This window comes from Petaurus breviceps, unplaced genomic scaffold, assembly GCF_028583685.1.
Source record: "Petaurus breviceps papuanus isolate PSGF00001 unplaced genomic scaffold, PetGlider_PUasm1.0 90804, whole genome shotgun sequence".
Lineage (NCBI taxonomy): Eukaryota > Metazoa > Chordata > Mammalia > Diprotodontia > Petauridae > Petaurus > Petaurus breviceps.
Genome location: NW_027187348.1, coordinates 20,580,894 through 20,705,908, shown reverse-complemented (window position 1 = coordinate 20,705,908; position 125,015 = coordinate 20,580,894). Strand labels below are relative to the sequence as shown.

Below are 125,015 nucleotides of genomic sequence, written 5' to 3'. Positions count from 1 at the left end.
TAGTTGATTTAACACCTTAAGATCCAGTGTTATAAATGGGTTCTACTCTGCTCTGTATCATTTCTTTGCTTTTTCAGAGTTGATACAGAAAGTTAACTCTCCCTCCAAAGTTTAGTTCTTTACCATAATAATAAAGCATCTTTATAAGTAGTGTACAATTGCAAAGTGCTTCATTCCCCATGCATGATGTTCACAGTAGCTCTCTGAAATAGGTAGTAAGTATGAGAGTAATTGTCCCTGTTTTACAGGTGAGAAAGGTGGGTTTCAGAGGGCTGTTAATTGTCTAGTGAAAGGCAGGGAAGGGGCAGCTAGGTGGCACAGTGAATAGGGGCACTGGCCCTGGAGTCAGGAGGTCCTGAGTTCAAATTTGGCCTCAGACACTTAATACTTACTAGCTGTGTGACCTTGGGCAAGTCACTTAACCCAAGTTGCCCTGCCTTCCCCCCCAAAAAAGCAAAAAAAAAGGGGGGGGCAGGGAAAAATCTCAAATTCAAGTCTTCTGACTGAATACATTTCCAGTTACCCTTCTGCTATGCAGTGTTGTCTATTTGTAGTTGAGAATTTTATTGCTAGAGGTGAGTGAATCTGGGTAATGTGGTACTACTATGTGTTTGAGGTTATTTTGTGCAAACTACCAAAAAACAGTTTTTGTACTGTATATGTTATACAACACTTGAAAAGTTAATTAAGGGGGTGGCTAGGTGGCGCGGTGAATAAATAGAGCACCAGCCCTGGAGTCAGGAGGACCTGAGTTAAAATCCAGCCTCAGACACTTAACACAATAACTAGCCATGTAAGCTTGGGCAAGTCACTTAACCCCAGTTGCCCTCCAAAAAGCAAAAAAAAAAAAGTTAATTAGGAAGTTGGTTAGATTTTTTTTTTAAGTTTCTTTTGTCCATTTCACTTTTTCCTCAAGTATTTACACTTTTAAGAATTGTTTAATCAATTGCTTAATCAAGACTTTGTAAATTTAAAGTAGCATCTTTTTTAAGAGTATTGTAAAAATGTACATGTATTAATTTTATTTATACCTTTTCCATAAAACATTAACTTTTTTAAAAAAGTAGAGCTAAATGAATAATCCTAAACTCTTATTTTTAATTAAAATCTCAGGTTCATATAGATAGGACAATGAAAATTTCTAGCTTGTATAGTTTTTCAGGTTATCAGAGATGACGAAATTTAAAGTTTATCTAGATACATATGTTGTAGGGATTCCATTTGCCATTTTAGATATAATGCTTACTGTGTAAAACTACTTTATATTAATTTAGAAACTTTTCATATTTATGTGTACATATCTCTAATAAAGGAATGATTGTATTTATATATGTATACATAAAAGCATGCACACAGTCTATATGATATATATACACAAGCATGCGTATGGTAAATGTAAAAATGTTTTTGTGTATATATGTTTATATATACATATACATGTGTATACACATGAGCACATATGTTAGGATGAAACCTGCATGTATATTTTTCTCCAGTGTACAAAATGTAAATCTGAAACATAAGAAAGTCAATCACCCTGTCCGCCCCCCACCCCCCAAAGACATACAAAACCTAAATTGTAGTTTTATGAATCTGTTGTAATTTAAAGGGGGAAAATTATACTAAACAATTACTTACAAGTTATTATTGGGAAAATATAGGTAGCAGGAACATTTAATTTTAATGATAGGTGGGACTTAATTTCTATTACATTTAAATGGTATTTCTAACAATTTGAATCCAAAACATGGAATTTGTGGTCAAGATACTTAGTCCAAAGCCATTTAAATGTCTTCTTTTTCTCCATTATTCATAACAGAGGATGTGGATTTAAGTTATGACTTTCTTAACACATTTTAGATAATATAAATGAGATATTATACAAGAAACTTGTTCATTAACTGTTACAATTTTTCAAATGTTCAGTAGAAGCAAAATGAAAATTTCTTTCCTTGATTTGCTGATATATTAATCTCAGGCATGTGCCTATAATTAGAATTTAATGAATTTTTATATTTGTCATTTTAAATAATGACTCAAGAACCAAAATAAAGCCAGATATAAAAAATTTATACTCATACAGAACTAAATAGAATCAAAATGTAACTTGCTTTATTTTACTAAATGTATAACCAAGTAATTCTCCATATGACATCCCATAACTAATGCTGGCGTACCTTTCCAAAAGAGATGTTCTTTGTTCTTTTTAAAAGGTTGAAAAGGTTTTTGTGGTTTAAATGTTGTTACATATTTTACAGCATTAGGATCTATGGAATATTTTGACAACTGCAACACAGTTCAATGAAGTTGGTAATTTCTTCTTTTAATTATTTTTCATTGAACAGCTGGGGAGTTACATTTCTACATTTTGTATTTTCTGCTATATTTTAGAAACAAAACATTCTGATGGAATATTTCATGATGGAGGCTTTGTAGGGAAAACAGTTAGATATGACTGCAATATGGTTATTGCTTAGTTGCCTTTATTTTGTACCTATTAAGTTTGATTATTAGTGCTCATTTTTGATACAACAATATGACGTTCCTTACAACTAGTGATTGTATGTGTGACTGCACATCCTCATTCTTTTGTGGATAAATTTTAAATGCATGGAATTCACAGATTATCAGCCAACACCCCAATCCGTTGTAGAGTGGAAAAGCAACCTGGCTTTATGCATTTCGCCAAGTAAAATATTGATACATTATTCCTCCCTTTATAATAAAAATATGATTTTTTAGGATACAATTTATATTTTATAAAGTAACTGCATTATTTTGTATTAAACTTTTAAAAAATATTTAAAGATGTATTGTTTCTGTTGTGGTGCATATCACCAATTAATACGTTTGATTTCAGATCTACAACTTACTGCTTTGTAAACTTCTCTGAGGTAAAATGAAACCATTTGGTTACTTGGAAACAAAGTAAGCTTAGTAGGGTTTTTCTGTTTAAATTTGCAGTGACTCAAATGTTAGAATTAGAAAGATGAAACAATACATCTTCCATAAACTGAACTTGCTTCAATGCCACATTTTGTCATAGCCAGTTTTCTACAGAATGGACTCTGGAATAGAATTGATAGCCAAAGGTATTGGTGTAGTAAATGATATTAAGTGTAGACTTCTCTCTACACCAGTAGTTTACATACCTAGATTTTTTTTTTAAATTCTATAACAAAATCCTAGTTAGCTTTGAAAAATAACTTATTCTTCTAACTCTGGCACTGATTAAGGTTAGTTATTGAAAATAATAATTAAAATGAAATTGTTCCTATGCTAAGGGTAAAACTTTATTTTAAGTCTTTGATATTAAATTGACAGCACTAATCCTAGCAAACCTGAACTAGGAGCAAAATGTGTTAATGAGAAAGATTGGAAGAATTTTTTTATACTTCTAGTTAGCTTCCGTAAAATTGTGTTGAATTTTTGAAATACTTAAAATAAAGCATTCCCTTCCTCCTCCAAATCCATTCTCAACATACAGGTGTTTGATGAAAGAATTTATACATAGTAAAAGCAGAATTTATCTAAATACTAAATTATTTGAATAGTAGTTTCTTAAATTTAAAAGTACTAATGTGCCAATTATAGTGGTAGAAATTTTAAAGTACTGGATTTGTATGTAGTTTAAAAGTTTATTTTTGGTAATTAACATGTTAACACTTTCTTATCTCTCATTTTTTCTTTGCAGCAAGGAGTTAATAATGCTGAAAAATTTGATTATGTAAGTGAACTATATTTCCCATTTTGTCATCTTCAATATTTTTCCTATTGATGATTTCATTAAAGCTTTTTTAAAAAATTAAAATTTTGTTTTATAGGTGATGCAGTTTTTGAATAAGATGGCTGGTAACGAATATGTTGGATTCAGTAATGCCACGTGAGTCTCTCCTATTGGGTTTGCTCAGTGTAGGGGAGTTTTTATGTGTGATGGGAAGGGAAATGTTAGTCTAAATTATTATAATACTTTAAAACGTACTTTTATGTAGTTATTCAGAATTTGGAGCTAAACTAATATGTCAGCATCATAGAAGTATTTGGAAACTTTTTCCCTTAAATAGTTTGGCTAATCTTTTGACTTTTCTTAAAGTATTAATATTTTTAGAAACTGGCAAGGGTCAATTCCAGGAAGAATACTGTTGACCACATATTTCAATTTAGTGATGCTTTTATTGCCTGCTTCTATCCAACAAGGTGGAAATCTTTGTTTCCATATGGTTTCTTACATGATAAATGGTTTAAAGCAAAAAGCATCATTAGAGTAAACCCTTATTTTGTTGTAATCATTGTGTATATTGTTTCCTGAACTTTACTTACTTCACTTTCATCATTTCGTATAAGTCTTTCTTGCTTCTCCATATTCATCATGTTCATTATTTTTTACAGCACAATAATATTCTATTCTGTTCCATTCTTGTACCACCATTTGGTGGTGGGGGGGGTGCCTTTTTTTTTTGGAGGGGGGATGCAGGGCGGTTGGGTTTAAGTGACTTGCCCAAGGTCACACGGCTAGTTTTTTGTGTTAAGTGTTTGAGGTCGGATTTGAACTCAGGTCCTCCTGACTCCAGGGCCAGTGCTCTATTCACTGCACCACCTAGCCACCTTGTACCACTGTGTACAGAATGGATTGTGTTTAAGCATCTCACTTAAATCATAATTTTAGCTATTCCCCAAATTAATGTGCATGTACTTTGTTTCTAAGTCTTTGCTACTGTGGGACATGCTGGTATAAACATTTTGGTGTATATTGAGCCATTCTTTTTGTCAAGTGACATCTCTTGGATTACATGCCTTGGAATAGAATGTCTGGCTCCAAAGTTGGGGCATTTTAGCCACTTATTTGCACAATTCAAAATTGTTCTCCTAGCTAGTCATATTAGTTCACAGCTCTACTAACAATTCATTAGGTTACTGTCTTTCCACAACACCTCCAACATTGAATATTCCCATCTTAAAATCTTTACCAGTTTGCTGGATGTGACGTGATACCTCAGAATTGTATTCATTTGCATTTCTCTTTACTGTTGATTTGGATCATTCTTTCATATGGTTGTTAATGGGTCAGAATTAATCTTGAGACCTGTTTGCTCCTATCTTTTGAGTACTTATATATTAGGGAATATCTTTTTTGTCTTATATTTCTGTTAGACTAGTAGTCTTAACATTTCCCTTACTCTTCTATCCCTAAATACATAGATCCTTTTAAGGGTTTCTATATTTATACAGTTGTAATTCTGGAGGAACATTCAAAGGGCAAAATCAGCAAACAAGAGAAGTTTCTTTAACTCTCAGGTGTCTTCACTAAAAGTTGTTTCCTAATATTATTAGGAGTCCAGGAGTAGTTAAATTTTGGAACTCTGCAATAATGTGTTCAGGCAACTAGCTAGACAGGAAGACTTGAATTCAGATCCTGTTTCAGATACTTGACTAGCAGAGTAACCCAGGGCAAGTTACTTAATCTCTCTTTGCCTCAGTTTCCTCATCTGTGAAATGGGGATAATAGTACCTACCTTAGGATTTTTGTGAGGAAAAAATATTTGTAAAGTATATTACAAACAAAAAATTTAAGTTATATATAAATAATAATATATACCAACATATAAATACTAACTGTTGCTGCTGTTGCAACTTCTACCACCATTACCACTATTATTATTGTCATCATAATCATACTTAAACTCCTCTGATTTCATGAGTCCAGTGGAACCCTTGGGTCTTCCCTTCCATAAGCAAGATAGAATTTTTCTTTGTTCGTTTGTTGACTAATTTGCTATATATTTATTGATTTTATATATAATATGCAAGGCCTTCCTCACCTTTTTTCATTCTGACCTTGTAGGAAAAACTATACAACATTTCTGAGGGAAAGAGAAAAGTATGCTGTGTACAGAATGGATTGTGTTTAAGCATCTCACTTAAATAATTATTCTTTGTCAGTTCATATTCTACCTATCTACTTTTAACATTGAGCTCTGAAATTGCCTGCTCCAACTTTTATCACTCTATTTTTTTCACACCCTTCACTCATCCAGGTTTAGGAATCTGTATAGCTCATTTGGAATTGGTTCCTTTAAACCCAACACTCTGTTTTCTAAGTCTGTCATCCATTTTTAGGCATGGTGGCAAATGACTGTAATCCCAGACACCAAAGTAGGTGGAGGCTAGTGAGAATTCTAAGCTATAGTGGGGTTACTATAGGGTATTACACAAAGTTCAGTGTCAGTATGGTGAGCCCTCAGGAGTGGGGGATGGGGTGGGGGGGATCAAGTTGCTTGAAGGAGGGGTAAACTACTCTAGGTTAGAAATGGGGAGCAGATTAGAGCTCCCATGCTAGTGAGTAATGGGATGCAGTCTGAGAATGGTGCCTGTATTTCCAGTTTGGGAGAGGTGGGGATATCCAGTACTAACAAACGACAAAACCTTGATGTACTCTTCTCACCTGGCATCCCCCCCTTACCCTTTTGATCTTCAGCTATTTCTTCCCTGCCAGTCCCTAATTCTGGGCCATTTTCATCCCCTTTAGAGCCACAAAATATTGTTGAAGGAAGTTAGTTAGAAAAGTGCTTTGATGAGTCCACACTACAAATTTATACTTAAAGTAGGCCCTTACTCGGATTCTTATCTTAGTAACTCCCTATCATATTCTCCACACTAGCTTATTCCATGATTATCTGTCCATTAATTTAGGATTTCATTAGTCAGAATATTCTGTTCCTTAAATACTACATATTTTTATTATACTAGATTTTCGATTCATAGAATATCTTAAGATGTTTAAGAAAAATTATTCTGGCAGCTGTACATATTTGGATTAGAGCTAAAAGATCAGTGGAAGCTGACTATTAAAGTCGTTCAGACTTAGAAATAATGAATGTTTAGTTGGACTAGGATGATAACTGTAAAAATGGAAAGGAAGAGGTGAATTAGAGTTCTGTAGAATTTGGATCATAGCATCATAAGCCATGACTGTCAGACATTTCAAAATTAGAATTTAGGAAGCTATAATTTTTCCTTTTTTAAGCAGCCTGTCTTTGAGTCTCCTTTGCAGTGACTTCCATATGGGTTGACAGTGTCCTATATGGTACTTAAGTTTTTTCCATTTCTCTTTAAAATTAAAATTGTGAATGTAGTACATCCAGAAATAGCAATTCTTTTTTTTCACATTTATAAAGCAATTTATATGTAATTTCCTTACCCTGAGCTTTTTAGTGTAAAGAAAAAAGACAAGTTGTAGTTTTTCTAGGCCTTTATGGTATTAGAAATAGATATCAGATTATGTCTGCATGTGGATTTATGTAAGAGTAAAGCTGAGTAAATGGGATGTTGCTAAGCAGGAGAAATAGCTCTGAAAATACAAATAAAGTTAAGGAAACAATTTTATCTCTGTCTTTGATTGCTAGATCTTGTAGATATGACTTGCTATTTTTGAAACATTTGCAGTGACAGATGGAGTTGTGAGTCTTCATGTGTCTCAGAACCTGAACTATAGTTCTAATGGCATATGTAGTATAAACATTTAATTTAATGACTTGGTTAATAACTAACCTGAATTTTTTTAATAGTTAAGGCTTCTACTTATTACCATACCTGGATTATAAAGATTTCCTTCTAACTAAAAAAAACAAATCAGCTTCATACTAGAATGAAATTGTCCTGTTTTCTGGAGATTCCTAATTTTTATGATACCTGTTGTAGTTTATTTTCTATGCATACTGAAAACGAACAATAAATAGTAGAACAAATGACTCTGGTTCAGACATTTAGAAGTTCAATGGATGAACTGTAATAAAAAAAACAAAACAGGGCTGTCCTGAGCCTCACCTGGGCACACAAATATAAGTACAAGACAGTTTTTAATTCTCAGAGACCTTCCATCATAATTAGGGGACACAACACATATGGGATGGTTTCGATTCAGGGCAGATATAAAGGCCCAGTGGCCCTGGGAGTTCTTAAGGAGAAATGGCAAGACAAGTGGTAAGGACCTAGTGGTCCACCATTCTACCGGAAGTGCTGCAGCACCACATTATCAGTGGTCATGTCCCTGGGGGTCAGAATGGAGCAGGCTCAGGGTCAGCATCTAGTCAATAGCAGCTATCATTTGGTGGGAACTGGGCCATGGGGTTAAGGGGGAGGGGAAAGGAAGATTGGGTTTTCCTGCTGAGCCTTATGGGTGAGCTGGCATGGGGGCACAGTGAGCTCTCCTCTACCAGAATCTTTGCTAAGTGTAGAATGTATAACTCATTTAAGCTCTCACAACCTCTTGAAATATCCAGTATCTACCATATACTTTAACTCTTTAATTTCCTTCTATATGACAATTCCCTGAAAGATCTAGTATTATTTTATAGAAATGTCTTATGTAGTATACCCCCAAAACAGCTTTGTTGTAATCTTGCTTTCTTAGGTGAAAGACTTTGTTATTGTTAAGAAAATAGCCTTTTCAAGAATATTCTTTTGGTGATTCAGTATTGTTTATGTCAACTGTACTGAATTGCTATATGGGCACAGCAGGAGAATTCTTGAAACTTGTTTTTAGTGACATAACATTCCATGAAATGTTTGATTGTGTATTTCTTTCTGGAGATTTTACTTATATATAATTTAGTTTTTAGAATGCTACAGTTTTACAGAATTCCTATGCTTTATTCTCCAGACTGAATCTGTTTTGTTTCCCAGGTTTCAATCTGAACGAGAAAGTGGAGATCGGAATTTTGCAATAGGATATTACTTAAAGGAGAAAAAGGTTTATCAATCTTTGTTTTTTATTACAAATTATACTTTTGTGGTCCTGCTTTGTCTCAGTATAGATTATTCTGTTAACCATTGATGAATGATTGTACTAACCCCAATACTTAGCATTTTAAGGTATGTAACACACTTAACATGGCAAATGGATTTTAAAATTTTATTTTAAGTTAAAAAAAAAAAACATGATATACTATCACATTCTTAACACTCATTTGTGATTAGTGACCTTTCCTAATTCCTTCTACATTGTCCCTACTTCTCATTGCTATAATATGCCTATGTAGGTATCTCTTTACCACAGAGTTTTGTGAATTAAATGATAAGACTTTTTTGTTGTCCACAATAACTTTACAAGTTTCCATCATTATTATGTTAAAGCAGCATCTGGAATGGATATTGAATGCTGTGATTTAATATTGGCTTATTTTGAGCTTTTAAAAAAGTTTCCCTTGTGCCCACATGTTTGTGATTGGTTCTCTTCTTTTTTTTTTCTAGTGTTTCCCAGAAGGCACAGACATGGTTGGTATATTGGACTTCTACTTCCAGGTGATTTGTTATGATTTCTCTATATAAAATATGTACATTGTATGTAGGATATTGTTTCTGAAAAGTTGCCTATGAAGCTGTCTATATACAAATTTCTCATTTAACTTTCATTACAAATGTGAAAAGATTGTCTCTAATAAACACTTTTAGTAAACACTTTTAAAGTGTTTTTTTAATAAACACTTTTGCCCAAGGACAAAAGGGTTTGCAGCCTTTTATTACACTTTAGAATTGAATAAGCATTTAAAAATTATAAAACTAAAAAAAAATAATTTTTCTGTTAAAGCATTGGTACTTTGAAGCTAATTGATACTTTGACCCGTGATTTCATTAGTATAGGTATTCCAACACAGATATCAGCAGTTCCATATTTCATGTTGCATAGGCCAAAAAAAATAATTGTCTGAAGGCTGGTCTTCTTGTTAGAAACTTCTTGGCATGACAGTAAAGCATTGGAGCAGTAGGACTTTCTTGGGGAAGGGAAAGCACTTAATATTTAAGTATCAAAATACTTTACCAAAGTTCTCCAGATTTTAAATTAAGGCTGGATGTGAAGATGCATGTATGGAGAGACTGAGGCTGGAGGATTGTTTTGAGCTCTGGAATTGTGGCCTACAGTGGAGCTAAAGACAACTGAGTGAACATCCATACTAAAACTACACCATTAGGGTGCCTGTCAGGGAGGCTACCAGAATGCCTACAGAAGAAAAAACCAATCCAAGTTAGAAACAGAGAAAGTCAAAAGTAATAGAGTACTTGGCAGTCAGAAAGAGAATCCTGCTTCAAATATTTACTAGTTATGTAAGCTTGGGGTAAATCACTTAACTTATTTCTTCCTCAGTTTCCTAATAGCTCCTACCTTTCAGGGTTATTGTGAGAATGAAATGAGTTAGTATATGTAAAGCACTTTTGCAAACCTTAAAGTGTGCTGCATGAACACTAGTAGTTGGTATCATTTTCTGTTGTTACTATTTTCATTATTATTCTACACGAATCAGCAGTTGAGTCAGGCCTGTGAATGTTCTCCCTCCCCCCCAAAAAATAGTAAGTGAAGAGTACCTGATTTGTGAACCTCCATTTACTACTGGAAAAAGACTAATTACCTTTTTTTTTTTGGAGGGCAATTGAGGTTAAGTGACTTGCCCAAGGTCACATGGCTCTTTTTTGTGTTAAGTGTCTGAGGCCGGATCCGAACCTAGGTCCTCCTGACTTCAGGGCCGGTGCTCTATTCACTGCACCACCTAGCTGCCCCAAGGCTATTTTTTTTTTAAAGACTCCCACTCAGCTATGATAGAAGGATATTTCTTTTATTTCTGGGATTATGGGATCGTGGATTTAGAGCTTGAAAGACTATTAGAGAACTGGGAGGGGACTTTTGGAATTTTTGTTAGAAGACTTACCTGCTTCTACTTGCTATTTAAATAATCATTTTTTATAATTAAGTCTTTGACAGTGAATTTCCCTTCCTGTTATATAGTGTGGGGTACTGACTGTAATATAGCCTAATATATTGGTGAACTCAATATAGATTCATCTTGGATTTTTCATCTAGATATATAACTCTACAGAATAGTCTTGCCCTCCATAGCAACTTCATATGTATGATGTAGTCATTTTCCAGTGTTCTTGCACCTGTGTAGTATTTTTACTTCTGAAATCACTTCATTTAACCTCTTAGCTTCTCTTTATAAAGTAAGTGTAGTCAGATTACCTTAATAGAAGTTGAAAGATGATAAAATTACAACTAAAAAATTCTTACATGGTTGGAAACTGAAGGCTAGGACACATTTTTTTCTCTTTAGAGAATGCCTTTTCTTAAGACTTGCTACTCTGATGTGCATGCCTGTGTTCATTCTTTTATTTTTTAAAATTGTGATTAAATTATATGTCATCTAGTTAATATTCAGTAAAACCTGATTAAGTAGAAACTACTTACAGGATCCTCATCAGTAGCATTACCTGCTGTCTCTTGCTCATTTCCTCCTCTTGTACTCACTAGACCATAGGAATTTTTCCTAGGCCTTAGGAAAGCATAACTATCTTTTTTGCCGCTTTTGGTCTGAATTTTTAATTATGTTTAATTTAACTATCCTAGCAGGACACATGGTCAAGTAGTATCTAAAGTACTTCATGTAGCCTGAAAATTACTGAAGTTCATTTATTCATTGGAAAATGAAAACTGGAAAGATGAGTGAATTTCAAATTAAGATGCTAATAATAATAGACATTTATATAGTGCAGAATCTTTTGTGTACATTTTATCTTTTAAGTAGTCTTATAAAATATAACTTGCCATTTAACAGTAGTGTAAACTGAGACTGAGACACCTACCTATAGTCAAAGAGCTAGGGTTAGAGGCTATAATGAATCACTGACTATTACTAGCATAAATCTCCCCTATCTTAAGGATAGAGAATTAGCCAGAAAAATATTAAATGCTACAAGGTGTGTGGGGGTGGGGTTTGCCACGCATAAGCAACAAATAGAAACTGATATTTTTGAGTAGACTATTCTGCTTAGCATCATTTATGAAAATTTTTCTGTTTCAGTGCTGTGACTTTGTTAAAAAGCCGCTCTGCTACAAGGGGAATTTACTAAGGAAAAATTAAAGAGATGGAGAAAATCTTAGTTGTAAAGTATCCCAACTTCCTGTTGTTTAGCTGAGGGCCAGAGAGGTTGTGACTTGCCCCAAAAGTCACACAGTAAGATAGCAGCAGAGTTTTTAAATTTGTAAATGTGTTTTTGATTAGCTGACATTGGGTTTCATGCTGCTCTGTATTGCCTGTATACTGTAGTGTGCTTTCCCAAAATATTGGGAAAGCAGTTCCCCAATCCCTGTTCAAATACAGGAAATGTTTACTTTCTTGAAGACCCTTTGTGAATTCTCTTTGACTTCTAATATTTTTGTCATTTAAAAGAAAAGTTGTCATTTGAAAAAAATGTGCTTACTTTTTTTTCAGTCTTAATTCCTAAGTAAATTCTAATGTGAAAACTGGGTTTAAATATAAAAAGTTTTAGTTCAGCATTTTTTCTTGTGAAAAAATTTTGATAAGGTAAATTCTAGTTTAGGCACATCCTAACATCCAACCCACACAGCAAAGTTCTTCTGCTCTGTTGCTTCTCTCTCCTTGATCCCACATACTATCTAGCTATTCTCACTTTCTCCTCTTCAGTAACCTGAATATTTTTCTTCTGAAATTTGGGGGTTTAATTAATAAATCAACAAGCATTTTATCAGATGTATATTCTATACCAGGCATTGTGCTAGGCATCAGAGATTCAAAGACACAGAAGTCTGGAAGAACTGTACATCTGTGGAAGAAAGTCATGAGTTTCACTATAGACATACTGACTTTTAGATCCTTTGGGCCATCTAGTTTGAAATTTCCGGTAGTTAGTTGGACATTTTTCTTACTGACTTTGAGATATTTGGATATTTATGCATTTCCATCATCTGAATAATTCTTTGCTTAGCTGCTAGTTTATCAGTAACTTGGACTGGAAGAGCTGCAACATCCTTCTGAGACAGAGTTCTCTAGGGTTCCCTGTGACTTTTCTGTAATTCCTTTAATGAGCCAGATAGATCTCAATGGGAGAGAACCCAGGGCCCAATATATAGATCTGGGTAGGGATAATAATTAAACCCATGGGGTCTAATTAAGTCATTGAAAATGGAGGTAGGGAAAAAAGGGGGATCCAGGACAGAGCATTTGAGTGTACCCCTAGTTAGAGGGTGGCTATGTCTGGTGATTCACAAAGGAAACTGAGGAAAAGTCAGAGAGGTAGATGAACTAAGAGAGAGAATACAAGTGGAGAGGGTTAAGGACTTTATTCTACGTAATTTTCAGATATGTGCCAAATATTTGTCTCAATGAAGGGGTAATCCTAGTATATGAAACGTGTGGGAATCAAATACCCATTTATCTAATTTAACTTTTTTACTTCTAACGTATTGCCTTAACTTTTAAAATATGGCATATTTCATTTTCCTTGTTGTTGAAATAAAAATGTGTCCTTTACATTGAGTATTCATACTGTTTTAGCAATATAAAGTGGTTCTTGGTTCTTGAATGAATGAATGAATGAAAAAAAATTATTAAATGTTGACTGTGTGTGAAGAATGGGGTGTACATATACAAAATACTCTGCTCTCAAGGAGCCTGGATTCTAATGAGGGGTCAACATATTGAGAAAGATTGGCCAGGGAGGTATATTTTAGTTTGGAAAGTTACAGGGATGGTGATTAGAAGAGCCATAGATTGATAAACTCTTTCCCATACAAGTGGCAGTATTGATTTGGTTATGGTTCCAAAAGTAGAAAGTGGAGAGGGGACAACTATGTATGTGTACAGTAGCAGTGTAGTTGGTAAGAGGGCAACAGGGTAGTTGGTCTGGGGCTACTTGGATATAATGTGTCCCATGAGGGACTCAGCAGTCAGGCAAGTAGGACTTGGAGTAATTTATATGGGAACAATGGATGGGGAGAGGAATGGGGAATGGATCTGTAATTTCCTTGGTTCAAGGAGCCCCCCCCCCCACACCTCCAGGTGAGGAAACTTCTACCAATGAGAGAACCAGTATTCCTTGAAGCAGGTCTACTACACGATACAGCCTCATTTATATTGTCAATTTGGGACTGGGTTCTAATGCTGTTGGCTGCTAGAGTGACAAACCATTTATCAGAGAGTTTTTTTTTAGTAAAGATATATTTAATGTCATCCTGTAGGTTCCCCACCCTGTATGGTAGAACCATTTTATCCCCCAGGAAGAGAGTTGTCATAAAATAAGAATTAAGATAGCCTGACCTAGGAGTTGATTTTAAATTTGTCTTATGGGAGATTAGAATTTACATTTTCAGAATTCTTTTTTCTTCTTTTAGTTGTGTTCCATTGAAGTGACTTGTGAATCAGCCAGTGTGATGGCTTCCACATTAGCTAATGGTGGTTTCTGCCCAATTACTGGTGAAAGAGTACTCAGCCCTGAAGCAGTTCGAAATACACTAAGTTTGATGCATTCTTGTGGCATGTATGACTTCTCAGGTCAATTTGCTTTCCATGTAAGTAATTATTACATGCTAATTTTCTCTAGCAAGAAACTAGTCTGGACTAGTTTTAAAAGATGTTCAGAAAACATTTGTACTTTGCATTTACACTGGATAATGGCTTTTTAGAGTTTTATTATCAGGGTTAATTTATTACAGAATTGGTAAGTAACAGCTAAGCATTATCTTTACTGCTCTTAAAAACTCTAGGACTAGTTTATAAAAATACTTCCTGTTCATTTGTATTTTCAAGGTCAATAGAGTCATGCTTATAGCTGTTAATGTTTAGCACTGGGGTGATTAATGCTTCAGGAATTCCTAAAGTTTAAAAATAATCCTTTAATTGGTAAACTCTTAGCATACATGGTTTAGGAAAAGTGAAAGGACTAAAAACACAAGAAATTTCTTTCCCTATGTTAGCCTGATTAAGAACATATTTTTCTTCTCTTTTACCTGTTTTCCACTTATAAGTGTAGAAGAGTGTGTGGTTTCTTAAAAAAAAAACCTTTATGTTTCAAGCCTTATTTGTGTAGGGGGTAGGGTTGGGGGGAATCTTTGTTTTATCTTTTTTTCCCTCATGGTCATTTACTCAGTAACCATTTAATTTTCTCAACATCCAAAACACTAAAATTGGCATGATGTTAATTTATATAGTGTTGGTTATTTTGAAGAGGAAAGGGAATTTGAATATAACTCATCCCTTGTTTTTCATATTTTTTTTTTGTATTCCCAGATCCCCACAGAGATCCCCACACTTCTTTGAGAAGTTAATGCATTTAAGGATTCCATCATCCTACATTTCCAAGTCATAGGTTATAGATTACTTGGGTGGTGTAATGGATTAATGCTAGATTTAGAGACAGGAAGATAGAAATTCTGATTCTGACAGAGGTTTAATACATTTGCAAACCTTTAAGTGCTGTATAAATGTTAACTTTCTTTACTCTTTATAATCATGTTAGCTTGAATGAAATTTTTCTTTAATGTTTTGCAGGTTGGTCTTCCTGCAAAATCTGGAGTTGCTGGGGGCATTCTTTTAGTTGTTCCTAATGTTATGGGAATGATGTGCTGGTCTCCTCCATTGGATAAGATGGGCAATAGTGTTAAGGGAATTCACTTCTGTCATGTAAGCAAATTTTCTCAATAACAGTAGTAACCAAAGAATTATAATATTAAGTCGGTGTTGTTAGAAACTAATACTTTTTCGCCTATGTTTAATTGAGGGTTGATACCCAAAATAAATAAGAAGAGAATAAGGGAGCATATAGCTGCCATTGATGAATTCCACTGTCCTGGATGAGTTTTGAATCACTAGGATAGATCACATTAGCCATATTTTAGGACACTGAAGAACTAGCAGATGTGATTCCTGGGCCCTTGTTGGGGATCTTTGAAAGTTCACGTAGAATAGGAGAGGTATACCACAGGATTGGAGGAGGGAGCATTGTTCAGTTTCCAAAAAGGGAAAGATAAAGATAATGGAGTATGCAGGCTAGAGACTAGTGAACTTAATTTTGATTCCTGACCCAAAAAGTCTTAGAACATTAAAGGGCCAAATCTTTATAGTAGTGAACATCTAGAAGAGGAAGCAGTGTTCACAAAAAAACAATGTGGCTTCACTAAGAAAAAAATTCCTTTTTTGACAGGATTACTAAACTGATAGATACAGAGAAGTGCTGTAAATATAATTTATCTAGGTTTTATTCCAAACATTTGGCAAAGCCTGGTGTTACTTTTGTGGGAAAGATGGAGAGATGTAGGCAGGGTTTTATTAACCTTTTTCTGTCATAAACCCCTTTGGCAGTCTGTTGAAATCTACAGATCCCTGCTCAGGATTATGTTTTTAAATGCCTAGAATAAAATACATAATATTACAAAGGATACCAATTGTATTGAGATACAAATATCCACATTAAAAAAACAAACACGTTCATGGACCCCAGGTTAGTATTAAAAAATACTATAGTGAGTATAGTGTAAATAAGTGGTTTTAGAACTGGTTGAATGGCCAGGTACAAAATAATAAATCATTAGTAGTATTATGTTAACTTGGAAGGATGTTTCCAGTGTGGTATCCTAGGGATCTCTGCTTGCTATTGTGATATTTTAATAGGTGACTTAAATTAAGGGTGGTAAGATGGCATATTTTTCAAGTGCGCAGATAACACAAATTTAGGTGGAATAGTTAACATAATGGATGAGTTTTAGGATTCAAAAAGCTCTGTATAGGTTAGAGCTTTGAGCTGAATGTATATAATGAAATTTAATAGAACTAAGTTTCAAATTTTATATTTAGTTTTAATAAAAACATTCCCAAATACAAGGTCAGTATTGCATAGCTATGCAGAAGTTTGAAAAAGATACAGGGGTAAGATAGGGGTTAGTGAACTTAAAATGCAGTTATGAGTCAACAGTGTGATAAAGCAGCCAAGAAAACTAATGCAACAGTCTGAATTAAGAGACACTTAAGGTCAGTGACTAGAGAAGCATTGACTTCTGTATTCTGCCTGGGTCAGAGCATCCTTTTCCTAGAGGATTGTATTGAGTTTGGGAAACCACATTTTAGGAAGGACATCAGTTAAGGTGGAAAGTATATAGAATAAAGTACTCAGCATGTTGGAGGAAGACCTTAAATTCATTTCCTGAGAGACTCAGTTGAAGGAATTAGGAACTTAGACCCTGGTAGATACAACTGTTCTCCAGGTGTTTGAAGATCCATTATATGGAAGAGCGCCCAGATGATATGCCAGAGTGCCTAACTAGGAACAGTAGATGGAAGTTTTTGTTCAGTGGTTTTTCAGTCATATCCAATTCTTCAGGATCCTGTTTGGGGTTTTTCTTGGCAAAAATATTGGAGTGGTTTGCCATTTCCTTCTCCAGCTTATTTTATAAATGAAGAAACTAAGGCAAACAGGGTTAAATGTCTGAGTCTGGATTTGGTCTCAGGTCTTACTGATATCAAGTGTGCCACCACCTCGCTGCCCTTGGGTATGGAAGTTAAAGAGAGTTAAATTTAGGTTTGATGAAAAGACAAAAGTAGAACTGACTGCATTTTCTTTTGCCTTTTTTTTTTTTTTGGAGGGCAATTGGGGTTAAGTGACTTGCCCAAGGTCACATGGCTAGTTTTTGTGTTAAGTGTTTGAGGCCAGATTTGATTTCAGGTCTTCCTGACTCCAGGGCTGGTACTCTATTCACTGCGCTACCTAGCCGCCCCACTGCATTTTCTAAAAATGTGTTTTGTATTGGGAATATTCATTCATGATAAATTATTAACAATTAGCAAGCTAATTTCTTATAGCATCTCTTTAATTTACAGGAACTGGTTTCTTTGTGCAATTTCCATAACTATGATAATTTGAGACACTTTGCAAAAAAACTTGATCCTCGAAGAGAAGGCGGTGATCAGAGGGTAAGCTAAAACTATTTTATACTATACTGTAGGCTGTTTTATAGTAAAGGAATGAGAGATGTACCGTTCATTGGTATGTCAGTATTTAATAAAGCATTTTAGTTTAGGTTTTTATTTACTGTGAGTGAGTCTAAATAAACTAGTCTAAGCATTTGTGGAAATTATCTTGAATTCATGTATATACTTAGTGCTTTTCCTTGTGTTTTTAAAAACTAGATCAGTTTATTAATAAATTAGTTTTCTGTCTTCTGCACTACTTACTGAATAAGAGATTTGGGATTCTTTATAGCGATAGATGTAGGTAGACATTGGTAGTGCTGCAAACAAATATGCCTTGTTTTCAATGTTTGTTAGTTTAAAAACCGAGTTGTGCTTTGAAATGAGCCTTTTGTCCTGACTACAACGTTGGTGGATATGTTAGAAAAGAAGGCAGCTATAGAGTTAGTGGTAGAGGTTACAAAGTTGAGAAGGAAAATTTTCTAGGTCATGGTAAGTTAAATATTTTTTATTTTAAAAAAGTTTAATTATGTGCGCATTTTCAACCAGTAATGCCCTCAGTTGAAAGTTGTGTTTTTATTTGTATCAGTGGGTTAGGTTTCAGTATTGCAGTGTTCACTATCCCCTTGTTTTTGAGGCTAGCTTCAATGAGAGGCAAATTCAGCATTATTGCACTTAAAAAAATATTGGGTTGGTCATCGGACTCATGTGTTGGGAGTTTTCTTTCAGCTCTTTTTTTGCCTTTCATGTAACATGAATATAGTAATTTTTAGATTATGGAAATTTGAAGCTTCTATAACTAGAAAAATATCTGATAAATGCTATATTATGCTCTTGCTATTCTCCTTTGGAATAATAATAGTGATAATAGCTAACATTTATAGAGTGCTTTAAGGTTTGCAAAGCACTTTACATAATTTATATTATTTGTTACTCTCTTTTGAATAGTTTTACAAAGTATATAAAAATAATGCAAGACAAGATAGAACCTTCCATAAGAGGTATACTAAATTACATGAAATAACATGTGGTGGTGGTGGTGGTGGTGGTGGTGGTGGGTGAATGCTAATGGATTCTAATAACATTCATTGAAAAATACCATTTTGTAGCTTGGACCTTTCTTCACTCAAGTGCACTAATAAAATTATGTATGTTGCTTGAACAACTAGCATTCCTTTGGACCCTTGGATTATGAAAGTCTCCAACAAGAACTTGCTCTAAAAGATACAGTATGGAAAAAAGTGTCACCTGAGGCAAATGAGGACATCTCCACAACTGTAGTGTATAGAATGGAAAGTCTGGGAGAGAAAAGCTAAAGGAAATGGGTTCTAGTGTCAGAATTTTCTTTATTGAAGCTCATAAAATGTCTTTTGTTTTATGCATATTTTCAATATTTATTTGATTTATTATTATTATTATTTTGTTTTTCAACTTTTGGGGCAAGCCATGGACTTTTATTCCCTTTTGTAAAATCCCCTTGTGTAAAACTATCAAAAATCAAAATCTGAATTCATTGACCTTTTGATGACAGAAAAATAGGCATCAAAGAAAATTGATTTTGAAGAAAACTATAAAAAAGGAACATCACTTATTTTAAAATTCTCTAAAATATTTTGCAACAGTTAGTTTTATATACTCATAAGCTACATTTTCAGATTGTAAAAATAGAAGCTCTTGGTTTCAGATCTCTTACTAAACTTTTATTTTTCAGTTCTTTAAACTGACTGACATGTATCTATAAGATCATTTTCTAAGCCAAATACAAAGAGCAAAGTAACCAATTTTCAGATTTATTTTGTTTAATGCTAATCATTGACACCATATCAGAATAGTTCTAAAATACAAAGTAACTTCAAGTTAAGCTCAGAAATATTTTTGTAGCACTTTTTTGATACTTTGTATTGCTTTTAATATTTTAAGTTTTTTTTTAAGTCTGATAGTGAATAATGTAATGCCTAGTTACTCTTTGCATCTCAGTGTTGCAGTAATGATGAAATTTCAATGGGTAGGGAGTAACTTGTATTATTCCTAAATACTCCAGCCAGAATAACTTCATATGTAAAATTCTCGGATTGCTAGATTCCTAGAAGGAACAAAAGCATTTCTAAGAGAAATTGTCTCTGATTATTAGCAGTTTTATTTTCATTTTCCAACTCAAATTTTTCTAGGTTATAATTAAGCACAAAAGTATGTCTTTTTTTTTTTTTTTTGCTTTTCTTGAAGGTTTTTTTTTCCTTCACGATAAAGTAGGAACACATCTGTTAGCTTCCAAAGATGTTTTATTTGCACTGTTTAAGTGTAGTGACATGGGAATGCACTCAAGAACTTTTTGGAATTTAGTACTACATAAAGACATTTAATTTTATATTCTAGTAACTTAAAATGTGTATTGAGAATATGTCCAGTTTATTACTTTGTATAATGGAAAAAACCATAACTATGATAAACATACTTAAAAATTATTTTGACAAATGATATTTTGAAATTACACAGGACCTATTCACAATTCGTCCCTCAGTTTACCTGCTTACTTTACTGAAAGTTCCATAATAGGCCAGTTCCTTATTCTTGTCTAAAGCTATAATAATTTCTTTTGAGAGGGATAGAACATGTAGACTTTGTAATTGTAGGTTATACATGACAGAGTAAAGATTAATAAGACATAAAATAAGTTGTTCAGAACCCTTAGACAGAGGAGTTGTTTGTGTGACTGACCAAAATGAAGCAATTTCAGGTTAAAGACAAGATGGTGTGGCAATACAAAGCCAGCCTTGAATCCAAGAAGACTTGGGTTCAATGTGTGTACCAGACACTGGCTTTGTGACCTTGAATAAGTCAGTTCTCTAGACGGTGCTCAAAAACAAAATTTTTTAAGGTTTTTACCATGAGTCATATGATTATTTAAAATCATATGATATACTACTGTTATGAAATCCATTATTGTTTTTTTAATTTTTAAAGTAGGAGGGGCTCTTTTGGAGGGCATTTTTGCCATTGTAATCTTGGACCTGATTCAGACTCCTAACATTCCTCATATAACTTGCCATTAGAGGTCTGAACAGGTGGAATGCCCAAAGCAGTGAATTGGAAGGTTCTCTTTTTTTCCCCTCCCACCTATCCAAATCCTGCAACTATTCATTTTGTCATAGGTTTTATTTTTTAGAGCTAACATATTTAATAAAGTTGATTTTTGTTAGTAAAACTGGAAATAGTTATGAAAATATCATGAAAAGGAGCTCTTTTATTTTCATCCATTTATATATATTTATAATCTTATAAGCTGTTTATTTGTAGGATTTACCTCACTTTGTTGAAAAATTTAAATTTTCATTTAGAAGTAGAATAACCACAAAATTACTCCATTAAGTTTATAGAACAAGAGCCAAAAAATTAAGAAAATATTCAAAAGAGAGAGAATGAAATGATGAGAGGGAGGATACTTTTGTGAATAGGACCCAAAACATTTATAGTTAAAAAAAAAAAAAACCGTTACCAGGGTCTTAAAGGCTTTTATCTTGTATCTTTCAGTATTAACAATACTATTGCCAAGATAATCCTTTAAAAGTGCTCATGATTGTTGGGTTTCATTTGTTTCATACCATTACTGATTCTTGATATTCAAGCATTTTAGAAGTTAGTATATGTTTTTCTTTGTTGGCATCATTGACATTTCATTTGAAATGTACATTTCTTAAATACTTGGTTTTTTTTTTTAGCATAAATGTTGTGCATTTTGCTTGAGTATTTAGATTTAAAACATTTGTCTTATTTAGCCTCTTTTTCATTGCTTTGTATATTTAATGTACCTTTTGTTTCCAGCATGCATATTTTTTGTATTGTATAATAAATTTATTTTAAGCTGATTTTATTGTTTTGAAAGTGTTTTTTGATGACAATAGCTCCAACTATTTATACAACTCTTATGTTGGAGATTTTTAATTTAGAAAAAAATTTACTAACAATGCCTCCATGATCATTTTTAATTATAAAACTGCTATGACAAGAAACTGGAAATACTTAAAGGTGCATCACTTAATTTTTTTTCTGCACTGGGGCTGTGGGGGGACTTTTTTTTGTTTGTTTGTTTCAGTTTGCTTTTGTTTGTTTTTTATTGGTTGTACTAGAAGCATTTAAATAAAGATTTTCTGTGAGGGTTTTGGGGTGGGGGGAAGGTCGGTGTTTTCCATTTAGTACCATTAATTCTCTCCTCCACCCAAAGCCAGTACAAACCCTTGGTAGATAAATAAATATTCAATTAAATTACTTTCTGTATTCTGAGAAGAGAATATTACTAATTTTGACATAATCCTAGATTTTTATTGATTAATACATGATCCTGAATTTATTCATTTATGACCTGTAGAGTAGGGAAAATGTATTCCTCAGTTCAATGAAGAATGAGGTTAAAGAATGAGGTTAGGTCTTGGAGCTGACACATCATATACTGTAGAAGCCTGATCTTGACCCTGTGTATGAGAAATTCGTTTTTGGAATTACCTCGTTATGAAAGTTTCACAGTGTGGACTAAATTGTTAAATTATTTTTTTTTAAGTTACTATTAAGCTCACTTTTCCCACAAGTTGCATTTTATTGGTTTTTAAATTGTTAGATTAAATTCTCACCCTGTACTATTCTTGTTGATGTTTTTTTTTTTCATATGATCTTCCCCAGAAGAAGGCCCAAGGCCTTCCTCGGTGGGGTTTAATATGTGGAATTCAACTTCAAAATAAGTTAAGGAACACCTAGATTATAGCAGGGATACCATGATTTAAATTAACAAGGTAGAAAAACATAATACTTAAAAAAAATTATATCAGATTAAATGGTACACATCCAAGATTGGACATTTTCCTTTTGGGGGAAAATACATACATAGTAGACTAGACAGAATTTTATTCTTAATAGCCTATTTTACTTCACCAGTAGGGATTTGCACATTGATTTGTTTTGCCTCATTGATGACCTTGGAAACCTTTGAAATGTGTTTTTAAAAGGTAACATTTTTTATTTCTTAGAGAAATGGATATATCCAAAATTTGTGCCTCCCTTGCTCTGTTTGAGTATTTTTAATCCTTTAAACACTGTTGCCAATATTATAAAAAATTTCCATGTGTAATAATTTGGAGAGACACCATAACTTGGATTTTGGTGTACTAGTTTCACAATAGACCATTTTGCAATATCATTTAGATGAAGTGTCTCCCAACATAATTTTAATTGCTTTGGCTTAAAACACTAATTTTTTTTGTTTATTCATACAATTAGAAAACATGCCAAGAAGTTTTTATTTGTATCCTCATTTGTACTCTTTATTATTTGTTCATAAGACAAATAATGTTCATTTTTTCTATTGCATTGAAATAGAAGATTTCTTTTGTTATGCCAATTAGGTGATTTCTTTGAATGCTGTATTATGAAATACATCAACTTGAGGAAACAGTATTTTATTGTCACATTTTTATAAAATATTGTCAGTGTTTGTATTATTAATATGCAAAACTTATTTTAAGAGCTATTGTTTTGCTAAATAGCAAACAGTATTATATTACTATTAAGGTCACTTCAGAAATCTAGATTTCAGTTATTCTTGTGCCAGGATGTAAACTAAAAAATATTATGTGGGAAAAGGGAAAAATCTAACAAGTAGAAATTTAGTAAAACCTGTTGATTGTGTTTATTTTATCACCATAATCTTTTCATAAAAAAAAAAAATTGTAATTGCCAGAAATCAAAGTTTTTTTGGTCTTAAGTTGTAGGGTTTATATTATTATTTCCATGAGCCTTTAGGTGGTAACTTCTGCCCATATAGCATTATCTTAAGAGTTATCTTGAATAAAAGCCTCCTGATTTGCTGTGATTCATTCAAATAAATATAGCCTGGGTGAGCACTTGGCTATATTTTAGATTGTTTATTGCACTTTTTCATATAAATTATCATTCATCATCAGTTTGATAAATGGTATTAGCGTCTTTCAAAATGGAATCTTCTATAATTCTGAAATTTTTGTTATTGAAATTAAATGATAGAACATTGTTTGAGGCAAGGAACAAAAATATATATTTAACATGAAAAAGTTACCACTTTTTCTTTGGCTATCAATTTATCTTGCAAAGTATTAATACTAATACTGCAGAAATGACATCTGCATTATATGTTGCATTATCTGAAATTATTTTTTCATCTTTATATTTTACTGTCAGTATTTTCAATAACTAAAATTTCTAGGAACTATCAGCTCTATTTAGAAATTTTAAAAGGAGTTTTATTTTCATTCATACTCAAATGTATATTTGCACTAATTTTAGACTAATTTTCTTTCTAAAATGAGTTAGTTTGTGTCAACATTTTAGTGCTGTTGATTTGGGTTTTTATTTTTAGAATTACAGAAATTTGAACCAGAGACTAAGACCACCAGGTCTTATCACTCTTAATTAAGTAGGGAATTAACCCCTGTATCCATTAAGTTGACTACAAATTTTGAACTTTTCAAACACTTATAAAGTGTAATAAATTATTTTGTTTTTGTGTTTCTTTTAAAAGTATTTTCGATAAAAAGAACAGGCACAATGAACAGAAGCCAATCTGAAGGCAAATCAGTTGCGGGGTGTGATCAACCTTTCTGAGATTATTAAGCTCTAGTTAATTTTTTCCACAATTATAAAAGTTAATTCCTTATTAATTTTGGAAGTAGATCCACATGATTTACAGTGGTTACAAAAATGAAGTACCTGAAGAGTCTTTGACAGTCAGTTCTGGGACATAAATGACACATCAACAGCTTAAAAAAAGAACTACTTGGGCGGGGGTGGGGAGGGGTAGGCAAAAGATAACTCTAAGGAAGTGGATGACAAAAAGGCCTTTACAAAAATTGTAAAAAATGATTTCTAAGCTTATTTTACTTATCAAACTCTTAAAAACTTTTATATACCATCACTGGGAATTTCAGTCTTTAATTGGAATTGCTTGGCTTCAAAATGAACAATGACATTAGCAATCCATATTTTAACACAGGTCTTAATGCTTGATTTTAATCCTCATTCATCCTTTTTAAGTTTGATAAATCACAAGCTTGATTAATATGTTTTAATAAGCTGCTGGAGTGTACCAGATATTTTAAAATTAATTCTAGCTAGTACTACCCCCACATTTAATAAATTGAGTAGTGTCTGAAAGCTTATTATGGAAATGGGCACTTATTCAGTAAAAAATTACTCCTTTAGTAACACATATACTAAAATTGGAACAGCTTGTCACAAAGACTGCAAATTTGTGAAGTATTTCATTACAGAATTAATACTAAAATCATTAGTATTTATCCCCTCTTTAAACTCTTGTTATTCTGGGAGGGTTATATAACGTTCCAAATGTATATCTGTTCTGATTTTAGTTTGAGCTGTTCTTGTAATGTTTTGCATATAATATCATCAAGAAATATTAAGTATCCATGTGTGTTTGACACAAAAATTAAGCCTTCTACTTTGAATTTCTTACTCTGTAAAATAATATTCAGGCAGCTAGGTGGTAAGCCAGGAATACCTGAATTCAAATGCTGCTTCAGACATTTACTAGATGTGATTCTGAGTGAGTCACTTAACTCTGCCTCCCCCCAAAAAAGATTATTAAGTATACTTTGGGAGCTTGAGCCAAATTTTATTTAGCTTTCTGTTTCTCCATGTTGTCATTTAACATTAACACTGTCTTAATTCAAAATATCTTACCTTTATTATTTTTCCATATGAAATTTAGAATCTGGAAACAAAGTAAACTATTGAATTATATAGCCTATGCAATAAAAGTTTTTGCTTTAATGTGTCTTTATCTTAACGCAGAAATTTAGCATAATTCTCTTCTATAACAGCTTTATTTTTTTTAATCTATAATGTTAATAAAGACTAACATTTCTTCTTTTCTGATTTTACTTTTCATTGAAACTTCTTAGCCTAGCCTTGGGTACATTTGGATTTCACCATGTGTCCAAGGCTAAATGCTCTGACTGTATTTTAAATAAAGTAATGTACTAAACGATTGGCTATTGTTGATTATGACCATTTAAATAGGTAGGAATGAACTGAGATAAAAATAAACTATTTCAATTAAATGTTAACGCTATACATGTTCTCTGTACCATCAAACTGAAAGGCAACTAAAATAATGGGCACTTTTGTTAAACTGCTTACGCCAATAAAGCCTTTTTTGTTTTTTTAACCTGTTCAGTTAACCTGTTTGGTGGAAAGATAAGATTGACATTACACTTAACTGTTTGAAAAATTGTTCCTTTGAAGAGAAACTGCATCTTCCATTCAAAATGTGGCATATGTTACGTGAAGGAAAAAGGCCAGAGGTATCAGGGGACTCTTTCAACCACTTCTTAATGTTTTATCTTAGCCTTTTTAAAATAGCTAATTTTGTATGCTGTTTTCACCGCATTTCCATGAGCATCCATAAGTCCTAGTGAGTCAGTACTGACACTTCTTTTGCCATCCTCATCTCTCCTTTCCAACCCCCTGCTTCTCTCTTCCCTACTCATTGACTGCCTTTCAGTGTAGTATTGACTCTTTATTTACACAAATCTAATATCTTTCTGAGTTGCAGGAACAGCTATTATGGAAACTGGATTTTATGAATAAAACTTTATTTGGATGGTCCTATATTTTTAACTTACAAATCAAATGTTGATGTCTTTATTCAATGCCACATTAAGTAAGATGGAAATTAAATTGCCCTAATGAACTTTAAACCTGAATCAATAACATCATTCCTAATTAGTTTTGAAGTCCTTTTGATCTTAGGGCAGTAAGACAGACCACTGTCCCTGGAGTCAAGAGGACCTGAGTTTAAATCTGGTCTCAGACACTTAGTTTGTGATCTTGGGCAAGTCACTTAATGCTGAATGCCTTCAAAAAAAAATTACACTGACCATAAACAGGTTTTATATGACTATATACACCTTTACATTCTGTGGTCTATAAGTGGAATATGGTTTCTCAAATATTTTGGGTTTTTTAGCCAATAATGGGCTTGGAACCCAGAGGAAAATATGCATCACAGACTGTCCAGCACGGAGAACACTACACCTGCATGTGTCCTCTTTTCCCTACCCTGTTTGGTGGAAGATCATCCAGTTCTCCATAGAAATTTTCCTATTCTTTGTTGATATTATTGCTGGTTTTTAACTACATAGCAAGGAGTATGTGCAGAAAATACTCATTCTAGGAGCCACTACGGAGAATCAAAACATAGTTTTCAATAGAATTGATAATTACACAATGCATCTACCCTGCCTATTGGAAAGGATTGTTGATTACATTCACTTGAGCTCTGGTTCCCATTTCCCCCTCTCTTTGTAGTGGATCTCTCCCTATAAGAAATCATCTAACATAGGGGTTAATGTTTGTTCTAATATTGATGACATTTTTACTGAGTATTTCTTCCTATACAAAATGAATTCCTGTCTTCAAAGGACATTTATACATACCTATTAGAAACAAGAGATTTGTCAGATGTTTGCCAACTCATATTAAACTAGCAAATCTTTGAACTTGTAATTTGTAGTTGGGCCAAGTGTTGGTTAAAATCTTTTCCTTGATAGTGAGCGTTGTTTGTTTTCCCAGTGACATACGAAGAAGTATGTAGGATCCTACAGGATACAGTGCACTGCAGCATAAAGAACATTGCCTTTAGAAACAGACTAGGATGGGGGTTCATATCTCACCTGATAGCACCTGTGTGACCTTAGCAGGTCACAACCTCCCCAGGCTGCAATTTCCAAATCTGTAAAGTGAAAGGTTTGAACTAGACAGTAATTGATGTTTCTTCCTGCTCTAGGTCTATGATCCTGCGTTTTTATCCTGACTCTTGAGTCATGAATTGCAGGAGATCAGTAGTTACAGAAAATCTGAAAAGTCTATTTAGTTCTTTCACTTGACTGAGTAAAGTGCACTTTGAATTAACAGGGCTAAACCGGGTAGTTAGTGTACCTGCAGATGCATCCTTATTCCTCTGGTTACCAAGTGGTAACCGGATTTTTTTTTAAAGCCCCTTTTCATTATATCTGCTTGCTAAAGGATAAGCATAAGATCTAGATCTTAGAGGAGGGCTAACATTTGATGGATGCCTGTACACTGATCTGAAGACAATTGTAAGGGTAATTGCTTAGTGCCCAGTTTACTCTTCTTTCCCATCCCCCATGAAACAAATGAAAAATCTTATAAGATATTTCACTTAAATTTAAAAGGAATCCTGATTATATGTTTGTAGGCAGCCTACATGCACAGATCAAAGCCATTTAATCTTAAACTATATTCATGCCCAGCCACTGGGGGGAAAAAACCGGGAGGAGGCGGGAAGGCATCACCTGGTAACCAGTCACCTGGTAAAAAGCCTCAACTTGGCTAGGCTAGTCTGAAGGCAGACTTGGCCGGACCTGAACTTAAAAGTTTTCAGTTTGGCAAAGACCACACTGTTGCCTGTAGCTTTTAAGAACCCAAAGTCACTTGCACATAATGCTTGAAATCCCAGTACTTTGAGGAAAAAATACTTTGGTATAGGGTCATCTTTTTTTGTTTCCAGATTTCCTCCCTCTCCCCCTTTTATTGGGTTAGGTTTACAATTCAAATTCTCTAAACCATTACCTATATCTTTCTACAGAACTATAAATAAGTTTCCATGTTTTTAATACCATATTGTAATTTGCCCATCTTGTTTGTGCCTTGTAAAAACACATCTCCATCTATTAAAAAATGGCAGCTGTAAAAGTTAACACATAACCTTGTAGAACAATGAAAAAGGAAAAAGTGACTCTTAAAAAGGGAATGAGTGCATTGAGTGTATGAAGGAAGTACCAGTATTGGAAGTCACAGAACATGAGATTTTATAATCACTATTTGGAACCTATTAGAAGGCATGTCCTTATAAATAAGAACCCCTGAAGTAAGGTAGGCTTAAAAACCATAATTCTGAAAGTACATATGCCCACATACTTAATTCTGTTGAATTACTTCAAACAATTTCTGTGGGTAAGATAATTCTTTGGACCTCTGTAATCTCTAGTTTTGAGAATTGACCGTTCAGTTATCCTGTCATAAGTCAAATTTACCTTTCTATACAGGTATCATTTTTGTTTAGTGGCATTCTTTATAGTGGTAGGGGTAAGAACATGAGATGGGACAAAGATGATGAATGAATGATGGTATTGAAACCACCTCTAGACAACACTGGAAAATGTTTTATATTGTCTTTTAAAGTTTTGCATTGCAAGATCTACTTTTTCCTCTTTTATTTGGGCCTAATTCTGCAAGTTTAGTGAAGCAATTTGAGAAAACCAATACCAAATAAAGATGTAATGGTTAACTTTTGTAATCAGTAATAAAGGGATGGATACTTCTGAATATTGCAGTATCCTTTTAAAGCATTTGTTGGTAACATAATATGAGCCACTAAGAGATAAGAGATGTTTACCTCTGCTGATGTTTCAACAGTTATATTTGCTCTTATCGACAGGAGCTCAGAATGTAGGCTTCACTTCTAGAGCTTTAAAGGCAAATAAAGAATAAAAGCTTATTTGCTTCCAACTTTCCATCTGTTCTTTATTACGTAAATGTATCAACACCAATCATTTCATTTCTCTTTGATCTTAAAAAATATATACCACTATCACTCTAGCACCACCCCAGAAAGCCTTTGATTACCCTCTCAATTAAAAAATATTCTCTATACCAGTAAGATTTCTAATGGTACTTTATTGCTTCCCCCTTCTACACATTTCACATTGATACTATGAAGTTGAGATTTTCAGATTTTATTATTGGGAAATACTAAAGCCTGGGTATAATTTATGCACATTCATAGGTATTTGTGCTGGGTGAGATGTTAGGAATCACTGTAGATCAACCCTTTCAATTTAGTTTTGCAAAAACAAGCCCAGAGAGCCACTTAGTAATTGGGACCTGGAGTGTCATATTTACACTCATGACACTGACTTAATCAAAACTACAGTTTGAATGTTAAGCCAAGCCCAATTCCATGTGTTGATGAGTGGTCGTTCAGATAACATTGTTCTGATTCTGACCTTTGTGGTCTAATGGTAAACATATTTCAAACCTACTATTAACAACAAAGTATTTTAAAATTGGATATTTTTTTAAAACCTACATACCTCGATGTGGTGTAATAGTGAAGATTTGTTTCAATAAATATCGGGTGATGTCCATTTCAGGTCCCATTTTCTGAAGTAAATAGTCAAACATGAACATTTTCTGGCTCAAGTGTATTAAATAAAAGTATACTGTTTGACAGATTGCAGATTCTTCCTCCATGAAAAATACAATTTAAGAATTTGCCTCCACGTTAATTTCAGGATCTGGTCATGAAATTGCAGAATTGTCATTTCCATAAAGGATTTTCTCTAATCAGGCGATTTAGTTGTTTAGGATTCAATTTTATGCTTTTATAGGATGTGTTTATCCAGGCTCTGGCCAACTCCTACTCACTAAGCCTCAATGAAAGCCTCTCATAGAAGTTGCTGACCTGGGCTTGGTAGAATTTCCTCATTCATGAATTCCCTATATTAATGAAACCACAGGTCAAATCCCTGTATTATCCTACAGGATATGTTGCAGTGTCTAGAAAGCTTAGAAATTTATGGTAGTCTTAGTTTGTTTCAAATGAGTTTGTTACGATTTTATTTTTAAAAGCACATTTATGTGGCAATTACCTGTTCATTAATAAGTGAAAGGAATTCTAAATTCCTTTTGGGTTTATATAAACTCCCCAATAATAAAATAATGGCATGCATAGCATTCTAGAGTTTTATTAGGTATTTTCTTGTGATAACCCTGGAAGGCATAGATACCTGGAAGGTAGATAGTGGAAATAGATTTATTTTTTGGTCCAGGCTAATAATTTTAGCATAAGGTACTTACTCCCTGTATGGAAACTTATTAGCCTTAATTACCTAGGCCATTGAAAGGTTACAGAAATTATATGTGTCAAAGGCAGAGCTTGAAGATTCTAAGACCCTCTCCACAATGCCCAGCTGTGTCTCATCTCCATCTTATAGGAGAAAAGATGAGGAATTTGTCCTAAGACAGAGCTAGAAAATAAAAGCACAGGAATTTATTAAACCTTAGTTTTCTGACATTGAGTAACCAGTACTTTTCATACACCACACAGGGTTATTACATGAATTTGTTTTCTAAGTCTTGTCAGATGGGCCTATTAGGGTAATATAGAATTAAAAGAATGGTGCCCATCATTTGGCCATATTAACAAAATACATTTTCTCTTTAGTTTTTTTAAATAATGGGAAAGGAGATTAAGTGGGGTTTAATAAGCCAAAAATATGCATGGTATCATTTTGTACAACATCCCACTTACCTGAAGATCCTTCATTTACTTTCAAGACATCTGATTTTATGGTGGTTTTTAGACAAATTTGACCCAGGACAGTGATGGTTTATTTAACTGAAAAAATGGAAGTGTATCTGTTCCATGTACACGGAAATCAGCTCGGAGTTTATGTAAGGGCAGCAGGACATTTCAGTTAACTACCTTTTTGATTAGTCATTTCCTTCCTTAAAGGCCCTATTTTCCCAAAGCCCAAAAGCCTGAATTAGCTTTTGTGGGGGAACTGGAACTATAAGTAAAAGAAGCCAAGGTAATGTTTTTCAAGTTGGGATGTTGGGAGGAGTGTGAGATTAAAGGCAGTGTGACTACATCATTATTATTATTATTTTAGGCTTTCCATAAATGCCTACAGGGACTGAAGCTCAATTAATGTTTAATCCCTTGGTTTCCTTTTATCCCCTGGATAAAGCTTTGAGACTGTATTAAAAAGAGGCTTCGTGCTCTGCTGCAGGACTGGGGATCAAGAAACCTGGGTTCTCTTCCCAGCTGCACCACTAATTCCCTCTCTGACCTGACCTTGAGCAGGCTTTAATCTTAGTGATAATAATAAATAAAAGCCAGGGCCTTCCAACTTAACACTTACAGCTAGTTTAAATTGGGGGGGGGGGGGCAGGGGAAGGGAGGAGAACCTTGCTGCTCCACCTGGACTAGCATTATATATAATTTAGAAAAAATTAATTGATTCTAATAATTGCTGTTTAGCTACTTGGGAATTTGGGATGGGGAAGGAGGGAGGAAGAAAGGAAGAGGCCACAAAAAACCTTTTTAAATGAACACATTTCTTATAGATGCAAACTACAAGCTGGATATATAAAGCAAGCTGTGAAAGGGAAGTGATACCATGTTTATGACTTGTAAATCAGATGGAAATTCCAGTTTCCAACCCCACCCAGTGTTTATGGAAGAAAGGTGGGGGAGGGGGAAGGAAAGAGTTCATAGATAAAAGTTCAGAAGAGTTAAATGAACTTGTGACCTGGAGCATTTTTTTTCTACTGCTTCGACCTTCTACAAATACAGCCCGGATAAAGTTTACTGGTTCTGACAAGTTCTGTGAAAGGGATTTGATAAGGAAGGTCTGTTGTAGCCATTTTAGTAACTCTCCTAGTAAAAATCTTTTACGCCTTAAGTTCATGGACACATAGTGTGTGTTGGCACCAGTAAAATGTGTTCCAGGTGTTTATAGAATGTATAGTTTTGTGTTGGGTTTTTTCCCCCTAAAAGAATCATAAATTAAACATTAGGGTTCATAATCTTTGCATTTGGAGGAGACAGCTGCTGCAGAAGAGTTTGTATTGCAGAATACTGAGTAATGTTTCAAGTGATTCATCAAAAAAGTTCCTAGCTCCAGGCACTGCTGTTAGCGCTTTACCTGCCGGAAGCTGGCATTCATGTCATTTTAAAAGCAAATCACTAAAATACCCCTAAAGGTCCCTTCAGTAATTGACTTAAGAGGTGACAGGGTTGAACTCCAGTTGGTCAGCCCTGCACACATGTCCGGTGGTTGCAGAAGTTGGTTGAGGATGGATGTACAGCTCCGAGGTTCCCCACCACCACCCTTTTTTTTCCTCCATGGCAGCTATTCCAGAAGATGAGTCAGTTTAGTTATTTGGAAACCATTAATAGACTAAAATGGCAGAGAGCTTGCTATCCTGTATAACACATCCCAATGTCAGTGTGATGTAACTGGAAAGTTTTATTTTAAATGAACCAAAAAAAAACCCCTCCCCTCCCCCCCCCCCCATTACCCTATACCTCCTGGCACATCTTCATTCTTTTCAGTGACAAGTTAGCCTCTTCATCTTATTTCATGCTGTATGAAAATTTCAGAAGTGTAGTGGCTTCTTGGAGATTTGGGTTTTTGATGGATTTTTTTTTTAATTGTCCCCCCCTCCCCCTTTTGTGAGGGAAAGCCCAACGGATGTTAATGACTTTGCTCATACTGCCTCCTAGTGAGCTTCCATTTCTGTTCTGGAGACTGGGAACTCTTAAGATTCATTTTTAGCCAGACTTTCATTTTCTGACATAGGCCTGAATTCATTCCATCTGGAAGATAGCCTCAGGAAATACGAAAGAGGATCTGTTTTGCTACCATCTTTATGCATCTTGGAGGTTTTGTTAGTTGGAGAAAAAAGTAGGCCTTAAAAGTAAAATGCTTATGTATTTGTATGTATGTAAATGTTACAAGGTTTTATTGAAGTTGCCTATTTCATTCACACTGTCTATTCATATACATAAGCTGTTTAGTGCTTAAGAGCCTGCTAATACCTTCAGTAAGGAATCTGTGATTTAGAATCCATCCAAGCCCCATACTAGGGGACATCCATGGGCCTTACCTATAATTTATAAATGAAGGAATTTATTTACCTGATAATATTGTTGTTGGACTTGAAAATAAACTTAAGCAAATGCTTAGATGCTGTTGCGGAAAGCACCTTACAGTTAAATCTAACTGATTTGGATATCAGGGTGGGAGAGAAACCAAATCTAAAGTTCTTTTTTCAGAGATGCATCACAAATGAAGTAGACCAACAAAGCAATAGATTTTATTTTTATGGTTATAGAGGAATACTATTTAATTGAAACCAGACATTTCCTTCACTGTTTGAATTCTGTCTGCACAAGTGGTCCCTCAAATCTGTAATATACCTCTGGCAGACTAATCTCTTGTGCAATCTTATCTGACTCTTTATGACCATGGACCAATATGATCAATGGGCTTTTCTTGGTAAAGATAATGGAGTGATTTGCCATTTCTTTCTCTAGTGTTTAAGGCAAACAAAAGCTAAGTGACATGCCCAGGGTTACACAGCTAGTAAGGGTCTGAGTTCATATTTGAACTTGGGTCTTCCTGACTCTAGTCCCAGAACTTTATTCACTGAGTTGCCTCCATCAAAACCCAGCACAAGTATTACCTCTTTCGTGAAGCCATTCTTTTTCAGTTATGAGTGGAGTGTGACTGGGAAGCCAGCCTGGGTTCAAGTCTCATTTTTGATTTACCAGCTGTGTGACCCTGGGCAAATCACTTGTCTCTCCGTGCCCTAGGGCATAGACCAAGCAATTTATAGAGAAGGTATTAGGTGAGTTTCCTCATCTGGACATTTTTTAATGGAAATGCAGGTTCAATCCAATTTTTATCTTTTTACTCTTTACGGAATCACTTTTGTCAATTTGTAAGCATTAGCATAGTTAAAAATTAACAACCATAACAAGTGCTTACCATGTGTCGAATATTACTATGCATTGAGGGGTACAAGGAAAGGTAAACAACAATCCCCACCCTCAAGGGACTTGCATTCTTGCATTTTAATGTATTTACTTCATACTTAATTTTGTTGAGCCAGAAGTTAACTTAGAGGTCATCTAGTCCAGACCCTTAGTTTTACAGATGAGGAAACTGAGGCTCAAGGAAGTAATGTCAAATCAGCCAAGTGGATGAAAAACTGAATTTGACATGATTTGACTCTTCATGAGCCATTTGGGTTTTTCTTGACAGATACTGGAGTGGTTGCCATTTCCTTCTCCAGCTCATTTTACAGATGAGGAAACTGAGGCAAACAGGGTACTAAGTGACTTGCCAAGGGTCACACAGCTAGTAAGTGTCTGAGGGCTAGATTTGAACTCATGAAGATGAGCCTTCCTGAATTCAGACCTAGCTTTCACTATCTATTGTGTCACTTAGCTGCCCTAACAATCTTCATTAAAAGTCCTTTTATCCTTGCCCTTAGAATATAAGCGCTTTAAGGGCAGTGAGCATTTTATGCTTGGCTTTGGATCCCTAGCCCTTAGCTCTGTGCCTGCCTGTCTATAGTAAGTAGATGATTAATATTTGCTTATTGAACCAAAATAGTTTGTTCTCCCCTAAAGTAGATTTTATTGTTCAATAATATGCTAGAAGTTAAACTTGAGTCTGGTCACTATATGACAAAAATGACACAAGAGTGGAGCCTAAGTCCCTACACTGAACTAAACAAAGTATTGAAAACTAGTTGGCCAGAAAACACAAATTTACAAAAATAAAATTTTAGAAGTGTAGGAGATGGAGAGAATTTGAAAGCTCCAAGGCACGCTCACAAATTCCCAAAATGGTGTGGTTGTACAGAATCTCCTCTAGTCCAACCTATCTCGTACCTCCCTCATATTAGAGGTGGAGGTACCAGTCCAGGGAGCCCAGTGATATGTAGACAGCCAGTGAGGTAGCTAGAACTAAAATCCAGTTCTTTTGTCTGCTTAACAAATATTTATCGGAGATTTGTAGCCAGAAGTGAACTTAGAAGGTATCTAGACCAAACCCCTAGTTTTACAGATGAGGAAACTGAGGCCCAGGACTATTCAGTGCCATGAGGATGCAGTGGACTTAGACATGGTCCTTCCCCTTAAAATGCTTCTGTTAAGCAGATGGAGCCATGAAACACTAGACAAATGTTATAAATGGGACATAAAGTGTTATAAGATCTCAGGGAAGGGGGGAGGCTCCCACTTGAGGCTAAGGTTATCTGGGAAGATTTTATGAAGTAGGTAGCATTTAAATATGGCCTTGAAGTATGGATAGATTTTCAGCAGATAAAAGTTGGGACAGGGAAGGTCAGAAAAAACTCAGAAGTAACTATGATGAGGGAACTTTAGGGACTCACAAATTAATGTATTTTCCACTACACATATCATGAAGTAGTATATGACCACAAAATAAAGTGTATACATAACTGCTTTGTCTCAGAATGGTCATAGAAAGAGGGATGGAGAAAACATTGAAGTAGTCTGCCAGGACTTTCTGGAGAATGGGAACTTAAGCTGGACTTTGTGGATAGATCATAGTGGATAATACCCTCATGTGGGTCCCTTCCCTTTTCTGCTCCCCCATTGGAATATAAGCTCCTTTTTTATCGCCAGGGCTTCGCACAGTCCCTTCTACATGGTAGGCACTTAATAGACTTATTGATTCAGTCATGATTTTTAGTTGGAAGGGAACTCTTGAGATCACTGCTTTTTACAGATGAGGAAACTGATATCTAGAGAGATTCAGCAATTTACCCAAAGTCACACAGCCAACAATGAGCAGAGCTGGGATTTGGGACCCATCAGGAGTGATGTTACAATGGTCTAACCATCTCATCATGCTCCCTCCCTTAACCTGCCAGTAAGAACAAGGGAAGATAGTCCAGGAAGGTTGGATTACATCATAAACAGAGGCAGGAAGAAACAAAAAAAAAAATCATAATTCAGGAAATCACAAACAGACCAATTTAATCATAACAGCTGGGGTAGGAGTTCATTTCATATAGGGGCTTGATTGTGGAGCATTTGTAGACTTTATCCAAAAGACAAAGTGGGGCAGCTGGAGTTTTTTTGAGCCATCAAAGTGACATGAATTAATGAATAGATTGAAAAGAACCCCACCACTATTATGTGTTTACTCTTTTCAAAGCAGTGTGCCTATAAATCCTAAAACTATAGATAGAAAAATAGAAACAAATCTGCATTTTAATAGAGGAAGAAAACATACATAGGGGAAGTGGTGGCCAAGGAAAGGCACTTGTGAAAACTTATAGGGATGATGAATGGGGCAGAAAAATGGGTTAATTCATCCCTTTCTGGAGGGGGTTGGTGGGGTAAGGTGACTGGCAAGGCCTTTCAGAGAATTAGGGAGTGGGGTGATGGAAAGCTCAAAACAATGTTTTGATCATCAGGCCACGGTGTACACTCTACAGGATGGATTAGAAAGACAAGGCAAGAGTCCTAGGTTCATATTGCAGTGACATGGGTCATATGGGAACAAGAAGGATGGGAGAGTTCTACAAGAGGAATTGTGAAGGAATCAATGGGACTTGGTGATCATTAATGAGGGATAAGAGAAGTGGGAAGAATGAAAAATTACTTCCCAGTTCTAAGCTTAAATGTCTGTTGTCTCTGTTGTGAGGATTAAGTTCAAATGAGAGATGCATAGCATTTAGAGGACTATAGAAGTATCAGCTGCCATTACCCCTCTCCCACTGGTGCAGCTTGCACACGTCCACATTTTGTTATCTTATTCATTTTTTGTCCTAAAACTGATCAATGTACAAAACTGGAGAAATGGGTGGGGGAGGAGAGCTATTGATAACAGGCCATAAGATTGGGGTGTTATTAGGTCTCCTGTGTCCTTTGACAACGGAGTTTCAGGATAAGGACGCCTGTCTGTGGAGGGTTAAGGTAAAAATGGCTTCTGATTTGAGAAAATTGACAAGGAAAGGAAAAATTAGAAGAAATAGCAGAATCATTTCAAGGGTTTTTGGTTTGCTTTTTTCCCCCTTCAAAATAAGGGAGATTTATGCATATGTGAAAGCAAAGTGAAGGAGCCAGTGGAGAATTGGATGTGCTAGAGGGAGATGGTAATTGAGGTGACAGTGTCAAGCCAGATAGGATTGAGACCGTAAGTTAAGGTCATAGCCTTGGGAAGAAAGAGGGAGGGACATTACTTCCTCTAGAATAGAAGAAAGAAGATGTAGATATTTCCATTAGAAGAGAGAAAACTTTGATGTAGTTTTAGACTCATTAAAGTTGAGGATAACATCATTAGGAGAGAGTGCTGGATTTGAAGTCAGAGGGTGTGGGTTCAAATCCTGGTCCTGCTACTCCCTATGTGAACTTGGGCAAGTGACCTATCTTCCTCGATTCTTCCTTTCCTCATTTGTAAAGTGAGGGGATTGGACTAAATGACCTCTTAAGATCCCTTCTTAAAGGGCTCTAAGTCTTGTAGATTTGGGGGACAAAGAGTAGAGAAGGGGAGTGAGGGGTGAAGGGAATAAAGCAGAAATGAGTAAAAGGATTTGTTAGCCAGCATGAATTTATAGTGAACCAGAACAGCAGTGTGCCCATGACTTAGCACGGTGGGTGGCCCGTAGTAGACACTTAATAAATATTGATTGATTGAGCAATTGACTTGGCACCAATGCTCCCGGCCTGGAATTCAGGAGTAGACAAAATGTACATGAGGATGATCAGGAGATTGGTAGGGTGGCAGTTAAGGAGGTGAGGCATTCTTATGACATTTGTGAAGGTGGACCATGGAATCCAGGTAGGGCAGAGTCATGGGAGGCCTGAGAAGTTCTCATTTCAGATGAATAGTCACTTTCCTTTCTGCCCCATCCTAGCTATTGGGCCTGGATGAATTGGGAAATTGCAGTAACCACTTGTGAAGGGGAGAAATTGCTTCAGTGGTTAGCCCAAGTGAGAGAAGGCAGGAAAGTGGTGGAAGAAGGTCCCCATGGCACATGAGTGCTCCAAAAGCACAGATTTGCCCATCTCACTCCCTGAAATGCCTTTGCATTTTAAAGGTAGCCAGGTGGCACAGAGGGCTGGAATCAGGAAGACCCGAGTTAGCCACATACTAGCTATGTTACTTAACCACTGTCTGCCTCAGTTTCTTCAACTGTAACATGGGGATAATAATAGCACCTACCTTCCAGGGTAATTGTGAGGATCATGATAAAATAATATTTGTAGAGCTCTAAAAATAATATTTGCCTGGCACAAAGTCAGTGCTTAATAAATACTTACTCTCTTCCCTTTCTGTTCCCGTCACTCTTGTTGGCATTTAAACCCCTTCACAGTTTGCCTCTACCCTATCTTTCCAGACAGATCTTTTTCACACTGTTTACTTCTCAGTCAACTGTCCTACTTGCTGATCCTTGAACAATGTGTTCATCTCTTGTACCTTTGTATCAGCAGTCCTCTGTATGTGAAACACACTCCCTCTTCTGTGAATCCCTTGTTTCCTTGGATTCAGCCTCCTACATAAGGCCTTTCTTGGTTCTCCATACCCTTGCCCCAGCTGTTAGTGCCCTCTTCCCATTTCTGATAATAAAAAAAAAACCTAATTGTCTCTGAAAATAAAACCTAATACATATTTTGTGATCTGTGTACATGTTGTTTTGCCCCTCTAGAATGGAAAGGCCCAATGAGTGTGACCTGTTTTATTTTTGTCATTTTGTATCCCCCGCGCTTGACAGTGGCTGACGTGGGCCTTGGTTTCCTTAGAATGTGCGCTAATAAGTGCTCAGACGAACATGGCGCGTGGTGTCAGTGGAGTTGAGGAGGGTACAGAGCCCTGGGGTTAGATAGGTTGTCAAGATGGATACAAAATTCACTGAGAACAGGTTGCTAAAGTTTTTTGTTTTGAATTATAGAAATATTATATATAGTTGCCAAGCAAATGCTCCACTATCAGAACTGAATTGGTGGCCCACGTTTTACTTGGAGTTGGAGCAGGAATAGTGATGAGGGGATGCTGTGCTCCCCCTCAGCTTTGCCCCTGAAAATCTCAAGCCAGACCTTATCCATTCATCAGGGTCCTGTTCCCTGGCATTTGAGAACTACCTCAGCTCCCTCAGCGGAGATAGTCTTACACCCTAAGCACAGAACCAATGATACTTTCTTCCAGCCAAATCTCATCTGTTTGAAGCGATAGTTAAAGTGTTACAATTCCAAAAGCAGCTAATGGTTATAGTGATGATGGTGTTTGCTGGCAGAGTATTAGACCAAAGGTCCTCCTGGAGTGTGGTATTCAGCATCCATCTTTAATATGAGGTGGTTGACCATTGTCTTTCAACCATTTTATGAATTGTTAAATATTTAAGGGATACCACGATGCACAAAAGTGACCCAAATGATATTTTCCTCCTTTTTCATCCCTATTATATTTTTATAGCATAAGGATTTCCATCTTTTTTTTTTCCAGTTCTTGTGGTTTACTTTCCATGTTATCTTTCCTATGGGCTGTTAGTGTGTTAATTGACCTTTCTTACACTTTAAAGAGAAAGAATTGGCAGCACAGATCTGTATTCTGTGATTTCTAATTAGCACAAAACAGTGGGAATGGGGCAAGCAAGTCAGTTTCTTTTTTAGTTTGATATAAGTGCTATATATTTAAAATATGTATAATAATTTACAGACAGTGGCTATATACCCTGCCTTTTATCTTTAGCTGACTCCTGAAATTTATCTTCTTCACAGGTGAAGTCAGTGATAAACCTCTTGTTTGCTGCATATACTGGAGATGTGTCCGCCCTCCGAAGGTCAGTTAAAAGGGTGGGAGAGGTTGACTAGAGAGTCTGGTTGACCCACATATGGAGCTTAATTCTTAATAAGTGGTCATTTCAAGGAAAAGTCACTTAATTTCTCAACTTGGATAGAAGGGCTCCAGGCAAAATTTCAAAGGGGGCAAAGCTTGTGTTAATCATACTCTTCCAATGTCCCACTTAAAACTGCTGCCACTAGATGACACCCACTTGTAATGTTGGGTTTTTCCCATCTCTTTTGATCCGCAAAAACTTATGTAGCTTATCTTTTTCCTGCTGAGGACCTGATCTTTGTATACTGAGGCTACTCTAAAGAATACTCTACATTTATGGGTACTGATGCACCAACCATGAGGAGTCCCCATCCTCATTTCCTCACCCAAGTCATGGTTTAACAATGGCCTTCTGGAGACAGATATGTTTCCCAGGACCCTTGTTGTCCAACAAAGAATGGCTCTTATAATTAAACAGTGGCAAAAAAGTAGGCCAAGTGTTTTTATACAAGTGGAGCCTTTTGGTGCCCCTAAAATGCTGGTTTAGGCAGCTGACTACTTCAGCTTTGTGTACCCTTGAAAAACCTATCATTAATAGAGATTAAGAGATGGAAGGGAACCTTTGAGATCATCTCATTTCCCTTTGGTGAACTCATTTGTCCACAGTCACCTAGGTAGTAAAATAGCAGTGCCTGGATGTGAACCCCGTTCCTTTGGACTCTGAAGTCATTGGATCTTTCTGTCATCATCTGTCTAGGCCTTTGAAATGGCAAGATCCTCATATGTAATTTCCACTGGTGTTTTTGAAATCTTTGATTCACTACTGTTTAGATTGCAGATTTTAACATAGAGCAAGCAGGTTTTTTGTTTGCTTGTTTTTTTGAACGCGGGGGACTTTTTGGTGCTGGTTTCTTGTCCTCCAGAGACTTGAAGGTGCCTGTTGTGCTTCCATTCTTCAGATCTCTGAGTACTTATCATAATGAAGTGTAATTATCTTGTGATGTGCTCAGTGTTTATACCCCTATGCCAGTCAAGCAAGCTAACAGAGAGAAGCAAGGTAATTCATTACCCCAATATGCATGTGAACTAGTTGTCCAGTAACTTGGTTTCCATGAACCTCATTATAGAAGACATCTGCTCACTATCCGATAGAATTAAAGAGAAAAGTTTGGCTGAGAGGTTTTTAAGGTGATTTGTAGGTAGGGCAGCAAGCACTTGATATACTAGACTACTTTTGTAAGTGTCACAAGTGAATTAATTTTAGAGTATCTATATTTAATGAGTGATTATGCTTGTGAATTTTCAGATTTGCTTTGTCGGCTATGGATATGGAACAGCGGGACTATGATTCTCGAACTGCATTACATGTTGCAGCTGCAGAAGGTAACGATGACTAAGCCTCTGATTTACTGGTCTTCACTTAGCTTTCTGGTAGATACTAAGGCCTGACTGTTTTTGTTTTGGGGTTACAGGTCACGTGGAAGTAGTTAAATTTTTGTTGGAAGCCTGCAAAGTGAATCCTTTCCCCAAGGACAGGTGAGCAGTTATTTCAGCCTCTCCCTTGTACATATGGAGCTCCCTACCGGTGGTTCCTTTCAAGATGTTGGTGGTGGTTCATTGTCTCTTGTTAGGTGGTGGTGCTTTTTAAGTAACACTCATACCTGCAACCGTGGCATATTTTCCAGGTGGTCTCATAGTCGACAGGTTCCTTGTTTCTGATGTGTAGTGTCTACTCTCAGTCTTTCTTTGCTCCCCTCCCCCCCATTATTCCCAACACCCAAATTCTTATCTAGGGAGACTACATAGGTATTTGGAATTGTCCGGCTGCTTAGCCAGTCAGTGTTTAACATCCTCTTTGTGTAGACCACTAGAGTGAATGTTGTGGAAACAGAAGACTGGTTCCTTGGCCTCAAGGACCTTACAAACCTAATGAGGGAAAAAAGATAAACACATGAACACTTATACAAATGCACTTAGAAGAGATGCATATGAGCGAATGCACAAAGAATTAATGGCACAGAACTCTATAGACAAGCACTGAGGGCTCGTGGCAGTCTTGAAGCTGGATGGTGGGGTGCGGGGAAGGCCGTTAAGGGAGAGTTGAGTTTTGAACAAAGGGATGAGTATGATTTGGAGCGTTGGAAGAAAGGAGGCATTCTAGGCAAGAGAAATGGTTTATACGGAAGAGAGGCAAGAATGAATAAATAGAATGTGTTTGACCCGAATGGAGGCTATGAGCCACTGGGATTACCCTTGTCCCTTTGGGGCTGGGCTCTCTCCAAAAGGCTGCACTGCTTGAGTGCTAATTAATCCATGGGAAACTCTACTGTGTACTTTCATCCACTGTATGGGACCTTCAGCAGTCACTTGGGCATTCTAACACTTGAGTCTGTGTGAGCACAACAAAGACAGATAACAGAACTCTGCTCTTGGAAGGAAGTAGCATCAACAGCCAGGGCCTAGGCCCAGGTTTAGGGGCGTCTTACTTTAGTTTGGTGTACTCCTCAACCTTTCCCGTTCTGGAGGACGACCACAGATCTCACCCAGTTTTCTAGGTCTAGGCACCCAAGGCTGGATGTGGGGAATGTAAGTCTAGAATGTCTCCTCATATTAGTATTCAGGATTTAGCCATGACTTATTCACTGTATTGTGTTACTCACATTTATATGATACCTTAAGGTTTACAAAGCACTTTTCTCACAGTCACCTTATGCTACTGTTTTATTACAGTTTTATAGATGAGGAAACTGAATGGTAAAGACCTTGAATGACTTGCCCACAATCACAGAACTGAGTAGTGTCAGTGGTGATATTTGAGCCCAGGGCTTTAGATGTTCCTTCAGATACACCACTCAGGCTCCTCTAGCTACTTTCCAGAAATAAATAGGTTTTCAATATGTAGAAAGGGATGGCATTCATCTCAAAGAGAGAAAAAAAATGCAAACACAGAAAGAGAGGTGGGAGAAGGGCTCAGGTGACGTTAGCAAGTGCCCTGTTAGCTCCTCTCATCCTCATCACTTTGAGTTTAGCACCATTCTTTAAGATGCAAATTATCTAGGTAGGAACAAAGTCATTTTTGCTCTTAAATCTTAAACTTTATCCTTTAAAATGAAAGTGTTTAAACCCCCTCAGAATCTTTGAATGAAGTAGCAGATCACTGAAGAGAATGGAAGGTGTAGCATTCTCACCAGTGTGAAGAGGTGGATGGAGGAAATGAGACTGATAGTCAGTGATTGGTTAGATTCAGTGAGTTCTCTAGTTAACACTATTACCTAGCTGTATTGGTGTAGCCCATTTGTAGGTATGTGTGTGTGTGGGGGGGGTGTCTTTGAGTGGAGTCTAAGTGCACTTAAAGGCTTTGTTAATGGAAATCTATAAATCTATAGATTTACATATAAGTACACTTTATAGAGCTATATAAATATATACCTACTATCTATATACATATATGTGTATGTCACCACATATATATTTATATATATATATATATATATATATATATATATATATGATGAGTCTGTATAAGCTGTGTCAGTCATCTTTAAACATTCTTTTCAAAAAGAAATAATTGAAAGAGATGCCTTGGCTTTTTCGCTAAACTTTTTGGACTGTTATAAAAGTCTTCATTATACCATCTCCCTTTAGCAACATTTTCTTTATAAAGTCTACATTTAAGAGTGACTTGGAAAGGTAAGTTAATTGCAGAATAAAAATTCATTTTCAAGCATCACCTTTTGAATTTGAAGACCTTTTCTGAATTTCCTCTGTTTGTTCATCTACAAAAGTCACTAAAATAAATTAAATGCAGTGCACTTGGTTATCCAAAGTATAATAGAAAGAACACTAGACCAAGTCAGAAGATTTGGGTTCAGGACCTAGTTCTAACATTTGATGGGCAAGCCCTTCACTCTTTGACCTCATTTATCCATCTTATAAAAGGGGGGGGAAGTATACATATACTCTCTGCCTCACAGGGCTGTGGAGAGGAAAAGGCTTTGTAACTGGGTATTAGATGGCTTGTCTACAAAGCAGATGGCTGACAAGAGTTTCCATTCACTGAGCACTCCAGTTATAGATGTGCTCTTTGTTACAGGTGGAATAACACCCCCATGGATGAAGCCCTGCACTTTGGACACCATGATGTGTTTAAAATCCTTCAGGAATACCAAGTCCAGTACACACCTCCAGGAGACTCCAATGATGGCAAAGAAAACCAAACGGTCCATAAGAATCTAGATGGATTGTTGTAAAGGGGTCTCGAGCTTGACCCTAAGAATTGAATCACTTAGTTATTTAATTGTGAAAAATGATTATGAAGAGCGTGTGTACTTCCCTGGTAGTGGTGTATATTTTACAGAGTCTGTTATCTCAGTGTTACTGGAGTTTTTTCTTCATTGTATGCAGAGGACAAATCTGATCTCTCTGGAAAAAAAAAAGAAAAAAATAGAAACAAAGCAGGATCTCCCTTCATAATGTGAGCGATATTACCTCGTGCTGTGGATAATTTGATGTAAAAAACAAAAATCACCATTGCTCGCTTTACTGTGGTCTTTACAATTTCTTTCTGTGTTGTGTGCATTTGTGATAATTGTTCTTTCTGCTGAGTATGCATTTTTAAACTGAAACCTTGTTTGTACAGTTGGCCCAAATGAACAAGGCTGCCTCCAGGAGCAAATGGAAGTCTTGGGTTTTTTTTTTTTTTTTTCCAAGATATCAGATTTGAAATGTGGGAATAGTTTGGGTGTTTTTCGAACACTCTCTGCACTTAAGATTATATGTTTTTCCAATGTTTCCCATGCACCCTACACCTACTTTGTGATCTTAAAAGAGAATATCAATTGATGACTGTCAATAAATAGGCTAATTTTGATTCGACTTTATCAGGGATTTTAAAGTTTGTTTGGTGACCAAAAGATCTAAGTATGAATGTAACTTTGAACCCTTTCAGAGGATTCTTTTTTCATATCTCCCTGAGTCCAGCTTGTCTTTCTTTCTCCACATTTAGCTGTCTTTGCTTCTTCTCTTGTACTTGGTAGTGGTGCTTCTATACTATGCAGTTTTGATCTTTGCTACATTAGTCGGGAAAGTTCTCCACCTCGGCCTTTTGCACAGTAGCTACAACTGTGCCTGTTCTCTATGGAAAACAAACTAGAGACAGAATGAACCACTAAGCCAGGTCAACACCAGTGGAACTTAACAGATTTGACAACACAATAGACTGACATGATGCTGCTGCTTGAAGGGCATATTTTTCTGCTTTTCACCTAAATTAAGTTCAGAAAGCTACCAAAGTCTTGATGGTGTGTGATTTGCCATAAAGTAATATACTTATTATCTAAACTTCCACCACAAATCTGAATCAAGATATTTGTTCAGTTTGGGGGACCACTAGCAAACACTCCGATTTTCTTCTCATTTGCCACTGTGTGAGATTTTTGGTGGTATTAGCATTTCCTAATGAAAGAAAAAACAAAAAAAAAGCCTAAACAAACAAAAAAAGGGACTTATGTGTCAGACAACAAAAAAGAACACCCCACTTCATTTCATTATAAGGCTGACACCCATCCATCTTCATGTCTGGAAAGTAAATAAAAAGGTTGTCCTAAGTTTAAGAGGATAGACTTTTGCTAGGAATTATCCATGTATATTCACTCTAGCAATCTGAATGCATGAGTATCTTAGGGTTGGATCAGGGAGAAGTGAAATGAAGAACCTTGATATTAAGCAAAAAGAATAGGCCACTTCATGGAAGGTGCCCTTTGAAGTTGAGTTTTAATCTAGTGAGTGAAATCCTCAGCTGCATAAACAGCAATCAGTAAAAACATTAGCATAGTATTTTTCAGTGTTTTCCTCCCTTTTTCTTAGTCCATTACAGCTTTCAAGCTTTCTATAACCTGTATTGCTGCCCCCATCCTCTTCAGCTATCCTTTCGGTTTTCCCATGTTTGACTTCCAACTTAATACAGCCTAATTCATCTGTCACCCTCCCATTCAGCTGGGTGACCAGTGGTCTTCACTGTTGCTGTTCCCATAATTGGGCTATTGAAGTCTTTCTTCCTGACACACAAGCCTCTTATGACCAGTCTTACTGCTTTCCCTACCCTTAGGTCAGTGAATGGCCACATTCAGAGGTATTATTTGCACAGTGCTATGTAGGAGATAGCTCTTTGTTAGCCAAGAGAAAGTCTTGTCTGCTAATTTTATGAAATTTGTGTATAGTATAATGTCTTTTGGGGATAGGGAGAAATTCACTGGTTTACATATTAAAATAATTATGAACCTATTTTTCTCAAACAGCAGCATGGTTTAGATTAATTAAAACTTCTCACATATGGGTTGAGCTGGATGGCAGCTGAGCTACCTTCCAATGTTCAAATTCTGTGACTCAAATTTAAAATGAGAGCAATTTAACTATAGGAAGCAAAGATCACCCCAGAAACTCAGGCTCTCCTCTAGGAAACAATGCTTCTAACTGGTGTTTGAGAACAAGAGTTAGTCATAGTATTTTCTCTAATGTTCAAAAGGTTTCTTAAAGCCTTCGTGTTCATTTAGAGCACTGCACTGATTCCTTCATGCCGTTATTTATAAATATCTGTAGGTTATTGGTTTGGCTGTTCATCACTGGCTGGCACTGACATATAGATTTGGTTTCGATGTTTGATTTTTTTCCTGTTAAATTGCTGCCATCTCAATATTCCAAAGACCCTTTTTTGTTTGTTTTCAGTATTATGTGTTTTCTGTATCACAACAGTTAGATATGCTCATGCTAGTTAAACCCTTTGTACCCCAAAAGTGCTAGTCTTAGTGTTACTTATGTCATCCTCGTGTGAAGTGTCCTCCACTGTAACCCTTTAGCTTCAGAGCTGGACTACTAATGACTATTTGATATGACCATCATTGACTGGGACTGAGCGGCTCCATGTTTGATTTAGATTCTTTGTGGGGAATATGCTGTGATGAATGTATTTGTTTCTAGCAGTTTTCCCATAATGGAATCTAACCTTAAAATGACTTAAGTTGTAAGTGTTCAGAAATTGGGAAATATTTATTTTACATGAAATCAAATAGTGTTGCTTTTTTTTTCAGTATAATAAACAGGTATACCAAAAAGAAATGGTGTCGGAAAATTTTTTTTCTTCTCAAGAGAGCCACATGTTGCCTGGTGTTCTTCCACAGCTCAGATTCTAGCTTTTTATGAAACGTAACTTAAATTTCTTTGAAATCATCAGCTCAAATAGCAAAGGCCCTAGGGCACCGGGGCATGGAAATGAGGTTGTGGTAAGGAGGAGGTAAATCAGCCATGCCCCCATTCTTGCTAGAAATGCATGTGGAGGGTGTGTGTGTGTGTGTCGCTCTCACCACAACCCACCAGCTCAGACTTTTAATGACCTTACAGCATTTTGCTCTAAGACACTGGATTAGGCGTCAGAAGACCTAACTTAGAATCCTACCATTCTCTTTACGTATGCTCTTGGGCAAATAATGACCTTGTTGGGCCTCAGCTTGCCCATCTGCAAAATGGGGATAACAGCTGTTTCCCCAACCTATTCGTCAGATGCAATATATGCATATGCACATATATAATATATAGGGACATAATATTTGGTATACTGTAAGGCATTATGTGAACACCAGCTCCTGTTACCGTGGGGGAATGATAGTCATTTCCAAATTAAGCTAGACATTTGTTGAATTATTTCCACTTCATAGGATTTGAGGAGTCAGCACATTTCAATATTAAGGCTGGTTTACATTCTCTGACCACCTGCCAACTATTGTTAGAAGGAAAAAGGCTAGATGGGCCCTGTGTCAGGGAGAAATTGGCTATAAAGCAAACATTGCCACAGTTAATGGACCAAATGGGTCATTCGCTTTTCCTGAGTGGAGGCAGAGAGAATGTGTGTGTGTGTGTGTGTGTGTGTGTGTGTGTGTGTGCACGCGCGCACATGTGCATGTGTGCATGCAGTGCTGGGAGTGGGAGCCAAAATGGCTGTGGTACATAGGCATAGAAATAGAGTTTTTGGTTTTTTCAGTGTTTAACACATCCTCTAGTACATAGTAAGCATTTAATAAACTGCCTGGTAAGGAAAGCCTTACCTCCTAGGGCTGTCATGAGATGGGATAGGTTGGCAATGGAGTATTTTGAGTGGTCTCTATCACTGAAGTGTTTTAAACAGCATCCTTCAAGGCTGAATATAAATAAGTCTTAGAATATGTGCTCTCCAAAGCCTCGAACAGTTTTCTCTAGGGTGCTGAACATGTAAAACATTTTATATGCTATTCTATGAATTTCAGTGAGATTCATCAAATTTTCTATTGTACTTAAAAAGTAAAAAAAAAAAAAAAGTTTCCCTACTCATACCAGAAGCTGACAGCTTCCTGGGAAAGCGGCTGTAATTAGTATGCATGAGACATATTCTTACTTGTCTGACATAAAGAAAACTTCATGGCCCCATTGGCCAGAAATTCAGGCTATTTCCAAGGCAGCCCTATCACAGTTAAATCGCTGGCGTGCTGCCCACCCTGCAGAAGGCTTTATGACTCAGCCTTCAGTCTAGTCTTCTCTGTTTCTGCCCCCAGGCAGTACAAAGTGAAGCACCGGATGGTTATTTATACATCTGAGGCTGGCTTTTGGATTATTTCCTTAGGATTTGGAGCCAAGTGGTAGGCTGGAGGTCCTAATTAATACCCCTTCAGTAGGATTATATGGCAGTGATCCTTCACAAGAAGAGAATCAGGTATCCCAGTAGATCTATCAAATATGAAAGCTTACCCCTTATCAGGAGTATTTACTTTTTAAAAAATTTAGTGATTTAGAAAGGCCAATTAACATATGATCCTTTTAGATAGTCTAGAGTAAAAAAAAAGGTTTAACCACATGCACCATACACAACTTATAGGGTAAAAGCTATGGGATGCCCTGACCTGTCATTTCTGCATGAATGTGGGCAGATCACTTTCTTTCCAGACCTCAGTTTCCTCATCAATAAAATGAGAAGACTGAACAAGAAGGGGCTCTGGGAACCCTATTAGATCTGAGTTAATAAACTACTACAAAGGATAAACTTGGTATATATGTGTTAAAAAGCAGGATTGGAATTCCAATACAAAAATACTAAACTCAGACTTTTTGTAGGTATAAATCCTGAATGATTTATATGAATGTTCAAATAGATCAGGAAAATAAGTGATGTAGGTATTCCTAACAGCACTGAAATCATAACTCAATCCTGCCTGCCAGTTCTGGGTAACTTTCATCTTTGCTCTCCCATAAATTGGGACATTCCTCTAGTTCTAGGAATTCTAGTTCTAGTTCATGGTCACCAGGGGAGTCCATGGGCTGGCTGTCCATTGGTGTCTCTTGGCTCTCATTTGTGTGAGATGGGAAAAGCCCATCTACTTTTGCCCTCTGGTCAGACGTTTTCTTTTTGGAAGGGGGAGAGCAGGGTAATTGGAGTTAAGTGACTTGCCCAAGGTCACAAGGCTAGTAAGTGTTAAGTGTCTGAGAGTGGATTTGAACTCAGGTCTTCCTGACTCCAGGGCCAGTGCTCTATTCACTGCGGCACCTAGCTGCCCCTGGGCAGATGTTTTCTGATAGCATCCTTCATACTCTTCTTGTAAGATATCTTATTTTCAATAATGCTGCAGGCTGTTTCTGCCTCCCATGCACCTCTTAAACTACCGTGGTTCATAGCCATACAACATCACAGGGTGAATATTAATGTTAAAAATATCTCAAATGCAAGCTAGCCTGTTCTCCCATTTAATTCTGAGCACAGCCCATTCCTTGCTCATGTGCAGTGTCTGTCTCAGATGTGTACTCATGGATGAACTCTGCACATTATCACAGTCTGGACAACAGGCGTTTTCATCATTGGTTGTTTCTGTACAGAGAGTGGCTAAATTCCTTTAGGTGATTATGGGTCTCATCCAGGAGGCTTCATAATGTCCAGGGCTTCAGTGCAGTCATCACAATTGTCATCTAAATAGTAACACTCTAATCATGTTGCTGAGGTTGCTAGGTGGATAGATAGTACACTGGGCCTGGAGCCAGAAAACATCTTCCTGAGTTCAAATATGACCTTAGATACTAGTTGTCTGACCTTGGGCAAGTCACTTAACCCTGTCTGCCTCAGTTTTCTCATCTGTAAAAATGAACTGGAGAAGGAAATGGCAAACTTCCAGTATCTCTGCCAAGGAAACCACAAATGGGGTCATGAAGAGTCAGAACAGCAACACTTAGGTTGCTAACCTTTCCTTGCCCACCTTTCTTAAAAAATTTCCCCCCACAGCTTCCAGCTGTTTTATGAGGAAAAATTATTCAGAATCTTCCTCCACAGAAGAGAAGTCTCAAAAATTTATAAATGACTTTGATGTTTGCAAACAGTGTTGGCCGCCACATCCTCCCACTTGTTGGCTAAGGAAGCTTGTGGGTTCTTTGGGTCTTCTTGTTTTAATGGCTATACATTGGCTATATTGCTGTAGGAAATTGCCATAATCTGTGTCAGCGTCCTTTCTTCTGTCCATTTACATCTAACAGAATTTAAGCAGCTCCATTTTTGTCTCTGTAATTCCTAGCACCTCACTGGCATTGAGAAGACACTTAATCAATGCTTATTGGTTGATCTGTTTCCCATGTTTTGTTTAAATAACTAAGGTTGAGGTTGTTTGAGTTGTTCCCATTTTTATAATTTATTCCAGTACAATATTAATTCTTATATTTGCTTTTACAAGTCAGTGGTCTGACTGTACAGATAATCTGACTCAGGAATAACTCCTAAGTCAATAATGAGTTACTGACTACGTATTGAACAGGTAGATATCACAGTGGATAGAATGCCAGGCCTGGAGTCCGGAAGACCTGAGTTAAAATCCAGCCTCAGACACTAACTTGCTGTGTGACCCTGGGTAAGTCACTTAACCTCTATTTGCCTCCGTTTCCTTATTAGTAAAACTGGGTTAATAATAGCACCTACCTCCCAAAGTTATTAGATCAAATGAGATAATAATATAGTGCTTAGCACGTCGCATATAGTAGGTGCTATCTATATAAATGTCAGCTATCGTTATTAACAAATATAATCAATTTCTTTTTTTTTTATTTTGAGAGAAAGATGGTATCTGGCACTTATCATGTCTATAACCTTAGAATTCTTCTCAAAGAAAATATTCATGACATATTGGCATGAGACTTCTATGCTGTTTATAAGCCTTAGGCCTCTTTCCTTCACTGTTTCTGGATATTTTCCAGCACATTTATTGTTAACCTCACTCAAGTCTCACTTTTGGATTTCAGTCACCAAATAGCAAAGCAGAGGTTATTTAAAGTTAGAGGGTCTTCCCAGGTTCTTTGTAGACTCTGCCTCTGTTTCGTTTCCTTTTCCAGATGCTGGAAAATTAACTCCAGTTAATTTTTTTTTTTTTTTGCTTTTTTGGAGGGGGGAAAGGTAGGGAAATTGGGGTTAAGTGACTTGCCCAAGGTCACATGGCTAGTAAGTGTGTCAGGTGTCTGAGGCCAAATTTGAACTCAGGTCCTCCTGACTCCAGGGCCAGTGCTCTATTCACTGTGCCACCTAGCCACCCCTCCAGTTAATTTTCAAGAGGATCTTTCTGCAAATGCTTATCATGAAAATTGTCATATTAGAAGAGTAGCCTGTGAATGAGGCTTTTCATTGACTTTGGAGGCAAGAGGAAGTCAACTCTCCCTCAGTTCCTTTATTTCCCTCTGCACAGAGAAGCTGGGAACCATCTTTCCATCTGGCTGCCACTTTCTTTTCTACTTTTCATTTACAACAAGGATGCCAAGTTTGATTTAATTCAGTTTATGCAGTGCCACATCCACTTGTCTATCGCTGGACAAGGCTTTCCCATTTGGAATACCAACAGTTAAGTTAATGCATTTAGTCTAAGAACTATGTATTTCACCACCTCTAAGGCAGTGGGAAAGGGCTGCTCAGGCCTATCGGCCATATTGTGTGTTTTAGCATGGACAAAGATTCTACTGGGGATGAGCCTCTGCACAGTAACGAGGCTGGTCCTTGGAAACGAAAGCTATAAAAATCCTTCCAGCAGAAGAACTTACCCAGGGGGAAAATCTACATTTAGAGCCATAAGAATAACAAGATTTGTGATGGCAGCAGTTTTTATAGCAACCCTTCTGATATACCTCACTAATGCTGTCAGGGTCAAAGGTAATGTATTTATATTTTCTTTAACTAGAATTTGATTTGACTTCTCTATTTCAATATAAAGTGATCCTGTCCCTTTCTACCTTGTCAACTCCCACACTCTACAGTTAGATTTTACTGCAGATTGTAAAAAACAATCTTTCTCTGTCAACTCCCACTTTCACCTTCACCTAATTTCTAAAAAAGGCACTACTCTATAGGCAGCTAGGTGGTATAAAGCAGCGGAGAGAGTGCTGGGCCTGGAATCAAGAAGACCTGAGTTCAAATCAGACCTCAAATATTTACAAGCCGTGTCACCCTGGGCAGGTCACTTAACTTTTATTTGCCTCAGTTGGGGATAATCATAGTACCTAGCTAAAGTTATTATGAAAACAAAAGAGATAATATTTGTAAAGTGCTTAGCACAGCACCTGGAACACTGTCAGTGCTATATAAATGCTAGCTATCATCATTATTATTATTTATAGAAAAGCACTTAGCACATGATGTCTAGCAATTAGTAGGTGCTATGTAAATGCTTATTCTCTTTCCCCTCCCTTTCTAATCATTGGGAAAAATTATATGCATAAAGTTAAAAATTTTTTTTAAAATTACACCCATGTGATTTTTCTGTGAAATAGCAGGTTTTCAATAACCCTTGTTATAATTACAAAATGTGAATTTGAGGTGACTGCCTTGAAGAGATTTTAATTTTATATCTACTTTTTAAAAAATATGCCACAGTGGTATCTTACTTTCAAAGAAAAGATTTAAATAATCTATAGATTTGGAGGCACGTGTAGGCATCAAGGACCCCAGAGGTCTTTGGGCAATGGCTCTCATATATACTTCTGAGGATCTAGAAGAGTCTCTTAGGCTTCTCTGTGTCGTAGTTCTCTTCGGTGGTCTGAGGACCCCTCCTCAGAATAATGTTTTTAAATACACAGTTACAAAAGAAGCCAGAATTTGCCCATTCAGATTTCATGGACGCCCCGAATCCACAGCTTAAGAACTCCTGGGTCTACAGTGTTGCTGTCTCTTCCAAGTTCCTTGCTGTGTGACCATGAGACCCTTTAATTTCTACAAATCTTGGTTTCCTTCCTTTGTAAAATGAGGATACACCTAGCAAAGTATCTGGCACCTAACAGATATTTAATAGATGATTGCTGATTGATGAAGTGCTTTCCAACTTTCTGGGGTGTTATGGTGAGGAAAGTGCCCTATAAACTAGCAATATTTCCATGCAGACAGCCTTATCTGCAGTAGCAGTCTTGATTTACAAGGCAAATTAATAGGGTTTTAGAAAATGATGTTATGCAAGTCACTTAACCCCAATTGCCGTCCAAAAAGATAAATAAATAAATAAATGATGTTATTCATCCTCAAACATGGGTATTGTTAGATTTTCATACTTAAATATGGGATAGAAGCTGGAACTGTGATGTCATTGGTATAGGGAATTCTCCCAGGTGAGGAAACCCCCTCTGATAACAGAGGTTCTTAGAGTGGCCTAGTGTACTGTGGCTTGTCCAGGGTCCAACAGCTAGTGTGTGGCAGAGTCAGGGATGGACCTCTGGTTGACCTGGCTTCAAAGCCAGCCCTCTGCCCACACCCTCTATCCTATGCTACCTCTCACCTAATCAGGAGTAAGTATAAATAAGGGTAACCAATTTATCCATACATGTTGCTATCTTAACAGTAATTACCATTATGAACTCCCAGTATTTTACTAGCTATGTTAGGAAATTAGGTTAGTCCTAATAGTGGTCTCAATTCATGAAAAATAAACAGACTGCTGTTGTTTTGTCTTTTGAGGAGTTTTCTTCTATCATGATAACAGAACTATAATGAATAGCAAAAACAGATGTAAATATATAGGAAAAAACCCTCTGAAAATTGTGCTCATCCTTCTCTCTTTTGTATTCTTGGTAAGAAACACTCAAACCACTTTGTGTTCTGTGACATCTTACTTTGAACGATGTGTGTAGGCTACAGCTATAACTGTGAGGGTGGCTGGTTGTAAGGAAAGCGTTTTTGCAAACTTGAAGACACAACAGAGACATCTGAGTTAGAACAAGAAAAATGATTTAACTGAGGACAGCATCAAGCAAAGCAGCAAGTTTCCTAATTCAATAGAAATACATTAGCATCCATTTGTTGTTGTTTTTAAATTGATTTAAAGAAATATTGACGACCACAAGAAATACAGTTGTAATGATGGTAGAAACAATGAGATACAGTTAAATCGGTCAAGTACATGCATTTTTTTTCAGGTAACTTTCACAAAGTTAAAAATCTATTGCCTCTCTTCCTCCCTCCCTCCCCCAAATCATAGCTTTTCATTTCAATGCTAGTATAGGCAGAAGACAATGAAAACAATGCTAATCTAACATTTTACTTAAAAAAGTAAAATAAAATTAACATAACTATTTGCGTTATCACTGAAAAGCAAACATTTTCTTCTACTATAGATAAGATTGCGAATATTAGTCCATTTCTGCATATTGTTCCCATTCAGATACTGTCACTTTTAGGTCCCTAATTTGTCTTCCTACTTGAAAAATTAAATTTAATCCAATGGTTGAGAGATCAAACATTAGCTATTGCTTAAACAATCTATTAATTTGTTTCTATCTACATTTTTAGTCAATCTTAATCATTTGTGTAAACCACACCTTTGGCCCTGTCTACAAGTTCCGATGTATTAGAGTATTTGTTGAGCTTTAGCTACCTCATTAGAAATGCAAAAACATGTTCATTTCTGACGACCTTAATGAAGACAGAAACTTTTAGACAACTTTATAAGGAAATATATAAACAGAAATACTGTTTATGAATTTACATGTATTTGACCTCTGTGGACATCAGTCAGCAACTTTTCATTAATTTTAACCCAAATGTGCAGCCAATTCCACCAATATATGTTAATTTATTATATTATTTTTAAATTACTAGTCTGGCAAACTTTATACAATATGTGACCCTCTTTTTTTTAGTGGGAGTTTGGGGGTTGGGAGAAATGTGCACAAAACTGAGTTTCTGCTATGTGAGATGCTTACGTTTGGTAACACTGAGTATGGGGGGCAAGGGGAGAGGGACAAATCTGCTATACCAACAACATGGAAAACTGTCTTATAGTCATTAAAATGAAACTAGAAAATCAACATTCCCAAACCAAAAATTCCCTCTATAAATATTTTGACCTATTTTTTCAACCAAATCTTTACAAGGCACTCACTATGTGCACAGCACTGTGTTAGGTTCCTTTAAAAAGACTCCTGCCTTTGCTCCATATCTAATACATATGCAGATTAGTTTTACCTTCAGTGAGGCTGGTGCAGACCTTCAGAGTAAAACAGGTGTTTTTGAGATAAGAAAAAATTCACTTGGAAGCAAACTCGTTAATATGACTTTCTTTCCCTTAAAAACCTAGGCTGCAGAGGAGCAGAATGGCCGGAGTGAGCCAGTGATGGGCAGATAAGTCTGATTCAGAAGAGATGAATGAAATTCAAATATTATAGAGTTACGTTCATCTGTAAAGAGAGAAGATGTCATTAACTTTGTTACATGGGTCTAAAAGCAGACTTATACATTGAACCTGACTTGCCGCCCTCTAGAGGAGGGAAAGCAACAAGCCACTGCCTGTCACTTCAAAGAGGGGCTTGGGAAACCATTCTGCATGCAGCCCTGGACCAGCCTAGCTGCCACAGTAAGCCCTGCCCTTTTATTTCCCATAAGCCCATAAGCTGATGGATTTTCACCCTGCAGCTTGCTCGCTTAGTTCTTTGAATTTATCCAGACAGTATTAAGCTTTTTTTTTTCTTTCCATTGTGCAAATCTTCTGCTCAATGCAAAACCCAGGGTGAAGAAATGCTGAACTGTCCAACTCTAGGGCAAAAGGAAAAGTATGAATTTTCCTGTTAAATCCCAGAGGGGTAATTACTAAGCTAGGCTGTGTTTGAGGGGAAAGGGCACTTTTCCCTCCCATTTTCCAAGACTCCAACCATGCTAAGATGATACTTCCTTCTTTTTATAGTCTTCCATAGTGGACAGAGTGAGTGCTGGATCCAGAATCAAGAAGCTAAGTTTAAATCTCTCCTTAGACAATTACTAGTTATGTGATCATGGGCATATATCACTTTATTCTCAGAACCTCATTTCCTCATCCATTTTAAACCACAGCTACAACAACTGGCCTTGGGATTCTATTGGTGTAGGGAGCTCACAGTGCAGAACTTTCTCTACCAATGTAGACTGGTACCTTCTCTGCAACTGGAGTCTGAGAGAGTTGCCTTGGGCACTCAGAAGTTAAATAACAAGACCACAGCCAATATGTGGCAAAGGCATAACCTGAACGCAGGTTTTCCTGGCCCCAGGACTAGCTCTATAGTCACCACATCATGCTTCCTCACCATCAAACAGGGATGATACTACAGAATTATCAACACTGTAGAGTTGTTTATTTTAATTCAATTGAACATGCACTTATTGTGTACTATGCACTAGAGAGACACTGGAGATACACACACACACACACACACACACACACACACACACACACACACAGAGCTGTCCTTACCTTTAAGGAGATTCCAGCTGTAGGAAAGTTATTTTGCAAACCCTGAAGTACTGTGTAAACATCATTGTCATTTTTCTCTCTAGCTGCCTGCCTGCCTGACAATCCTAATCCAGTAATCTGTTATCCCAGGAAGTATTATCTTCCATTTAAAGTCTGACAAGGTTAATTCCCCCAGGGTACAGATCTGGACTCCAGGCCTGAGCATTCCCCAAAGGGCAGTCCTGGTCTTGGATTATCCTGATGAAAAGGATCCTAGGGCTGGTTTTGATCCAGTTCAGGTTATCCAGGACAGTCATTGTCTTATAGCAGTGGTTCTCAAATTGTGGTCTGATGGTCAGTGAGACCCCTTCAGGGGGTCCTATGAGGTCAAAACTATTTTCATAATAATAGGGGGACATTTTTATTTTTAATGTTAAGTATTGATAGATATAAGACAGATAAAAAGGAGTTCTAGGAGAAGAAAGGGGTTCTGACTAATTTTTAAGAGAATAAAGGAGTCCTGAAATCCAAAGTTTGAGAACTGTCCACACTCTACTATGGGTGGGGAACCTTCGGCCTTGAAGCCACATGTGGCCCTCTAGGTCCTCAAGTGAGTCATGAGCACACAAGATTTATACAGTGCTTTAAAAATCTACAGAATTTTACATGATGAGGAACAGGAGGCTGAGAGAATTTAGGTTACTTGGCCAGAGTCACATAGCTACTGAGTACCGGAGATAGGATTCAAATTGGAGTCTTCTCAGCTCCAAGCCCAGGACTGTCTCTCTGAGGCCACCATGTTTTAAAACCAATTTTAACAAAGTAGAAAGAACTACATTTCCTTAAGGTCACAGAGTCAGTAGCAAAGCTCAGACTAGAGAAGTAATTTCTCGATACCAGGCCTGGTACTACTTCTGAAGGCCCACATCACTTTCATAGGAATCAGGAACTAAAAAATCTAGAATCTGTGAAAGAGCATATTTGATGCTCTACAGTTAGCTCTTTAAATCTCAATCTGACCAAATCTCAAACACCTGAGGGTCCAAGAGGACAACTTACATTGGTATAATATTTCTTAGCCAGAGCCAACATATGTAGAGTCTCAGAACCAATCATGCTACTTATACGTGGCTGTCCAAACCTGCTTTAACTTTCAGAGTTTTCCAACGCTCCTATAATGGTCTTGGGAAGTTTTAGTAACTTAGCTAAAAGACCAGGTGCTTCCATGAGCGAATTAGGCATCGTGGAGCACACACTGAGGGCCGTTTATACTTGTTCTCTTAATGTTACTGCATGCTTTTGTACGGCTATAGAACAGACAGCAGGTTGAATACGCTGCCTTTTTTCTTTCCAAAGTGCCACAAAAGCTATTTTATGTTTAGCTTCAAAGTCAGTCAAGGAGAACGCTGCATCGCGTGTTCTCCAAATAGAATCAGCAAGTTCAGAAAGGTGAGAAAATTTATTGTTGTTGTTATTCAGTACTGTCTGACTCTCTGTGACCCCATTTGGGGTTTTCTTGGCAAAGATCCTAGAGTGGTTTGCCATTTCCTTCTCCAGCTCATGTGACAGATGAGGAAACTGAGGCAGAAAGGGTTAAGTGACTTGCCCGGGGTTATACAGCTAATAAATGTTTGAAGTCAGTTTGAACTCAGGAAGATAAGTCTTCCTGACTCCAGGCCCAGCACTCTATCCACTATGCCACAAACCTTGAGAAATAGGGACCTTAAAAATATAAACTGACACAAAACTCTTTCCCCACAAATTGGCCCAGTCCACTTACTCACACACACACTGAAGTATACCATAAAAGAGTTAGCCTCTCATGGCTACAAGTGAGACATGGAGAGGTCACTGTCCAGTTTATACCATTGCATTTTTTTTTAAAGCAATCAGGGTTAAGTAACTTGCTCAAGGTTACACGGCCAGTTATTATTTCTGGGTGTGGTGCTGAGTATTCGAGCCCGGATTTGATCCAGGTCATCCTGACACTGGAGCCAGTGCTCTTACTCACTGAGCCACCTGGCCGCCCCTAAGCAATTGGGGTTAAGTAACTTGCTCAAGGTTACACCGCCAGGTGTTTCTGGGTGGGTGCTAAGTGTCTGAGCCCGGGATTCGATCTCCAGGTCTTCTCAACACTGGAGCCGGTGCTCTTACTCACTGTGCTACCTGGCCACCCCATATACCATTGCATTTTAACAGGGCTATCTAGCCTATCAAAATTCACATCATGATTCTAGGACAAATGCATGCATGAATTAACTTAAAATCAAATAGCATCAAAATATCCCTGAAACCCTGAGAGGAAAGGGCTCCGTCCCCAAAGCTAACTGAAGTCTTAGCTCTGGCTCAGCACTGCCACCTGATGTACACCCAGGAAAGAGTCCTCTAAAGGCAGAATGATTCTTTTGAGTGAAGTCCAGTGACCAACCACCATATCCCCCTTATTGCCCTCCATTAACTCCCTCAATTATTTAATCCTCCCAACCCATCCCCAGAATGTCAAGCAGGAGACCACACAGACAGGGGACACACTGAAGGCTACAAGGCAGTGCCCATGCAAGAGTAACAGATTATGATAGTAAACAAAAAAAACCAGGTACCGTTCTAAAAGAATTTAATCAGTACTCACATTTTTCTTCCAGAAGTTTTTAGAACTTCATTATCTGAAACCCCTGTAGGGCATATGGAAAAGGACTGTGGTGGGTTGTTGAAATATCTAAAGTCTGGCTCTTTTGTGAAAGCTTCTCTTAAAACATCCAAAATTCCTGGACAAAAATGTAGCCTTTTAAAGCATAACTGTTGGTTGTTCATCCTTGGTTGGTCTAAAAGAACCCACCTCCTTAAATGATGCCCAAAACTTTGTTCAATGTCTCTGAAAAGCAGCATGTGCTCATTTAACTTAACTCCCTGCCGCAGAAAGAGAAGCCATTCCCATAACCTGAGGACATTCTTTCTGGTAGAAGTACATACCACATTGCTGAGTTCTGCATGGCCCACTATCCGAGAAAACTCATCAAACTCCTCAGGAGACATAGGTAGAAGGTTTTCCGTGCTCTGAAGTCTGGAGGGGTGACTAAAGTAGGAGAGAAATGAAAGGGAAAAATGTAACCCCACTTAAAATCCAAGAGGAGAACTGACATTTCACCCCTTACCTCATCACTCTCAATAGGGGTTCTTAACCTGGGGTCCATGAATTTGTTTTTTTGGTAAAATATTTGGATAACTATTATCTTGGTATAATTGGTTTCCTTTGTAATCCTATGAATTTTATTTGTCGCATTTAAAAACATTCTTCAGAGGAGGCATCCATAGGCTGCACCAGACTGCCAAAAGGGTCCATGACACCAAAAAGGTTAAGAACCCCTGCTCTACCATATAGGTCGTCTCTAGGAAATAAACAGACTTGTCAAAGATTTTTGAAAAAGTCTTACCATCTGGGAGTATCAGTTGCCCACCCATTCCAGCCCCTCTACATGAGAGTGAGCGATTGGCCCACCTGGTACCCAATGGTCCTTAGGAAGTCTAACCGTGGCCACATGCACTTACTTTGTGTTGCCCTGGAAATGCAATGCCTACCCAGAGAAGCACCATGTCTGGGGACTCCCTCATCCCACCTTGAGCTGCTCGGAGGGTTTTTTTTTTTTTACATGGTGGCTAGATCCATTCATTCACCCCAAGACAATGCAGGAGGACAAATAACTGACCATGGCATTTCCAAAAGCTTTGGGTTTAGCTTTGTTTTTGTTTTGTATTTTTACTGTTTACAAAATGAGACAAAGAAAAAAAAAAGCAAGAGGAAAAAATGTATTTCAGTGGCAACTTTGGCCTGCTCTAGATTGAAAAGAACTACTTTCCCACTCTGATAAATTTTTGTTCATTTTATTTACACTTGTTTCAAAACATCAATGTTTCTGTTGCTTGGAGAGCTTTAACATAGCTTCGATGGAAAAAAAAAAACCAGAACTGTCTTAGACGTTACACCATTGTTGGGTTCACAGAACTCCTAATTAGCATCTTCTTGCACCATCTTGCCCATGCTACAGATTGACAGCGGAGTAACAAATTACAAGCATCTTTGAGGTCCACCCATCCCCCTAGGAATGGAAATAGACTGAGGGTTCTAAAAAGGACACTCTTCTGTGTTCACTTACACTTCAGACACAGAAATTAGTTCAGTCTTGATGTATCCAGTCCCTTTGGGGCCATCAACTTCCATTGGCTCTGGTGCTAGAAAGCAAAGAAATCAGATGCACATCTGGTTAGCCAGTGTACATATTCTTCACCCAGTAGTTTAAAAATCAAGCTTGTTTTTTAGATGATCAAAGAAGGTAAGAATTAATTACGCTCCCTTTTGTCAACTTAAATCACAAAGGAGAGTATAGTTTTTTGAAAAAGGGATGCACCTGAGGGTGAAAACCAATTCTGATTGGTCAACAAATAATAAAAGAGAATGAGTATTATGACAGCAGTTAGGTACTTGGATCACCCACATCTTGGTCAAAGAGACTTATCAATTTGAGGTAAAGGGGTGGAGCCTGCTGGAGAGAAGAAGGGTGACATTGAGGACTGGCCAAACTGATACTGGGAAGAACGGTACTCTTGCAAGGAGCTGGAGGAGCCAAGAAAGGGAGATGATCTCTGCCTTGAGTTGTTCCCACCATTTAGGAGAAGACAACTGCAATGTGCAGAAAGTGGGGAGACTTCATTTTAAACCAATCTGCCCACTTTGAGATTTTACCAATGAAAAATTAATGATCCTATAAGGATACTGCAAAATTAGACTTTTCTTAACTGCAGATTCTAAGATAAGTAAGCAGTGGGGTACACTGTGGGAAAAATGATTATTTCCCTCTGGTATTAATAACTAATTATTGCATTCAGATTAAGGTTTTTTAATCCCTTTTCTACTTCCTCATCCAGAAATCAATCAGTTGTAGGAAATCTTTCTAAAAGACCTACCCACTCTGGATGTCTTCTATCTAATCAAAGACAGTAAAAGAAATTCTAAGTTTAGACTAATGGGCGCATTCCTCATTGTGTTTGCTCAGTAAGGAAAATGTGGCTCTTCCCTTTTGTCAGACAGATGATATGGAAGTCTCTTTGACCAAGATGTGGGGGATCCAAGTACCCCAAAGACCCTCATTTTAATATAGCCCAACTGCCATCATAATATCCATTCTCTCTTATTATTTGTTGACCAATCAGAGTTGATTTTCACCCTCAAATGCATTCCTTTTTCAAAAGACTATAAATATTGGAGGTTTAACAACTCAAGGTGTGGTCTCTAGCTGGGGGTAAGGATGAGTCTGTTTTTGTTGGCTGCTTTCTAGACGTAGTCAATAAAACGGATTTTAATTTACCCAGAAACTTGGTCTCTTGGAACTTTTCTTGTTGTCTCCACTGGAAGAACGCTAGACTGGCTGAGATGCAGGAGGCTCGGGTCCTAGTCACGGTACGGCTGCTAACTAGCTCTGGGACCTTGAGCAAATCTTTTCAACTGTGGGGTCTCAGGTGGAATTAATATTCACATCTGTGAAATAGGAAGGGGGGAGGAGAAGGAGGAGGAGTGCCCTACAGTTGTATGCCAAAACTCAAATAGAAATGAGATCCATTAAACCATAAATAAGGATCTCTGCCACCTACAAATTGATTTAGAAGACTACATATTAACATTATCTACATTTTATTCTATTTTTACTTCTTTTGTTAAATAGTAACTATTTACATTTTAATCTGGTTCAGGTGTACTTGCAGTGCTGTGGGCCAGTCTCCCCTCCCCCTAATACTTCTTTTCCTCAGCTCTAGACTATAATTTGAAGAACTGTAGTAGAAGTTTCCTCAACTGGAATTTCCTTTGTCAGTGAAATAGCAGATCCTGGCCAAAAAAATCCCCCATTCAGTATTATCTGGGCAACTAGATGGCCCAATGGATGGAGGGCTGGGCCTGGAGTCAGGAAGACCCAAGTTCAAAGTTAGTCTCAGGCACTCACTAGCTCAGTGACCCTGAGTAAGTTGCTTTTCCTTAGTTTCTCCATTTGCGAATTCACCTACCTCCCAGAGTTCTTGTGAGGACTAAATGAGATAATATTTGTAGAGTACTTTGCAAACCTTAAAGTGCTACATAAATACTAGTTATTATTATTACAGAGTTGAAAAGGCAAATGGGGGTGGGTAGCTAGGTAGCGCAGTGAATAGAGGAGCAACCCTGGAGTCAGAAGGACCCGAGTTCAAATTCAGCCTCAGACACTTAACACTTAATAGTTGTGTGACCTTGGGAAAGTCACTTAACCCCAACTGCCCTCCCTGCCTTCCCCCTCCAAAAAGACCAAAAAAAAGGCAAATGAATAGAAATGGATTGTGGTAATATTCTCCAAAGAAAGGAGAAATTTACTCTGTCTTTATCTGCATCAGCCTCCATTTCTTTTTTTTTTTTTAAAGCAATTGTGGTTAAGTAACTTGCCCAAGGTTACACAGCCATTTTGTGTGGGTGTTAAGTATCTGAGGTCGGAACCAATCCCCATCCTCCGGACTCTGGGGCCAGCGCTCTTACTGAGCCACCTAGCCGCCCCTTCAGTCCCCATTTCAAATTGCAAAGTGCTTTCATAATCTTTGGGAAACCTGGTATGTATATTCAATCAATCCACCACCAAGTCTCCAATGGAAAAACCAGGAGCTACAGATATATGTCCTAATTTGGGACATGGGTGATGATATCCATGTTTATAAAGACGAAAATGGAATTTTCATTTTCAAAACTCTTGCCTCTTTCCTAGCTTTTCAACATTGCATTCTGTTATTTAAAATCAAACCAGTGGATATATTTCTCTAGAGTATTTCCATCATGAGTTTTGACAGAATTTACCAGTTAGAAGAGAACACTTTTCTACTAGAGGCTTTTTCACCCCTTTATTTTCTTTCCTTTCTTGAAAAGCAAGACCAGATAATTCTAAACAGAGACTAGATGGCCACTTTTGGGGGAAGTTCTGGAGAAGACTCATGGTCATGTCCAGGTTGGTTTAATTGGCTTCTGAAGTCCCTTCAGATTCTGATGGTCTGTGATCTCTCACTGCCATACCTCCAGTCCTGTCATACATTTTATTTGGGGGGGCGGGGGGGCAGGGGAAGGGGCCAGGGGAAAGGGAGGGCGGCTTGATCTTAGCTGGCATTTAAACTAATCCTGACTCGGGCTATCTGCATTCCAATGGGCACAGGTGTTGAAAGGAAAAGTATTTGTAGGGGTTTCACCCTAATAAATCAGGCAGACTAAGGAAAAAAAATGTAGCAAAAAGGAATTTATCTTTACGTAAAAAGCACAGATATTGTTTGGACCAGGTCTGAACTCAGACCACCTTAACCTTTTAGAGACAAACTTTAGTAACAAGAGAAGTCAATTCTGATAGATTAAAAGTAGAAAGGGGATGTACTAGTATTGAATGAATGACAAGTTTACAATCCACCTAAAATACAGATTTTAAAGGGGCTCAAAGCCCACGTGGTTGCTACAGTCTCTTGGTGGCAGGAAAGGAAGCTTCCCTACGTGAGCGTGGTCACGTTTACCTGAGCAGTCCCCTGTCACGTACCCAACTTGTGGTATATGAGAGACTTGACATTTATATCTCTATGGGGAACAAAAATCATGGGTACACTCAGATTTATATAGTGATACTGGTCAAATTCTTCAATGCAGGTACTACCAGAGGTTCAATAACGACTCTCCCTACTCACCTTCCTTTGGCCTAGAGTAGTATTTCCCAAAAGCATGGTCTTTATCAATGTTTGGATATAGAAACTTCAGAGGATTTTCAGGGATGTTCTCAGCAGCCATGACTTTATAATTCCGAATGATATCAGGAAAAGTAACAGCAGAGAGTTCCTTTTTTGTGTATGGTTCAACTGCATGAAATACAGGTTCTTTAAAAAAAGAAGAAAGGAAGATATGAGTCACAGGATCTAAAAAATTCCTGGGGCCATCTAATTCCACACATATAAATGAACAAGAATCCCCTCAAAAACAGTGGTGTCATACTCAGGTGTCTGTGGGCTGCATACTGACTTAGTAAACCACAAATTAACATTATCTATTTGGGTATTTTTATTTATTTTGTTAAACATTCCCCAACTATTTTTAATCTGGTTTGGGCTACATTGGAAAGATCAGGTTACACTGGAATGCAAGGAATGTGGCCAAAGAATTTGACACAGCTATTCTAAAACATACCCAACAAGGAAGGTGTGGTAGTGAAAGGGAGCCTTCTGGGGCAGCCCAGGCCACTTTGGGATGGCTCTAATTGATAGGAAATTTGTCCTTAAATCAACCATAAATTTGCTTCATAAAACTTAATCCCACAGCAACATGAATATTTTTGTTCAGTCCTTTCAGACTCTTCGTGACCCTATTTGGGGTTTTCTTGGCAGAGAAATTAGAATAGTTTGCCATTTCCTTCTCTAGTTCATTTTACGTATGAGTAAACTGAGGCAAACAGGTTAAGTGACTCACCCAGGGTCACACAACTAGTGAGTATCTGAGGCTAGATTTGAACTCAGGTCTATCATGATTCCAGGCTCAGCACTCTATCCATTGAGCGACCTAGCTGCCCCACAATATGAATAACAGCTTTTCAAATAATACTTCTCTGACCTTCTCCCTTTACCCCTCAAAGTCTTCTCTTCTCTTGGCTAACCATCCCCAGTTCCTTCAGTTGATCCCCATATGACTCTTTACCATCCCAGGCACCTAAGTCCAAGATCACATTACCTTTTCATTTTCATTGCTATATCATGCTGTCAACACTTGCAGTCCCCTAAAAACCTCAGATCTTTTTCAGATTAATAGCTTTCTTTTAACCATGTCTCCACTATCTTGTACCTTTGAAGCTGTTTTTTAAAAAAATATTAATCCAGATATATTAATTGTCATATAAAGTTGCACACTTTTAAGTACATGCATGCCTATGCACAATTTGGGGTAGCTAGGTGGTTCGGTGGATAGAATACAGGACCTTGAAATCAGGATAGACCTGAGTTCAAATTCAGTCTCAGACGCTTGCTAGTTGTGTGACCCTGGGTAAACTACTTAATCCTGTTTGCCTCAGTTTCCTCATCTGTAAAATGAGCTGGAGAAAGAAATGACAAACCACTCAGTTTTTGCCAAGAAAACCCCCCAAATGGGAAAATGGTCAAACACTACTGAAAAACAACCTTTGTACAATTTAGTATCTTTCTCACTTGCCTTTACCTGTTTAAAAACAGGACTTTTTTGATGTGCATGTTGTAAAAGAAGAAAAGCTAGTATTCATTCTTAGAATGCATTATAACGTTTCCTAAAATTAAACTGCAAAGTTTTTTTTTGAATAATGCCTTTCCTAGTCTGAAAAATAACTCTAGAAATTAATTTCTGAATTTCATAATAAAAAAAAAAACAGGGGTGGCTAGGTGGCACAGTGAATACAGCACCAGCCCTGGAGTCAGGAGAAGCTGAGTTCTACTCTGGCCTCAGACACTTAACACTTACTAGCCACGTGACCTTGGGCAAGTCACTTAACCCCAATCGCCCTGCCTTCCCCCTGCAAAAAAATCAAAAAACAAAAAAACCCAAATCTTATAGAGATGAGATACAGGTTCTTTAGAGAAACCAAGCTATTGTATATTTCCTAAAGAAAAGTCCCACTCACTAACCTTTTCAGTCCTAAAAGATTTCTCAGGTTTATTTTTTTCCTCTTCCCTACCTTCACACTCCTTGAGAAGTAATGACCAGCCCCAGGCCACATTGTTAAGGAGTCTGTCTTTGCTTTCCTCCTGCTTTTTCTTACTACCTTTTCCTCACCCGCCCTCCCTCCCTCCCTCCCTCCCTTCCTTCCTTCTTTCCTTCCCATTGCCTCATAAACTGAGACCTGGAAAAGATCTTAGCTTTAGGCAAAGGCCATCTCCAGTTGTCCTGACCTATATCTTGCCATTTGACCCAGAAGACTGAAGGAGAGAGTGAGGCTGGTGACTTTGCACAGCGCTGCCTCACTTAAACCCATTCCACTTGCAAGTCAGGACAACTCCATCCTGATGTCATGGTCTTCTTTGAGAATGAAGGACAAGTAAACAATAATTAGCTTCTCAGGAGCTTGGTTTTGTGTCATTTCTGTAGGTCTCATGAGATCTGTGAAAATAATACCTACTCGCAAGAGTAATATAACATCTTAACAGGAAACTCCTGATAACCAAAAAACTTTGAGAATAAAAGGAATGAATCTCTAATGGTGAAATAGGAGAGTATGGTAAATATTTGTGGGATTCAAAGGGGAATTAAATTGTGCCCTATGACTGATTGTTCTGCCCATTCACACTGCTGCCAGGCTTCCCCTCTTCTAATTACTATGTTATTAGCAAATAATAGTTCATAGCCTTAAGAATTTCCTAATATATTGTTGGTCAGTCATTTCTGTTATGTCTGACTCTTCATGACCCCATTTGAGGTTTTCTTGGTTTTCTTCCTTACCTGTACCTTTGACAAATCTTCCATTTATAAAACCAAGCTCATATCTGAATATGTTTAAAACTTTAAAACTCAAAACTTAATTAGGTTTTTAGGTGGTTTCATCACATCCCGGTGATTATTTATTTATAGTCTTACGAGTATTACCATAAGGGAGCATGGAATTTTTTTCTTTTTGCCCACAGAAAGATTTCTCCTTCCATCAATCAACTGCAAATAATATACATAAACAAAGGCTGATATTCAACCTATTACATGTTATTGCAAAACCAGGAAATAAACATTTGACTCTTTTAATAGTTCTTATGTTTGTCAATTTCAGTAACTGATTTCAATATCCCTTCAAAGAGAAACTTACATAATTGTCTGAATGATTTTTTTTTAAAACCTATCAGAAAGATTTCTGTATGTTTAGGATCCCGTTTTTATTTTAGTGTATCGTTACAAAAGGGGATTCGCTTAAACAGCTGCTGGCAAGAGATTTTTCTAATGACAATCTCCCATTTTTCATAGCCTAACCACACCAGGCCATTTGAATGAATTTTGTCAACACAGCATCAGACTTACCGTTCTGTAATCTTTCCACCCAAGTAAAAGTGATGGCTCCATCCCGACTACTTTCACTGAATCTCAGAAGAAATGTCCCAGGCTGTTGATCTTTTAATAATGCCCGTTCTTGTTCCTTACTAATAAAGCCCATTATAGACCTGTGTATGGAAAGAGAATTTATAAGAAGTTATCTTTTGGTTTAATAGATGGTTTTTGCTTTTATGTAATGATATACAAAGAAAGAAAATGGTCATCTGAAAGGGGCTTATGAAAATGTAGAAATTAATGACACCATAGAGACTATTATGTTATTAAGGATAGAGAGTGTGATGATCAGTATTGGTGAAGGCAGCTCCTCATCCAGAACTTCCTGCACCAAGGAAATCATAGGTCTGATAAAATAAACATTAAAATTACTTTAGTATAATGTACACATGTTGATTATAAATCTCATACATACCCATGTCAAAAGTAAGGGAAGAATAAATTCAGGATTATTGTTCTTGATGTGGGGTTGTATATATACATGGGACTTGATTGATCCTTATTGTGTTAATAATAATAGAATAATAATAGTGGGCATTTATAGAAAGCTTTAAGTTTTATAAAATTTACAAATATCGTCTCACTAGATCTTCCCAACAACCCTGAGAGGTAGGTGCTATTTTTACCCCCACTTTACAAATGAGGAGACAGAGCTAGATGAAGATTAAGTGACTTGCCTAGGGTCACACAGCTACTTAATGTCTAAGACCAGATTTGAACCAGGGTCTTCTTAGATTCAGAGCCAACATGCTATTTACTGTATGACCTAGCTGCCTCCCACTCCCTATTGAATTAAATTTCTGTTAGGTCTTTTATTATTTCAGCATAATATTAAAAGGAGGAGATTGTCTTGATTTCATAAGTATGTTTTATGATGGGACACCCAGATCAGCAAATATACTTTCCTGTGCTGGTAGCTTGTTTCAGGGTATAAGTCCGTATTTACATAGAGTTTACTTCTCCCTCTGGCACCATCCTGTGGAAGACCCCTGCCTGGGACGGTGTCATAGGGGTGATGGGAACCTAACCTCCATGCTTCTCCAAATAAGTAGATTTTCCCCCAGTGTCTACCAAGCTGCAAGATTTTGCCCTACTTGTCTAGAGTCAAAAACATTTTGGCAAAAAGTGGCATCTTTAATTCGGGGTCAAACATTTCCCACTCAGTATTTATCTATTAAATTTAATGTAAATTTAGAAAGCTAACTAGAAACAACCCTGGATATGTTGGAAGTGTTTTATTGTTCCTTATTTATTATGAATAGCATCAGCTATTTTTTTCTTAGTTGTCAAATCCATGTAGAGCTACATCTGTGAAGAAGGGACCAAAAAAGCACATTTTAATCACTGTTCCCAAACCTACATTGCTTCCCACTGCCTCTAAGGTGAAATAGGATCATTGTTCTGTGCATTTAAACCCTTTACAATCTAGCTTCTCTCTAACTTCCAGCTTCATTTCATTTCCCCTTCAAATCAGTTAATCACTAAATATTTACTAAGTAATGCCTTCTTTGTACCAGGCATTGTGCTAAGCACTGGCAATACAAAAAGAGGCAGAAGAGAGTCCCTGCTCTCAGGGAGCTTACAATCTAGCAGAGGAGACAACAAGCAAACAAACAGGCACAAACAAGCTATATATGGATAAATAGAAAGCAGTTAAAAGAGGAAGGGCCTTAGAATTATGAGGAGTTGGGCAAGGCTTCTGGTAGAAGGTGGGATTTTAGCTGGGACTTAATGGAAGTCAGGAAAGCCAAGAGGCAAAGTTGAGGAAGGAAAACATTCCAGGAAGAAGGGACAGATAGAAAAAAAAATGCCAGGATCCAAGAAACGGATTTGTGCTTGTGGAACAGCCAGGAGACCAGTGTCACTAGATTGAAGAGTATGTATCATGGAGGGAGGTGTAAGAAGACTGGCAAGGTTAGGAAGGGCTTTGAATACCAGCCAGATGATTTTGTATTTGATCCTGCAGATGGTGGGAAGCAACTGGAGTTTACCAAGTTGGGGGGGGAGGGGGTGTGTGACATGGTCAGATCTGTGCTTCCAAAAAATCACTTTGGAGGCCGAATGGAGGATGTATTAGAGTTTAGAGAGACTTGAGACCCACTAGCAGCTACTACAAAAGTCCAGGTAGAGGTGATGAGGGCCAACATTAGGGCAGTGGCAATGTCAGAGGAGAGAAGAAGGTGTATCCAAGAGAGGTTGCAAACATAAAATTGATAGGCCTTGGCAATATACTGTATGGGGGGGGGGGGGGTGTTTAAGAAATGGTGAGGAGGCCAGGATGCATCCTAGCTTTAAAGCTGACTGCACTGGGAGGATGGTGCTGCCTTCTATAGTTAATAAGGAAGAGATGTGCAGGTGGGGGATAATCTTTTGGACATGTTGAATTTAAGAATGGACATACGGTTCAAGATGTCTGAAAGGCACAGACTGGAGAAGGATAGATAGATTTTAGAACTGTCTGCATAGAGAAGTCATTAAGTCTATGGGAGCTGATGATTCACCAAGTGATCATTGAGATGGAGAAGAGAAAAGGGCCCTGCACAGAATCCCAAGGGACACCTTCTTTAGAGGTCATGATCTGGGAGATAATCCAGCAAAGGAGACAGAGAAGAAGTGGTAAGACACGTAGAAAGAACACTAGGCGAGAGGAGACAAGTCAAGTAAAGTCAAGAAGCATTTATTAAGCCCTTCGTATGTGCCAGGATCAGCACCAAATACTAGAGATAAAATACGAACAAAAAAGGACAGTCCCTACCCTCAAGCTGCTTATACTCTAATGGGGGATGCCTGGTCTGGGCCCTTCCTCAAAGTGGAGGTTTTAGGAGAGGCCCACCAGTGGGAGAAGGGATCCATGGGAGTTGAGAGAAAAAGTAGCTTAAGTATGGTGGCCAGGTCTGGAGAGTAAAGTATAACTCAACTTTGTGAACTCTGCATTGCAGTCAAACTGGACTGCACACCAACCACCATACATTCTTTGTACAGGCAACATTCCCTATGATTAGAATATGCCCACTCCTTACATCTCTGATGTTTCTCAGCATCCTCATCTTCCTCCTAGGCTCAGTTAAGATCTCAACACCTCAAAGATGTCTTCCCAAACCCTGCCAACTGCTACCCCTCCATTTTACTTGTATTATGCTGATTTGTATACAATACTCATTTGTATATCTCCACCAAGAGAATGTAAACTTCTTGAAGGCAGGTTCTATTTAATTTTTGCCTTTGTATCTCCAGGAAGTAAAACAGGGCCTTGCACAGAATAAGTACTTGATAAATGGTTATTGATTTGAATTTATGGCTAGTATGATGAAATCCTCATACATAGATGTATTACTTAAGAAGAGAATTTAGTGACAAGGAAATGTTGAGCACAGTCAAGTAGAATAATTAAACATGGCACCCGTAGCTTAGTCATGCCCTACATGTGCCACATATATCCAAAATATATAATGGAAAATAACTATCTGTCAACCTTACCCATCATTCCAGAGACAAATTAGATGCTTTTTAATGAGTTCAAGGATGCCCTCGATCCAAAGCCAGAAAGAAAAATTTTTGTCATTTATATTTTCCTGAAATGACAAATCCATGCATTAGAAAAAAATTTTAAAGTAAAAAACAGTTTTGTGATAACACATTTGCATAACACTTAAAGTTTTATAAACCACTTTCCTCACAGCCACTCTATGAGGTAAGTAGACCAAATATTCTTACCCCATTTTACAGATGAATTAACTGTGACTCAGAAAAGTTAATTGACTTGGCCAGGACTTCAAAGCTAGTGAGTTATACACAGTTCAGGACTGCAGCCCAGGCCTCTTGACTACATATCTTCCTTTTTTTTTTTTTTTAAAAGCAACTGGGGTTAGGTAACTTGCTCAAGGTTACATGGCCAATCATTTCTGGGTGTAGTGCTAAGTATCTGAGCCCGGATTTGATCCCCAGGTCATCCTGACACTGGAGCCGGTGCTCTTACTCGCTGTGCTACCTGGCTGCCCCTTTTTAAATATATATATATATATATATATAAACATATCTTTTATAAAGAGAGGGATGCCTATAGTAATGACAGTAACCACTTACATTCATACTGGGCTTTATTTTTTACTTAGTGTGATGCCCCCAACCACTGTGCAATAGGTGGTACAAGTATAATTATCACCATTTTACAGATGAGCAAAATGAGGCCCAACAAAAAGAAAGACCACCTCTCATGGTGGACTCTCAAGCCCACACCTGAATCTGACTTGACCTGCATAGCTGACAAAGCTAGAGAATTCTTACGTGTAAAACCAGATGTCTCTCAGAAATAGATCTTATCCATACCGGTCTAAAGACAAAATCAACAGGAACTGCAAATCTTCTATTCTCAATAGTATTCAGACACCAAGTTTCTTATTTCTTTTCTACTGCTTCTACCTCCTCACCAAACCAGAGCAAAGTTATCCAAGTAGAGACCCTCCAAAGTATAACTGCTTCCTTCTCTTTGGACAAAAAAAGGGGTACTGAAGTCATTTTTGGAGAAATAAAATTAGCCACCCTTCTCTACAAAAACATTGTAGCATAAGCTCCTAGTTTTTCCCAAATGATCAGACTCAGGAGGTTACCCAGTGGTAACACACACCCAGAACTGAACAAAGTATTCTCAGGGGAGAATTCCAAGAGAAGCGAAGAGATCCTAAGGAACTAACAGGATATTATCACTCAGCTGGAAACTTCCTTTCAGTATTGATATTAGAATACCAAAAGTGTGGGTTACACCAGAGAAACCCAATTTTTTCCCTCCTAAGGGTTCCTTGGGTGAAAGAAAAGTTCCAAAGAGAGCTATCGTGACAGGAAGCGAATGACCCAAACCAAGAATGAGAACTGAAGTTCAGCTGCAGTACCAGGATCTTTCTAACTGAGTCAGACAGATATTCAAACAGAGGAAGGACCTACCTTGCAGAATCTTGTCCAAGGGATAAGACCATCGGAACTGGCGGAATTGGGGCCTAAGCAAGCAAACAAAATCAGTGTTCTCAGAAGGATATAGATAGCATTACAAAATTTTAGTTAGACTAAAAGCTTTGTAAAAATTCTCAAAAAAAATAAAGCATTTTCTTTGAAGGATCTACAAATGTGATACCAGCCAAAAGGCAAATAGAATGAAGCAGGTCATGATGCATCCTCCACCCCTCACTACCCCTAATAACAACATGATGTAAATAATGAATATTCTTGAATAATTCATGTACTTGGCTGATTTTAATAAGAGAAATGGATAGACAATGCAGAATGGAAAAAAATGATTTTTAAAAGTATTCTAAGGAAGAAAAAATCCTTTAGTTCAGTTCTTCCTCTGATACTGTCTTTCTTGTCCTCCAATGCTCCTACATCTCTGCTTTAAAACCTGTACAACACAGGTCCCTGTGATGCCATGACCCTTATCTTTAAATGGTAGGAGGAATGTTCTGTTTATGTGTTTTAGGGATTTAGATCTAAACAAAAAGAAGGGAATGGCAGAGGTAGGGGTACATGGACATTGAATGCTACTAATACTGTCAGAATGTAGTTATGTTGATTGTTTTTTCTGCTTTAGGTTTTTCCTTTTTAAATCTTTATTACAAGGGCACACTGAGTATACTCGATATTATAGGAAGTCTCTAAAAAATATGAAGTTATTTGTAAAAAAACACCCACACTTCTATCACTGATTATTAACTGGGCCTCTTGGCAACTTCCTGGGAAAATCTCTAATCTGTAGAGTGAGACATATTGGACTCTCTTACCAAGAGAGGGTTCACAATCACCTTTCCTAGAGATTTTTACAAAAAAAGTGGTGACTGCTTTTTTCTAAATGGCTGAGATGCATCAACTGGATTACATGACATCTCAAAGTCCCTTTAAATCCTAGGACTTTACAAATATTTTCCTTTTCCTCTCCCCCTCCCCTCCCCATTGCATTTCTATTAGTTAAAAAACTACCAAAAGTTTTTCCTTCTTCTCTATTATTATTTTTCCCTTTATATTGAAATGTTTTTATTATACATTATTTTCTAAGTCCCTTACAAAACTGGGAGTACGTCTACTCCCAAGACAAAAATGGTTTCAATACTCATCTCAGATGCTGTTAGGCCTTTTACCCTCTCCCAAAAAAGTTGCCAAAGACATTACATTGTAGGGGAATGCCTATGCTTGTGTAAAAGGCCAGGCCCATGAAAGAACAATGCTTAGCAGCTAGAGAAACCAAAGGACAGACTTAGAAGGGACTTTAAGAAGTTACTAAAACCATTCTTTTGCCTACAAACCACATTTCTTTCAAATTGTGATGGAAATCACAATTCTTCCCCAAATGAGAAAAAAGGAAAACAAAAGTTTCTGACTATTAGCAAAATAACTCCAAAGATACATAAACCAAACATCTTGGAAGAATGGTTTATCTTAATGTAATATTGTTTATAAATGAAATTCACTCGGTATATACAACTTTACATAAAGTAAACAGCTAAATTTTTTCATGACTATAAAAGAGTGGTACAGAGTTCTATCTCCTTATCTGTAAAACGAAGGGGCTAGACAAAATGGCTTCTGAGGTTCTTCCAAGCTCTGGATTTGTGATCCTATGTACATAAAGAAGAACCATTCTCTGCAATTGCTTTAGACTTAGGAGATGTCTATAATGGAACTCTGATGCGGTCAGTGTTGGTGGATTAGCAAACCCTTGAAAGAGTGTGGACCCAAGACTCTCTACCCATATCTTATACTCCCTGATGTTTGAAGAGCTACAGGTGTGGGAATCATCTTTTTCAATGGAAAGTCAAGGTCCATACCATGAAGTAGCCTCATCCTAGGACCTTCTATGATGATCACCTAGAAGTGTCCATAAAACCATCTACTTCATCTTTTTTTTTTTTTTATTAAGCAATCAGGGTTAAGTAACTTGCTCAAGGTTACACGGCCAGTTATTTCTGGGTGTGGTACTGAGTGTCTGAGCCCGGGATTCGATCTCCAGGTCGTTCTGACACTGGAGCCGGTGCTCTTACTCGCTGTGCTACCTGGCCGCCCCCATCTACTTCATCTTAAGGACTGGAGTTAAGGGGTCTGGTTCTCACCTCTAGCGCCATCCTATGAGATATCTTTGGGATAATGTCACAGGGTAGGCAAGAATCTAAACCTCTGTACTTTGACAAATAATGGATTTTCCTGTAGCATGTGACCAGCTGCAAGATTTTTATCATACTTGTCATAGAATCATAGAATTAGAGGGGAAAGGGTCATTGAATCCAACCTCTCATTTTACCAATGAGGAAGCAAAGGCCCATAGAGTTTAAATTACTTGCCTAAGATCACACAGGTAATAGGTCTCTGAGGCAGGATTTGTATCCAGATCTTCCTGACTCCCAGTCACCACTCTATATGCTATATACCACATTACCTCTCAAGAGTCGAGACTGTTTTAGCAATAAGGGATATATTTAATTAAACAGTTTCTAGTATATCTGAATCTGTGATATATCCATATCTGAAACTGTGATATGTGCAAAATTAAGAGAAAACACTGATCACTTTTAAAACATATCTTTTATAAAGAGAGGGATGCCTATAGCAATGACGGTAACCACTTACATTCATACTGTGCTTTATTTTTCACTTAGTGTGTTGTCCCCAACCACTCTGCAATAGGTGGTACAAGTATAATTATCACCATTTTACAGATGACCAAAATGAGGCCCAGAGAGGTGACCTCACTTGCCTATGATCACATGACTAGTAAATATCTTCCAGGATTCAAAGACATCTTCCGATTGCAAGTCACTTTCCTTTAGGACACACTGCCTCTTTATCTATCACAATTTTAACATCTAATAGGAAATTAACTTCTCAGGAAGGGAAAGAGGAAACAGGGATTTTTTTTTAAGAACCAAGAATCTTTCATAGATTAAAAAAAGTCCATATGTTCATACCTAGGAGTTTCTCGCCCAACATGTTCAGTTGTTCTAAATTAAGTCCTCTTTTTGTGACAGAGGAAAATTGCCAACTCAACACCTCTGAAAGTTGAGACCATTTTGCACATGGTGGGTTCAGAAAGAAGGATAAATTCTAAAGAGAAAACATAATACAAAAATCTTAAGAACAACTGCAGAGGCATCAAAAAATGACTAGGTGCTGAAACTCATGCTTACTCATGGGCCTAAATTTTCAAATCCTTTTGTACAAAGTCCTACAGCAGTTCCAAAATAAAAGAGCAGATCTAATGAGCCAAGGGCAGAAGAAAGTGAAAATAGAGAGGAAATCTCTGGATGGTATAGAAAGAAAAATAAAATAATGCCAAAGGTTTAACTTTGGTAAAACTTCTTGAAAAATCAAAGGTTGTTTAGTAGCTTTATACTTTATAACCAAAAATAAAGGCCACAAAGGTTTCAGTAAGCAAATTATAATCTGTTTCCATTTATCTGTATAACCTCAGTTCCAAGGATGGTCCCTGGAAGAAAGAAAGCTTTCAATAAAAGTTCAACTGAATCAAGTGCAATTGAATCTGAATTTACAAGTGAAGAAGGAAAATTACAGATCTCTTTTTTTACATTTGTTTCAATTTTTCAAAATTCCTCATAATCTTTACACATTTGTCTGTTCTATGTTTTTTTACTGAAGTTTTATTTGGCCAACTAACATGATTTGAAGATTCCTAAGCTAAAGCAACAGGGCCCTTTGGCTAACTTTTTATTTTAATAACTGAATATCCTTAATACCTTGGGTTCTGTTGTTAGCATGTTGTACCATAAAATGGATGCCCATCCACTGGGAAGTTGGCTTACATTGGAAATCACAACAACAGGCAGAGATGTTGTCTAAAAGAAGAAAAAGACTTTAAGGCAATCTAAATGAGAAACATTTCACCCTTACCCAGTTACAAAAATACAAGTTACTAAATGTGCTTGGAAGAAATACACATTTACAGATATGCATATGTTTTGTTTCACACTTTTTCCCACCGACTTTGGTCAGGAAATTTTTATTGTTCACGTACACAGGAGAAAAACAGACAATGGCCATGTAAGTAGGCCTCACAATCATGTTCTATAACCAACTGGATATTGACTGAACAATGTATAGTCATACAGCTGGGTCAAGAAGACAAAGAATAAATAAGAGGTGGTACAAAGTTGAAAGATAAATGGAGCTTGGGGAACAAACTGGGAAAGAAATGAACAAAGTTAGGAGACAGGGGAAGGTATGGTTGGTGGTAAGTGACACCAGGAAGAGGGGTGTAACTCAAACATTCTAGGGAAAAGTAGGGCAAGCTGAGCAGATGCTTTCCATTGTTCAGCCAATGCATGACCCCATAGCTGCTCAGAGTCAATAAATCTAGTCTATCCTCAGGCCTTTGTATTGATCTTGAACTTCCCAAAAGCACAACAGTACAACTGTTAAAAGGAAGATTACTTTAAGATACTCACTTGAGTTTATTTAACTCAGCACTGAGGAACCTTTTTTTTAAAAAAAGAAAAATCCCCAGTAAATGCCAGGACACAATATGAGAAATTAAAAGCATTGGGAAAATATAGCTTCAATAATTAGAAGGTAAATTTAACTCTCAGTTACCTGAAGAGCTGGATTCATAAATAGCAATTCATGGCAGCACAGCCGCAACCAAAAAGCAAGCAAATGCCTTACAAATGACGGTAGCTGGAGAAATGTCCTTGAAGGAAAAACTTGGAGATAAAAATACATGGGGGAAAGATGTGGTTGGCAAGTACTTCTATTTTTGGCAAGTACTTGGCAGTCTTCATGCAAATACTGCATCACTAACTGTCCTGGGATGGATTCCTTCGAGAATGGGTGAGAAGGAGGGCGCTGGGGTCCCTTCCAACTCTCAAATTCTGGGATTCTATGAAATCTAAGACTTACCTCTAGATCAATTACCAAACCAGGCTGGCACAGCTGGGTCTCAAAGCTTAGGGAATGAAGCTCTTCAGTAACAATGAGAGGGCCCTAAAAAAACCAGGCATTCACAGAATTATAAAAGTCTCAAAGGAATCAGTTCATACAACCTATACTTTTTATAAGCAAACTAACATTTTAAGAGGTGGGTCCAAGGCTTAACCAATAGCCAGTTTCAACATAGGAAAAAAACAAAAATAAACCATGAAAAATAACTTCATCCCAAATTTTTAATCAAATATGAAAGATTTTATACTTTCTAATAACTTCCGGGTATACTCATTTAAAATGGATTTTTAAAATGATGAAATAATGACTACAACAGTGTGGTGCCGTGGAAAAAACTATGACTCTGAAGTCAGAAGATGTGGAATTAAACCCCATGTCTGATTATCACCACTGCAGAGTCATTTAACCCACCTAGGCCTTTCATCTGTAAAATTAGGGGACCCAATTATCATGTGATTTCTTGAAGGTAATTTCCAGCATTCTAAATCTAGTCTTGTGAAATTATTGAGAATGTGGCCATTATTTTTTCAAGAAGAGAATGGACTAGATGGATACTAAGCCCCCTGCCAATTCTGAGATAAGATGAAAAGCTGCTACCATGCAACAAGAAAAAACTGAGTGTTAGAGTTTATAGAAGGAAGGAAGAAATGGGTGAAGAGAAGCAGGTGTTAGTTACCAAGGCAGATGGTGCATTGAGGTTATTTCTAATGATCCTGAATAGCCATTTTGTCAGCAAGGGAACGCAGACTGTCATAAACCCTTTGACCACCTATGACGGCCAAGGCTATCAGCCCTGCTCTGAAAGGTTTGTAGCTATTTCTATGCGATAATTTGATTTTATAAATGAGGAAAGTAAGACTAGGAGGATGGCTAAGACCATACAGCCACTGACCATCAATGCCAAGACTAGATCTCGGGTCTCCTGACTTCTAGATCAGTGCTCTTTCCAACATATTCCATGGTCTTTAGTATCTACAGGAAGTAATTTGTCTTCTTACATATGGCCAGAGGGTGAATCAGGAAGTGGGATATTAGGAGGGTCTATTTTCCCTTCACATAGAAAAGTCATATTGCAAAACTAATGCCTTTCCTCCTAAAGTACTTTACATGTAGTTGGATTTATTCTCCTTGTATATTATCTGTATACATGTTCATACATATTTATTTTCTTATCCATTAGAATGTTTTTTTTTTCCTGAGTAGAAACTGCTTCATCCATTTTATTTGTGTCCCTGTAGATCAGGCACAGTGCCTTGATATAAAGGTGTTGCTTAACAAATGCTTATCGACTGACTGATTATAATTTCTTGATGCAAAGGGGAGAATTGTCTTTTTTGTAGAAACTGAATGTATGTGTTTCATTTCTGTTTGAATGATAACATATCTTTTATTTCTTTACTCTTCACAAACTCCCTGAAATAAGCAGACAGCATGCAGAAGTGGAAAGAACAATGGACTCAGAAGACCTGGGTTGAAGTATCATCTCTGACACTTCCTATCTGTGTGATCTTGGGTAAGTTACTCCACCTCTCTAAGCTTGAATTTCCTCAGAAGGCAGATGAAGGTAATACTACTTTCATGAATTATCTCACACGGTTGCTGAGAAAAGTACTTTGTAAACAGCAATTCTCCATAAAGTGAGCTATTATTATTGTCCCCAATTTACAAATGGAAAAACTAAGGGAAACAAGAGACCTATGTCCCATGTAAGGTCATGGCAGTTGAATTCACAGTCCTTTGTTCTTAGATTTGGTAGCATCCTGATAACTATGTTCAAATATGCAGAACATTCAAATCTACTGCCTCTTCATCTATAAGAGCCCAAATCACACTGATGGTGCTTCAGTGGATGGATAATTTCATTGATGTAGATACTATCTACAATGGTGTGAACTAAGCCTTCTCATGCTGTGCAGTTCTGGTCCATGTCTTCCCATATATTGTCCAGAGTGGATATCCACCATGGGCCAGATGCCCTTTGTGGATTTTATCATCATTTGCCCTTGTTACTTAATAGGAGCAACTGCCATTCAGATGATGTTCCTGTAAAATGCCTTCCATGCCACTTCTGTAATGTAAGTCATCCTTGGTAATATCTTGAAGCCAGCGTGTGTTTACTATGCATCTCTCTGTTGCCCTTGGGGCTACCCACATCTTGATTACTTTGGGGGTTATCATATTCCATGATTCATAGCCATATAATGTGAATAAATGAGTAATTGTAATTTAAAAATGCACTTTTGAGTTAGAGGGAGCTTAGGAGGATAGGAAAAGCTGTAATTCTCCCTCTCTTCCTCCCCTCCAGATACAGTCCACTATTATCCTCCTATTCAGTTTTTAGACTAGCTCATTATCCATCTATCCATCCAAACTACCTTATCCATCTCCAAGGACTATCAAGGACTATTTACTAACAGGTAAATTCAATTGGCTATGCATCCAGCCGCAATATCATAGTCTAGACAGGAGTCATTCTTGATCCATTAAACTTAACCTTTTCTGAGTAGATTTTCAGGAGTTCAATGGGCAGGGTTGGGTGATACATCGGCACTATGTCAGCTATAAACAAAATCATCTAACAGATAGATTCATTTATAGAGAATCCTTGTTCCATTTAGACTTGAAGGATAGTCTCTATGACAAGGTCAACATTTTCATCAAGTAAAGGTCGTCCTGTTTATGATTCATTTAAAACTTAACACCAGAGCATCAATGAACAAAATATCTCCATGGTTGTGTCCATCAAGGAATCTAATATAATCTTAACATGCTCTTGAAAGACTCTTTGTTAAATGAGAGCCTTCAAAGTGATGTCTTGCTCACTGTTTAAAGCTTTTTTTTTTTAATATCAACAAACAATGAACTCGACAGGATCTTACTTTTTCCCAACCTTTCAGTGTAATTATGTCACTGGATTGATAGAAAATTGTTTGTAAAAGCTAGTCTCTTCCTGTCTTGTCTTTCTCATCCAAAGGATCTTGTATGCATATATATTATTCTCATAAAGGTTTTGTAGAGAGAAGAGTAAAGCATTTACGAGATGCCTACAATATGCTGGATAGTGGATTAGGTACTAGAAATACAAGTATAATAAATAAAACAATTCTTCCTTGCAGGAGCTCAAATTCCAAATGGGAAACATCAAGGTCATATATAAGTGTGTATACATACATGTATATATTACAGGCATATATGTGTGTATAATATACATATATGTAATGTGTACATATATCCTCTACAACAAGGTCTTGTCATATTACATCTATTTATTTCACATAGTGAAATACAGTGTGTGTATATATACATATATATGTAGATGTATGTATATACATATACACGTGTGCATGCATGTGTATATGTATACATGTGTGTGTGCATGTGTACATATATGTGGGGAGAGAGAGCACATAGACGAATAGTTTGGGAGCTAGGGAATGAACAGTTGGGGAGATCATGAAAGGCTTCATGTAGGAGGTGGTGCTTTTTCTTATCTTGAAGGAAGAGAGGGATTGTGTGAGGCCAAGGTGATAAGGGAGTGTATTCTAAGTTTGGGGAAAAGCCATTACAAAGGTATAGAGATAGGTGTGGAAGGAATGTTGGGTATGATGAATAGAAAAAAGACTAGTTTGAGTATATGGGAGATGGGAAGTGGAATATTGTACAATGGAGGGTTGTACAATGAAACTGGAAAGATCAGTGGGTCCAGGTTTGGAAGGGTTTCAAAAGCTCAACAAAGTTTATATATTTTATCCTGGAGGCAATAGGGATCCCTTAGAGTTTGTTAAATAGGAGTAACATGGTCAGATCTGTGCTTAAGAAAAATCATTTTGACATCAGTGTAAAGGATGGACTAAAATGTGGTGATACTTGAGGAAGGAGACTGATGCGGAGGCTGTTGAAATAATCTAGCCAAAAATGATGAAGGCCTTGAACTAAGCAGACAGTTTGGAGGGAAGGGGTCTGATGTGAGAGATATGAAGGCAAAACATTAAGATTTGGCAAGTGATTGGAAATATGTGATGAGGGAAAGTGAGGGTGATAGACATGATGGAAAAACAAGAAATTTCTCTCACCTCATTAGTTCTGGTGCCTGCATTTTTCTGTTCTTTCAGTTGCTGTGAAACAAAAAAAGAATAGTATATGTCATGGTAACTTTTGTTTTTTTTAATTAACTATAAACAGAAGTAGAAGATGACAATCATATAGAAGAAAATTACAAGAGGAATAAATGCTGTCATCTTGATTTAATAGTATAATAGATATAATCATATTGCATTTTAATCTAAAGAACTATAAACTCCTTTACTGAAGTTAAAACTCTCTGAGGATAGCCCCATTTATCTTTAAATATCCCCAACATCTAGCACAGTCCATTGTACATGAACAGTATTGAATAAATGATAGTTGAATAATGAATGAATGAATTACTATACCTGTCAAACAGAGTAACATTATGCCAAATACCATGGGACAGCTACTAGAATAAAAAGTTTTTATTTTTTCTCTTTCTGAGCAAATTTGTTCTGGCCTGGCTGCAGAGATTCCATACCATATCATTTTTGTCCCCCTTCTGTTCCATTCGAAGACAGGCCCATGAATCTCAGACCAAATTTGTACTATCCTTGTAATGGATCTAGCCCCTGGGACTATACTAGAACCTATCTGCTACCCCAGAATTGTGATAACCCAGGAATAAGGTAGACCTCCCAAATATGCCCTGTCCCTAGGCCAGCCTGTCATAGGTCCCCCTTGTCCTCATTTATTTTCAGCTATAAAATGAAGGGATTGGGGCGGCTAGGTGTTACAGTGAGTGGAGCACTGGCCCTGGAGTCAGGAGGACCTGGGTTCAAATCTGGCCTCAGACACTTAACACAAAAACTAGTTATTTGACCTTGGGCAAGTTGCTTAACCCCAACTGCCCTCCAAAAAGCAAAAATAAAATAAAATAAAATGAAGGGATTGAATTAGGTGGTTTCCATGGCTCCTTCCAATTCTGGATCCTAAAGTTTTGTTTTGTTTTGATCATCTTATTAAAAAAAAAAATGGAAAAAATTTGTAACAAGGTCATCTAACACCAAGTTTTGTGCTGCCTGGTAGGCCTGTCGTTTCACCAATATTTAATTACAAAAAAATAACCCATTTCAATTCCCTATAAGCTACTTGAAGGCAGATATAATTCTGATTCTATTTCTTTTGGACTTATTTCTTTGGTATATTTCCCAATAATCCCCCCAAAACTATTTTAACATGGTTCCACTTACAATAGGCACTCAATAAAGGCAGGCCTACTTGCACTTTAACATTATTACTGAGACTGCAGGCAAGAAGATGCTGATTGCTAAATTAAAAATCAGTATATGAGTATGTAAATTAAATAGACTTGCTCATATCTTAATTTATGCCAGGGAGTATATTATAACCCTTATCTTCATGGAGACAAGGAAAAGTTAATGAATGTAATACTGGATTTCACCGAACATGATATCCTGTGACTTAAAGGGAAAAGTTAAAGGATTGGAACAGAGGAAGTCAGAGAGAAAAGTGGTCAGGGCAATCCCTTCAGAAAGGGTTATGGTTCATTTTCTTGTCAATAAAAGGAGGGGGTTGGACTTAAAAATTGTTACTATCTTTGCCAATTTAAAAAATCTATGATTTTACATAAACAACTTTAAAAAGACAACATGTTGTAGCAGAGAGAGGAGGCCTCCAAGTTAGACAGAGTAGGGGTGAGTTCAAGTCCTATCACTGATGCATAATGTTTTTTTGACCCTAGGCAAGTCACCTAGCTTTTCAACATCTCAGACGGTTCTCTAAAACCATCAATACAGATAAGGTACTAAATTGCACAGGTAAAGGTCTTCACAAGGAGCCCCCTAGACCAGTGAAATCACAGATCTAGTTAAAAAAAAAAAGAAGACTAGAAACTTATAGTAAGACATTTTTAAACTTAAATATTTTTTATACAACTTAATATCATGATCGTGATCAAGCAAATTTAAGTTTTTTTTTTAATGTGTTTCTATATAAAGTAATAAAATTTCATCTCAGGAAGGAATTCTAACACTTATTATGTACAAAGTCCCATTTTATTTATTTATTTTTTTTAGGGCAATTGGGGTTAAGTGACTTGCCCAAAGTCACACGGCTAGTAAGTGTGTCAAGTGTCTGAGGCCGGATTTGAACTCCGGTCCTCCTGACTTCGGAGCATGTGCTCTACTCGCTGCACCACCTAGCCACCCCCAAGGTCCCATTTTAAATGCTATTGAAAATAGAAAGACATCCAAGGCATGTTTATTGCCTTTAAGAGTCTAACAGTTAGTGGGGAAGTTAACAAGTACATGAATTTGTCTAGTCATTTCAGTCATGTCTGATTCTCTGTGACCCCATTTAGAATTTTCTTGGCAAAGACACTGGAATGGTTTACCATTTCCTTCTCCAAATCATTTTACAGGAAACTGAGGCATAGAGGATTAAGTGACTTGTCCGGGCTCACACAGCTATTAAGTGTCTGAGTGCATGAATAATTAGTGTCATGTAATTAGTTCAGTAAGAAATGCACAACCTAAAGAGTTATAGAGTTCAGAAAAGGGAAATATTTTCTGGCTTGGAAGAAAAGAGATGGCTTCCTGGAGAAGACAGGGTCTTAAGTTTTGAAAGTGAATTTTGGGGAAACATAACTGACTCCTTCTTGCTCTGTATCAGCCATTTTGCTGTACATGACTCCTTCTGAACTGAAAGATCAGCTGTGGCAGCTGATGTCCTCAGTGTCTTCTTTCCTCCTGTCAGTGCAGAATGCCTTAGTTGCTGAAGGTGGAGGAATCTAGAATCCTGGGAACAATCTCTCCTCTTGTCTGATTTGAAAGGCAGTTCTCTTCGATTTAGTAAAACAAGCTGTACTAAGTAAACAACTCCCTTGTGTATTTCCTATAGTAAATGATATACATTTTCCTTTGACAAGCATACTATCATTTTTCTTGTATGGCTACCCGCATTTTAATCAATAGCTATCTTTTTCCTTTGTTTCATATAATGTGTAAATATTGCTTGCTGAATTGTGAATGATGCAATCCTCATTAACTGCTGGTGGAAAATGTGGCGCTCTTGAGGGTCATAAAGCCCGTCTCTTGATTTATTCTGGCCTACTGGCTTTGGCTAGTCAAACTGATAATGGGTATAATTCGATAAAACAAAGGAAACAGCATTAGCCAAGGCCCAGAACTGAGAAAAGGGCAAGGTGTATAGCTTAATTTGGCTTGAATGTAAGAAATATGTAGGAAAAGGATGGGCAATAAGTTTTGGAAGGTAAGTTAGAGCCGTGTTGTGTAGGGAGCTGAATGCAGGGTTGAGGAATTTGGACTTTTATTCTATAGGTAAAGAGGAAGCCACTAAACATTTTTAAGTGGGAAGTGACATGAACAGAGATATGTTTTAGGGGTTAATTTCACCCTGTATGTAGAATAAATTGAAGGGGCAAGAGTAAAGGTAGGGAGACCAGTAAAGAGGTTGTTTAAATATTCTAGGTGTGAAGTGATAATGGCTTAATGGAAAAAAAAGGGAAAATACTAGATACATTTTAAAGGAAAAACAAGACAATATTTGATTAGGAAGGTGAATGAGACAGAAATGACTTGGAACTCTCAAGCATAGATGATCCTACCATTGACAACAGCAGGAAAATAGGTAAACTTTGTATACATTTTGCACTTTATTTTCTGTGTACAAGATTCTCCTCAAGAATGTAAGCTCTTTGTGGGCAGGTCTTGGTATCCCCCTCGTGTCTAGCATAGCTCTAGCACATGTAAAATTGTTGAACTGACGTCAGAAGTAGAAAGAAGAAAAGGGGCAGCGGTGTTGGAAGAATTCCCAGATAGGATGTGGAAGAAAGAGGGAAAATGAGGGAAGGAGACAGAGAGGTCAAAGAATGAGAAGAGTCAATAGAATGAGGTATCACAGAAGATGAGGGGAGTGTTTCAAGAAGGATGCCATGGCCAATGGTATCAAATTAAGCACAAGTCAAAGAGGATGAGAAGCATCCAACATGGCCCATGAAGAGGTTCTGAGTCAACTTCAGACAACAGCTTTAGTAGTATGTTGGAGGCAAAAGCCAAACTACAAGGGGCCATGGAGTGAGTAGATAATGAGAAAATCATGACACTAAATGTAAGCTTGTAGATACTTTGAACACTGCACTTCCCTCCTGCTTCACTAAGAGTAAATTTTACCCCTTCCTAAACGTCTGACTGAGCATGTGATGTTAAGACATTAGAATTAAGGGGAAAAGCCTTGTTCTTGTAGTCATTATCTAAGGAAGAAGAAAATTATAATACCTTGGACAGTAGGACAGCAGGAGGCAGCCTGGGATACTGGATAGAGCATTAAACTTGGGATCAGTAATATCTGGGTCTGAATCCCATCTCTAACACTTAATACCTGCAAAGCCTTGGGTAAGTCATTTCAAATCTCCCCACCTCAGGTTCTCCATCTACAAAATGGGAATAAATAATACTGCCTGTCGGGCGGCTAGGTGGCACAGTGAATAGAGCACCGGCCCTAGAGTCAGGAGGAGCTGAGTTGAAATCTGATCTCAGACACTTAACACAAAAATTAGCCATGTGACCTTGGGCTAGTCACTTAACCCCAATTGCCCTCCAAAAAGCAAAATAATAATAATAATAATGACTGTCTCATAAGGTTGTTTTGAGGATCAAATGAGAAAAAAAAATAATATATATGCATATATATATATATATATATTGCTTTGCAAAGCTTAGAAAGTTAAATGAATGTTAGCTATTCTTAATTGTGATTACAAAGATGGAGGCAGTCTATTGTTTTGAGAGGTCTATGGTTTTTGTTGTTAAGCTATGTCTGACTCTTGGTGTTTTCTTGACAAAGATACTGGAGTGGTTTGCCATTTCCTTCTCCAGTTCATTTTATAGAAGAGGAAACTGAGGCAAACAGGGTTAAGGACTTGGCCAGGGTCACACAGTGTCTGAGACCAGATTTGAACTCAAGATGAGTCTTCCTGACTCCAGGATAGCACTGTATCCTCTGTGCCATTTAGTTCTATTGAGAGGTTATGAGAAACTAAATTCAGGAGTTGCCCTGACCAGTTTTTCCCCCTCACAAAGTGTTATTCATGTTGCATTAAGATAAAACAAAGGAAAAAATATATAAAAGAATTTAAAAGTAATCTCCCCACCAGATGCCGAAATTCTGCTGCTAAGCTTCCATTAGTAGATTCCTCCATGTTCATTACTTTTGTGTTTGTCCCCAAAATGTTGAATTTCCTAAACCTAGATAGAAGAAGTTAGAAAGATCTGTGAGGCTTAGCACCACAAAAAAAGAAACAGTTAAATTCAGCAAAAAACAGTTTCACCTACCCCTTTACTGTATTTTTCTCATTCACATCTCTGTAAAAGAAAATCAGATAGATACCTTAAGCTAAAAAACCAAGCTTCCCAAAATGACTTAGCCAAAAGAAATGTGTGCACACATGTAAATGAGAGCTACATCCAAAGACACTTTACACATATCTCCCCTGTGACCTGGAGAATACCAGTATAAACTTAATAGGATTTTCCCAATTTTACTCTTCAAAGGCCTTAGACAGCCGGGAAATATGCAAGGGCACAGAGAAGAAGACTGTGATTCTTATCACACTCTCATTTATAATTTCCTACACTAGAGCTCTTTCATTTGCCAAGAATGTGTCTAAATACATCCTGGGAATAAATGATTTCTCTATTTTTCCTGAGTTATCTAATCCCAGCCTAAGCCTAAAATTGTGGGCATAAAGTGCAATGGGTCTGCTCTAAGTCACCTTCGAGCCTCCTGACCTCTAGGTTACTCTTTTCCAAAGTCAACTACAATAGAACAATTCTAAGGCTTATTTTTGGAGTTTCAGGTCTAGGACCACCAAGGTCACCCTAAACTGATGTGGTCTTGGAGGTGAGTTTATCCTTGACCTCAAGAATTGAAGGTGCCTCAGTCTCTTCTTGTCTGAAAAGGACAAAAGATTCCACCCTCTGGGGACGGTTAGAGTTTAAGCTGGTTTACAGAAGGGACTAAGCTTTCTTTTGTGCAATGTTCAATTATTCTTCAGTTTATTAAGAGGTTACAAAGGCAGTTATATTTACATTAATGGGCTTAGAAGTCAATTCAAATATCCAATGAAAAAATCTACATATTTAACTCTGCCTGAATTATGTGTCTTATTTCCTGTGGGTATGAAGGCTATGCTCAATAACTAAACACACACACACACACACACACACACACACACACACACACACACGCACGCACGCACGCACGCACGCACATTTTGCTGGGATCCAATGCACAAGTCCAAAATGATGCATTTTCATTTTAAGTGTGTGTAAGGAACTGAAGCCCCCAAATTGTATTGTATATACTGTTGTGATTAGTCTATTCCATATTATTATAATATTAATTATATATTTCACTTTAAGTTATATCAAGGAAATTTTGAAAGATGACTTACTTATCAAATAAGACTTTCACTTTCAAATTATAATTCAGTTCCTGTAATCTCACCAGCAATCTAGAAAGAAAAGGGAAAACAATACATGGAACATTAGTTTCTCCCAATTCCATGCCTTTGTAACAGCTGTTCCGATGCCTAGTTGCACTATCCCAACCAATCTCTAACTCTTAGAATCCCTGGTTTGCTTTAGGACCCAGATTAAGTCCTACCTCCACTGAGAGGCCTTTCCTGGTTGCCCCAGATGCCAATGTATACCCTTGAAGTTCAACTTCTACCTACACTGTATTTATTTTATAGGACATGATTTATATGTTGTCTTGTATATTCTGACACCCACTTTAAAATGTAAATTTTTTGAGGGCAGGGACTCTCTTTTTCTTATTTGTACCTCCAGTCCTTAGCACAGGAGGCCACCATAAAGGATTCTTTTTTTTTTTTTTTTTTGCTTTTTGGAGGGGGAAAGGCAGAGCAATTGGGATTAAGTGGTTTGCCCAAGGTACACATAGTAGGTGCTTAATAAATGTTTATTGAATATTGAAAAACAAAAACTATTAGCTCCTCAAAAGTAAGGAGAGTATTATTTGCCATTTTTGTATTTCTGGAGCTCTGCACAGAAACTTGTATTTAGTAGTTGCTTAATAAAATGAATAACTAGATCAGCCAAGTAACATCTCTTATTAAAATAAGAATCTATGAACCTTCTTTATTAAAAATGATAGCACAATAATCATTAGAAATTTAGCTTTGTGGGATGACTCCCATGGATTCTGAATGAATTTTAAGACCAAATAGATCAATTAGGGAATGGCTAAACAAGTTACAGTATATTATTGTGATGGAATACTACTGTGATATAAGAAATGATGAGCTTAATAAACACGGATAGACTTGCATGAAATAATGAAAAGTGAAATGAATAGAACATACTGTTTTAAGGACAACTTGGTGTGACTAAGTCATTTTGACTATTATAAATACACAAATTAACTACAAAGGACTTATGAAGGAATAATCCTATCTGTATCCAGAGAAATAACTGATAAATAAAAGAACTGATAAACAGAACTGATAAATAATATCTAGAATGATTTTTACATATATGTATATGTGTATTATATATATGTATACATCATATTTGTGTATAACGGTAGCCATTTCTAGGATGAGAAGGGGAGAAGGGAAGAAAAAAGGAAGTTGCATCATAACTTTATTATATATTTAAAAGGAATAGCAAGTTGTACATAATAGATTTGCAGTTTCACGTACAGTCATCTTTTTTGCTATTCTATTATGTTATGGAAATGCTTGTTTTATTTCTTAAGTTTAGAATAAAATAAAAAAAAATTTTAAAAGACCAAACAGAGCTAAGAAAGCATGTGGGAGGTAGTATGGTCTAGTACAAAAATTACAAGCCTAGGAATCAGCAGATGTTACCTTGCTCTAAGGATAAAAAAATAACAGCTGCGAGAAAAAAAAGGATCAAAGTCTGATCTTCCCACAAGATGACAAAATTCTGCCACTAAGAATCTTTTATTGGAGGCGGCTAGGTGGCGCAGTGAATAGAGCACCGGCCCTGGAGTCAGGAGAACCTGAGTTCAAATCTGGCATCAGAGACTTAACACTTACTAGCCATGTGACCTTGGGCAAGTCACTTAACCCCAACTGCCCTGCCCTCCCCGCTCCAAAAAGCAAAAAAAATAAAAATGAAAAAAGGATCCTTTATGGTGGCCTCCTCTATGACCTACTCTCAGTTCTGTCATTAATTACTTATATGATCTTGGACAAGAGACAGTCTCTCTGGATCTCAAATTTGTCATCTGTCACATGAGGGGATTGAACTAGATGACTTCTAAACCACTCTCTAGTTGTTATTATTCTATGGTTCTAAGGGCAGAATAGAGAGCCCTTATTAATGGTCACATATATCACCCTTTCAATTTAATTATAATGACTCAGTTTCAAGAAGTCCTATATCAAGAATGCCCCCTGTAAATCATGATAAAGTGGAAGGATCTAAGGAACTTGAGGAGACTGATTGAAAGTCTAGAGAAAAAAAAATTAATAGAAAAAAAAATACTGCATTATTCCTTTTCCCCAAAGCACTGTTTGCAATAGCTTTGAAAACAGGAAGTCATAACCTCAAAGTAAGACGTAAGAAGATTACGGAGTCAGGTTCATTATTACCTAAGTTTCACAGTGAACTGCACTCCAGTCTTCAGGACTAATGGCCTCTGTGGATGAGTTGGCATACATGGTTGTCTTTCAACTACAAATGAGCTGCAATGACCAAGTAAAGTGAAGACAAATTGTCACATATCTGTTTGATGCAGGAAATAGATGATTTTTCTATCAGGAAAAACTATGAAAAGGCAATGATTAAAATGGCTCCTCCACTTTGGGTCACTTTCAGGGACTTGCTTCTACAAGTTCAAAATGCAAGAAAAACAAAAACCTAACTCCAAGAAGGAGAATGATGAAAGGAGAAATTTTTTCGAGATAAAATTCTTATCATCTACTCGTTACAATTTTTCTTAAAAGATTACATACAATTCCAAATGGAATTAAGTCACTGAACTGTGTTGGTCTAATTTCCAACAGGTGAAAGGCTCATATATTAACACCAGCCATAGCACACTACAAAAACATTTTAATTATATCAGGTTAGCCCAAGAAAAATGGTGGCTGACATCACCTGCTCTTTTCTTGGGTTGAATGAATACTCTCAACTACCAAGTGCTCCTAAAATATAATAAATTTTGTGAATAGTTAGAATAACATTTGCAAAAAAATGTGGGCAAATATTGTCACCCAAGTGAGTAGTTACCACTGAATTAGCTGCTTGAAAAGATTCAAAGTTCGGTCATGTAACATGTCTTTGTTTTTGGGAATAGGATCCAGGTCATAGGTATATTTCTGTTCCAGTTCCTCAAGTTTTTTAAGCTGCTGGCGGGCTTGCTGAAGACTTTCAGCAATGGTGGTGAACCTGAAAGGAGATATACCATGGATTTCAGAATGACAGTTTTCAAAGCAAAATGATCAAGACTGAATACAGATTTCTGTAAATCAATGACCCCAACAGCGCGATTACTGAACATATCTGCTATTCTAGGCATTATAGAGAATTAAGGAAATTGTACAACATGGTCCCTTATCTCAGCACTGAACCATAAGACAGGAGATCCTGGCTCTAGTTCATGACAAGCAATGGAGAGTGCTCGGTTTGGAGCCAAGGAATCTGAGTTAAACACCAGCTCTACTAGTTACAGTCAGTAACTTGGCCAAGTCATTTCATCTGCCTCAGTTTTCTCAAGGTTGGAATTAGATAGCCTCTGAAGTCCCTTCCATATCTAATTCTATGCCCCTCTGATCCCAAGTCACTTCAATTTTTTGGCCTCAGTTTCCTCATCTGTAAAATGAAGGAGATATACTCTAAATGATTCTAAGATACCTTACAGTTCCAAATCTACAACCCTTGAATGACCTTGGTCAAATCACTTAACTTTTTTCTTTTTTTTTTTTTTTTTTGCTTTTTGGAGGGGGAAGGTAGGGCAATTAGGATTAAGTGACTTACCCAAGGTCACATGGCTAGTTTTTGTGAGGCCGAATTTGAACTCAGGTCCTCCTGACTCCAGGGCTGCTGCTCTATTCACTGCACTACCTGGCCACCCCAATGAGTTTAGACCATCAGCTGTCTTATTAACAGCAAGCATTCATAGAGTGCTTGAAGATTGACAAAGTACTTCACAAATGCTAGCTCATTTGATTCTCATAACAACCCTGTGAGGTAGGTGTTACAATTAACCTTATTTTATAGATGACGAAACTGAGGCAGACAGGAGTTAAATGAATTACCCAGGGCTGAGTGTCTGAGGCAGAATTCAAACTCAGGTCTGCCCAACTCACAGTCTCATCCTCTTACCATTGTACCACTTAGAAGCCTTACTGATTAAATGATAGATAGATAGAGCATTTACTAAGTGTTTATTATATGCCAGGCACTTTGAAAATGAAAATGAAAAAAGGAATATTGAGATCAAGGGCCAGACTACAAGATCCCCTCGGGTCCCTTCTGGCTTCAAGATTTGTAGTGTCACACTCAGTATCTTACCCTATAGGAAAGTATTGGGGAAGAGTATAAAATGGGGGGAGGATAGAAAGGAGGGCAGAGTGGGGGAGGGGGAAGTCAGAAGCAAACAATTTTGAAAAGGGACAGGGTCAAAGGAGAAAGAATAAATGCGGGGTGGGATAGGACGGAGAGAAATGTAGCTAGTCTTTCACAATAGTCTTCACTACTATAGAAATGTTTAGCATTACTACACATGTATAACCTATATTGAGTTGCTTGTCTTCCCAGAGGAGGGAAGAAGGGAAAGAATCTAGAACTCAAAGTTTTAAAAACAAATGTTAAAAAAATTGTTTTTACATGCAACCGGGAAATAAGATATACAAGCACTGAGGTATAGAAATCCATCTTGCTCTACAAGAAAGTAAGTGGCGGGGGAGGGGAGGGGGCGGCCAGGTGGCGCAGTGAGTAAGAGCACCGGCCCTGGCGTCAGGAGACCAGGGACCAGTTCCAGCCTCAGATACTTGGCACCCATACAAAGTAACTGGCCATGTAACCTTGAGCAAGTCACTTAACCCCAATTGCTTAAAAAAAAAAAGAGAAAGGAAGTGGGGTGATAGGTGGATATAAGAGAGGGCAGACTGGGGGAAGAGGTATTCAGTATGTTTGCCTTCTTGGGGTGTGGGTAGAGGAGAGATGGGAAGAAAATTTGTAACTCAAAATCTTGTGAAAACTAAAAATAAAGAAATAATCCAGGTGAAAAAAAAAGAGATTTGCAGTGTCAGAGATTACATCATTTTCCTCTAGATTCTTTAAATCATCCCAAACTTAAAATCCAGTTGGAAAGATGAGTGTTGGATCCTAAAACTTGGTGATTAAGGGCAATTAATAGTTCCTGAGGAATGCCTACTCCTTGGAAGAAGAGTAAGCTAGTAAAAAAAAAAAAAAAAGCACTGTACTGAGGTGAATCAGACTTCATAGAGCAAATAAATCTAACCAAATCCTCAGCAGGCATTAAGGTCCAATAAGAAAAGTCAGGGTCAGCATGGAGTAGATCAGGGACAATACTAAGAAGGGAGCAACAGTATACAGAGACAGAATGGTAGCTAGCTTCCCACAGTGCCACCATCAGTGAAAGTTTTCTTCTGACAATGGTATGATGGCCCAACCTTCTCAAGTAGCTCCGTAGCCATGGCTCTGAGCCTGGACAACAGGAATAACAAATGCCAAATTATTAGTAGCAGTATTCTACTAAGCAGTAGCTAACTAAATGCCAATTGTTTTTCACAAAGAATTTAAGTGCAGAAAAAGTTCACTGCAGGCTGGGGTTGTGCCAGAATTGCTGGGGAAGGTAGGCTTGAAGGAGGTGGTAACAGCTAGTAAGTATATAACATTTTAAGGTTTACAAAGTGCATTACATAAGTTATCTCATTTGATCCTCATAAAAGCATTGTGACTCAGGTGCTATTATTATCCCCATTTTATAAAATGGAAACTGAGGCTGATGGGGGTTAAATGATTTGCCTAGGATCACACAACTCATAAGTGTATAAGGCAGAATTTGAATTCAGATCTTTCTGACTCCAAGTCAAGCATTCTATCCACTGTACTACTTGGATGATCTGGAAGGAAGCTTAAAATTAGGAGAGATGAAAAAGAGTTAGGAGAACATTTGTTATTGTTCAGTCATTTAATTATGTCTGACTCTTCATGACCCAGTGGACCATAGCATGCCAATTGGGTCCATGAGGTTTTCTTAGCAAAGAGACTGGAATGGTTCATCATTTCCTTCTCCAGTGGATTAAGGCAAACAGAGGTTATGTGATTTGCACAGTTAGTAAGTGTCTGAGACTAGATTTTGAAGTCAGGTCTTCCTGCCTCCAGGTCCAGTGATCTATCCACTGAGCCACCTAGCTATCAAGGAGAACTGGCAAGTGACTGCCAGAAGTGGAGTTGCTGGCAAGGAAAGCAACATGATCAAAAGTCTAATATAGTGTATGTAGAAGGTAGTACAGATTGCAGCCTGACTGGAAGATGGTCTAGGAAGCAAAGGGAAAAAAATACAAGAGGTAGAGATGATGACGCAAACTTGCAAAAGGGCTTGAAAGTCAAGCCAAAGAATTTAGCCTTGGCACAGTAGAAAATAAGTAGTGATTGTGGGTTTTTGAGTAGATAGAATGATAATGGCATGGAACTGGATCTGTGATCTCAGTGACAGAGGGAACTCCCAATAAGGATATTTTAAATAATGATAATAATAACAACAATAATAATTATTATAAAAATAATAATAGTGCTTCCTAAAGTTTAACCTATCATCTGTGTTATAAGGTGGACAGCATCTAATTAATAGCATGGAGAAACCTGGGAAGACTCATAATGAACTGATGCAAAGTGAACTGAGCTGAGCCAGGAGATCATTGTTCACAGTAACAGCAATATTATATGATGATTAACTGTGAATGATTTCGTTATTCTCAGCAATATGATGATCTGAGACAATTCCAAAGGATTCATGATGAAAAATGCTATCCACTTCCCAAGAAGGATGAAGATCAAAGCATACTTTTAAAAATCTTTTTTCCTTGTTTTTTTTTTTTTTGGGGGGGGGGGTCTATTTTCTTTTGCAACATTGCTAATATGGAAATTATGTTTTACATGATTGAATTTAAGTGCTTGCCTTCTCAAGGAGAGGGGAAGGGAGGGAATTTGGAACTCAAAAAATGATTTTAAAGGAATGTTAAAATTGTCTTTACATGTAATTTAGAAAAAATATTTAACAAAAAATTAAGAACATGCCAGGCTGAGTGATATATATCAGTAACACTGTGTCCCAAAGCCTCTATAGCAGCTGTGACCATCTGGCAGGAACCCTGAAATGCTGACTAATTTGCTTTGGCAGTACCATGATTGGGTTAGCACACTGGCCAGTGTGATGATGAAATTGTTCTTGTGAGTACAAGAAATGGATGAAGTGGTATACAGGATGGTACTACTCAAAACTGTCATGATGATTAGGCTGACATAGAGGACAGTCTCGTGGGCAGGACTCTTTTCTCTTCTGGAATCACAAGATTGCAAAATAAATTGGAATAAATTAGAAATATCAATACTCTACCTGGTAGAAATGCTTTAGTACACATAATTTCAACCACTAAAGCAGGCAAAGCCTAAATTAGATTGTCCAGAAAATATGAATTGTTTCATTAGGAGCTACTACTATTTCATTCAAAACAAAACTGGAAACAAATTTCACCACTTATATCCAAGGGCTTCATGCTTTTGTTTTTTGGTTGTTTTTTTTTTTTACTTTTTGGAGGGCAATTAGGGTTAAGTGACTTGCCCAAAGTCACATGGCTAAGTAAGTGTGTCAAGTGTCTGAGGCTGCATTTGAACTCAGGCTCTCATGACTCCAGGGCCGGTGCTCTATTCACTGCCCCACCTAGCCATCCCTGGACTTCAAGTTCTTATCATGCTACTTTTACCTTCTAGAATTCTGCCAGGATTAGAAGCTAAATTCACTAGGCCTATTGTTTACAGATTCCATTCTCTTCCCTTTTTTGAAAATCAGGATAACATTTTGGTGCTAAACCTTAAGGGAAAGATAATATCTCAAAGTTTTAGAACAATGTATTTGTTTTAATACAGAAATGTGAATTATTGACTTTCAGAGGCTATAATGAAGGAATATGTATTTTCCTAGTGTAACCCTCCCATTGCTGTTTTTAGCACATCCTCTTGATGTATCCTGCCAAATGCTCCAATATGAGGTGCAGAATACCCCTAGACTTGTAATGTGAGAAAAATGCAAAGATGATAAATATGGAAACTGCCAACAAAAATTCACTATGAGTTACCAATGCAAAGATACAATGATTTTAAATGTGAATATTTTCAGGACATGAAGAATGATATGGGGGAAAAGCCCCAAACTGAAAGTTAAACAGAGTCCATCAAGATGATTCAAATGTTGAATGAGAATTCTGCATGCTTCTTAAACTTACTGCATAAGTGGCCCACTTTTGCCAAGAGAAGTTAGGTTATAGATCTTACCAGCTCTGTAACTGATCCAAGCAAGCATTGGGAGGCCCTCCAATACATGCACACTGCTGTCTTTGCTTCCACTCCACCAGCTCTTCATTAAGCAAGACATTCTGGGTAAGTTCTGTCTCATTCAAAAGATCTATTATTTTCTGCACAACTTCCTAATGAGCAAGAGAAAGAAAGTAGAATCAATTAATTTTTATTTGTCAGTTACAGTGGCTTTTATTAATAATTCACATTTATGTAAAGCTTTATGTTTGAATGTGATGTAATCCTATTGGGCTTTAAGGAATAAGTAACAAAAAGATGATTTCAAAGAGACATGGGAAGGTTTGTGTGAACTGACGCACAGTGAAGTGAGCAAAATCAGAAGGACGATCTATGCTATATCACCAACATTATAAACATGAACAATTTTGAGAGACTTAAGAGCTCTGATCACCTAAGTGATAAACTATGATTCTAGAAGACTGATAAAAGAGAACACTATCCAACTCATGAAAGAGATATATGCAGAATAATACATTTTGTATGTGACTAGAGTGGAAATTTTTCTTCCCTCCCTGTCTTATTCTTTTCTTCCTTCTTTCCTTCCTTCCTCCCTTCATTTGTTCTTTCCTTCCATTTTTTCTTTCCCTCCTTCCCTCCCTACCTCTTTCTTCCTTCATTTACTTCTTTCTCTCCTTTCTCTCAGCCTCCCTTACTCTTTCTCCTTCCCTCCCTCGTAAACTCTCTCCCTGACTCCCTCTTTGCCTGGTTTTCTCTCTCCCTCCAACTCTCCTTCGTTTCTTTCTTCTTTCCTTTTCAGTTCATGGGGGAGGTGAGAGGGAGAAAAAAAACTTAATAATTAAAAAATAAAAGAACAAAAAATTGTAAAATGCTATTCATATGCTCTAATTTTCTAAGCTAATTCTAATTCTAGTGTCATTCCTCTAGCCTCAAAAAAGCTATCTAAGCTTAGATAATTACAAAAATAATTTTTCTTTAATTTTAGTCTCAAAACATCTATTATTCACATTCAATGATTTTAAAAGAAAATGTTGCCTTAAACAGAGGGAAAATTACCTTTCTCTTCTGATCCAGCATTAAGTACATTTTTTGGATTAACATCTTTTCCTGCTTATTTTCCTTTGATGCTGTACCAGCATATTCAAGCTCTACAGATAAAAATTACACAGATAATTATAAGTATGCAATACATTTTTTCATTAAATTAGTAAATTAAATTATTATACAGTAAAAGAGTATGATACAAGTAAATAAGAAGTCTAAATTGTTCTCTAATGCACAACTTCTAAAAATTAGTCTTCCTTTTAAAAGTTGAGCAGGAAAAACTGCAAAGTGGGACTTCTGCTTCCATGGCCAAACATTCTTATTTTCAGAGTAATTCCTTTGATACCCTGAAATGAAAGTATTCTCTTCTGACAGACTACGTAAATCAGGATTAAATTAACATTTTAGTTCCATCAGAACCAAAAAACAGAATAATTACTAAATTCATAAAGAACTGTAAAGATCAAGTCTATATAACAACAAGTTAAATTAATAGTGTATCAGCATTGCAGGACTGAGATAAAGAATGGAGATAAGAATTATTCTGTTTGACTCCAGAGGGGCAGGACCAGGAACAGTGGGTAAAAATGGGCAAGAGGCACATTCAAACTTGAAAGAGAGTAAAATGCCCTCAAAATTGGAGCTATCCAAGAATGAAATGGGCTGCTCTGGGAGAAAGTGAATCATCTCTCATCACAAGCTTTTACACAAACTTTTGGATAACTGCTTGTCAGAGATGCAGCAGCAAAGATTCTTGTTCATGGGACTGAGGTTTCTCCAAACTCTGAGAATCTGTGATTTGGTGAATCTAATCAATTACTGTTTCTAGACTGTTGCTTTGACCCAAATCAAGCATGCTGGCTTTATCCTCTCATGTATAATTAGTTCCCAAGGGAGCAGAAGTATATGACATGTCATTCCACGAAATTCACACGTTCATTTACTATCACTTTTTTTTTTAGAAGCAACAGAGTGAAGGAGCACCAAAAACACCAGGAAAAAATGTTTATTAAGTCATGCACAGGGAGTAGAATTATATTTCTAAAGTGCTTTAGTCTCCAGGAAGAAAGAATACAGTGAAAATATGAATTCTAAGTAATAAAATTATGAGTATGTTTTCTAAAAAGCCACTCATGTCTCTAAGCTCGATTGTGTGTGACCAGGAGAACTTTCAATTGAACAAATGAGCAAATCATTCTGAGTTATCAACTCTTACCTCTGTTACTAAGGGTTTTGCATTTAAAGTCATGTTCATCTTGTAAATCTTCCAGCACCTTTATCTCTTGTTCTATGTCCTACAAATTAGGATATAGCATTTATTTAATCTGGTACTGGAAACACAGTTAACAATGTCATTCCTCTGGCATCCAATGAGGTAGTCAGAAAACATGTCACCCAATTGCTCTTGGTACAGCAATATGCTTTTCTTTTCTTTTTTTTTTGCTTTTTGGAGGGGGAAGGGCAGGGCAATTGGGATGAAGTGACTTGCCCAAGGCCACACGGCTAGTAAGTGTTAAGTGTCTGAAGCTGGGTTTGAACTCAGGTCCTCCTGACTCCAGGGCCAGTGCTCTATTCACTGCACCACCTAGCCGCCCCTAGCAGCAATATGCTTTTCTAATGAAATAATTCTTATTTTCTTAAAAATGCATTGAGCACACAAAATAATATGAAAAGTTAGTAAATAGCTCCTAACCTATTAATATACTTGTATTAATATTATTTTTAAGGAAACTTTCATTTCACAATAAAGACAGCAGATTGAACCTCTAGTATTGTTCTCTGGTTCCATGGACTTCAGTTCTTCTCAACCTTGATTTCCAGAAACTGTTTAGAAGATTGTTTATGTAATAAGGTTTGACTCCATGGGCTTAGCAGAAAAACCAAACATACAAATAACTTCTTCATGCCTTGCAAGATACAACCTATGTAACCCACTGCCAGTCACATTTTGGAGGATCCCGGTATTACAGATTCAGAGCTAGAAAGAACCTCAGAGCTCCTTTTTCAGGTGAGAAAACTAACACCCAAGGAGATTAAGTGATTTGCCCAGTGCCACATAGTAAGTGACTCATATTTGACTACAGGTCTTCAACTCCAAATCTCAGGCTTTTTCCACCACACTGCATTACACAAATGGACATCGTTGGTTCCTGGGCAGATGAACCATGCTTCCTCAGTTGCCATATTATTCCTTAGATGTCTAGGGACTAAAGTCACCCACCAATATCTGGAAGAAGACATGTGTGATACTCTAAAACAAGAAAGAAAAGTTTTTACTATGTGTGCTTGAGCCTATGAGGAGACTGTGATCCTGATTTCTGCCAGCTAGAGGCAATATTTAACTGCTGGCTAAATCACATGGGCCATCCATCCTATGTGGAAAGTTTTCACTTTGAAAAGTCTGCAAAAAGGGGAAAAAACTGAATTTTTGTTGGGCAATCATAAATAAATGACCTATCTCATAAAGGCAAATAAGTGGTTCTGGTGGTGGCTTTAAGCACATTTACAGAAGGTGAAAGGCCAACAGGAAAATCAATTTTACCTCACAACGAGAATTCATCTTTGTCTAGTGCAATGCTGTTTATAAAGAGGCAGCTAGGTGGCCCATTGGACAGAGGGCTAGGTCTGAAGTTAGGAAGACCTGAATTCAAATCCAGCCTCAGACACTTACTAGCTGTGTGATCCTGGGCAAGTTACTTAAGCTCTGTTTGCCATAATCCACTGGAGAAGAAAATGGCAAACCACTCTAGTATTTTTTCCAAGAGAACCCCAAATGGGATCACAAAGAGTGGGACGTGACTTAGCAACAACAAAAAGGTTTGTAAAGTGCTTTCCCTACTAAGGTACTGTGAGCTGAGTAGGGCAAGTACTCCTATTCTATCTGGTTCAAAGAGTTTAAAAGATCACAGATTTATTAAGAGTTAAAGGTGATATTTGTTCACCTAAACAAAAACCACTATTTCAAAGTCTCAATTCAAAGCTCCTGAATTTGAATTAAAAACAATTAAAGCCTTTTTCGTCCTACATAATGAATGGTATAGTGGAAAGAACCATCCTCTGCATAAGGGAGACCCAAGTTCTAATTCTACCTTTGGAATATATTGGCTCTGTCCCACTTTGCCCAACCCCAGATAAATCACTTAGGTAACTCTATGAGACTATAAATTTTGAAGGAGTTGCCAAAATATTTTTGTAGGGGATGTTCCATCAATCAATGAAGTCAAAGCTCTGAACCCACCCTCTTCCCTCACCAAAAAACAAAAGTAAAGTAAGACAATGTTAATAGAGAGCAGACGCATATTCACTCTATACTCACCATAACTCTCTCCTTCACATTTTTGACTTTCAGATCAATCTCCTTATGTTTGCCTGGAATTACAGCATTCTGAATATTCCCTGTATGAGCCTGTCATAAAAAAAAGCAAAGTCAACAGAATTTTCCCGGATGGTTACTGCTATTTACATCCTATGTTTCGGTCAGAGACATGTGTCACAAATCACATCTACGCTCTAAACCATATGCAAACCTTCTCATAGGCATAATATCAATAAGAAAGAGCCTTTACCATCTCTTATAGAAATCCAAATGAAAGACAAACTATGACTCTAGACCAAACTTCATTCTAAACCCTAGAAAAATCAAAAGGTGCACAAATACAACCATGAACTTTTACTTTATTAAGCTCTGCATACTGAAATGTATTCATGTATACATAGGACTTTCATTCATTGATCCCACCACAAATTCATTAATAAATATAAATTCAGAGGCTATCCTCCTGACTTCTGAGAGCATGGGACTTAATAATGATAGCATCCATTTGTACATATTATTCCACATGTATTGATGTCATTTTTTTCAGCCTGTGAGTATCTAGATAGAAGGAATGATTCCCAAAGGAGGAAGGCCAAAAGGGTGAAGGGCCAAAGGACTATGCCATCATAGTATATATGTATAGATTGAAGAAATTGAAGTTATTTAGCCTGGAGAAGAAAAAAAACTTAATTGGAAATACATAGCCATCTTTAATTATTTGAAGGAATATCTTATGGAAGAGAAATTAGATGTAGTCTGCTTGATTCCAGAAAATACCTGTGAGTAACAAAGACAGATTCTGACTTGATATAAGAAAAATCATACTAAGTTAGATTTGTCCAAAAGTGTAATGTGCTGTTTAGGGAAGTAAGTGGGATCACCCTTACTTGAGGTCTCTAAGCTGATATTGGATGATCACTTGTTAAGCATTAAGATTATGGTTCAAATTTCATTGCCCTTGGAGGCCTTTCCCAACTCTGAGACTTGGTAGGATTAATCCCAATTACCTATTTGGTGTAGTGCACTAATCTGTACAAGCAGAATTGACTAAATGCTTTTGATGATTATTTTTCATTTCACTGATCAGAGTTCTACCAAAAAGATTTTCTTTAAAATGTTGATATCAGGGCGGCTAGGTGGCGCAGTGAATAGAGCACTGGCCCTGGAGTCAGGAGGACGTGAGTTCAAATCCGGCCTCAGACACTTAACACAAAAACTAGCCGTATGGCCTTGGGCAAGTCACTTCACCCCAACTGCTCTCCAAAAAAGCAACAAAAACAAACAAGTAAAATGTTGATATCATATAAATTGTTCTGTTTCTGCCGCTCAATTCTACATCAGTTCAATGAGCCTTCCCATGTTTCTCTTAAATCACCCCTTTCATAATTTCTTATGGCTCAATAATATTCTACTACATCCACATATATAACTTGTTTAGCTGTACCCTATTTGGTGAGCATCTACCCTCAGTTTCTAGTTCTTTGCTACAAGAAAAAAGAGCTGCTATAAATAACTTTGTACATATGGATCCTTTTCCTCATTCTTTAATCTCTTTGGAGTATAGCCCCAGTAGTGGAGGAAAATACAGGAAAATATGAGAACCATAGGAAGAGAATATGAGAGAACATTTGGGTAATGATTAGTTAAGGCAGCAGAAGTAACACTGTCATCAGAACATACAGAAAGAAACAGGAAAGAGGTTATAGATAAGAAATTTGAGGAATGTTTTACAGGTATGGCTTAAAGGAATGACATAGTGATGGGGGGGTTCAATTTGTTGGAACATTTGTTGGAGCTCTCTCTAGAAGAAGCAGCTATTTATTTCCTAGCCAGTCAAATACCATGGGAACCTCCTATTCTGGTTTTAATTCTTACCAATAAGGAGGAAGTAATTGCTGAGGTGGAAATGTTGAGAACTTTGGAAGGAAGTGACCACTTCTTACCATCTATGACACTGAAGAAGAAAGCCTGGAAGACGCTGACATGCACTCTTAGACATTTAGAGAACTCAATGGGTTTGAAGAAAACACAGAAAGGATCTGATGGTCTAAAATTTTACCAAGGAAGTTGGCATAGGAAGGATGAGCAATTCTTTTTTTTTTTTTGCCTTTTGGAGGGCAAATGGGGTCAAGTAACTTGCCCAAGGTTACACGACGTGTGTGTGTGTGTGTGTGTGTGTGTGTGTGTGTGTGTGTTAAGTGTCTGAGGCTACAACCGAACTCAGGTACTCCTGACTCTGGGGCTGGAGCTCTACTCACTGCGTCACCTAGCCACCCCATGGATGAGCAACTCTTAATAACAATATTCTTAAAATACAAATATGAATAATTCAAATGAGGAGAAAAAAAGAGAATGAGCTAAAGAGACTTATTTGGCTGCACAAGAAACTCACCAATCAACTTGAATTTTAAAAGTGTATTATAGGGGCGGCTAGGTGGTACAGTGAGTAGTAGAGAACTGGCCCTGGAGTCAGGAGGACCTGAGTTCAAATCTGACCGCAGACACTTAACACAAAACTAGCCGTGTGACCTTGGACAAGTCACTTAACCCCAAATGCCCTGCCTTCCCCCCTCCAAAAAAAGAACAAGAAAAAAGGGCATGTACAGAAGACAGAAGCAAGGGCAGGTAAAAGAGAATAAATACCAAAGTGTGGCGCAGCCCTGTAGGAACATTGTCAGGGACACAAAAGTACAGAATAAGTTGAGGCTAGTGAGGAAAGCTAAGAGTAACAAAAAATTTAGATTTTTGTCTATACTGAGAAAGAGAAGGTTCAAAAACAGGCTAGAATTGCTAGGACAATAGTAATTAGTGATGCAGGGAAAGCAGAGGTGCTCAGTTTTTATTTTGAGTTTGACTTCTATGACAGGAAAATGATTTTTGAAATGGAAAAGACTGAACAAAACTGGTTAATTAGAAACAGAAATCCAAGATGAGTAAGAGAAAATAAGAACCCAACTCACTACAGTTGGTGACTTCATGTCACTAGGCCTAATTGATACAGATGTCTACTCCATCTTAGGGTACTGAAAGACCTAACAGATGTGACTTCAGAGACACCATCAATTATCTCTGAAAGTCTGTGGAGAAAGAGAAAGGATTAGAGAAGGATGAAAGTTGTCCTGATCTTCGAAGAAACAGAATGTAATCTTCATATTATAGACCAAAGAGCTCAACTCCAATTTTTGGCAAAATTCTAGAAGTGAACATCTATGGGGGAAAAAAGGAGTGTGTCCCAGGAGCCAGCAGGGCTTCATCAAGAACAATTAATTCCAGAAAAAGCTTATTTATTCATTAGGCAAGTTATTAGGCATTTGGACCAAAGAAATGTTATAGAAATAGTCTGCCTACAACTTTTACAGCTCCATTCGCTACAGACATTTTTTTTAGGCAATTCTTCGCACATGTTCTAGTAGGATGAAAAGTACCTGTTCGAATTGCTGGGCAGCAGCCAGGATTTTGCATTCTTCCTTCAGACAATTAGAGATGATCATAGACATCTGTATTGGATCTTCCTGAAAATTATCCTAGGTGCATGGCATGAAAAGCAAAATGAAAAATTAAAATCAATTATCAGTGAAATTGGGAAAACATTTCCTGTTCCTGAGGTGCACTTGTATTCATTTATCATCATTTATATTAGCTAGAAATTAGTCATTTCTATCAGTTCCTTCTCATTAATTATATCAGAACATTTCATTATCTTTCCTTATTAGTAACATATTCCCCTTGACAAAAAATACTCAAAATATTTTCATATGTTATTTACCATTTGGTTGCAGGACTAAATGATTTCTATACCTCACATACCTAAATAGTCCATGTTTCTATAACACCTTTTGTTCCTGAAACCTAGTTTTTCTAATCCATTTATGTAAATTTGTACAGTATTTCATAAGATTATCATTGATTTAGAGCATGAAGAGGTCTTAGAGTTCACCTATTCCAACCCCTAAGTTTTCTAAATCAGGAAACTGAGGCCAAGATAGATGAAGTGACTTACCTAAAAGCAAATGGGTTTGAACTAAGATTTGAACCCAAAAGTCCCTTTACTCCAAATCCAACATTATTTTCATTGCACTATAATGTGTTTCTCTAAGAGGTGTTGATATAAAATACATGGTTTGTATTATGTGTGAAGCTAAAGTTTTTATGAAATAAACTGATCACTTCACTTTAATCATACTGTAAGTTTCAAATTTCTGTATAATGAATTTTAAATGGGAGCTATAGGTAAGTCAAAATTACATAATCTTTGTGAACTTCCAGGTGACATGGCAACATATCCATCAAAGATTAAAACATACCTGAAGATTACGTTTGCTTTTCCTTATATTGTGTTGCAGCAAAAAATTGTTCTGCTGAGAAAAGCGGCTATAGTGCTCATCCAACTGAGAGAGAAGTTCATGAAAACATACTGTGGCAAAGGAGACATCAATGGCAGCATAATCCCTGGGAGATTCAAAAAAGACATTTATTAATTCCAGATAATATTAAAGTGGCTTATATGAAAGTCTGCCTGCATGATACATTGGAAAGGGTGGTGGATTTAGAGTCAGAGGACCTGGACTCAAATTCCAACTCTGTGACTTCTTCTCTGGGTCTTGATCCAGTCCAGAGGTGGGAAACCTGTGACCTTGTGGCCACATGTGACCCTCTAGGCCCTCAAGTGTGGCTCTTTGACAGAATCCAAACTTCACAGAACAATAAGTAACCCTTTCACTTCTGAATAGCTATAAATGTTAGGAAGTTTTCCTTCACATCAAGTCTAAATTTGCTTCTTCCAACTTTCATCAGTTGATCTCAGTTCTGCTACTGGAACCAAATAGAACAGTTCCTCTTCCATGTGACAATCCTTCAACACAGCTATCATGTCTTCCTAAGGCTCATCTCTAGTGAAACACTTTGAGTTCTTTCAACTAATCATTATATGACATAGACTTGAGGTCCTTCACCATCCTCATTGCCTTTCTCTGTGTACTCTCCAATGAATCAATATTATCCCTAAACTATAGTACCCATAAGTAAACACACTACTCTAGATGTGGTCTGACTATGGAAGAGTACAGGGAGATATGCTTTTCTTAATGAAGCCTAAGATCACTAAGCCCAAGAGTAACTTCTAGTCTGCCATGTCACACTGTTTTTTTCTTTGTTTTTAAGATGCTTTGAATTTTATTTTTTTAATATTTATTAATTTTCTGTTTTCAACATTCACTTCCATAAGTTTTACATTTTCTCCCCCTCCCTCCCCTCTCCCTCTCCAAGACAGCATGTAATCCAATATGGGCTCTACACACACATTCCTATTAAAGCCATTTTCACATTAGTCATGTCACATAGAAGAATTATAAAGAATGGGAGAAACCATGAGAAAGAAAACAAAATAGAAGAGAAAATTGTCTACTTTGTTTTGCGTTCTGACTCCATAGTTCTTTCTCAGGATGTGAGTGGCATTTTCTATCATGAGACCTTTGGAAAAGTTTTAGGTCCTTGCATTGTTGAGAAGGGTTAAGTCTTTCAAAATCAGTCCTCACATATTGTGGCTGTTACTGTGTACAATATTCTCCTGGTTCTGCTCCCGTCAGTCAGCATTAGTTCATCTAAGTCTTTCCAAGTTTTCCTGAAGTCTGCCTGCTCATCAATTCTTATAGCACAATAGTATTCCATTACATTCACATACCATAACTTGTTCAGTCATTCCCCAATTGATGGGAATCCCCTCAATTTCCAGTTATTGGTCACTACAAAAAGAGTTATCATAAATATTTTTGTACACGTGGATCCTTTTCCCATTTTTGTGATCTCTTTGGGATACAGCCCTAGAACCAAGATTGCTGGGCCAAAGGGTATACACATTTTTATAGCCCTTTGGGCATAGTTCCAAATTTCTCTCCAAAATGGTTGGATCAGCTCACAGTTCCATCAACAATGAATTAGTGGTCCAGCTTTCCCACATCTTCTCCAACATTTATCATTTTCCTGTTTTGTCACATTGGTCAATCTGATGGGTGTGATGTGGTACCTCAGAGTTGTTTTGATTTGCATCTCTCTAATCAATAGTGATTTAGAGCATTTTTTCATAGCTTTAATTTAAAGACAGCTTTAATTTCTTCCTCTGAAAAATGCCTGTTCGTACCTTTTGACCATTTATCAATTGGGGAATGACTTGTATTCATGTAAATTTGACTCAGTTCTCTATATATTTTAGAAATGAGGCCTTTATCAGAAACACTAGTTGTAAAAATTCTTTTCCAGTTTTCTGTTTCCCTCCTAATCTTGATTGCATTGGCTTTGTTTGTGCAAAAACCTTTCAATTTAATGTAATCAAAATTACCCATTTTCCATTTCATAATGTTCTCTATATCTTGTTTAGTCATAAATTCCTCTGTTCTCCATAAATCTGCGGATAAACTATTCCTTGATCCCCTAATTTGTTTATAGTAGCAGCCTTTATACCTAGATCATGTGCCCATTTGGACTTTATTCTGGCATACAGTGTCAGATATTGGTCTATACCCAGTTTCTGCCACACTATTTTCCAGTTTTCCCAGCAGTTTTTGTCAAACAGTGAGTTCTTATCACAGAAACTGGGGTTTTTGGGTTAATCAAACAGTAGATTGCTAATAATCATTGACTACTGTGTCTTATTTACCTAACCTATTCCACTGATCTACCCCTCTATTTCTTAGCCAGTACCAAGTGGTTTTGATGATGGCTGCTTCATAATACAATTTAATATCTGGTATGGCTAGGCCACCTTCCCTAGCATTTCTTTTCATTAATTCCCTTGATATTCTGGACTTTTTGTTCTTCCAGATGAATTTTTATATTATTTTTTCTAGCTTTATAAATAATTTTTGGTAGTCTGATTGGTATGGCACTGAATAAGTAAATAAATTTAGGTAGAACTGTCATTTTTATTATATTAGCCTGGCTTACCCATGAGCAACTGATGTTTTTCCAATTATTTAAATATGACTTTGTGTGAAAAGTATTTTGTAATTGTGATCATATAGTCCCTGGGTTTGTTCTGGCAGGTTGACTCCCAAATATTTTATAATGTCTACAGTAACTTCAAATGGAACTTCTCTTTCTAACTCTTGCTGTTGGGCTTTGTTAGTAATATACAGAAATGCAGACGATTTATGTGGATTTATTTTGTATTCTGCAACTCTGCTAAAGTTGTTTATTATTTCAAGTAGTTTTTTCTTGATTTTCTAGGATTCTCTAAGTATATCATCATACTGTCTACAAAGAGTGACAACTTAGTTTCTTCTTTCCCTATCTAATTCCTTCAAATTCTTTTTCTTCTCATTGCTAAAGCTAACATTTCTAGTAAAATATTGAATAACAGTGGTGATAATGGACATCCTTGTTTTACCCCGGATCTTACTGAAAATGCATCTAACTTATCCCTATTACATATATGTATTGCTTGCTCCTGTCACACTGTTGACCAATGTTGAGTTCACAGTTCAACAAAGCCCTCAAATCTTTTTTCAGATGAACTGCTGTCTTTCCATGTCTCCACCATCTTGTACTTGTGAAGTTAATTCTTGAACCCAATTGCATGACTTTACATTTATCCCTACTGAATTTTATCTTATTAGATTTAGCCCAATTCTCAACTCTTTTGGGGATATTAACTCTGTCACCTTCCTGCTTTGTGTCATGTGAAAATTTGATGGGTATGCCATCTATGCCTTTATTCAAGTTGGCTGGACTTAGCATAAAGCATTATAAAATGCAAGGTATTGTTAGTGGTAGAATTTTATTTTTCACCTCAATACCTTTGTTCCTGCTTTTCTCTCTGTGTGGATGTCCTTCTAAGTCTAGCTATATCTATACAATTCCTGCCCATCCTTCAAAGTACAATATCTGTGGCTATCTCCTTGATTGTTCAACTGTAAATGATCTCTTCCCCACAATGAATGGCCTTTATATCTCTTCTATTACATTTTTCACATCCTATCTTTAAGGATGATTATTTACATGCCTGCCCCATAAGAGGTTTGAGACCTGGGATTGAACCATTTTTCACTGTATCCTTCACAGTACATTCAATGTGCTCAACCAATATCCTTTGAAGGAAAGAATGAATCAACTCATAAGTGATCCATTTAAGGGATATAGTGTGTTGTGATATAAAGAGCACTAGATGCAAAATTAGAGGTCTCCTTCCTCCCAGAACCACTTAACCCTGAACAAATTATTTCACCTCTGAACCTTGGTTTCCTCATCTATAAAAAAAAAAATCTGTAAAATCTATAATAATCTTATACTGCTTTCCTCAGAGGGTTGTTATGAAGGAAGAGTTTCATATGTCTTAAAACACTTATGAACATGTTAATATTTCCTTTGTCAACACAATTTTAACTAAATCAATGAATCATTATCACACCCACAATTTGCAGGCAGAAATTTTTTTCCTATTTACAAAGGGTTTGCTTACCAGTCTTGCTTTTCCAACCAAGGTGCCAAATATTGTCTAATTTCCATAGGAAAACTGTCATCATAAAGTTGATGCACTTGCTCTAGGAATTTGGAGTCAAGTCTTTGTAGGTCACTCCACTGAGACATCCTATAGTATACAAGAAATATACAATGAATTAAAGGCCCTAGTATTCCACAGACAAAGAAAGAAAGCTGGGTATTAAGAACAATAGCTAAAGGTAAATATGGAGAATTTAGGGAAACATGAGAAGACTTCTATGAACTGATACAGATTTTTTTGCTTTTTTTGGAGGCAAGGAAATTGAAGTTAAGTGACTTGCCCAAGGTCACACAGCTGGTAAGTGTTAAGTGTCTGAGGACACATTTGAACTCAGGTCCTCCTGACTCCAGGGCCAGTGCTCTGTTCACTGCACTACCTAGCTGCCCCCTTTGTTATGCCTTTTAGTCAATTGTGTGATTGCTCTCAAATATCATTTTTAGAAGCCTGCTCATTGAATTATTATACACTTGAGGATGATCTGAATGCACATGTACCATATCTTCATAAAAATGGTACAAGCATAAGAAAGTAGGAATATGTATTAGTAGTTATTATTGCTCTTCTGGTTGCCTTTTGGAGGGATAATAAGGCGAGGGATTTTTTCCTTAGCCTTTGTAATATTCCCCACTTTCAGTTTCCCTGAGAATCAGTCTCTCACTGCTTTTTTTTTTTTTGGAGGGCAGTTGGGGTTAAGTAACTTGCCCAAGGTTACATGGCTAGTTTTTAGTGTGACTAGTAAGTGTCTGAGGCCAGAACCTAACTCGGGTCCTCCCGACTCCAGGGCCAGCACTTTACTTACTGCGCCACCTAGCCTCCCCCCTCTCACTGCTTTTAACTCCAATATATTCTTTCTATGTTTACTAGGTCAAGTTGAATTACTCTTCCCATCCTAAATTTTTTTCAGGATCGTTGCTCCTTCCCTGGGTAGTACATTGGGAACTATGGCTTTACAATCCAAATGTAGTAGTTATGCTGTAACAGTAGAAGGAATTTTCTATAAACATTTTTATGGAATTTTTCTATTTTTCAGCTATATGTTTTCCAACCTTCCAGCTTAATCTTTTAATTTCTTTAGGGTGATTATGCTTAGTTGGGTCTTTCACCAAACTTTCTTTCAACTTTTTCTTCCCTTCATGGCTTCTCAATGTTTTATGCAATGATATTGCTCATAATCTTCTACCATACTTTCCTCAAGTAAACTCTTGCAAATAAATGTATGCTTTAAATGGTTGGTGCCCTTTTCTGCCATATCTCTTCATTTGAAAAAAATCAAAGGTTGATTGGCAGAGACACTTTCTATGATATGGATTTACACTGATTATATTTCTCTAAGAAATAATAACAGCCTACATAAATGTTGGCTTTTTTATCCATTTCCCATTTTTATCTTAATATCTTATTTAAATAGGTCATACTGGAACTACCTTAATCCCACATCTAATTTTAATTCTTCTAGTTTGATACTGATTTTGATCTTTGTTCTAACAAGTCTGACTACAGACTGAGAAATGATTACTATGACAGCAGTCATTTTCTGTTGTTAAACTATAATCCATTTCATTTTTTATGTTGTTACTTGGCATTCATCATGTTCATTGCCTGTTCCCATGTAGCATTCATTATATAAAAGAAGGTGGTTTCAATATTTCCTACAAGATTCTGATTGTTTGATTTTTTACTCCTAAACTATGCTTTCTACCATATTTTCTCTATCATCCTAGACATAGGTATTGAAGTAACTGAGGTTTAAAGTATAAGTTGATTTAATTGGAGGGAAAGGGGTTTTATTAAGCTCTTCACAGAATTTCTTTACTCTGTAACAGATGATGGATCATAAGCTTCAGTTATTCTCCTGCTTATCATGCTATTCATGAACACTGCAAAACCAACCAACCAACCAAAAAACCCAACCAAACAGCTAAACACGAATTCGTGAAATGATGTTTCTTGTTAACATTTGATGCATGATAAAACCAACTCTATGGGCTGCATCGGTTGTTCTCCAAGGATACTCTGTGGACAAACCTCTCATGGAGATGCAATGTTATCTTCTGGCTTCATTTACAGTAAGAATATAAAAACTGCTATGATTTAGTTGCTCTAGAAGCATGTTCACTTACTGGTTCCTAGAAAAGGATATTATATTGACAGCACGTACAATGAAGTGAATTTCCATAAACAATCTAAAAACTGCTTAAGTCTTAGCCTCTTCTGCCTTCTACTCTGCCATCATCAAAGTAGCACTCAGTATGGTAAAAATTAGAAATAAAAGGGCTGAAATGAGTCATTAAGCCTGGTTCCTAGTCCCATTTCTATCCTTGCTTGATTTTAGGAAAATCACTTCATTCCTATAGGCTTTAGTTTCTTTAAATCAAACATGAAAATATTCAACGTTCTTTCCAATGCAAACTATGATTGTAAACGCATATGTGAACACATGAACACACACACACAATAATGAAGACAAAATAATTTTTCTAGCAAATTACAATAGCAATTGCTCACTTGCAGCATATCAAATGCTATAAATTAACCGAAGCATAATTTGCTACCCAGATACATCTGGGCAAACCTTGAGAGATAATCCAACATTCAACTGAATTTTTAAGTGTTACTTTTTATAGACCACTATGATAGATGCTTGGGGTGATACAAAGTTTAGATAATAAATGGTCCCTGATTTCATGGGGCTTACACACCCAATGGAGTTTATATTACCAACACAACTACAAAACAAATACAGTATCCAAGATTTTTTAAAAGCACAGATAAAGTATTATTTACAATCTGTAATAAATAAGATCATTAATGACTTAGGGACACAGAAAGCAATGCTCCAAAGGAGGTAGCATCTGAGTTAGGCTGTAAAAGGAAGATAAAGATAAGTTGAATGAGGGAAAATATTGCACATAGAGGAAATTCTGTTATTGGAAAGGTATAAGGAGTGCTTGGGGAACACTGGTTAAGTTGAGGGAAAAGGGAACATGTAGGAATATAAGAAAAGACTGGAAACAGGGGGGCATCAAATTGTGAAGGGCCTTGAATATCATGCTAAAGAAAATGAAATATACAACTAAATGATAGGGAACAAATAAAGATTTTTGGATAGAAGAATTATGACTCCATCTATGTTGAGGACAATTAGTCTGGTAGCAGGGTGGAGAGATCATGCAGAGATAGAATTAAGGGGATTTAGCAACTTAATGGGTATGTGAAGTGACCAAAAGGGAAGAGTCAAAGATAACACTAAAGTTTCAAACTTAGGAAAACTGAATGAGAGTGCTGATAGAAATGGGTCTATTCAGTTCCTTTCAAGTATAAAATGAAAAAAAAAAAAAGAACCTTGGATGAAATGATTTCTAAGGGCCCTTCTAAGCTCTAAAATTCTAGGACTATTTGCTTAAAGTAGGACAATCAGGTCGTATATTATGTACCGCACTCCCTAGATAGTTTAAAATTTAGGGGTTCTTAACCCCAGGTCCATCAATTTGTGTGTTATTTTTATGGGGATAACTGTCTTTCAGTATAATTTATTTCATTTGTATTCTATTTATTTGTATTTATATCTATGTATTTTATTTATGCATTTAAAATTTATTCTGGGAAGGGGTGCATAAGCAAAAAAAAAAAAAAAGTCCATGAAACAAAGGTTAAGAACCCCTGCCTCAAATACTTTGCTGAAGGTGTCAGAGTTTTAACATAACGGGGTTAGAAGCCAGCTCCTCCAAATTTCCACTGCACTATTTTCCATTAAGGAGAAATTCAATTGTTGCCTTCCCTAAGACATTCTCCCCTTTGCTAGTGGGTTTTCCCCACTTTTCTCACTCCTCAGATGTTTTATGTGTTCTGTTAGTCCTAGGTAGCTAATTACCTAGACATCACAAAACCTCAAAGCTGGAAATGACCTTTGACACGGCCTGGTACAATCCTCTTTTTATAGATGAGGAAGTTTAAGCTGAGTTGGAGGAAAGTAACTTGTCTTCATTTGGGATATGAACATGGCTCTTCCGTCTCTCTGGATAAAGGATGGAGTTGAGAGAATCCCTCCTTCCCAAGTGTCCTGACCCCCGCCCCCCGACTGCTTTAAGGAGTTTCCTGCAAACACAGATTTATCCCGGGTTCCCCATGCAAAGAAAAGACACGTCTTTCCCACCCGCTCCAGAATCGTCTAGTTCAAGTTCCTCCCAAGTACCCACCTTCTGAGGAGCCGAGAGACGGGGGTGGCACAGAGCAGGCTGGACGTCTGCTGTCACTCCCTTGATCAGAGTTGATACTATAAAGCTTTCCTGGGGCTGTCAGGGACCGTTTGGTTAGCAGGTTCAACCCTTTCCTGGGTTCGGTCTGCAGCAGAGCGAAAATAACTGGACCGAGAAAAAGCAAAGAGGGAAGAAGAACCCGTTCGAGTTTCACTTTCCGCTCGCTGACCAATCACGGAGCAAGCTCATTCTCGTCAGGCCAATCAAAAGAGGCTGTTCCTTCCTTAGACCCAACTCCCCTCCGCAATCTAACTGTCTATCTAATTCCTGTTCCCCTTCCTCGCTCAGATGTGGGCGTGGGCTTCAATGTGCCATCTGTCTTCCGGGTTTCCTTTTGCTATTCTTAAAGCAAACCTGTGGTGTAATCTCGGACATATCTAACAAGTTTCGTTTGTAGTTGAAAACGAAACTCCAAAAGTTATATTTCAGTGGTGAGCAGCAAAAAGACGCGCCAAATCAGCTGTGTTAGTAAGCTAAATCCATGCCAGCAGGGTTACTATATCCCCAGAACATAGCGTGACACCTTTTACACAGTATTAGCTGCTTGACAGATATTTTTTGAACTCTGATTCTGTCTCTAGTAACAACCTCCAAAGAGCAGCATCCGTCACAACTGCCATGCCAGAAGAAATACAACCCACCTTTCGAGGGTGTTGCATGCAAGGTAGTGTGGGGAGCAAGGACCATAATCTTCAGTAATAGTAATAGCTCACATTAGATAGTACTTTTTAACAGAGTAAAATAATTCTTTCTATACATTACACATTGCTAAGTATGATATTTTCTTTACTTCATCTTGTTTGATCCTCACAACATCCCTGAAAGGTATATGTTCTTATTAACACATATTTTATAAATGGAAGGAAACTGAGGTTCAAGAGATGTCAAGTCACAGAGCTACAACATGTCTAAGGCAGAATGTGAACCTACTTCTTCCTGACTGTAAGTCCATAACCATGGCCTTAAACTAAACCCACAGAGACTGCAGAGTCCCCACTGATAGAAGTGGGGGCAGTGGGCACAAAATGGTAGTGACATTAGATCAATGCTCTTGCAATAGCACTTGGGACCCCCATGCCATGCAAAATTTTGTAGGATGAAAAAAAATGGAGAAGGGGTGGCTAGGTGGCACAGTGAATAGAGCACTGTCCCTGGAGCCAGGAGGCCCTGAGTTCCAATCTGGCCTCAGACACTTAACACAAAACTAGCCATGTGACCTTGGGCAAGTCAATTAACCCCAATTACCTTGCCTTCCCCCCTCCAAAAAGCAAAAAAAAAAAAAAAATTGTAGGATGTTGACTGGAGTTTCAGTATTTGGTAATGGCATTGAATTGCATAAATATGAATAGAATGATCTGTTAGCAATGACCCTTACATTGTGCCTACATTTATGATTCACAGTGCCATGAGGGTGGGGTGTGATGGGAAAGGAATAAGTATCTATTAATTGCCTTCCATGTGCAATCCTGTGAGGTAAGTGCTAGTGGTAGATGCATTTTACAGTTGGGGAAACTGAGGAAGACAGAGGTTAGGTGACTTGCCCCAGGTCACACATCTAATGACTCAGGTCACAGTTGAAGTCAGGGCTTCCTGACTCCAGGTTCAGTGCTCTATCCGCTTGCCACCTAACTGACTAGAAGCATGAGTATAATATAGAAAGTACAGAGTTTGGGCTCCGAGTACTCAGGTTAAAATCTTGGCTGTACTGTTCATTAATTCCTTGTATGTCCTTAGGCAATTGACTTCACCTTCTCTGTACCTGTTTTCCTCATCTTTAAAATGAGGTTTACATGGCAATTCCTTTGGTCCCGAGTATCAACATGAATCAACAATGTAATGTGGTGGCCAAGATAGCTAATATTTTACTGAATAGTGTCTAGGACTCAGGAGGTGATAATCCAGCTGTACTTTGTCTGACTCAGACTCCATTTATCTAATTCTGGGCATCACATTTTAGCAAAGACATTGAAAAGCTGCAGAGTGTCTAGAGGAGAGCAACCAGGATGGTAAAGTTCCTCAAGCTCATGCCATGGTGGGAAAGGAAGGGGAAATGATATTTGTCTTCATACATTTGAAAAGTCTTTTGGAAGACTGATTGGACTTGTTCTGTTTGGCTCCAGAGAACAGAACTAGGAGCAAAGATAGAAAGTTAGTTAGGCAAATTTAGGTTTAAAATAATGAAAAGATTCCTAAAAATGTTGGAGCCATTCAAAAATGGAATGAGTGGTCCTAAAAGTTACTGGACTGGTCTTTACTTTTGAATGAAGGCTAGATAACCATTTGTTGGGAATGTGGCAGAGGGATTTCAGTTCAAGTATGAGTTGGACCAGCTTGTTTCTGTGGTTCTGTGATGTTAAGCTCCATTAGGGTAAGGATTATCTTTTATTCTTTGTACTTTCCCCAGCACCTAGTACACAATGCTTTGCCTAGGCATTCAGCATGTTTGTTAAATGAATGATTGAATTACTGAATAAATGGGTGGATGAATAAACAATATCCATTTTCCTATAGACAATCCCTGACCCAGCCAACTCATGTTCTCCTGACTCCATTTTGTACATTACTACTTCCATTACTCAACTATTCCCTTACAATGAAATATTCTCTCTCCTTGTCAATCTATAGAAATCCCATATTTCCTCAAAACCTTAGCTAATAGGGCCAGTGGGGTTTTGCCCTAAGGCTGGAAATTTAGAGGGTATGACAGATACTGGTAAAGGAATGGAGAAGTAGTTTGGTTCTGGGTAGCTGTTAGAACAACAAACTGCAGCCTAGTTACTTCATTCTATCTCTTCTCTCAACCCAGACCCCATCCAGTAGAAAATTCCCCAAGTCTACCTCATTTCTCCTTTCCCTAAGTCTTTCCTTTCCCTCTATCCTTTCTAGGAGGACTAATCTGTATCCTGTCATTGCTCTGCATATATTAACATTTCCCTATAGCAAGGGGAATAATCCTGGTGCCCAAGTACTGTGTAGAAGAGTCACACTCAGCAGTACAACACCAAGACAATTCTGAAGAACTTACGATGAAAGATGCTGTCCATCTCTAGAGAAAGAATTGGTGGAGCCTAAATGTAGATTGAAGATGCTTTTTCTTTACTTTTTAAATTTTGGGTTTTTTTTCTATCTGTGTTTTCTTTCACAACATGGATTACATGGAAATGTGTTTTGTACGACTACAATAAATAATCAAGGTCAAATTGCCTTGGAGGGAGTGGAGAGAAAGTGAAAATTTGAAAAAAAAAGTTGAAATTGTTTTACATGTAATTGGACAAAAATAAAATATTAATTTTTTTAAAGAAAGGAATCACACAAGCCTCTCTAGCATAGGAACCCCACATCCTGTGGGTTAGACTACCACCATAGTCCCTTCCAACTCTGAGGTTCTGTAATTCTCCATCCCAGTCTACTGAATTTGGCTTAATTATTTCTTATACTCCTTTAATCTACTAAGAGATGTATGGTTTAGTGGATAAAGAGTTGGTCCTGAATCTACAAAGACCTGAGTATAAATCCTAACTCTGACCTGAAAAGTTCTGTGACCTGAGACAAGCACTTAACCTCTCACTGCTCTAGGAGATCAGACTACAAATTGAAGAAGTTTCTTCACTTGGAAGTTCCCTATACCAACGAAGAGACAGGATTAATCCAAATGTATTATATTCACAGAATTAGAAAGCTGATTTGAGGACACTCTCCAGGCTGATTATCCCAGTGGGAATTGTTTGCTCTGGGCAGGCATCAGGATCCAGAATCAATAATTGCTCCTTCAAGACCTACTTCAAATCTCATCTTGTCTTTTGCAGACTGCTTCCCTGGATGGAGATGTTCTCTCCTTTTTCTCAATACAAGTAGCTCTTACTCCTTTACCAAACATATTTGAGCATTGAGCCCAGGTGCTAAGGGCACATTTTTCTTCCTCCTTGTCCAGAGTCTGAACTGCAATGGAGAAATTACAGGAGCCAAATATACTGCTTTGTATTACCTTAAAAAAATGTGTACTCTTTTCCCCAACAGATAATAATCTACTGGACAGGGATCATATCTTATGTGAATAAGACTATGAAGCAATATGACTATGTTAAAGGTGAAAAACATTTGTGGCACAGATTTCAATGTGCCATTGGATACCCTACCTTACAGAGCTTGTCTAACAGCACATTATCTGGGACAAATACTAAAGATAAATAAAGAGTTGGACTCAGTTATGAATGGGGAGGGGGTCTGATTATTTTCAGAAAATTTCAAAGCACTTTTTCTCATCCTAAGTTTGTCATAAAAGCAAAGGTTCATCTTTTAAATACTAACAATCCATAGGTATTGCTATATGAGAGTAAGTTATAGAACTCAAATGCCTCTGAGGAATTAGAAATGAGAGGGCAATGTAGAGATTATATATAATCTTTACATATAATTATTTATTATCCTTTATTATAATACATTTATTATTTATTTTATTGATTATTATAATTATTTATAATTACATGATATAAATAAGAGAATCTGAAGAACAGAAATAAAAGATAGAATTGTATGAAAGGAAGAGATGAGTTGGTCACATGGCAAGAACAAGGGATGACAGGTGGATAACCAAAATGTTCTACTGAAATATCAGGAGAAAGCAAAAAAGGTGGCTACTTTGAGGAGACCCTCCACAGAGAAGTTTTAAAAAGATATTCACTAGATTCACATACAATGGGTGGGAAGGAATAGGTTGTGATCTGCTTTGCTGGAGAGAACTCCTGAGTCATTGAGATTACAGATCGATTTAAATATTTGGTAACAAAACTGCTATGACCAAATAAGTATTATCTCCTCAAAATAGTCACTTTGGAGGCTATACTCTTATTCCAATCATGCTGGAATTGCTCCAAATATTTTTGAAACTCCTCTTTGGCAATTGTTTGCTCATTTTAAAAAATGTCCTCCTGAATGGGTAATTTTTGTCCTTAGAGGAATTTTAGCTTTTGAAATAGCTAAAAGTCATTTGGTCTGATGAATAAGATCGATAGGCAGTGAGGTAGAGAAGCAGACAGATCTTGGAGGCCTGTAACAGTTACTTATAGCTATAAGACTTTGGCCAAGTCATTTAAACTCTTCTTGCCTTTATTTCTCTATCTGAAAATGAGGATGGTAATGTCATTTACCTCACAGAGTTGTTGTGAGGCTCACAACAAAGTGCTTTTGTAGACCTTAAAGTGCCAGATAAATGTTAGCTATTATTATTATTATTAAGATGGCTACCTTTTTGGTGAAAAAAAAATGACTGAGTAGAAGGTAATGCAACTAATTTTCTTCTCTGACTTGCAAACTTTGCAAAGCACTCCATTCCATGCCAGACAATGCATTTCTTCCTTAAATTTAACAGAAATTGGTCACTATGACTCCTAATTATAGGTTCTAGACCTGTCTTCTGGAACTATGTGGAATAAACCTCGTTCCTCTTATATATGGCATCTTTAAATACATAAAAATAGATAGCATACCTCCCTAAAGTATTCTCTTTTCCAGCTTTCATTCATTCCTCATGACATCATTTCACATCTTCTAATCTTTCTAGTTAACAGTCCTTGGATTCACTCCAACTTATCATTGTCCTTCTCAAAATGTGGTATCCAGAATAGAACAAAACATTCAAAATATGGTCTGAACCAGGGCAAGGAATAGAGGAACTTTCATTGTTCTTGTTTTGGATACCATATGATTGCTAATGTATTCTAAGATCAAAATACTTTTTCTGGTAATGAGATCCCAGTGTTGATGCATGCTCAATCTTTGTCTATGTGGTCACCTCTGTTCTATCTAATTGTTGTACAGGAGGTCTTCACTCATAACTTACATACAGGAGGATTTCAGTAATAACTCACACATAAAGTGCTGTTGGGTTAAATTTCCTATGAAGTCCTTTGCAATACTCAGATTCTGTAGTTTACAAAGTTCCTGTCTCACAAACAATTCCTATATTTTTCAGATGGGAAAATCCATTCTCAGTGAGGTGAACTGAATTACCTTACAACAGTCACAGTAGTGGGATTCTAATTCAAATATCCTGACTGCAAATCCATCCCTTTTATCTTATTAGTTTTGATTCTTGTATGACTCTTAGAGTGGGAATGAAAAACATAATAGCTAACATTTATATAGTTCTTACCATGTACTATGCACTGTGCTAAGAGCTTTATAATTATCCCATTTGAGCCTCACAACAACTCTGGGAGGTAGGTTATCCCCATTTTACAGTTGAGGAAACTGAGGCAAACAGATGTTAAGTAACTTTCCCAGGGTACACAGATGGCAGGTGTTTGATGTGGCAAGATTAGAACTGAGGGCTTTCCTGGCTCCAAGTCCTATGCTCTATCCATTACACTAGAGTTCTATTTCTTTAGGCAAAAAATGCCCTGTTCTGGCTTCGCATCTTTAGCAGATGTGCCTATGGATACGAACGTTTAGGATATATGCGATACATTTCCTCTTCCTCTTACTATGTTTTACTTTAAAGGATCAGCTACATTGTGTGGAAGAAAACAAATTCCACTCCAGCAACAGTCTGCAGAATTGGCACGAAGGTTAAATCATAAAGAAGATGCGGTTTCCTGGCTCGCCTTGGCGCAGCTGTGACCCAGACCTTGGCAAGGGGGTGCGCGGTGCTCGGAACAGCCACAACCACGTGGTTTCGGAGAAAAGACCAGGGAACGAGAAGACTGTGGATTGAGCGGAAAGCGAAAGTTAATCTCCGATAGGGGCAGTGCGCATGTGCAGCTCCGCGCCGGGGTTTTCCATCCCTAACGCACAGCGAGTTACGGTCGGCGCCCCAGCCAGACTCAGTACGGCCCGAGGCGCGTGGCGTCTGTCACTATGTGGCCAGACGCCCTGACCGCTTCAGAGAGTCAGCGGCTGCTACACGGCCGGAGAAGGGCTGGGACCTGGAGCGGGGGGGCAAGCAGAAGCCGGGTCATGGATGGTGACTTAATAGAGAAAGGAACGGGAACATTTTCTCTGATTCTTGCGCTTGGGCATTTCTGGTTTTAATAGCCATAGTTAGCATTTGTATTATTCTTTTACATTTGCAAGGAATTTTTATATATGATATCTCATTTGATCCTCACAATCCTCATTACTTTGAGGTATCTTAGCATTATCCCCACTTTGCAGATGAGGAAACGGAGGGTGCCCAGAGTCACACGATTACTGAGTTTGAACTCCCTCACACAACAGAGTTAGAGTCTGCTCTCTGACTGTCATAGGCAGTCAAGCTCTGTGGACAGAGCGCTGCTACTGGAATGTGTTAGACCTGATTTCAAATCTTACTTTAGATACTTCCTAGTTCTATGACCCCTGGCAAATCACTTTACCTCTGTTTACTTCAGTTTTGCCTTCTGTGAGATAATAATAGCACCTACCTCGCAGGCTTGTTGTGAAGAGCCAGTGAGATAATTGCAAATACATTTAACCCAGTTCCTGGCACATTTGTTGTTCAGTCCTCTTCTTGACCCCATTTGGGGTTTTCTTGGCAAAGATACTAGAGCAGTTTGCCATTTCCTTCTGCAGCTCATTTTACAGATGAGGAAACTGAAGCAAACAGCTTAAGTGACTTTCCCAGGGTCTCAATCCGAGATTGAATTTGAATTCATCTTCCTGACTCAGGCTGGGCACTATCCACTTGTTCACCTAGCTGCCCACCTGGAACATACTAAGTGCTATATAATGTTAGCTCTTATTATTTCATTATTCACTGCACCACCTAGCTGTACCATACTTCTTATGCCTAACATGTAGTTAGGTTTGCAAAGCACTTGACGTTTTTCTCTTAGTAGTTGATCTTTGCTTAACCTTGTGGAGATAAGTGCTATTAATATCTCCATTTAACAGAACAGGAAGCTTTTTTTTCCTCCCTGCTTCCTTTTTTTCCTTCCTCCTGCATGTAACTTTCATCCTGCTGGTTTTTCCCAAAGCTTTGGTCATAGTTGTTGGCCTTACCAGTGTATCTGAAACTTTTATTAGAATTGAGCTCTTGAATTTAGCTGCCCTGAGTTCACTACCATCTTACAACAATTTCATGGTCATTTGTTTGGTGACACAGAGTAGATGTTTATTAGTGACTGGGAAGGTCACTGGAACCATAGAAATAAGTTCCTGGAGAGATTTGGATCATTCATACACCCTTATATGGGATTATGGGACTATGGGACAGAATTTCTTCAGTTTTTGTTAGCTATTTGTTATGTGTTACTCATTTCTGACCCTTCATAAACAGATTGATATAGCCCATTTGTATAACAACAGTTTTAGGTTGTCTTTTTTACATAGTCAAACTCAAGAATGTGCAAAAGGACTGGCAGCTTCCAGAAGAATAGCCAATCCCTGTGATGTATGTATCAGAATCAATCATAATTAGCTCAGTTTCTTGAAACTGTTTGGTTCAAGAATTATAATGTAAGAGGATAGAAAATATGACTAAATTTACATAAATTTGGTTGAAATAAAATTTTTCTGAAGCCATTCTCCTCTTCAGAACATTCTCCTCTTCTTTGATCATTTCTTGTTGAGTAATGATGAATAGCTGGAGTTTATGTAGCACTTTAAAGTTTGTAAAACACTTTACACATATTAACTCATTTGATCCTCACAAACTTGTGAGATGGGTGCTAATATTATTCACTTTTTATAGATGAGAAAACTGAGGCACATAAAGGTTAAGCAACTTGCCTAGGGTCACACAGCAAGTATCTAAGGCAGGATTTGAACTCAGGTCTTCTTGACTCCAAGTCCTGTGTTCTTTCTACTATGCCACCAACCTTTTAACTGGTTACTGATGCAGAACTGAGTGTGTATACAAAAGGTCCAAGCACATGATATTTTATTCTCTTTCCTGGCATCAAGTGAGGCAATAATTCCTGTGAGCTGCTGGGAGTGGGAACTTCTTCCCTACTTGTGTCTGTGAATGAATGGCACCTCTGCTTCTTTTGTCTCTTGTGTCTATTCCTTCCTGATCTTAGGTGAATGTTTATCCTGAGATGGAACAAAGTAGGTTATGACCTTGTGACCTTTTCAAGGTGAGAAGAGTGGTCAGAGGTCCAGCAATTGGAATCTATAGCAGAGGTTGCTGGGAGCTGCAGCAACCAAGTCTGATGAGATGCCAGTCATGAGGATCAATTGCTTGATGCAGCCCAGCTGAGGAAGGGTGTGACTCTTCTCAGGGGCGAGCTTGGTGAGGACTCCACAACGGGAGACAAGGATTTCCTGGAAGGCCAGAAAGTACACCCTACACAGGGATGGGGAGGAGAATGTTTGGTAGCCGTCATTTAAAGTTTGAGTCCACTGTCTCCAGGGACAGAGAGGATATACTGGGTAGTAGTGGAGACTATGCATCCAAGTTTGTTGAAGTTCAATATTTGGAATATTTTTTTGGGTAAATGTTCCTTTATAAAAGCTAATTGATGGTGTTCATTGATTAATTGATACTGAGGAAAATATTAACTGGTTAAATAACATTAGGGGTTTATACTGCATAAGGACTTGTGATTGATAGTATTAGAAATTCTAACCAGGGGTAGGGAATCTGCAGCCTTCGGGCCACATGTGGCCTTCCAGGTCCTTGGGTTCAGACTTTTGATTGAGTCCAAGTTTTACAGAACAAATCCTTTTAGTAAGGGGATTTGCTCTGTGAAGTTTGGATTCAGTCAAAGGGCTGCACTTGGAGACCTAGCGGGCCACATGTGACCAGGAGGCCACAGTTCCCCACCCCTACACCCCTTAGGGTTACTTCTAGAAGTCTGAATGGAACAGCAGTCAGCTGCCATCTAGAAACCCAAATCCCCAATTCAAGCAGGAGCTGAGAAGTAGTTTCAAGATGGGGTGCTACATATGGAATGTCAGAATTGTTTGACACCAACTTGAACTTATTCACAGTTCTGGTACAGTAGTAGTACTACCAAGCTGAAGCCCTACCCAGAAAGGTAGAGTCACTTTTAAGGTCACACAGTTGGTATGTGACAGAACTGACATGAATAACATTAATACTCAAGAAAAGAAAACACTGAAGTCTACTTTTATATTTCCTGTAAAGTTATTGGGTTTTGCTTTGGTCTTTATTCCCTCAGAGTTGTGGTAACCAGCTATAGAGACTAAAATGACCAGTAAATTTTTAACAAGGTTTAATATCAAAAGCTTAACAAGTTTTCATAACACATGTATCTCCTATGTATCTAGTTTATGCAATAGGCATGTACATGAAAAGTTATAAAGAAATAGTTTTCTTAAATCACATTTTACCATTGATTTTAAAATAACATTAACAGTTAAGATATGGTTTAATTTCTGATTTATTTTCATTTGTCCATTTTCCTAAAATTTTAGAATTAAGTATCTGTGTCCCCCAATTAATACTTTCAGTATAGATGACCCAGTTGTTTAGTATAAAGCTCTAGATTTACAAGTTGGAGAATAAAACTTTGTGATTTATTTTGTATGCCAGAATTCCTTGATCTATAAACCCCTGAAATTACTAGAAGCTTGTAGTGGGAAAGGGCTGTCTAATATCAGATTTCCCTTCTGTTATCTGTAATGGGAATGAAAATTTTAAAGATCTTCCCTGCCCCTAGGCTAAAGTGCACCTGGAGCCTGGGGTGGGAGGCTTGTTTTTCAGTAGATACTTCTTGATTGGCCAGTGGGTCAATAAGGTTGTTACATTCTCTGAGCCAGGCGAAGGCTATATAAGCCCTGATGTGAGGCTTTGTTTTAGGGGATCACTTTGAGAAGTGCTCTGTGATTTGATCTGTATTCTGGGAAGCCGTTGTCCAGAGCCCCCCCTGGCTTTGAAAAAACCCAGATGTTGAAACCCAGATGTTGACTGGGTATGGATGTAATGGTTGAACAGTTTGGAAATCTGTCTACTTGATCTGTTTCTGTCTTGATAATTCTGCCTGTATACTTTAAAGTTCGGGGTGCTGACCTTTTCCCCTGAACAAGGTAAACAATATATGTCTGACTGATTAAAGTAAGCTTGTTAACCCATTTTGAGTTGCTTTCCTTTAACAAAGCAGAGCCAAGAACCTGTATGGGCAGCAAACCCTGAGGACGCTTGGGGTGCTTGCCACTACATTGTCCTACACAGTGAGTTAGGTAACTGGTCATATTACTCATGTACTTACAGTAACTCTAAATGTTAACAAGATTTGACAATATCCATGATTTAAATAATGCAATAATTTCCAGACCAAACCTTATTCCCATTGAATTTGGCTTGAGGAGGGAGTGAAATACACACTAAATAGGGTATCTCACCCTCCAGGAGAACAGGGGGTGAAGGGGATGAGATGGGGGATGATAGAAGGGAGGGTAGGCTGGGGGGGGG

The 125,015-nt window shown here is 37.3% G+C and overlaps 2 protein-coding genes across 7 annotated transcripts in view; one reads left to right on the top strand and one right to left on the bottom strand.

Annotated features, from left to right (window-relative positions):
• The window catches only part of GLS (glutaminase), an 82,225-nt gene extending 37,147 nt beyond the window's left edge, over positions 1 to 45,078 (top strand). Inside the window, exons 8-18 of one of the 5 annotated variants that reach the window (XM_069070186.1) lie at positions 3,695 to 3,727; positions 3,825 to 3,883; positions 8,683 to 8,749; positions 9,250 to 9,300; positions 14,180 to 14,356; positions 15,336 to 15,467; positions 17,658 to 17,750; positions 40,141 to 40,202; positions 41,505 to 41,581; positions 41,671 to 41,734; positions 44,292 to 45,078. In XM_069070186.1, coding sequence (XP_068926287.1) covers positions 3,695 to 3,727; positions 3,825 to 3,883; positions 8,683 to 8,749; positions 9,250 to 9,300; positions 14,180 to 14,356; positions 15,336 to 15,467; positions 17,658 to 17,750; positions 40,141 to 40,202; positions 41,505 to 41,581; positions 41,671 to 41,734; positions 44,292 to 44,448 — 972 coding nt within the window. In that variant the 3' untranslated portion in view covers positions 44,449 to 45,078. Of the gene's footprint in view, positions 1 to 3,694; positions 3,728 to 3,824; positions 3,884 to 8,682; positions 8,750 to 9,249; positions 9,301 to 14,179; positions 14,357 to 15,335; positions 15,468 to 17,657; positions 17,751 to 18,695; positions 18,749 to 18,856; positions 21,611 to 40,140; positions 40,203 to 41,504; positions 41,582 to 41,670; positions 41,735 to 44,291 lie in introns of those variants that run through there. The other 4 variants (XM_069070188.1, XM_069070189.1, XM_069070187.1 and 1 more) reach the window with 4 other exon arrangements.
• Positions 45,079 to 54,432: 9,354 nt separating this feature from the next.
• On the bottom strand, positions 54,433 to 113,837 carry STAT1 (signal transducer and activator of transcription 1). Of its 2 annotated transcripts, XM_069070184.1 has the most exons (25): positions 113,603 to 113,837; positions 109,365 to 109,493; positions 105,217 to 105,361; positions 104,338 to 104,436; positions 100,913 to 101,002; positions 98,813 to 98,891; positions 97,609 to 97,700; positions 96,553 to 96,704; positions 91,261 to 91,419; positions 90,621 to 90,713; positions 88,434 to 88,493; positions 87,313 to 87,342; positions 87,132 to 87,225; positions 82,003 to 82,044; positions 77,888 to 77,971; positions 76,729 to 76,827; positions 75,943 to 76,078; positions 72,938 to 72,990; positions 71,477 to 71,571; positions 67,973 to 68,112; positions 64,648 to 64,833; positions 61,074 to 61,149; positions 59,893 to 59,995; positions 59,552 to 59,594; positions 54,433 to 55,897 (listed from the first exon to the last, which is right to left on the bottom strand). In XM_069070184.1, exons 2-24 carry the CDS (start codon positions 109,490 to 109,492, stop codon positions 59,571 to 59,573), a joined length of 2,259 nt encoding a protein of 752 aa, XP_068926285.1. In that variant the 5' UTR covers position 109,493; positions 113,603 to 113,837; the 3' UTR covers positions 54,433 to 55,897; positions 59,552 to 59,570. The 2 variants fall into 2 exon arrangements, with proteins under 2 accessions (XP_068926285.1, XP_068926286.1); XM_069070185.1 differs by lacking the exon at positions 59,552 to 59,594.
• Positions 113,838 to 125,015: the final 11,178 nt, after the last annotated feature.

What these genes read in the sequence shown, in the direction of transcription:
- STAT1 (XM_069070184.1), bottom strand. Translation starts at nt 109,492, where the DNA reads ATGTCTCAGTGGAGTGACCTACAAAGACTTGACTCCAAATTCCTAGAG. An exon ending in ATGTGAAGGAGAGAGTTATG is followed by an intron (nt 98,892 to 100,912) that starts GTGAGTATAGAG and finishes CCTAATTTGTAG; the next exon opens with GACATAGAACAAGAGATAAA. An exon ending in CTACTCTAGGCCAAAGGAAG is followed by an intron (nt 61,150 to 64,647) that starts GTGAGTAGGGAG and finishes TTTGCTTTCTAG; the next exon opens with CACCAGAGCCAATGGAAGTT.